Genomic DNA, 144,179 nt, shown 5'->3' with positions numbered 1-144,179 from the left:
GGGGTAGTGTGCTCTTACAATGTCTAGGACATTATGGGCCCACAGAAATGTTATATACCCACTGAGGAAAAAAGGTCTGAGGCAAGCTTTATGAACTTGTTACGTCTATATGAGCAGAGATGATGGGTGTTGTATTTGGGTGGCAATCACTATTTACACAGAGTTTCTCCTATATTCTGTTGAACTTAAAGATAGAGCCTCAAAAAAAAAAAAAAACATACTTTGAGTCTTGAACTAAGTTTGATATAATGAGGCACAGTTTTTAAAATATCATGTTCATATTTCATCCATCAATTTGCTCTTCAGCAGGTTTGCTGTCAGTTGAGTATAATTTAAAGGTACAAGAAGATTTCTTTTATGAGTGAAAAGATTCATAATTCTTAACTGTTATTATCATAGCAAATCACTCTAAATGAAACCTGGAAATATTTATTGGTACAAAATAGATATAATCATAAAGATTTTGTGACATTATATTGAATAGATGCCTACTTGAGAATATTTACCTAGTCTGATTTATCTGACCCATCTTTCTCAGTCTATGTCACTGCTTTAATTCAAATGTTTATTTTTCACTTATTTAATGGCAACTAACTCCCCAATTTTTTCTTATCATCTCTTTGCTTCACCATGCGTTACACTGCCTTTTCTTAAGCACAGTGCCAGTCAAGTGTGTTAAAAATATCACTTGTCTACTTGTTTCACATAGTTTATTCTGCTTTTCTGGACTGACCAAATTATAAACAATAGCTCTACCATTTCATCTTATTTTTCACCAAATTCCCCATAAACTTTACATTATAGATCCATGCTGTCTAGTATGGTGGCCACTTGCCACATACATGGTTATAAAGCATTTTAAATGTGGCTCCTCCAAATTGGGATGTGCTAGGAATATAAAACAACACTTCACTTTTGATAACTTGGTACAGGAAATACATAAACTCTCTCATTAATAATTTAATACTGATTACTCATCAAAGTGTTAATATTTTGAATATACTAGATTAAATAAAATGTATCATTAACATTGATTGAACCAGTTTCTTTCTAATATTTGGATGGGGTACTAGGAATTGAAAATTGCACATGTAGATCATATTATATTTATTTGGAGAGAGCTTCTTCAGAGAAAAAGAACCAATGGATACAAATCAGATACCATTTTTGTTCCTACCTTGGGTCTTAACATATTTTCTCTCTATATTGAACAAACACTTATTGAATGCCAGCCATTTATTAGTCATGCTTCTTAATATTTAGAATACTAAGGTGATCAAGATGGACAAGGCTTGCCTCTCTTAGAGCTTAATTTTCATGGACTCTATGGCAAATAAAAAAAGAAAACAAGCACAATATCAAATTGTGATAAATGGCACTTGATTATGCACAGTAATGGATTATGCACATTAGATTATACCTAGCGATTGGGATTATTTTATAGTTTCTCCAAAGAAAACCTCTATGAATAGTTGACATTTGAATGGAGATGAGAAGAATGAGTGCCTGTATCTTCCTAATTTGCATGTGTATGTGTGTATATATGAAAAACAATTTGATTTTCATGTAAGTAAGTGTATACCTTATGATTGATTGGGAATGACTGCACAGAGTACTGTGACTGACTAGCCATGTTTATCAGGGTGGTCCAAAAGAAAGGAACTGTACATACAGGAACACATTGTTTTATTGTGCTTTGCTTTATTGAATTTTGCAGATATACTGCACTTACAAATTGAAGGCCTGTGGCAACCCTGCATTGTCAGATGATGGTTAGAATTTTTTCAGCCACAAAGTATGTTTTAATTAAGTATGTATATTTTTAAAGACATGATGCTATTGTACACTTAATAGATTACACTATAGTATAAATATAACATTTACAGGCACAGAAGAAAAACTGTGTGACTCACTTTGCAATATTTGCTTTATTGAAGTATTCTGGAACTGAACCTGCAGCATCTCTGAGATTTGTCTGCATTGTACCAGGTATTTCCCTAGGCAGATCTATAACCACATAAACTATATAAATTATTCAAAATGCTATTTATTTAATAATAAATACATTCTCAAGTGAGTCACTCCAAGATTTAAGCTCTATGCTGGATATCAAGAGAGGGGAAGTATGATCTGGAAATTTAGTCTACATAGCAAATAAACAAATAAATAAATAAATAAATAAATAAATAGGTTTAAAAACCTTTAAGCAGCTATTCCTAATTATCTTATATGTAGATAAAAAATTTTTAATTGCATTTAATGTTTTTTTATTCACCCCCAATTTAGCCAATTCTCTTTATTATCAGTTTGCATCTGGGCATCTGGTTGAGACTTGAAACATCTGTGAAAGCAGGTGTTCTGCTTCTGCCTTCCAAAGGATGCACAAATCAACACAGGATCCAGACCAACAGATGGGATAAATTATAAGAAATTCTAGAAGTAGTGTGTGCAGGTGAAGTTAGTATATTCAGGTCTGTAACATGCTATAGCAGATATGCCCCTGAGTGACTTTTTCCATTACTCTGACAACTGTCAGATTTCTTTCAAGGGCAAATTCCAATTACATTGGTTTTTCACGACATGGAGAATTTTTGCTGCCATCCAAAAAGGAGCACCCCTACTAAATTGTGGTATAGAACTTTCTGGGCAATTGGTTCTACTTCCCCCAAAGAATCAAAGGTGACTCAGAGAACTTTTTGAAATAGTGTCACATTTTTATGTATTTTGAAATTCATTCATGACATTTATAAGGATTTGTTTTACTCTGTCTTGCTAATCTGAAAACACTCCTTTTATAAAATACTATTATTTTTCCTTTAGTGCAATTTACCACATAGGCATGTTTTATTAAGATAAACATTTTACCATATTACTAAAATATATACTTTATTAATTTAGCAAATCTTTAGTGTCTCTATGTGTTAGACCCTATGCTAGATGACAGAGATTCGACATTATGAGAGGCTTGCCCTTAAAGAAATGGGATAAGGGGATTCTACAGTATAGAAAACATAATAAGTTGATTATAATATGAAGCAGAGAAGTTCTTAAAAAATACCATGAATAAAGTGTTATGGAAAATACAGGACAAGTTTATTCATCTTGCCTGCAACATTCAGAGAAAACTTTACAAGGAGCAACAAGGTAACTAGTTTACCCTGATATATTAATAAGAGTTTACCAAGAAAGATACATAAGGATATCCCAAGACAGCACTGATAAACTGTGAGCTCTAAGATTATTTAAATCAAAACAAAGCAACAATGACAAGTAAATCTATGTAGGTTATTTGTTAGACTGCTAGGCAAATCGTTTTATGTATCGTAATGGGAAACTTAACTAAAAGGGTAGAAGAGGCCAAGTTGTTAACGTTGTTTAGTACTTATTGTGGGTGAATGTTCCTCAAACACTATTAGTAGCTATATAGCTCTTTGAGATCTTAGGTAAAATAGCATGATTATTTTACTTTGGATAATTTTAGGGAAAGCTATTAGATGCCCAATATTAAGAATAGCATGAGAATCATATGTTATAATGGCCAAACATTATTCAGTCAAGCATCATTTCATCAAGACTCTCTATATAGTAATACGCTGGCCTTAGCCTTTTTCAAATTCTGCATCCATCTTTTTCCCCTAAAGTTTATAGAAATAAAGGTACAGAAGATCTTTCCAATTTTCCTCGTCTGGAAATCTGGTCTCAGCCTTTGATAGTCTGAATTCTTTATGAATCTGCTATGTAAATAGACCAAAGATGGCCTCTATGTATTGGTCCCTATCTACTTTATTTATTGCTTCACTGCAGATTGAGATCCATTAGTTTAAAAGCCTGAAGGCGGGAGTTCCCGTCGTGGCACAGTGGTTAACGAATCCGACTAGGAACCATGAGGTTGCGGGTTCGGTCCCTGCCCTTGCTCAGTGGGTTAAGGATGCAGCGTTGCCCGTGAGCTGTGGTGTAGGATGCAGACGCGGCTCTGATCCCGCGTTGCTGTGGCTCTGGCGTAGGCCGGTGCCTACAGCTCCGATTCGACCCCTAGCCTGGGAACCTCCATATGCCATAGGAGCGGCCCAAGAAATAGCAACAACAACAACAAAGACAAAAAGACCAAAAAATAAATAAATAAATAAATAAAAGCCTGAAGGCAGCAAACCCAAATTTTTACACACCCAATGTTTAAAAGCTATCCCAGGTAAGCAGTTTTTTAGACATTTAGAGCCTATTTGCTTTGCATGCTTCACCCAGCATTGCTAGCCATTGATAAGATATGGTTATAAGATCCAAATCACTCCCACCCTTCAGAGCTGTCTGGCATAGACTCCTTGCCTTGCAGTTGAGCAACAACATCTAGAAATCTACCTAGACAGACATCTATCACCCATTTCCCTCTCCCTTAGGAGTTCCATTACCATCCTCCATTCTGGTTTCCTCACCATAAGCCTCTGGATGGTCTCATGCTGTAAGGGACATCTTCTCTCTTTCAACTATATCTAAGTATTACTCAGTGAAGCTTGTTATATTTTACTGTCTCTTGTGGTGCTTGTTATATTTTACTGTTTCTTGTGGTGCTTTTGAGCTCTCCAAATCCCTTGAACATCTTTCATAATCTAAGCTTATAACCCACCACCAATACCAGTGAATTTAGCATTGAACTTAGAATATCCCAAGTTCTTTCAATGATATTTCTCAGTAAGATGAGATTTCTATGAAAGGACTGTGGAAGGTAATGATGATATTATAAGGCAACTGAGAAAGTAACAGCAAGGAAAGTGTACTGAAAAACTGACCTAAGAATGGCTGATGCTATTGAGTTTTGATACTTTCTTTCCCTTTTATGTCTCTTTAAATATTAATATCTTGTCATTAATATAGTTCATGAGCACAATTAAATATGTGTGTGTACACACATATATTTACTCAACAGTGAATAAAAAGGGTGGACTTGAGAGGGAGTTACACATCAAGGCTGACAGCATCTGTAGCCATAAAGAAATGCGTAGAAGAGGAATGCAGGTGGAACCAGTGGAACAGTTCTGACATCAAATCAAGATTCAAAACAGGCAAAAAATTTCTAAATTCCAAGTCTTATTTTCTGGTAGAAGTCCTTCTCCGTCAATCCTAAAGGAAGGCCACTATTCAGAAGAATAATTTAATTAATCTTCTTAAACTCAGGACTGACCCTGGGCTAACAAGCTAAAGCATATTTGCTTTTAAAAAACACTATCACACTACCATTTCATTATACTTGGATGCCTGAAGATTTTGTAGGAAGGTATTAGGAAGTGACAAATGGAATGGACCCAAATGTGGCTTTCGAGCTTTCTCCGTGTGGACAGAATGAACTGACAGATCACAATAGAAGGATCTGTATTCATTTGGTATTTCTAAATACCCAGATGAATTAGCCACAGGGAAAAATAAAGGTATTTGTCTTTCCAGAAATGATGCTCAAAAGTCTTGATAAATCTATGAAGTTGACCTCCATTTTTTTTTAACCTGTTGCATTTCTCTCATTAATCACTTTTACCTATGGGAATTTATTTCTTTCACAAAATGTTCTGCAGGTGACAAAATGAGCTGTAAAAAATAGGGTTCAAACTTGTTTGGGTTTCTACAAATTGGACACTGTCTTCAGAAGAAGCACGAGGTACAAATTCCTGCCAATATCTTCATCACAGCAAGCTGCATGGCCTCTAGCTCCTGATTGTACAAATTGAATAAATCCACTCAAAATTTAATACATAATGACCCACTTGGAAAAAGATGCCAACATCAATATGGACAATTTCCCTGGCCCTTGTCCTGTTTGCACTTCTTTCTCTTGCTTCTTTGTTCTCTTCAATCCTTCCTCGACAAAATATAGCTACACCCTCCTCATGTGTCATTCTGGATTTGATTCCCTCTGGCAGGAAAACAGTTCTCTGGTTGTTTCATTTCTTGTTCTATGGTGAAAATCACTCTCTTACACTCTTGGATAAAAGCACATCTGTAATGTAAAACAATTACATATCCAAATACAATGGAAGGAAGGAAAGAAGGAAGGGAGGGAGGGAGGAACTAGCTTAGAGGTGGGCATGTAATTTGAAAATGTTGTAAGCATCTGCACCATTTTATGGCTTTAGGATTATTTTTCTATTTTTTTCTCTATAACATAAACTTTGATGTTTATATTGTCACAAGGTATGGGAGACAGAATCCATAACACTTTTTTTCTTTTTAGGGCTGCACCCACGGCATATGGACCCAGGCTAGGGGTCTAATTGGAGCTACACCTGCCGGCCTACGCCAGAACCACAGCAACGCCAGATCCAAGTCATGTCTGCAACCTACACCACAACTCATGGCAACGGCGCATCCTTAACCCACTTAGGAAGGCCAGGGATCAAACCCACAACCTGATGGTTCCTAGTTGGATTTGTTTCCACTGTGCCATGATGGGAACTCCAGAATCCATAACTTTTTTCTCATAAGTGATTTACGGGACAATATTCCCTATTTACCATAGCCATAAAGGAAAAATTCCCCTCTTTGCCGAGATGCTGGGAAATTCTGTTGGATATTGGACTAAACAGGAGAGTGGCTTTCATGTAGGCTGCAATAAAGGCTGTATTTTAATAATGGGACTAAATACTCTCTTGCTCCTTCTCAGAATACACATATAGACACATGTGCATGTATGTGCGTAAACACACAAAATTTGAACTTTGTCTAAGCAAATCCTTATTAGCAAGTCTAAGATTTTTCAACTCATCTATCATAAGTAGGGAAGATTAAGAAGCTAAAGGATGGAAGTTGTTTTCCTGAGCTTTTAGAAAGGGCAGCCAGAGGAGAAGGGATAGAGAAAAAGCCTCTCTAAGGATCATGCAACATATTTTAAACCTGAGTGAGGAGGCTCCAAAATGAACAAGTGTCTAGTTAATAAAGTGGTGGTAGGCACTAGAGCTTGAAATTATGGGTCACTTTTGATTAAACATTGCTCACAGAGAATAAGCCCTGGCTTTCGGTTCTATAGTCCTTGCTATCATATGCAAGAATTTAAATGCCAGCACTTATTAAAACTAGCCTGAGCAACAGCCAAGAACCACCTTGGGGATGATCCATTAAAAAGAAAGACCCACAATTCTCCTCAACAATAATTAAAGCTCTACCAATTGACAAGATAGTTGATGGACTTTATTTTATTATTTTTCTGTGTTTGGAAGGGGCAGTATAGTTTAGTGGAAAAATAACGAAATTTTAGAGTTCAAATATGATTTAAATTCAATTGTACATTAACTGTGATTTGGTACAAGTGAATCAACATCTCTGAGTCTCTACTTCCTCTTTCTAAATTATGGGCTTTCAAACACAGAGTTCTAAGGATTGTAGTGGGTATTAAATACGATAATTTATGTAAAAGAATAAGTCTCCTGTCTGGAATGCTTTTGCATGCTAAGTATAACTTGTTCTTTGTAATAAACCAAGCTTCTACTCCAGCACCTGGTATGCAATGGGTACTTAGTTAACTTTTGCAATATTGTTTTTCTACTTTTCTATTTAGGAATAAGCAATGGGTTGAGGGGTTTTTTTTTATATGTGTTATTATAAAGCCCCAAGAAGGAATTGTTTATACTACTGATTCCTATTACTTTTTACATATTTTTATTGATTTTTATATTGAAATTCTCCTTTCAATATGTTTTAACCATATCCTTGTTTATGAGACCCAAGACCCTGGCATCTGGTAATAAGATGCTTATTAAAAGGTGACAATATTTTTATTAGAAAATCAAAATCAATACATCATACTTTTTGTCCTTAGCAGAGGTTAAATGAACAAATCATCTACAAAATTGGGATTTTACCTCATTATGAAGTTTATATTTTCAGCAGTAAATGGATTTTTTTGAGCCTTCAAATACATGTTAGAAAACTTTATTGATCTAAATCCAGAGCTGACAAGATGCCACATCAGGATACTGGGGATAATGATTAGTCCAGTATCTTCTGCAAAGAACTGGGGCTACTTGGCACAGGCAGATAAATTCTTGCCAGGAGATTTCAAATCTGTGTTTTAGGGCAGGGCTTTAGTCCCTGGTATGAAGTAGAGAACCGGAAGCATCATTGTCTGGGGTGGGGCTGTTTTATATTCACTGCACAACACTTTGATTAATCATTCATTCATTCATTCATAAAATATCGCTGAGTGACTGCTCTATCCCAGATACTATCTTAAGTGCTGTGGATAGAAGTCTTTGGTGCACTCCCTCATGGAACTTACATTCTGCAAGGGAGAAACAGACATAGAAAAAAAAAATGAATAACAAACTGAGTAACACTACTGGAAGGAATAAAGCAAGGGGGCAGGCTCAGCAAGGGCACTGAGGAATTAGCAAAACACTTAGCATACTGCAGCTGTTTTAATACATGTATGTTTTATTCAGGATTCTGAGAAAACATTTTTGTGGGGACACCACACAACATACAGATAATTTGAAAGCCGCAAATCTAGTGGCCCAATTTCATGTAACCCTGTAAATGAGAAACTACCCTGACCAATAGACGTTATCTGCTCATCAGGATGTCTTTTAGACTGTGCACAGTAATGGGGTACAGGATAACTGCATAGATGTAAGTCCTAGTATCATCAAAGCATCTGGTAAACCCCACTTGGAAGAAGTGGCCAGGTTGGGTGTGGTGGGGGCAGTGTCTTGAAGGGAGGAAATAAAACCCACATCAGTTGTGTGGCCCAATTTCTCTCCCCTCATATCTACCTTCCTTCATTTTCTTCAATTTTTACTTATTTATTTATTTATTTTCTTTTTTATGGATGCACCTATGGTATATAAAAGTTCCCAGCCTAGGGGTCAAATCAGAGCTGCAGCTGCTGGCCTAGAACACATCCACAGCAATGCCAGATCCGAGCCGCGTCTGCAACCTATACCACAGCACATGGTAACAATGTATCCCTAACCCACAGAATGAGGCCAGGGATTGAACCTGTATCCTCATGAATACCTGTTGGGTTGGTTACCACTGAGCCACAATGGGAACTACCCTCCCTTCCTCTCTTTAAAACAGAGTTTTGTCCTGATACTTATATCCTCCTTCTAATCATGAAGTGAACTTTACTCTTTCAGAGACAACCGAATCTGAAGTGCATACCTGCCAACATTTGCATCACTTCCTCTACCTGCTTTAATCCTTAAAGGATATGCAAGAATATGTGAGGAATTTCTTTTGTTCTTACCAGTCAGATTATTTAGAGGAACTGTGTATAAAGACTTTCTCTTTTTGTCTTTGACTTTGTGGGAAACCCATGGCAGACTACCAGTCTTCATTTCTATGTTGGTCAGGAAATATTAAAGGATGTCAGGCATTTTAACCAATATCCTCTATTTAATTCCTTTTCATCACTTCCAGAGCAATCTGGATCTCAGGTAATTATGCCCTGCTCTTTGAGGATACAAGGAATAAGACACTATGTTCATCACCACGCCCGGGCTTCCACACCTTCCTTCCTATGGACATGTCTATTGTCAAGGAGGAGAATATACTCAATGAAAAATATCTATTAAAAAAGACTTCTACAGGATAAAACACTTACTCGGTTTAGCCAACTCTGGATACTATAGTCTGGACTCTGATGTGATATGGACTATAAAGACAATTTCCAAAAGTCACATTACATATATACCTGCTACTCAGCCACTTGCCCAATTCTCCTATTTCTAGCCACATGAGAAAATTATACGCCTCCAAATTATTTAGAAATGCCATGGGCATGCTTTTACCAAGAGAATGTGAATAGATATGACCTGAGCATCCTCTAGGTAGATGTATTTAAGATTCGCTCCAACTTGGAGGGTAGTCGAAAATAATTGAGAATTGAGCTTCCGACCCAGATGTGATAACATGATAAGAAATAAATATTTCTGGGTTTAAATCACTGATGTTCTAGTGTCTGAGACCATTGTATGATTTAGTATGAGCTTATTAAATATGAAGGCATTTCAAAATCTTGAAGACTTGGGAGACATTAGAATAAGTTTCTTAGTGATGAACACTTTTAGAGACCACTGTCATATGAATGACTCAGTGACAAGAATCTTGTTAAAGAAATAGAGGTTTCATTCTGGCATTGGAATCACCACTCTGGAGGTTCAATTTCATGTTTATAAAATGAAAAGCTTTAACTTAAAAATTCCCAGAGTCCTTCCTTACTCCATAAATCTACAAATCATCTGCATGCTTTTTATTCATAGCACCACACCCTACCCCCTACTCACACATAACTACACATACTGAATCTGTGAACAAGATGAAAATATCTTTCCATAAAAGTGCAAATTCCTTTGCTTAATGATGTACCCTTTCAGCAGTATGTTGCCCATACTCATATATGAGAAAGCACAGATTTGACTATTCTATATAAAACAAACTTTGTGGAGCTATTGACTTTTGTCTGTTTTGTTTGATTTGTTTGCCACCTATCCTGTGAAAGATAAATTGAGAGAAACCCATTTCCACTCATAAGAAGATAGTCTTTGTTTATCCTGTCTTTAAAATGGAACTCATTGAGTTCTATTTCTTCTCGTTAACTTCCTCCTACTCTCCCAACCCTATTCAACTAACCCATAACCAAATCTTGACAGTTCTACTATTTGAGAATCTCTGGTATCCATTAACCTTTTTCCAACCCTACTGGTGATACCCTAATCCAAGAAAACTTGCTTGCTGCAACTCTTTAACTGGTCTTCTTGAAGGCGCTTTTGCTCCTTTGATATATTTTCTTTCAAGCCCAAGTCTTTCCCTATGTACTTTACTATGTCAGGATTAATCTCTCTTCCCTCTTCTCATTCATTCTGAAATTATTGTATTTCCTTTAGGAGATTTTTTTCTGTATAACACTCTCCAATTAAAGATAGATTCCCTTGACATGAACTCCAGAAAGATTTTATTTTCATTTTCATGACACTAAAACAGCCCAACTACTTTACGATTTCTTATGAGGATTACTGCAACTGGGGGGCTGGCAATTATTTATAATTCTCCTATGTACTCTACATTCCTTATATATCTTCATACTGGATGAAGTCCAACTAGAGTTTATCAAAAAATACACTTAACGATCTTGTCCTCAGCAATTTATTATATTGCACCTCTTGCTAAACTATAATCTCACATTAGGTTTTAGATCCACCTGACTAAAGGAAATTTGTTTGAATAGAACATTTTTCTCTTGCTTTAAACTCTTAAAGCATTGTTCCCTGTCTTTAATATCTTTGATCCAAATGTTCCCCTGGCTAACTTCTAATAGTCTCTAAGAGCCCACTCAGCAGGGAATTATCACTGTTAGAAAATATTCTTTAAATTCTGTAATAATGAGTTAGATGTTATTTGTCTAGTCTCCACAATACTTTTAGCATTCTATTAAAATTCATTGAACTCAATTTCTATTTTCAGTTTGCTTATATGGGCTTTCCACTAGAGCTGAAGTTCCCTGAGGGCAAAGCTTATGTTTCATTTGGTTTTCTATGTCTAAGCTAATGACTTTCCCTCTGTGGAGCTCTTTCTTCTTCTAGGAGATGAACTTAATGCTCTCTGCTCCTGACAGCTTTGGGGGTTTTGAAAACTAATATAAGGCAATGGACATAAAGCTGGTACATTAACAGGGATATATTCCAATATCTTGGATACAGCAGGTAAACTTTCAATAATGGCAGTAGTTGATTATGCAAACTAGAAACTAAGCAACATGTGTTTCAGAAAGTTAGTCTCTACTCCATTATTAGGATTCTATCAAGACCTATCAAAGGTGATGCATATTCTACTCTACCAAACCATCTGGTATAAACACAGCATTTACCTGCTGGCTTATTGAGGTGACAATTACTCAAAATTCAGAAATTTTTGCTTGGCTTGCTCCTAAACAGTTGAGTGAAAATTTTGTATCCCTAGATTCTTCTATCTTTGTACTTCATAGCTCACTGTTGCATGGATACATTCATTTATTCACCATTTACTATCTAGGAGACATCAATCTGAGTCCCAAGGAAATACCTAAAGATCTGAAAATGCCTTTCCTCTCAGGAGTCCCACTGATCAGTTAAGGAGGTAGACTGAAAAAAAAAAAAAAAAAACAACAAAAACAAAAATACAGATAATAAAGGCTCCAAAGTAGATATGCATTAGGTGGGATGGTGAAAACAAAATAGGGAATGAATGGTTCAAAACCATTGTAGCTAGAGGAAAGAAAGAAAGAAAGGAAGAAAGGAAGGAAGGAAGGAAGGAAGGAAGAAAGAGAGAAAGAAAGAGAGAAAGAAAGAAAAGAAAAGACAAAAACACCTCATAGAGGGAAACAAATTACTTGAGCCTTAAAAAATGATTAGGGGAGTTCCCGTCGTGGCTGAGTGCTTAACGAATCTGACTAGGAACCATGAGGCTACAGGTTTGATCCCTGCCCTTGCTCAATGGGTTAAGGATCCGGCCTTGCCATGAGCTGTGTTGTAGGCTGCAGACGCAGCTTGGATCCCGCGTTGCTGTGGCTCTGGCGCGGGCCGGTGGCTACAGCTCCAATTCAACCCCTGGCCTGGGAACCTCCATATGCTGCGGGAGTGGCCCAAGAAATCGCCAAAAAAAAAAAAAAAAAAAAAGATTAGGAAGGCATAGAAAGATTTTGAGGAAAGAAGCAGGGGTTCCAGATGGAATATATATATTTTCCAGTAAATGAAGGTAAAGGTGGCAAGAGAGATTGCATGAGACCATTAGTATTAAGCAAAGTATATATGTTTAGTGAACCTAGGACTTAGAATCTACACGAGGTTGTCGTTAATATGTTCAAACTAAGGAGAGCTTCTGATGACCCTCTAAGGTGGTTATCTCTATCCTGTAAACAAAGGGGAGACCTAGCAGAGTTCTCAGCAAAATTATATGAGCAAGCAAAATGTTAGATCATTATTTATTGAGAGTTAGGGTTGGGGGGCAACTGTGGATCTAGAAGCTAAACCTGAGATCTTCAAGAATGTATTAAGAATCAAGGCTCTGGAAGGATTTTAAGTAATGGTTTTAGTACAGTACTTTTGTTTGGTTTTAACAAAAACTAATTTTCCTAGGCATTTATTTTATGAATGAATCATTTTGTAAGTGAAATTATACATTAGGATTTGTCTCATACCAACTCTGATCCTCTGGGGCTAGGTGTCTGTATAACTGTGTTAAGAAGGATTCTGAGGCTCTACCCACACTCTAGGAAAAAAAAAAAAAAACTTGAATGGTGATACGTATTAAGGTCAAGATAAAGGGAATGGGAGTTTCCGTTGTGGCGCAGTGGTTAACGAATCCAACTAGGAACCATGAGGTTGCGGGTTTGACCGCTGGCCTTGCTCAGTGGGTTAAGGATCCGGCATTGCCAGGAGCTGTGGTGTAGGTCACAGACATGGCTCAGATCTGGCATTGCTGTGGCTCTGGCGTAGGCCGGCGGCTATAGCTCCGATTAGACCCCTAGCCTGGGAACCTCTATATGCTGCGGGAGCGGCCCTAGAAAAGGCAAAAAGAGGGGGAAAAAAAAAAGATAAAGGGAATGGTGACAGGGTGAACCATATATTTAATATCCCTAAATTTTTTATGTATTTAATGTAATAAAACATTTGTTCATGCTTTACTCATGAGATGGGCAATCCAGAGTTCTAACAGGTTATTTTTTGCTCTTTTCCTACCTTTACCTAACAATGCATGTCTCATTACCTCTTAGAATATTTATATCTCTAAAAAACATAACTTGAAAATGACTATTCTAATTTAAATGTTCTTATTTCATAGATGGAGGGATTATTTTCTGATGGTTGAACCACAACAGCTATTTTCATGAAGAATGTACTCAAAAGTAGGGTTAATGGATTGTTTTTAACAGATGATTTTGCAATAACAGAGGATACAAGGTGAAGAATTCTCATCTCAGTGGTTTTAAGAATACAGCTTCTGACTAATGAAATATCTTACAATTTCTAATTGGTTTAGATGTCCCTGGTCCATCTTAGGTGAATAATATCATTTAAATATTTTTGGTAATTTCCCTTTAACAGGCTTTTAAACTTAATGTTTTTGCTTGCTTCAGGACAACATCTTTTAATTGCTCTAAATTATCAGTGATGTTTGTAGCATTTTCACTGAACATGGATTGATTTCAATTAACTTTCTCATGCTTTTGCATAAAAGCAGTCTTTTTCAATTTGCCTAATTAGATCACGCAACCTCTCGGAGCTGAGGAATGACAGTCATTAAAAGGTTGGGAAAAGAGACACAACCAAGGTTGTTTACTTCCTAATGTCTCCATCTGAAACTTTCTGTTGTGCTTGATCAAATAAGACCACTGACTCAGAATGTGGATTAGAGAGTTGAAATAGACTGTCCCCCTGAATGAGCCCTTTGACTTTTCCAGGATTAAATTTTAACTGCACAGGAATAATGAAAGAAAATTTGTTTAAAGCCTATTCAAACACCCCTACCACAATTAAAATTGTTTTTCCTTTTCTCATCTTTTGCACATGCTACAAGTGATGGACCCTCAATGTCTGTGATGATGTACATTTTGGGTTGTGGGCAGAAATCTGCTAGCACTTTTATACAAACTGACTCTGTTACTATTGATCAAAGTTAAGAGATGTGAGTTAAGTAGTCAAATGAAGAGAAATTGTGAAAATATAGGTGATACAACAAGAGACCCAGAACTTTGGAGGTCACAGGAACTGAGAGCACAGAATTCAAAGTAGGACACGGCAAATAGTGCAGAGCCTAAATGGTGAATGAAAAATAAATGAAAAAATTGAATGGAGTGAGGGCAAAGGAAGCTAATTTTTAATGGAATATCTAATAAATCTAAGAGAATCAATTTAAAAATACAATTTAAGGCAATTAACTCAGACGACTAGTCAACAAAGTTAATGTGGAAAAAAGTCAATTTCTTAAGTAGAAAAATAAAAGAATAATACAGTGGTGATAAAGACATCCTATTTAACTTCCCATGAAAATCTGATACAACTATAAGTAAATTTTAAAAATGTGCAAAATCTATATGATGGTAAAAACCTATACCTGAATATATTAAAAGATAATTATAATTTGAGGGTAAAATTCAGTATTTCAAAGAAACCAATCATCCTTAAATTCATCTAAAAATTCAGCATAGCTGTGGAATACATTATCAGAAAGACTTGGTACTTAGAAATAAATTACAGTCATAAGCATGTAAGCATAGAGAGAGAGAAACTTAAAAAAAACAGTAAGGGAAGAACTCACATTGTCAGGTAATAAAAGATTTAAAAATTATACATGCATATGAATGTATCCATATATATATGTCAATTGGCCATTTTATTATATTTAATATACATTTAATTATATATGATTTATATACATATATTAAAATAGGCAATTTATACACATTCATTATTTTACCATGCAAATTCCAGATTATGGATTTATGTTTAATTTAAAATCAAAATATTAGTAGAATAATTATAAATTATCTTCCATAATTACAAATGGTGAAGATTTTCCTAAATAAGACACAAATCCCTAGAGTCACTTAAGAATGATTGATAATGGCTACATTTAAAAAAAAAATTGATTTCCCATGGTGGTGCAACTAATATCCATGATATTAGTTGCAATCCCTGGCCTTGCTCAATGTGTTAAGTATCTAGCATTGCCATGAGCTGTGGTGTAGGTCACAGATGTGGCTTAGACCTGGCTAGGATCTGGCGCTGCTGTGGCTATGGTGTAGGGAGGAGCTACAGCTCTGATTCAACATCAAGCCTGGGAACTTCCTGTGGGTGTGGCCCTAAAAAAGACCAAAAAAAAAAAAAAAAAAAATTAACATTTCTATTTGGAAAGGTAAATATGCCAACAGAAAGATAAAGCTGAAAAATTCAATAAAAAGCTAGCAAAATATTCCATTTTTGTTCTTGCCACCATATGAAAGGTTATATAAGCTAATACAAAATGAAAGAAAAAAAGTCAACCAAAAAAAGAAGATATCATTTCCTCACTTATTTATAAAGGTAAAATCATCCTCTGGTGTGAAGCTGTAGCAACATCAATGTTAATTTAGATGGATTCATTAATTCTACTTATAAAAATTATCCTACATAATTACTCTAACATGTAAAAATATATATTAATAACATACAATTTATTAATTTTTGCATTTTTGTAAAGGTAAGAAACTTTGTTAGTTTGCTATGGCTGTCATAACAAAACACCATAGACTGAGAAGTTTAAACAAGATACATTTATTTTCTCAAAGTTCTGAAGGCTGGAATCCAACAGAAAAAGAATGTATATGTATGTGTGACTGGGTCACTTCGCTATACAGTAGAAATTGACAGAACACTGTAAACCAACTCTAATGGAAAAAAAAAGTCATTAAAAAAAAAAAAAAGAGTTCCACAAGTCTGGTTTCTTCTAAGCCTTCTCCCCTTTGCTTGCAGATGACCACCTTCTCACTGTGCCCCATATGGTCTTTCCTTTTCTATGTGTGACCATAGTGCCCCTCTCGTCCAAATTCCTCCCTCTTTTTAAAAAATTTTAAGTCAAAATCACAAAGATTGTACAAAGGTTGCACGTTTTAAAATTACTGAAGTATAATTGGCTTGCAATATTAAGTCAGGTGCTCAACACAGTGATTTTATATTTTTATAGATGATATAGACTAGATAAAGTTATTTTAAGATATTGACTATATTCCATGTGCTATAAATTACATCCCTGTGACTTATTTTATAACCCCCTTACCCTTCTCCTATCTGGTAACCCTGGTTTGTTTTCTGTATCTAAGATTAAGAACAAAACAAGAATGCCTACTCTCGCTGACTCAATTTAGCATAGTAGTGGATGTCCCAGCCACAATAATCAGAAAGAAAAAATAAATAAAAGACATCCAAATTGGAAAGGAAAAAGTAAAACTGTCACTATTTAGAGATGACATGACATTATATATAGAAAAAAACCCCTAAAGATTCCACCAAAAACTAATGACTGAATTCAGTAATGCTGCAGGACACAAAATTAATATACACAAATCTGTTGCATTTCTATACATTAATAATGAACTATCAGAAAGATAAATTGAGAAAAGAGTGCCATTTACAATCAAATTAAAAAGAATAAAATACCTAGGAATGAATTCAACCAAAAAAGTAATAAAAGAACTGTTCCTGAAAGCTATGACATTGATGAAAGAAACAGAAGACAATAAAAATAGCATCCTCATAGATACTAGCAGGATTCTTTCTGCTGCATCACAATGGGAACTCAGTGGCCCTTTTTTCCCCACAGAACTAGAAAAAAATAATCTAAATAGCCTCTTCTTAAAAGTACTTAAGTTAGATTGGATTAGGGCCCACCTTAATGGCCTCATTTTAACTTAATTGCCTCTGTAAAGTCCCTGTCTCCAAATACAGTAACATTCTGAGGTCTTGGGAGTTAGGGTTTTAACATATGAATTTTGGGAGACCATAATTCAGCCTACAGCAGACTATAAGCAACCCAAATAGCTATCAAGAGACAACAATTTAAATAAATCACGGTACATATATACAATAAATACTATACAGCTACAATAAACAGCTAATACATATATGCTTACTTGAAACACTAACCAAAATACACTAAATAAGGTGTAGAAAAGTAAAATAATGTTAATATATTAAGAAAAGCCTGATAGAAAGACTGACACACACACACACACACACACACACACACACTCCAACACTTACATGCTTAGCTCATCATAGGAAGGATAAAGGACTGATGATGGTATTTACTTGTAGAGAGGGCACATCTTGTGTCTCAGTCATGGCTGGAAGGCTATTTTGTATTGCTTATTATTTTTTAAAGTATATGCATTTTTTTTAAGAGAGGGGAAATATTTAAGAGGAAATAATTCTAAGATCTGTAGCCTCTGCAAAAATTGATGGTGATACTCTTAACTAAGAAAATGAATGCAGAAATAAAAAAAATAAATGTGTGGAAGTCAGCAGTCATGACACTCAAGCTCTTCTCTCTAAAGACCTTTGCAATGATATTGTTATAGTGTCATCCTTCTGGTATTTCAAGTAATTAAATCTTCTTCAGTAAGGTCATGCCCATGTAATACTGAATTCCAGAGTAACGTCAGTCCTGTTATATTGAACCGCCAACATGTTACTCCACTTGTGAGACCATATTCTGCTAGACTACACCACAGACACATTAAAATATGAGCGGAATATTAAATTGACCATCCCTTCATTACAGAATATGTCATCCGTCTCCATTATAATGCAGTATGGCTTTCTTTAGGGGCCTCAAAAACTTTTTGGTATTGTTAGTTAAGTTTCTGCTGTCTCTTTGATGTTGGTAGATATTTAATTATCAGGGCTGGATGAACGTGGTGCAGCAAAGTGATAGCTAACAATTCTGTGGAACTGCAACAGTCCACAAAAAAATTAGTTCTCCAGATGTGGAAACTTATAAATATCCACACCATTGCTATTTGTGGGTATAAAGGGAAGACAGGCACTGTGAATAACAATCAAATATTTTCTGAAATGGTTCAAAGGGGATTTGGATGCAGAGAACAGTATTATTTGAAGATTTGCAATGAGAGGAATACTCTTCATTTCTTCCCATTTTAAAGCTAATTTCTCATCCATTCTTTAACTTTGTTTCATTCAGCCTCTTAAATATGTCCTGTGTCAACTTTCCAACCTACTGCCAGTGGCCTTCTTCAAATAATTTCTTAATCGTCTTCCCTTTTACAGACTCATCCACTGAAATCCTGCCACTAGATAAAATTTTATAATAAATACAACTGATAAGGTCATTCCTCTGCTCAAAATGATTCTAGGCTCAAAATTACTCTGAGGCTGTTGGCTAAAGGAAGGGAAAAAACTCTCAATCCCTCTGATAGCTGAATAAGATACTTTATAATCTAGTTCATATTTTTCCATTAGTATCCTTGTGCATTTTCTCCTTATATTTTATACTCCAGCAATCCTGAAGTATTTTCAATGTCTTGCATGTGCCACATATTTCCAATCTCGAAAGATCCTAAAGGAATTGTGTTTCAATTCAAGTATAAAACAAACTCCTTCTGATACAGACTATGTGTTTATTCATTTTTTCTCAATGTTTTGCTGCTAGAATATTAAAATCCCCAACCATTTTAAGAAAACATCTGTAGCATTTTGCCACAAGTATACCTTTCATGGAAAGAACTCTATACATAAAGCAGGATAGGTTTAGACATAGGTTACCTAATGTCATCCTCTTGTCATACTGCATAGCCATTGATGAGGCTGCCACTCAGGCCTTAGGAAACAGGAAAACAAAGTGAGGAAATCTCTCATTAATTTGAAGCAGGGTGACTCTGGTAGTTTATTGGTTAGGATCTTATTACTGGTTACTACAGATACAGAGAGTTCCTTTGTTTGTTGGTTGGCTTTAAAATACATTGACTGCCCATGTATTGACAATCCAAACATAAGATACCATAGTGATTCAATTACTATGAAGTGTGAGCGGACTGGAAGAGTCAACTATGGGCTGGAGGCAGCAAGGATTTCCTGCACTCACTTAATGTGTTGCTGCCTTTGGCTCCACTGTGTGGCATTTTAAGCAGCCATGTTCAAGGGGATAAGCAAGAGATAATTTCACTGAAAGTTAAATATACATAATGCATGTATATACCATATATATAATAGTTTTGTTCCCTAGAGTTGGCTAAAGGAGTCCCAACTTCTATTTGGACTGAGAACAAGAGTTTTCCCAATTACAAAGCTAGGGAGTACACTTCATACAGACAGTTAGAGAGACAGATGTCCGGCACATTTATTTGCACAGCTGTTTGTGAGGCACATTTGTGAAACAGGACTTTATAGAATATTAGTTGGTCTTCCATGCTCCCTACTTCTTGATTACCAGGATATTATTTTACCTGTCTGGAATAGCCATTGCTGTTTGGATCCTTAGCACATTTCTAGTCATCCTCTGAGCATCACCTGAACTACAACCTTCTTTACAAAGCCTCCATTCACTCCCCTCCAAAAAAATTGTTTTATCTCATACTGTGTTTCCACTGCATCAAGAGTGGTCATCTTAACTGCTCATATTAATATCTGAAGGGCCTAGCATAGCTCCCTGGCAAGTAGTAGATACTCAATGCACACATTAAATGAATTCTAGAATTAATTACTAAACACATAAATATGCTAAAAAATGAATTGATGAAGATAAGTGAAAATAATTTCTATTTTAGTGCTATGAGGAAGATAATCAGTATAAATACATATAAATATTTAATAAGTATGTAAGGGGCAACTGAGGTAAAAGGGATATCTGTAATCAATTTTTAATTGTTCAGAAATAAAGAATTAAACACTTAAAGAGAAGAGATACACAGACTAACCAATGTAATTTCCCTTAGTTAGTCTCTGGGGAGTCCTAAACCAAAATTTTCTGAGCATTCCACAGGTTATTTTCTAGGTCATTGATTGGCTATGCACAAGGAAGATACATGAGCAAATCATAAAGCATACAGGATTTTTGTGCTGGAGAGGCAGCTTTTAAGTTTAGATCTAAGAAGAAAAGAGTTCCAGCTGTGGTGTAATGGGTTAAAAATCCTCTAGCAGATTTTAGTGGGAAGACTTTCAGCTTTTCGCCACTGATATTACATTTGCTTTGGTTTGTCAAAAATGGTTTTTATTGTGTTAAGGTATGTTCCCTCTATACCCACTTTGGTAAGAGTTTTTATCATGAATGGATGTTGGACTTTGTCATATGCTTTTTCTGCATCTACTGAGATAATCATGTGCCTTTTGACTTTTCTTTTGTTAACGTGTATGACATTGATTGACGTGTATATGTTGAACCATTCTTGTGAAACTGGAATGAATCCCACCTGGTCATGGTGTATGATCTTTTTTATATGTTGTTGGATTTGGTTGGCTAAAATTTTGTTGGGAATTCTTGCATCTATATTCATCAAAGATATTGGCTGATAATTTTCTTTTTTGGTAGTATCTTTGTGTGGCTTTGGTATTAGGGTGATAGTGGCTTCACAGAATGTCTTTCAGAGTGTTCCTTCCTTCAATCTTTTGGAAAAAGTTTAAGGAGGATTAGTAATTGACAAGCTTTTGTACAGCAAAGAAAACCATAAAACAACTTATGGAATGGGAGAAAATAGTTTCAAATGATGCAATGGACAAGGGCTTAAGCTCTAAAATACACAAACAATTTGTACAACTCAACTGGAAAAAAGAGAACTCGGCTCCACAGTGACTTTTCTGACTTACTTCACTTAGTATGAGAGTCTCTAGTCACTTATGATGGAGCATGATGGAGGATAATGTAAGCAAAAGAATGTATATATATGTATGTATGACTGGGTCTCTTTGCTGTACTGTAGAAAATTGACAGAACACTTTAAACCAGGTATAATGTAAAATTTTTTTTTTTTTTTTTTTTTTTTTTAAGAATCCTATTGCAGTGGCTTAGGTCACTGTGGAGCAGAGGGTTTGATCCCTGGACCAGTACAGGTGGGTTAAAGGGTGTGGCATTGCTGCAGTTCTAGTGTAGGTCACAGGTGAGGCTTGAATTCAGTCCCTGGCCTGGGAACTTGCATATGCCACTGATGCAGCCATTCAACAAAAAAGAAAAAAGGGAAGAAAGGAAGAAGGAAGGAAGGAAAGATAGATGAGGAGTTAAGATTCATTCATCTAAGTCTTTTTCTTTCCTGGATGCTGTCACCAGACAAGTAGGGTAGACCCTTTACTTGGAGACATAAATGAGAGAGAGAGATGAAATTCAAAGCCAGAAAATGGGAGCTTAAGAAGAAAACTTAGAGCCAAAAAATTTATTCCTGGCATGTAGAGCTTCACTAACTTCTTATTTAAAGCACTTAGTAAGCGCCTCCCTACTTTCTCTGCCGGGCATCCCATTGCAACTTTTGTGTTTTTTTTTTTTAAAAATGAATTTGTTAACAATTTTGTTTCAAAAGAAAGCACAACAGATGGATTCAGTGGCAGAGAACTCTAATATCAACTCTAACATTGACTGAATTTCCTCCTTTGAGAAAGGTTAAAACTCACTGATCTCATCTGGAAAAAAAAAAAAAAAAGGTGTGTGATCGGATTAGATGTGCCAGTGACTAGTATTTATTTGTTGTTTTCTATACGATAAGGGCTAATAAACTAAGTGTTTTAAATCCATTACTTAATTATTAGCATAACTCTTGAGTCAGGTACTGTTTTAATATGCCCATTTTATAAATGAAGAAGTTTATGTGGTAGTATTGGAATTTTAGCTAAGGAATTCTAACTTCAGAGCCTACATCTTTCATTAGGATCTACTCTATGAACACTAACCAAATATTCTGCATTGGTTTTAAAACAATAATGTTCAGTTATTTTGATTCACTATTCACATAAATATCTTATTTTTCATTCTCTGTGTTTTGATTTTTAATTTGTTCTTGTTTTCATGACAGTGCCTCTAACATGTATCTTTCTGTATGTGTATAAAGTAGCGACTGACTTCTCAGAAGCTGGAAAATGTCCATTTAAGAGGATGGATAATAAAGTGATCATATTCTTGTTGTGTTCATAAATTCCACAAACAACTATTTTTTAGACAATGAAATTACTAATAAATATGCTAATTATATAATCAAATAATACAAGTAGAAACATTTTAACTCAGGAATTTTTTTTTCCAATAGAATGCAGAAATGTTTTAAAGGCTTTAAGTATTTTTCATGGAGTTTACACTATGCAGCAGAGAACGAGCTGCCATCTGTGAAGAAGGTGTTTGACACCAAGACATCAGGCAATAGAAATTAGTGTCTTGAACAAAGGTTTTCCAATAGGATTGTTCTTAACCAGCCCTATTTCTAGTTCAGGAACTTCAAATAAGTTCCCAGGAATTAATTAGAAAGAAAACTATCTTAATCGTATAAAACTAGTCCATTTCTGGATATATGAACCAAACTTTGTTGGCATTCAGAATACATGGAATAAGATGGTCAAGGTTCTTAGAAACTAAGCCCTTTAAGGACCTGGAGAAGGAAGCACAAGTTTTTAACCTTCCAGAAAATAGAGGTGTTGGAGTAGACTCTAGGAAACACCCAAGACAGAAAATATCATGGATATTTGTGCACTGAGTGATGATCAGAGCAGGATGTTTTAAGCTCCGCATTACTGACATTTGGAGTGAGAGAATTCATTGCCATGGGGTGCTGTCCTGCATATTTTAGAATGTTTAGCAGCAACTCTACCTCTACCTACTAGATGCCAATAGCATCCCAGCCCCAGTGGTGACAATTCATGGCCAAATTTCCCTACAGGGAACAATCTCTTGAAACCCCTGCCAAGTTAGAGATTCTGAGTTTGTTATTCCTCTCTAATTCCAAAGCAACCTATATCAATATGTCAAATTTGGTATGATGTACAGGATTTATTTCAAGCTAATAATGGACTTCCTCTACAATCCTATCTTCTTTTGTATATTTAAAAATATTTCATAATAAAAACTGGCATTCATTTTTAATCCATTTATAAAACCAAGTCTTGACAACTGTGAAATTATTGATTCAGAACAGAATGCACTTTGTGTAATCCTTAACAAAGTAACACTAATATAATTAGCAATAAAAAATGGGATGTGGGTAAAAAAAGTTTCAGAGTGTTAATTATCTTATTTGCATAAAGAGGACTCAATCCATGCTGGCTTAAACATGAAGGGAAAATAATGACTCTAACCTTTTAATGATTTTAATAATGTATTTTCTTAATTTCTTAGGGATCTTTTAATAAATTATACTCCATAATGTAAAAAAAAAATTCTTAAATTCAAAACTTAGATTTTCAGATTTTTTTCTCTTAAATTCGAGTAGAAAAAAATTAATTGCATTTATTTAAAATATCCATAGGAATAGAAATAGTCTGCTTATAAATGTCTATCTAAGATAGTCATATTTGCATCTATCCATCAATACATTCATCCATGCATCTAGTCTTCTATCTTTTTCTTTTTCCTTCCAATCATTCATCCATCCCTTACCTTTCTATCCATTCATCCATTCAGCTTTCTGTTTCTATATATGGACAGAGAAATGTCTGTTAATGACTAATTTGTACTACCACCACCGCTAACATCTAATTTACATACTAGTAATTTCTGAGTTATAGAATTTTGTGCTATCCTTTACTTTCCTCTATTTTTGTGTTACTTGAAATATTAAATGAATAGAAATGATTAATATAATATTAAATAAAAACATAGGAAAATACATCAGATACATGAAAATAATAGCTGATATAGGCTGTTGAGAATCTGTACCACAAGGATTATTTTTTGTCATATTGGGGAAAATACTCTTGAAATGAGAGATACAAGTACTGTTTCTAAGTAGAATAAAAATATCTAAAGAAAATAGGAATTTTGAACATTTTGCAGATCTGCTACAATATTCAACACAGGCCTGAATTTTGCATAATGCCCACATAAATATATCAAAAAGCAAACACACACACAAACATTATGGGATTTAGGGGCACAGGCTGAGAGAGAAAAATAAAAGTTTATGTACCAATAGGAATATATAAACTTCTATTTTTCTCTCTCAGTCTATGCCCCTAAATCCCCTAATTCATATCACATCAAAAGCCAGAAACACATTTGAACACTCAAGTCCTCTCTTACAGCTCTCCACTTCTCACATCTTGGTTTTGCAACTTGACATACTCATCTCAATTTGCCCCACTTAGGTTTGATTTTCTGGATTCACTTTTATTTCCTGATTTTGAAAAAGTCTGGACTGCCTAAGGTAAAAGAATTATGTTTAGGTTATTTAAGTATCAGACCACGACATTCCAGGTGTAGACTTTAAAATATTACGGACTGCGCCCAATTCCTTGAGAGTGGACATTTTGCACTTAGGAGGTACAAATCACTGCGTACAAGTGTATAAGTACATCAACGGGTATATATTTTATGCATTTTTAAGTACATTCTGTCTCATGGCCAAAGTGATCTGAGGCAGCCTCTGGGTCCAGCTGATAGGCATGGGAAAAAGAAACACTAAATTTAGACATCTCCTCTTTTAAGAGTATCTTTAAGAGCTCCTGTCGTGGCTCGGTGGTAATGAACCTGACTAATACCCATGAGGATGTGGGTTCAATTTCTGGCCTCACTCAGTGGGTTAAAGATCCGGCGTTGCCGTAAGCTGTGGTGTAGGTTGCAGATGCGGCCTGGATCCTGTGTTGCTGTGGCTGTGGCGAAGGCCAGCAGCTACAGCTCTGATTCGATCCCTAGACTGGAAATTTCCATATGCTATGGGTGCATCCCTAAAAAAAAAGAAGTATCTTTACATCTAACATTGATATGTATAAATTAAGCTCTAGATGTGTGGGAATTGTGAGAAAGAGTCCTTTAAGAATTTCTATATTCATTTAAACAAGAGAGGACTTTTTTTTTGGATAGCAGTTGACACTAATACTTAATTTACATTCTTTTTTTAAATAGGCCTGTCATCTTAGGCGTATTAGCAGAAAGACTTCAAGGTCTGTGCCTCTGATATCTTCCTTCCTTCATTTCAGTGTAGAACCAAGTTTATCTTTATTTATACTTTCTTTGGACATTTCAGTTGGCCTTATTTGGGTGGAAGCAATATATTCCAACTGTCCTGCCTCCATCCTTTACAAAGTTCATTTAGAATGAATACTAACAAAAATAGATAAATAAACATGTGACAAGTTTTATAGCAGTAAGAAAGTCAGGTCAACATGGTGTAAAGCAAACCATTCTTTAAAGGGTCCTATTCAAAGAGAGGATTATTTTAGTCAAAACCTGATTGGTATTACATAGACATGAAAACACTGTAATTAATATTACATTAAATTTAGTAGCAAATATAGCATTAAATTTCCTTCTTTCAAGGAAACTAACTTGCTAGAGTAATTTACTTTTGAAAATGGAGTACTGAGGACATGGGCTAGGAAAGAAAATTGTAAAAACAAACAAAAAAAATTAAAAACAAACAAAAAGCCCTGCTTGCATAAGAAAATGGTGGGATTCAGTACCTGCTATAGATAGGAAAGAGAGAAGAAAAGAATTCGAGAAGAGAAGAAACAAATGACTATAAGTCGAGCCAAAAGGCACAGATGACAAGGAGGTATCAAAATATTTGAAACAGATATGTCAAATATTTTGTTTTCTTACATTTTAAGTTTTATGATGTGACGAGATTTTAATGTCCCCAATCTTCCAGATATGGTCTCTACACAAAAGAACCCAGTGGAAGAAGTATCTGGGGATAATGCATAGTGTTGCTTTTTGATGGTCAGTGCAGCACTGAAAATGGGATGGCAGGTATAGACAAAAATGAGAAATTCCTTAGTTTAGTTGAAGAAAGAAATTAGAGGCAGGAATGTGAAGGAAAAATTCAATCAGGTCCGTAAATGGTCAAAAGCGAATAGAGACTTGAATCTTCTTCTGAAGGTGAGATGGTATCAAAGGACTCTTTGGCCTAAGTGATATATGAATTATACATAGAGCATCATTACAGACATTTTCTAAATGTAAAAGAAAAGAAAACCAGATTGACAAACTGTACCAGAAATATCATTGAATCAGAGTTAGAAAATAGGGATTTTAGTTAAGACTCTGGCATCAGTTTTCTTAATGACTTTGACAGAGTGATTCATCTTCTGTGATCTCCATCTGTAAAAAGGGGGCATGCGCCTAGGTGTCCTTTCAAGTCCTTTGAATATCTAAAGAAGTTCTGAAATGTGTCAATGATAGCTAACTCTTAATTAGACACAATCAACCTGTACTTCACAGATTTCTTCTTCCTCCCAATACTAGTCTTTGTAAAAATCTTCTGTTTGTATCAGTAATATTCATGGTAACAGGGCTTTTGTGAAACATGTATTGTGAAGAAATACATCACCTTCTGTTTTTTGTTTTGTTTTTTTTTTTCTCTTACAGTAGCAATGGGTCAGGCCATGAGAGTGATCTCTAAATGAACAAATCTTGCCAAAAAAGCACATAATTCTGTGTGCTGTATTACCCCATAGCCATCATGTCTATGTGGGGAGTAAGTGAGTCTCTTGAACTACGGCCAGACTCTGAGTCTGGGAGGTGAACAGCTTGCCTCTAGTTTAAAGAGATCTTCTCACTAGGACACTTGTGTGGATGCTACACTCTCCTCCTTTGCAAAACAACTCTCTAATAACATGGAATTTTCTTTAGGCTAGCTCAGCAAATTCTGCTCATTTAAAAAACATCAATCTGCTGGCTGGATTTACCTTTCCTTCAAAGACTATAATTTGATTGTTTTCACGCTGTGAACTGATAGATGGAACATTCAGAGGGGCGCTGGGATTCTGAGTACAAGTGGAAGACTCTAATGGTCCTGTCTTTGTCTGAAATGAGAAAACTATTAATTAGCTCACTCTCTTTTCTATCTCAGTTTCTTTCCCTGAACTGATGACAGGCATAAAAGTTGTGAACAGATGCAACATCTGTATCTAGGCGAGGTCTGTATGGCTCCATTGCTTGTTAGAAGGCAGTGCAGGGTATGGTCAACACAAGGAACTAAGAATTCGGTATCAAATAAAAGTAGGTTATGTCTGGTTCTGTTATAAGCTGTATGGCCTTGCACAAAATACTCAGCCTCTTTAAAGCTGGTTTCTGTAGCAGTAACTCACAAGCAATTATGGTACTGGATTCACAGTGTAGTTTTGAAGATCAGATTAGATATGTTTAGCTTTCAAGTACAGTGTTTGCCATAGAGTGAACCTCTATTAATATTTATCATTCTTTTTCTCATCTTTATATGGATGTAACCATCCTATACAGGTGATTTAGGGGAAGGCATCAACATTTTGGGTATTTTAGACATCCCTTCAACATCTGCTACGTTCCTTTGGCAATGGACATCCTATTTTCTGTTCCCTAGTCAGCTAGCCCCAAGCTGAGTCACAAACTTATCGCTTAAAGTCAATTACGTGCTTTATGATCAATACCAGGTTGTTTGTCCAACTTGCAGGTCTTACAGAAACATTTATTCACATGCCCAAATTCTATAGCATATCACTTAAAACAAAGTGTAGATCTTTCCAAGTATGTCTCCTCTGGTTTTTCCAAATACAGCCACTATTCACAATGCCATTATCTGAACGTCCTCAACTAAAGTATTTAATATGTCTAAATACTGTTACTAAAATTGCTCAGTACCTTTAAAAAGTGAACTTGCCCTCTAAGGTACAATTTCACCATTGCATGAATTATTTTATTTTTGTTTATCAAATTTACTGTATTTTAATGCAGCTATACATTTTACAAAGTTGTCTAACTTTGATGTATTTGAAGATCATGAGCAATGCTCCATTATCCTGAATCACCTATGCTAGTGCTTGGCTTAACGTAGGTGCTAAATAAATGACGGCTTAATATGTCAGAGTTGAATTAAACATAGCTATAACAATCTTAACTTAAAAACCTCAAGTCTTAGGGTTTTAATCTAATCCACTCTTTTCTTCTAGGCCCTCTATATTTTTTACAGTCTAAATAAAGATACTGCAAATGCATTTTTTTTTAAAGAGGAAATCAACAGGACTGTGTGTGTAATTGCTCATGTCCAAAAAATTCCATGGGCTGACTCATTGTGGCTGGTAAAGATAGTCTTGCTATAGGAAGCAAAATAAAATTACTGAACTATAGAATACTTGAGCAGAAAGTTACCTTAAACATTGTCTTTTCCAATATTTCTCATGGTAATAGTATCAAGATTAAGTACTACTGGGTCAGAATACATTTATATGGGGCTTAAGAAATTGCATTTTAAAACTTTTCCTAGGTGATTCCTATGCAAAACAAATTAGAGAACTATTTATCTTGTTCAACACTTTCATGATACAAATAAGACATGAATGATACCCAGGAATGAGAAAATGTTTAGCAAAGATTACCTTGCCTAATCTCTTTATTTCTAGCACTATTCAAATAAAATTTGGCCAATAGGAAATCTAAAACTGTTCCATCTTGTCATGTCAACTGCTTACTATGAGCTGATCTATCACCCTGTCCAAGATATTAAGCGAATAATAGAATTCAGCATTACACAGTTAACAGTACCTGCCTAGTCTTAGAATCAATGTCTTTAAGGGGAAATTACACAATACACACACACTTTAAAGTTTGGGAATAAAACATAAAATTTTCCTATTGGAGTATGTTCTGTCTTTATCAGTCAGACCAATTTGCTCATAAATCTTTGGATAATTGGCTCTGCTACATCCTAACTTCATGAAAGCCAGCTCTCAGGAGAGATGCTTTATACAATGTGACCTGCCTGCAGATATTTCTCTGAGTTTTGCCCTTACATTTTCTCTAAAACTTTTCAGCCTAAAAATAATTATAAGACCTGGTATCAAGTCAGAAAATGTGGACTTGAACTGCTCCTCATGACACCATTTTGAAAGGGACACCTCTTCTGACTTTAAGATTTAAATAGCTTAACCACAAATGGATGACTTCCAAATATACATTTCAGATTCAGACTCTTCATCCTATCCCTAGGAAATCTAAGCCTGGGAGCATGAAAGATACTGTTTTCTCTCCAAGACTATTTAGTTAGTCCAGTCAATTTTCAGAAACAATATGTTTTATTTGCTGTCTTTTTTTTCTTTTCCTCTTTCTTCCTTCCCTTATCTCCTTCCCTCCCTTCCTTCCTCTTCTATCTTTCCATCCCTCTCTTTTTCTTTCCTCTTCATCCCTTACATCTCAGCCTCTCCACTCACTCCTGTTACCTCACTCAATGGCTCTCTCTCTTGGCTTGTTGTTCTCCTTTAACTTTCTTCAACACCTGCTCCATGTCTTTCAATTACTCTGATGTCCCCTGCTCCTCTTATCTGTCCTTCACTGCTATTTCCTAAACTAAGCGTGCTCTCCCTTATCCCATCTCCTACACGGTTAACTGTTTGGCATACTTGACATTTCATCCTCAGTTCTCTCAGGAATGCCTCTCTGGAAACCCTAAACTAAATAAAGGTTCTTTTAATATTATCTATCATGGTTCTGCATAAGCTCATTTTTAAGATCCTGTCTTGAGAAAAATCTCTACATTAAGCTGAGCCAAATTGCAAAGAGCTACAGTTTTCTTCCTACAAGGCAAACGGGTTGAGGGATCCAGAGTGCCAATCCTTGACATACTGAAATAAAACAATAATCAAATGATATAATGCACCTTGAACATGTTATGCAAAGATGAGATGCAGTAAAAATGCCAGATATTACTAACATTATCTCCTAACTCTGTTCATCTGACTTCTCTTTGCAAATGCTTTTCCAACAGTAGTACTGGGGATACACCACTAATACAGTAAGGTTAAAATCCTAATTTGTATTCATTTGACTTCTATTAAATCTTATGGAGGTTTCTAAAGAGAAATATGAAGAAACATGTAGTTATCAAAGACAGAATTAAAAAATTTATTACATTAGTGATATAATTCAAATAACTTTTGAGAAGCATTTAGTTTTGTCTAAGAGTCTATTCATTTAGCTTATGGGATCCTTAAGAAGCACTTACAGAAACTATAAGGCAAACAGTAAAATAGAGCCTTGTACCAAGGGTATGGGAAGCAATAATCTGAAAACAGATAAAGACCAAAAGGGTACATTCAGTTCCCCAATCAACCTTCCTTCCCTCTGTGTACTGCTCAAGATCCATGTCAGGATCAATAGCAAATAGTCAGTGCTGTGTTTCAAGTAGATGGCTATATTAAGCTGTTCTTCCATCGACCTGGTGGTCTTCTGAACAATCATTTCCCCTGTACTAGATATTCCTCCTCCAGTTGTCATGTGGTACTTTAGACGGTGATGAAAAAGCAATATAAAGCATGGTGTGTTTATACCCCTTATATAGTTGATTCTATGTTTGCTTATTATTTTTAATGATAGTTTATTTCCAATCTATTGGCTTGCCCCCCAAACAAATTGTGTTATCTTCTCAGTGACAAGGGCTGTAGAAATTACAGGAATTCAGGAGCAGACGTTTCTCCCAGATTATGCAAAGACTGCCTAAAGAAAGAAGCAGTTATGTATTATTCACTTGCTGTATGCAGACATCACTCTTGGTGATGTCAGTTACAATGTTCTACCTCAAACCTCAGGATAAGCTTGTATGGTAGAAATTACTCCCTCTATTTTCATGAGTGATTCACGTGAACTTCAGAGAGGTTATGCAATAGCACGAGGATTACATAGCTTCTGTCTGACTCCCAATCCAAGCATGCTATAGTGGAGAGTCCAAATGAAGTTTTGATAAATTTTGTTGTTTGAACAAATTCTAAGGTTATTGTGAAAGGGACTGTGGATATTTAAAGTGATAGCGGGACTTTAAAAGTTTAAAAAAGAAGTAATTGACCGGAGTCCTTAAATATGGATTTGTTTTCTGGCCCATGCCTCACATATCTTTGATATAAAATAAGTCACCAATACTGAGCTAACAGATATTCTACTGAAAAAGACAACTAAAATGCACTTAAACAAAGAATGTCACTTTACTATCCAATGACATATTATTTAGGGAATTACTGTTAAGTATCACTCTTTGGAGTAAATTCCAAACAATCTTCACTTTCCCATATCATTAGGAGGCAGTTTTGAGGAGCAAATGACTCTTGGATTTAATGTCTAGGGAAATGTTTCTAAAGTTTAATATCATTTCATAAAGGTAACTTGCCCAGAATTCACCAAAATACTTGAGGCAGTTTATTTTCCACATAGCTAAACAGTGCTCATTTGGGAAAGACAACAACAACAACAAATTTATGACAATATGTTTGGATCTGTTATAAAGCAAACAGATGCAAAACTGGGTGGCTGAGGATACTTGTTTTTACTGGATTGAAACAATGCAAACTGCACACTGTGTTTAAATGTTTAATATAAACATTTACACTGAATATATTTGCAGATCAACAGCTGCTCAAACAAAAGCAGGGAATGTAATTGATTTCTTAGTTGAAGCCCCCAATCAGAATGGAGTTCATATTCACCACTCATGGCTTATTCAATTGTGCTTATATGCTGGTCTTCATGGCAAAATGATATCTACTTCTAAGACATGATATCTTCTTCCAAGAAATAATCAAAGCAGTTACTTAGTTCATGTTTCTAGACCAAATGAAGTGCAGGGCAATTAATTTTAGCCTCTAAACAAACTTTAGTTAGTACTATTGATACAGAATAGTACTTTGCTATCATAATGCAATTATGCTGTATGTTCCCATTTCAACTGAATATATACAAAGACATTCTGAATGCTTTGAATTCTCTATTCTTGTTCTATGTACAGTTCAAGGCATTTCAATTAAGGGGACTTATAAACCCTTGGGGATTATGGACTGAACTCCTGCCTTTGGAAGCAATCAAGAACTCCAGGAACTAAATTTATAATTTTGTGGGAATTTGAATCTTGGTGGAGGAGGCTCACGTGTGGGAGTCGGTTACTTAGTGTGGGTATAGATAGCATGTGTATCCCAATTCAGCTATATTACACTTTACTGCTGTTGATAATAATCTTTGGGAAGTGATGGAAATGATGGTTCCTTATAAAAAATGAGTGCCAACTCTTAATGGTAGTAATAAAATCCAGGCATAAATAAAAACATCTTCATAAGCCATGGTACTCTAACAAGAAATAGAAGCCACCCAACAGAAGAACAAGCATTATAAACTATTTTGGTATTAAATTGGTTATCCCTAAACATAGTATATTCCATATAAATGGCAAAGTCATAGTAAATGTGATTAAATGTCACATGACATTTCCTTTAGAGATAATTTTGGATCTGGCTATCCTTATGGCTTAGTTAAAGGAGGAAAAGATTAAGTTAGACTCTTGGAGAAGGTACCAGGCATTAACTCTTTTAAATCAGTCAAGTACCTTTTAAAAGTAAGACTTAAGATGTTACAAGTGAGTATTCTTATTCACTTAACTTTCACCTAACTTCCGTCTTACTCTAAATGGAGGTAATGCTATATTTAGTTCCTATGACCAAAAGTAATGTTTTTATCTCCTTTTTCTTTCTTCCTTTGATCTAAAAACAACATATTTTCTTTCTTGGAATAAATATTAATGAAAACAGTTTTTTCTTAGTGATAAACATAGACAATTTTATGATGTCTTTTTTTTCCTGAAAAGTTAGAAATTCCAAACTACTCTCTGATACTGAAATTATTTCCTTCATGACTTTGAGTTATTTTGATAAAGTATTCTTATAAATACTTCTAGTACTGCTGTCATGTTGGAGGCCCATGTTCACTTCCAATCTACCTTTTATAATGCTGATAAAATATGTTTCCTATAGTATCACTTTTTATTACGGAATTTCCCAGCTCACAAATTTTAATGGGCTCCTAGTCAACTCTCAGGGATTCAAACAGTTTGTTGTTATTTGATTTGTTTTAAATAAGAATTACTGGAATTCTCATCATGGCACAGCAGAAATGAATCCAACTAGGAACCATGAGGTTACGGGTTTGATCCCTGGCCTCACTCAGTGGGTTAAGGATTTGGCATTGCCGTGAGCTGTGGTGTAGGTTGCAGACGCGGCCTGGATATGGTATTGCTATGGCTCTGGCATAGGCCGGCAGCAACAGCTCCATTAGACCCCTCACCTGGGTACCTCCATATGCCCCAGGTGTGGCCCTAAAAGGACAATAAGTAAATACATAGATAAATAAATAAGAATTACTCTCCTTAAATTACTTAAACTCAAATGTCATCAAGTCTAAAATGAGGGGGGTGTTGGAAAATACAGTATGTTATATATAGCTCTTTGCTCCTTAGAACTATACAAGATGCATCACAGATATCACCTCACATAATTTTTTCAATAATCCTGGAATGTGAAAGAAGAAATTGAGACATAGCCAACTTACCTCTAAGTGCCAAAATTTAAATCTGAACTACCTCTTAGACTTCAATAGTGATATATATGAGAAGAAAGAAAAAAAATGTTATGGTGATGCATGGATAAGGTGAAGGCTGCTGAGGTTCCAAGACCTGGATGTTTTGTTCTCGCATCCCTGCACAATGGAGGCCTTGTGGATTGCTACTGTTTGAAGACAACTGGTGCAAGGACATGCCTATAGATGCACACAATTTTGAACATCATTTTCATCCTAAATCAAGTCCAGTTCTACCATCTCTTCAAACACAGGCCTCAGACTGCTGGCTAACTCTCAATTGCTAATGTCTGGAAGCTCTACTCCCAGAGGCTTGGCCTCCAACCCATAAGCAAATGCTGTGAGAACTGCTAATATTGCTCCAGGGTCACTGCATATTGTTATTTTAAATAAATATATGCTACTCACTTTTTAATAGTTTATTATGTCTACTCAGGTCCTTGTCTAGACATGGCAACAGAAAGAAAACAATGTCACAGTAAGCATTATAAATATTCATTCACTATTTCTTTCTCTCACAGACACTTGAGACATGTCATACGACAGGACTTTTTCTAGAGCTTGGAGCTATAAAGGTGAGACATAGGCCCTTCACCAAAATAATCCATCACCATAATCAGGATCAGTGATTTTAAAGCTATTCTCCTTGAAGTATTAGAGGTTCAACAAAATACCTCAGCATGTACTGATGGCTTTTTCATTTATAAATTTTAACAATTTAAATATTCACCAAATGGAAATTAAAAGAAATTGAGCTACATCTATGGGATGGAAGATTATATAATCTATAATGCTCACCAAATTTTCATAACATGCATATTCTTATGCATTAATAAAAAATATAGAATTGTATTCATATAGTATCATATATGAACATATGTATAAAAGGAAATTGCTCATAAGATACATTACATTAAATTATGAACAATGGTTCTCTGTAATGAACTGTGAATGAATTACTTGTGCTTATTTTCCTGAAACTTCAAATTCCAAAAATTATTATATATTTATTTTCACAATTATAAAAGTAAATTGCATTCTGCCTTTGTGGTAGTATATACCATCCACTATTCTTAACAAGCCTCACCCATGTTACTATACCTATATTTCTGTCTAGTTTTATTGAAATATTAACAAATACAATTCCCTATATTTAAGGTATACAATATAATTTGATATATGTATACATATATATTGTGAAATGATTAACACAACTAAGTTAGTTAATGCATCCATTACCCTCACATACTTAATTTTGCACATATGCTGGAAACATTCTCTCTTAGTTGATTTCAAGTATACAACACTATAAAATTAACTAAACTCATAATGCTGTGCACTAAATCCCTAGAACATATTCATGCCGTAAATAAAATTTTGAGCTGTTTGACTAACATCTATTGTTTCCATCCTGTAGCCCCTGACAACAATTGTTCTATTCTGTTCTGAGTGGGTTTTTTTTTATATCTCAAACATAAGGGAGATCATACAGTATTTGTCCTTCTCTGACTTATTTCACTTAGCATAATGTACTCAGTGTTCATCCATGGTATGCAAATTATTTTCTCATAGCTAAGTAATATTTCATTGTTTATAGATACCACATCCTCTTTCTACATTCAACTATCAATGAACACTTATATTGTTTCCATGTCTTGGCTATTGTGAATAATGCTGCAATAAATATGGGCATGCAAACACCTCTTCAAGATCCTATTTTCATTTCCTTTGGATATATACCCAGAAGTGGGATGACTGTATCATATCTACTCTTTTTCTTATGATTGTGGCAATTTATATTCCCACCAAAAAATGCTCAAACATTCTTTCTCCTCATCTTCTTCAACAAAGTTATTTGTTTTTTGGATAATAACCATTCTGGATAGGTGTGAAGGGATATTTCATTATGGTTTTGACTCAAATTTCTATGGTGATTAATGATGCTGAGCATCTTTTCATGTATCTGTTGGCCATGTGTATGTCTTCCTTGTGAAAATGTTTTTTCACATTTTCACACACAGGACGTGGCAAAGGTCTTAAGTCCATTTTTTAATTTGGTTATTTTGGGGAGTTTGTCTACTGAGTTGTTGGAGTTCCTAGATATATATACTCTATATTACTCCTTATCAGATATATGGTTTGCAAATATATGCTTCCATTCCATGGGTTACCTTTTCATTTTATTGATGGTTTCTTTTGCTATGTAGAAGCCATTTACTCTGATGTACTCCCACTTGTTTATTTTTGCTTTTGTTGCCTGTGTTTTTGGTGTCACAGACAAAAAAATCACTGTCAAGACAAATGCCAAGTTTTCTCCTGTGCTTCTTTGAGGAGTTTTATGGTTTCAAGTCTTAAATTTAAGTATTTAATCAATTTTGAGTTAATCTGTGAGTGATGTAAGATAGGGTCTGACTTTATTCTTTTCCATGTGATAAACAGTTTTCCCAACATCATTTATTGAAGAAACTATCCCTTCCCCATTGCGTACTGTTGCCCTGCTGAATATCAGCTGACCATACGTGAATGGGTTTATTCTGGGCTCTCTATCCTGGTTCAATGGTCCATGTGCTTGTTTTAATGCCAGTATCACGCTGTCTTAATTACCTTAGCTTTGTTCTATAGTTTGAATTCAGGAAGTATGATGCTTCCAGGTTTGTTCTTTCTCAAGACTTCTTTGGCTCTTTGGGGTCTTCTGTGGTTCTATACAAACCTTAGGAATTTTTACTACTTCTGTGAGAACTGATATTGGAATTTTGATGGGGTAATATTAAATCTGCAGTTCACTTTGGGTAGTATGAGCATTTTCACAATAATAATCCTTCTAATCCATGAACATGGAATACCTTTCAACTTATGTGTGTCGTCTTCAATTTCTTTCATCAATGCTATGTATGTTCAGTGTAGGATCTTTTTATTTATTTATTTTTTACATTCATTTTATTTCATGCTATCTTAAATGGAACTGTCTTCCAAATCTTTTTTTTTTTGGATATTTCATCATCAATGTATAGAAATACAACAAATTTCTAGTTTGATTTTCTATCCTGCAATTTTACTGAATTCATTTATTAGTGTTCCCTGGCAGGGTGATGGAGTTGGTTGGACTCTGCAATTAAGTGGGTCCACATGCTGGGCTCCATGATTACCCCTGGTTAAGTGAGGCCCCAGCTGTGTTTCTTGGAAGTCTGTTGTTGCTGATTTGACTCTACCTTTGATCTGGGCTGCAAGCTTGCTTCTCTATTGATCAGGGTCACAAACTGTGCTCCATAGTTGACCAGGATCACTGGTGAGGTTATTTGCCTAGGTCATGCTGCTGGCTGTGCTCTGCTGTAGGTTTGGGTTGCTACTAGGCTACCAGTTTAGTAGGCTGCAGGCTGTGCCTAGAAACTAGACAGGGTTGCTGATTAAGCTCCTTGGTTGACCAGGACTGGTAGGTGTATCCCACAGTTTGGGTGGGGAGGAGGGCTAGAGGTTGGGCTCTGCAATGGGTAGGGTCACTGCCTAGGTTTCCTAATCCCACAGGGTTGCAGACTATGCCCTTCATTTCATTGGAATCATTGGCTTTGCTTTTCGCCTGGTCAGAGCCATAAGCTATGCTCTGCAATGGGGCAGCGCCTCTGGTGTGGCTTCCTGCCTGGGGGAGGCCAATAGCTATGTTTTCTCACTGGGCTGGGCTGCTGGCTAGGAACCCAAGGCAGGCAGAACTGCCAACCATGCTCCCTAGCAAGACAGGGCCACCGGGTAGACTCCAGGAGTGAGTGGAGTGCTGGGTGGGCTCACTGGTCAGGTGATGCTGCCAGCAGTATGCAGTACCACTATGAAAATCCATGTGTTTCTTCTGGGTTCCTAGGTGACCCCCAGGTGATTTAGCCCCATCACTACCTCCATGTTCTCCCTGAGACAGAATGTGGCCTCCTAGGAAGTGTCTTTGATGCTGGGGAAAAGTGAATATACAATTTGGGCTCCCTTTCTCCACTTAAGAAATTGCCGGCCCAGAGAATCCCTCTCAGTGTGGTGCTGTGTCAGCCTGGGGGGAGGGCTGACACAGTCAAAGTGAAGCAACTCTTCTTACCCTTCTAATGTAGCTTGCCTTGTTTATGGTCTCACCTCTGGGTTTTGAGATTTCACAAAGGCATTCTTATCTATAGATAATTGCTAATTGCTCCTCTGTAAGGGGATATAACTAGGGATTTCCTCCTCTACCGTATTGCTCATGGTCCCTGTCACCATGTATATTTTAACCGGATACATAGCCAGGCAGATATTATCATTGTGTAGAAATACAGAGAAGGCAGCATTAGCAGTAATAGCATAGATAAGTATCTTTTTTTTTTTTTTTGGAAAGGTGCAAAATTCATGATTTTCGAGCAACAAAGTATCCGCAATGCAATAAAGAGACAAGCAACATTCAGGACAATTCTTTAAAAATAGGACAGAAACAATGAAGGCATGACTGAAGTTCATCAACCTATCAAGTAAGATAGAGGAAGCCACTTTTTTTACACTATGAACTTACCGGTGCCCATAAACTCAGGACACACTTGACAGCAAACTGAATATAACTAGCACATGCCAGATTTGCAAAATGCCGTTATTCAAGTACTGGTTCTATAGCAGTTACTATGAGTCAGTTATTGAGAGGAATAGGCCATTCTCTTCCTCTTATCAGCTCTTATCAATTTAACATTGAACAGAATGGCTTTAAAGAATTCTTTAAGATGAAGAAAAAGCTGACCTTGTGTTAAGAATGAAGGAGATGATTATGGACCAAATAGAAGAATATGGTGAAGCAGGCTTAAAAACAACTTACATGCCCCGCAAAGGTAGAGTTCCTCTCCCTTGACAGAGTTCCTGAGACTGGACCCAACACCAGCTGCCTTTTATTTCCTCAAGCTTTGCTCTCACTGCATAAAGTCAGTGATGCAAAGGGCAGTTTTCCAAAGGATCACAAATAGATAGCAGCCATTTGGAAGTCCTGTAATGAAAAGAAAAGTGTTTTAGTGACAAAGTACTTACATTTCTTCAGCCTTATACTTCTAAGATACTGCTTTAGGTAAAGTGTGCAAACTTACTATTTCAAATTCTTGTTTTCTAATAGTTTTACATGTGGCTGCATTACCTTATATTTGAAGAGATGTTCACTTACAGCATGTACAGTAAATCTTTCTTCCTTCATGTCTAAGGGAACAGTAATAACACTGATTGAAAACCTGATATGTGTCAGGATTTTTATGTGTTTACTCTTCCCAGCCTCACCATCACCAGTCTTTAGAGTACACATTATTTTAAAGTGAAATGGCATCCAAGGATATGATCTGAGTATCAAAAACATGTTACTTGCAGGAGAGCCAAGAAATCAGTGGTCTCTGACTCTAACTTGAATAGGCTTTCAACTTTATTACATTGCCAGAAATAGGTTTAAATATGTGCTGTAGGACACTTAATTCATTTTAAAATAAACACTCATGTATTAATTATAAGACTTTTCACAGTAAAAGTATGCTTTTTAAACTGGCATTTTAATGTGAACCTTCCAAGGTGCTCAAACAATTAGTGCCTTACGATGTTTTGTGGATCAAACATTAAGCAATTTTTATCTCTCGAGATTAATTTATGTGGTTTGTCTAAAGTATAATACACCACAAAATCACATTTAAGAAATGGGTATTAAAATTATAGAATGCTATTGCTTTATTTATAGGATAACCCAAATAAAGTACACCTGATTAGAATAAATTATTTAGGAGGTATTAGTTTATGATAGTATTGTTCTGAGCTCAAAATCAGTAACACAGGCCTGAAATTTAGCTTTACCATGAATTGGATGTCCTCAGAAAACTAGGTTAAAATTGTTGAGCTTTAGTTCCCCCACTTGAAAACTGGAGACAATAATGGCAAACTTGCAACATTGTTATAGATGAAAAATATATAGTAAAATAAATGATTCCCAGTAGGTGCAGAACTTGTATTAACAAAATAATTAGGGCAAAGCTCATTAGAAATCTATGAAAATCCTCCTTCACTATACCTTTCTAAGTTTTACTCATTCAACACATTTTTTTGACTGCCAACATTTATCAAGTCTATGATCCGTAAAAGTGCCAACAAAATACCAGAGAGTAAGTGGCTTAAACAACAAAAATTTACTTCTCACAGTTCTGGAGCCTGGAAGTCCAAGACAAAGATTCTGTCTAGTTTAATTTCTTCCGAGGTTCATTACTTTGGTTTGCAAATGCTCCCCTTCATGTTATGTACTTACATAGCTTTTTCTCCATGTACCTATATCTCTAGTGTCTCTTACTCTTCTTTTAAGGACACCAGTCAGATTAGATTAAGGCCTACTTGTATGACTTCACTTAACCTTAATTACCACATTTAAGTTGCTATATCCAAATCCTGTCACATTCTCAGATATTCAACATTAGGACTTCAACATATGAATTTTATGAGGACATGATTCATTCCGTAAAACCAAACATTAGGGTAGGGAATTAGCTAAAATTATACACAAAACAGATGTGTTACCTGCCCTCATGGAATTTTAGTCTGGTGGGGGGTATAGATGAATTAAAATGATATTATAGTGTCATGGAAATCATGGGGTACATAAAGCAGAGAGGGAGACCTTTATATTCATATTTGGGGGTAAAGAAAAGATAATTATGAAATTTCTTCTAAACTGACAACTGACATCAGAAGTAGAGGTCAGATTTACAAAGGTCAAAGAGGTAAAGGTTATTCTCGGCATAGGAGATGATCTGTCCAAAGTCACAGACTTGGAAATATGTACTTAGGGAACCTAAGTGAGCATGAAGTGTGGAGGGGAAGGGGAGAGAAAAGAAGAATATGCAGAGATTTAAAAAGCATGTCACAGTCATAATGCTCTTTCAAGCTAAATTAGAGCTTTTGACTTTATCCTAAGGGCACTGAGAACCTCATAAAAATGTGTTAGCTAAGAGAACACAGTAGCAGGTTTGTATTTTAGAAAGATTTGTGAGGTAGAAAATGGACTGATGAGAGACAAAAATGAAATCAGAGACTCCAGTAATGAAATTGCTCCACTACACCAGTCATGATGGCCTGGGACATGGAAATATCAACGGGAGTGAAAAAAAAAATTGTGAGCTACTTGTGGGATAGAATTTATACTTTGATTGATTGATGAGGGATGAGAGAGAGAGACTCTAGAAAAATCTAAGATATTTGCCAAGCTTCCAATGAGTTCATGTGTGTGTGGTAGTAACATTGCTTAGCGAGGAGAGTTAAAATGAACTGGAGGTTTTGGAGGTTCTATTAAGTTCTGTTTTAGATGTACTGCTTTTCAGATGGATATCTAATGATATATCAAAGACAAAGCAGATTCTATGGGGTCTGGTTAAATGCTACTTCCATTTGAGTAAACCATTTTCAACCAAATTCAGCGCTATTATTTCTAAGATAAAATACATTTATGTCAAGTCCTTATTTTTATAAGACACAACTAAATAAACACCAGTTTTCTCTTATGTTCTTTAAAGAAATTATGGATTATAAGAGGTAACTTGCTTGGTCTCTTCCCCAACCTCACCCTGGCCTCGGCTGCCCCATGGCATAGAGAATTTCTGGGCCAGGAATCAGATCCAAGTCACAGCTGCAACCTAAGCCATAGCTGCCTGTGGCAACACTGGATACTGTGCTAGGCCGTGGATAGAACCTGCATCTCAGTGCTCCCAAGATGCCACCGATCCTGTTGCACCAGAGTGAGAACTCCGGGCTTGGTCTTTTTGAACATTATTTCATGAATCTACAGACACCAGGTAAGTTCAGCTTAAAATATATCTATGTATCTAGCAAAAAATATTTATCCTAAGCTGAAGAATGCAAGGAAACAATCCATGAAAATTTCTGGAGGGAAGCCTCATTTGTTACTGTTAAGAACACCTTAAATAAAGTCCAAAACCACATATTAAGAAAAACTAAAACAGAAAAAAAAGTTCACTTAAGAAAATAATTTTTTTAATAAAAAAGAAATAACCTGATTTAAAAATGGGCAAAAAATTTGAAAGGACATTGTTCTAAAGATGATACACAAATGGACAATAAATACATAAAAATCTGCCCAATACCACTAATCATTAGAGAAATGCAAATTAAAACCACATGATGTAATACTTTACACCTTTAGGATGGTTATTATTAAACACACACACACACACAAATCACAAACAGAAAATAACCAGTGTTAATAAGACTGTGGAGAAATTGGAACACTTGTACATTGCTGGTAGGAATACAATACAGTTCAGCAGCTTCAGAAAACAGTATGACCGTTCCTTAAAAAAAATTAAACATAGAATTACCACGTGTTACAGTAATTTCATTTCTGGGTATATACCCAAAATAATTGAAAGCAGGGACCTAAGCAGACATCTGTATACCCACAGTAGCATTATTCATATTAGTCAAAAGAATGCCAATGACCCAAATGTGGTACATGCATATACTGAAATAGTATTTAACCGCAAAAAGGAACACAGTTCTGACACATGCTACAAAACAGATAAACCTGAAGATGTCATATAATTTGAAATACGCCAGTCACAGAAGGGCAAATACTGCATGATTCCACTACATAAGGTATCTGGAAGAGTCAAGTTCATACAGACAGAAGTAGAACGTGGTTGCCAGAGTCATGAGAAAGAGAGGAAAGGAGAGTTACATGTTTGCAAGATGAAAAAAAGTGTTGGAGATGGATGGTGGTAACAGCTGCACAGCAATGTGAGTGTGATTAAAGACACTGAACTGTATACTAAAAATCATTACATTCATATTTTTCAAAAATTAAAAAAATAAACAATTATATACTATTCCCTTTACTTACAAATTAAAAAGCAAAACTCTCAGTTCAGCATATGGCCAAGTGTATGGTACCAAAACTGAGTCAGCAATAGTGAATGCTGAATACATAAGAGGTCACATTATCCTGCAAAGTGTTTATGTGATATATATAATGTCAAAAACAACATTGTGCAATAAATGTCAACTTTTCAGCATAGATACAGTGTTATAAACTCTGAGATCTTTTCCCTGTCCTCACTAAATAAAGTACAACAGAAACTGAGATTAGAACTTACTAAGATTTGGGTGGAGAAAAAAAAAAGGATAAAATAAAAGTCAATTTATAAACAATATTGTTATGTCTGTAATTTATATAAATATTTTAGAGGATATTTAGAAAAAGCCCCTTGGTAATGAGTTTCAATACATCAAAGCAGAAATAAACACATATGTTCACAGTGTCTTGGAGAATAATACAAATAAATTATTACAAAATGAGAAAAAGATTGATTGGACTGATATGCTTTAGAGCTGCTGTTTCTTTTTGGTTAATTCCATTTATTACATGAAGTTGCTTGAAACTTCTTAAAAGTCTGCTTAATATTAGCTTGTTAAATATTGCCATAAATGTTTTAGGGTTTGGTTATTGCTTTCTTCAGATCCATAACCTTGCTTTAATAACCCACATATATTCACATCCACTTAGCAAACACATTACATTGTGTCATTACGTTACACAATGAGTATAATTGGTTTACTTCCTACTGATTCTCTCCTAGGTCTAAGTCATCAGCAAAGAATCTTCTCTTAGAGCCTGGAAATCCCTCTGGCATCTGAAGGGATTTAGTCAGGTAAGAGTCACCTTATCCCTCTCAACATCTTAATTATTTATCACTTTGCTCCAGGCGGGTCAGGACTTTTTCTGGGGATACTATCAATCTGACTTGAATCAGAAAAAACCTCAGGGCTCACTCTCAGTTAAAGGAAGGGAAATGTCCAGTGGCTGAGAGGTGCTCCACGGAGCTTAGCACCCTCATTAAGGTATAAATGTGATTTCCTGATCCAAATTTGCATATAAAAAGTCAACTCAACAGCCTCACCCCCCGGAAAAAAAAAACAGAAAGAAAAGAAAAAGAATTTTTTTTTTTTTGTCTTTTTGCCTTTTCTAGGGCCTCTCCTGCGGCGGCACACGGAGGTTCCCAGGCTAGGGGTCTCATCAGAGCTGTAGCTGCCGGTCTACACCACAGCCACAGCAACGTGGGATCCAAGCCTCGTCTGTTGCGACCTATACCACAGCTCACTGCAACATCAGACCCTTAACCCACTGAGCAAGGCCAGGGATTGAAACAGCAACCTCATGATTCCTAACCACTGAGCCATGACAGGAACTCCAAAAGAAATATTTTTTGAGACAGATGCCTCAAATTCTTTACATTCACCTTTGTAGATCTGCTGCTTTCTTCTGGACATATGCCATTTTCACAAATTCTTAGCGGGTCCTCAAGATACTGGAGGGAAAGGATAACGTGAAAATCCAATGACTATTTTGGTCTTTAGGTGCAGTCAGAAATTGGATTCGAACAGAATTTGAAACTGTTGGCAAAATGATAGGAAGCATCAGTGATTTCAGTTGCTTTGACATCCCCTCATACACACCTTACTACACCCAAATGTTTTCCCCAGTCAGTGAAATCAAAAAACTTTCATTCGCTATTCATTATTGATTAAAAGTGTTTTTTTCTTTGAAGTATACATTGTTTCCAAGAGAGCCTAGAAATGTCCACTTGGGAACTCAGCGAGAGGCTGTGTTAGCATGATGAAATAAGGGTATTAATGAATCTCCTTGTTATTCTATCAAGTAAAGTAACCTAGTTTGATTCTCAGAAGGCCTGTGAAGGTCTATGTGACTGTTGGTAAACCTTATAAACTCTCGCTGTCTCATCCTCTCATCATCTCATCCTCATCATCAGTAACATTTAAATCTACAAGCATTCCCCAGATCTCTTCTTCCATTCATTGCTGTAAGAACTATACCCATTGTCTGAAGGTATAAGACAAAGACTGAGCTATCATCCACGTGACAGCCTAGATACACAGATCATCCAAATCCAATGTATATGAATATTCCTGAAGAACACAGAGAAATTAAGATCTAGAGATGTTTGAAATAGCTGATTTCTCCTCCTAAAAAAATGTTTTTAATTCATTAAACAACTCGCTTTGGTTCATGTATTCTGATAAAGCATATGCCTGGTAATGATTTTGGGTTAGCCCTCTTTAGCATTTCCATGCTATGACCTAGACAGTAGAAAAATTTCCCTTAAGCATTCCATACTTTATGTAAAAATGAAAGGGGTCTCATTCTGTCATAGCCACATGTCTACCAGGTATGGCAATGGTATACACTGGTGGTAACTTTAATCAAAGAAGGTACTTGTAATTTTTGTTCTTCAGAGATTTCTCTCCTGCTAATACTGACCCAAGGTATGTATATTTTCCTTTCCAAATTGTAAATATGATCTTATCATGCTTCTTCGGAAAGTCTCTTACTTTTTAGTCAATTATCACAGGGATGTTTTTAAAATTGTGGTCAGAGAGGATACTTGGTGAGTACCATTCAGAAAAGTGTTTGGGGATAGATCTTCAGTTTTGCTAATTTTCCCCTAGGATCTTTTTGCACCTCCCCTCTCCAACATGCACAACTCCATAATGTCATGAGCTAATTCACATAATAAATCTCCTCTTCTATATCTTTATATACCCTATTGGTTTTATTTCTCTAGAGAGCTGTGACTAATACACATCCCCTCTTTTTAAAATGTCTGTGTTGCAAACATAAGATCTATCCCCCTAGCAAACACTTAAGTGCATAATATAGTATTGTTAACTATAGATACAATGTTGTACCACAGATCTTTAGAAATTATTTATTTTGTATAACTGAAACTTTGTACCCAGTGGGTAACAACTCCCATTTCTCTTTCCCCAGATGGAGACAATCACAATCCTATTCTCTTCTATAATTTTGACTATTTCAAATACCTCATATAGATAGAATCATGAAGTATTTGTCCTACGACTGCCTTATTCACTTGCAATAACGTCCCCCTGGGTTCATCCATGTCAAGATTTCTTTCTTTTTTAAGGCTGAATAATACTCCATCATATATATGGTATATTACATCTTCTTTATTCATTTATCTGTCAATGAATACTTGGGTTGTTCTGATACCTTGACCATTGTGAATAATGGTGTGATGACTATGGAAGTGCATATTTCACCTTAAGACACTAATTTTAAATTTTTTAGATATATATCCAAAAATGGAATGGCTAGATCATACAATACTTCTATTTTTATTTTCTTGAGGAACCTCCATATTGTATTCCATAGTGGTTGCACTGTATTACACCCCCACCAGTAAGTGATAAGAGTTCCAATTTCTCCAAATCCCTGCCACACTTGGTTATCATTTTTATTTTATTAATACCTGTCCTAACTGGTGTGAAATATCTCATTATGGTTTTGATTTGCATGTCTCTGATGACTGTTGATAGTGAACACATACTATTTACTAGTGGTCATTTTTGTGTGTCTATTCAAAAAGTCTTCAAAATTTAAATCAGGTTATCAATGTGATCATCCTTTTTCTGTTGAGTTGTGGGAGTTCCTTAACATTTTGAATACTAACCCTTATCCTATACATGGCTTTCAAATATTTTCTTCCACTCTGTTGGTTGCACTTCATTAGGTTGATTTTTTTTATTGCTGTGCAGAATCTTTTTATTTTATTGAGTCCTACTTAACTATTTTTGTTTACATTGCCTGTGCATATGGTGTCAGATCCATGAAATCATTGTCAAGACCAATGTCAAGAAGTATTTCTCCATGTTTTTTTGTTTTTGTTTTTGTTTTTCCTAGGAGTTTTATGCTTTCTGGTCTTACATTTTAAAAAATTAGTTTCAAGTTAATTTTGTATATAGTGTAAGACAGAGGTCTAATTTTATTTGCTGGCATGTGGATATCCTGTTTTCAAAATACTGTTTATTAAAGAGAATATCCCTTCCCCACTGTGTATTCCTGGCACCCTTGTAGAAGGCCAGATGACCCTGTATACATGGGTTTATTTCCCAGCTCTCTCTTCTGTTAATATTGGTCTACATGTATGTCTCTATGCCTGTACCATACTATTTATTTTGTATTTTTTTGTCCTATTGGGGTTGTACCTGTGGCATATGGAAGTTCCCAGGCTGGGGATTGAGTTGGAGCCACAGCAACACCAGATTTGAGCTGCATCTACAACCTACACCACAGCTCATGGCAATGCCAGATCTTAACCCACTGAGCAAGGCCAGAAGTCGAACCCACATCCTCAGGGATACTAGTCACATTCATTACCCATGAGCCACGAGGAACTCTCCATACTGTTTTAACTGTTGTAATTTTGTAACATATTTTGAAATCAAAAGTGTGAGGCCTTAGGCTTTGTTCCTCTTTTTCATGATTGCTTTGGCTATTCTGGGTCTTTCATGGTTTCAGTGTACAGGTCTTTCTCTCTTGTGTAAAGTTTTTTCTAAATATTTTCTTGTTCTTTAGGCTCTTGCAATGAAATTACTGTGTTAAATTATCTTTTCGATAGATATTTAGTGTATAAAAATGCACCTAAATTCTCTACTTTGATTTTGTATCCTGCCAAAAAATTCAAAACCACAATGAGATACCACTTCATATCTGTCAGAATGGCTATCATCAACAAGTCTACAAATGTTGGTAAGGATGTGGATAAAAAGGAACCCTAGTTTGCTGCTAGTGGGAATGTAAATTGATGGAGCCACTACTAAAAACAGTATGACGGTTCTTCAAAAAGCTAAAACCAGAACTACCATATGAAGCAGCAATTCCACTCCTGGATATATATCCAAATAAAAGGAAAACACTAGTCGAAAATTATACAAACACCCCCAATGCTCATAGCAGCATTATTTATAATAGCCAAAAGCTGGAAGCAAACTGTTGATCAATAGATGAACAGATATAGAAGATGTGCAGTATATATAGACAATGAAATAATACCCAGCCATAAAAAAGAATTAAATTTTGCCATTTGTGATAATGCCGATGGACCTGGAAGAAATTATGCCTAGTGAAATAAGTCAGATGAAGAGGCAAATACTGTGTGCTATCACTTATACATGAAATCTAAAAGCATAAAACAAACATGAATACAACAAAACATAAACTCACAGATACAGAGAACAAACTAGTGGAAAGGAAAGGTAGGAGGGGCAATAAAGAAGTAGTGGATTAAGAGGTTGAAACTACTATGAATAAGTAAGCTACAAGAATGTAACATACACCACAGGGAAGACAGGCAGTATTTTATAATAACTTTAAATGGAGTATAATCTGTAAAAATATTGAATCATTATTTTGTAAACCTGAAACTAATATAATATTGTGAATAAACTACACTTCAATTAAAAATTAAATAAATAATGTATAGAATCAGATATGGCCAGAAAAGTTTAGAAAAAACATGTCATGGTAAAATTGGCCCTTCCTATTGTGAGATGTATGATCATAAATAAACCCTTGTTGGTCAGGATATATGGAAAGACATTTGAGTTCACCTGTAAGAGCCTGAAAATATCTTACTTTCTTCCATATTCTGGCTCATAAGGCACTGACTCTTCCTGGCAATCAGGAAGCTGGTGCCCTAGCGCAGATATGGGCCCTAGCAACTGACCCATCAGTAAATATGGCAGATTGGATACGTAGAAAGAACAGTCACAACAGCACCCAGATGGAATGACATATTGCTGAGGATGCTGAATTGCCCTTGACATATACCATGGACTGATTAATACATTTACAGCATGTCCTATGCGTTCTAAACAACATCCAAGGCAACTGCCAAAGGATTATGGGGCCATCCATCAGAATTTCCAACTTGAGACTGACAAACTTATTATATGGGCCCCTCCTTTCCAAATTAAAGTTTTTAAGAATGTCTTGATTTGTGTGCACACTGTATTTGGTCTAATCCAAGTTTTCTCTTGTTGCCAAACAAACTAGACCGCCAACATTAGAGAAACTAAGTACCATGTATAGACTGCCTCATAGAACAGAGTGAACAGGAGTTACATTTTAAGGGTCATGGCATGCAAGAATGAGCAAAAGGACATGACACTGAATGGAGGTTACATCTCTGCTACAGCCCATAGGCAGCAGGGTTGAAAGGCAGAATAGAATATTAAATTAGCAGATTAAATTAAATAACAAGTAAAACCACTTTGCCCTAGTGGACCAGTGTACTGTCCCAGACTTTCAAATACCTGAATGACCAACCCTTAGATCCCATTATCCCATATGCCAGACTTGGAACCTCTGCCAAGACGTTCAACGCTATAAAGGTATGAAAATCATGGGAGACAGCCATTGTCCTGAATGACACAGTGGATCAACCTGTTATACTGCTGAGACCGCCAAGCCCCAGCACACCTTGGAAAAGCTTTTTTCTAGTGGAATTTGCAATGATAAGTCCTACTGGGATGGTGCAGCCAAACAGCTGCCAAATGAACCAATTCTGTGCAGGTGAAACCCCTTGCTGACCATTCAGGGCACATTCTAGAAGAGAAGGGCAGGCAAGACCCAATTAGGAGGAATAAAATGCTGGAGAAGGTCATCCAGAGGCCATGACCACTAGCTGACCTGCAAGTTGGAGCCCAGAACGCTCAACCCCTCCCTTGTCCTGGGAAAGTGCTTTCGGCTGGCCCACTATGCTCACAGCTGGAGCCATTTCACAGAAGTAGCCTTGAGAGAGTAACACGAGAGGGAACACATGGCCGCCCTCCATGAAGGCCTCTATATTTACTTGTAAAATTCCTGCCCGCATGTGCAGAGATCTACTTGTCTCACAGTGTCCCAAAACGAGTCTCTTATATAAGTTGCCTTATTAAAACACCGACCTACCAATTTAGACTGAGTTGCCTCTTTTCCTCAGTCGCTCCTCGCCCTCCATGTCCAGGTGCCAGTCTTTGAAGTAATAGGAGTAGAGGCCGGACCCAGGGCCCAGCAGCGGCTGAGGTGCCATGGCTGAGGTGAGCGGTGTGCTCGCATGCCTGAGACTTTCAGGGATAGAGGCGGGCTTGTGCCGACAGCCGAGGCCAGGGACAGGAGTTCAGGCCTGTTGGCTGCAGGTGCAGCGCTCCAGGTGGGGCTCTGGGCACAGGCAACAGCGCAGCGTCGCGACCCCAGCGTCTGGGCCTCGTCCGGTTAGCGAGCTTCTGTGAAGATCCGCCAGAGACGCTACGCTGGATAGCTGTGAGCATGCGCACAGCGGCGGAGGAGGGAAAAAATCCAGCGAGTGCGTGAGCCGCCTCCTGAAGAGGTGTGACTATCGATCACAGGTGTGGGTTCTCGGGCCGAGGGCTTCCATGGTGGCTGGGGCATCTGGTGAGGAGGAAGATAGAAGCAGGCAGACACGCAGTTACTGACTGGCATTTGTCAACTCGAGAAAACTTGTGGAGCCCTCAGCACCAGCAGCAGCAGCGGCCTGGGTCTGTGGTGGCCGTGTTAGCTGCTGTTTTCGTCAGTGACGAACACTGCTAGTGTCCTCTGAAGAGCGGTCCACCAATGTCCGCCGTGAGGTCCACAGTGAGGAAAGCGCCACGGTTGCACTGGCATCTGCAAGGGCTGTTGTGGCCCTCCGAGGCAAAAGCTGCTCAAGTCCTTGGCGGAGCCGGCCGGCCACGGAGAAGTGTGTTCGCTTTGCCCATTGCCGGTATGGTAGCCCCTGATTTCCTTCTTCTTTCTTGCGGTCTAGCAGCTCAGCTATGCCAGTCTCAGGGTGAGATGAATCCAAAGCCAGTCCTCCTTCAGTCTCTGAAAGCCTGGGAAGCTGGTTGCTCTCCTCTTTCTCCTTTTCCTGGTGAAGGGAATTCTTTGGGTTCTAGAAGTTCCCTGTTTGCAGGGCCCGGCCTAGGGGATGGGATGATGCAGGTAAATTGAAACTGTTCTTCCTGCCCTTCTTGTGAAGTTATTATTGAACTTTTTGCTCCACTGTATTGCTGGAGCTTTTTAAATGGACTCTTGAGTTCTCCCAGAACTGTTTAATTTGTGGATAGCTATCTAATTGTTCTTTGTGGGAAAGTAGAGGCTGTACTCTCCTACTCTACTATCTTGCTGAGTGGATCTAAACAGTCCTAAAAATTTTTTGAATGAACTTCTCTATGTGAACAAAAATAAATATGCTGCTGTAATTTTGATTGCTATTACAGCCGTTAAGAAAAAGGAAAAAAAAAAAAAGAGGAATTACATCTTTAGCAGGCTGAGTCTACCAATCCATGAATACAATATGCAGCTCCATTTTTTTAAAGATCAAAATGGTTTTGTTGAGCAATTCATGAATGGTAAATAAAAAGATGCACCCTATGCATATCTGTTTTTTAAGGTCCTTGATTCTTTCATCAGTGTATTTGCAGTTAATATTGTTTCTATATATGTTTTACATATTTACATATGAGTAATTTGGGAGTTATTTTAGATATTTACAGTATTGCTTTTGAATTTCATTTTATAATTGTGTATTACATTGCTAAACATAAGGATGCAATGGATTTTTATGTGCTGACCTTGTATCCTGAAATTTTGATAAATTCATTTCTTAGTTGTGAGAAGTTTTACTCTTATTTTGTTTTCAGACTTTTTGGGCTTTTCTCCCTAGATTGGTGATGTCATCTGCAGGTAAGAACAATTTTACTTTTTCATTTCAAATCTGTATGATTCTGATTTTGTTATCTTGTAATTCCCTGGCTAGAGCTTCCTGCTTGGTAGGAATGGTCTGTTTAATAGGTTTGGTGTGAGTTGATATTCCTACTAGGTCTTTCACTGTTACGTGTGAGGTTAGCTGTAGTTTTGTTTTGATTTGGTGGATGCCCTTTATCAAGTTGCAAGAGTTTTCTTCTATTTCTAATTTGCTGAGAATTTTTATTAGCAGTGGATGTGGAATTCTGTCAGATGCTTTTTGGGCATGAATTGATAGGATCATGTGAATTTTCTTTAGACTGTGATTCTAGTGGGATATGACATTTTCAAATATTAAATAAGCCTTGCATTCTCATCATATGACACACATCACTTGAGTTTATTGTTCTTTATATATCATATTGGATGCTGTTTGATAATATTTTGTTGAGAATTTTTGCAATTTTATGTATTACATGGAAAACCTGCTTTATGTAAATGGAGCCTTAAGCAAGAGTTGACAGAAAGGGACCAGCAAGGTAAATGATTGGTTTTGGTTTCTAATTTAATTTCACTGTGATTAGAGAACAAAATGTATACAATTTCTGTTATTTTAAATGTGTTAAGGTTTGTTTTATGATCCAGTATATGATCTACCTGGTGTATGTTCCATGTACACTTGAATGTGTATTCTGCTGTTGTTTAGTGGTATGCTCTGTAAATGTGATTACAATTGATTGATGGTGTTGTTCAGTTTTTCTAATTCCTTGTTGATTTTGTGAGTATTAATTCACATTGATCATGATTTTTACTCAGCAAGAGTGTTGAATTATCTGATTATCACTGTGGATTTATCTAGCTCTCTTTTCATTTTTGTTGGCTTTGTCATGTGTATTCTAAAGCTCTGTAGTAAGGTGTATACTCATTTGAGATTGCTAAGGTCTCTTAGTGAATTGCGTCTTTTTTTCATTTTGTAATGGCTCTTGTCCTTAGAGATTTTCTTTGACTGGAAATATACTTATCTTGTATTAATATTTCCACTCCACCTTTCCTTTGATTAACATTCATGTGGTATGCCTTTTTCTAGACTTTTAATTTTTGCCTACTTATATTTGAAGTGAATTTCCTATAAGCAACATATGGTTGGGTCACATTTTTTAAATGCATTCTCCTAATTTCTATCTTTTTCATTGGTATTTTTAGATAATGTTACACTTAATGTTATTATTGGTATGTTTGGATTAAATCTACAATTTTATTACCTATTTTCTGTTTTGTCCCTTGGTTTTTTTTTGTTCCTACTTTCCTATCTTTTTGTGGCATATTTTAACATTTTGAATCTTTCTATTTAATTTGTTATATATTTTATTACAATTTTTATGTTATTTTGTGGATTACTCTAGAGATCACAATATAAATTCTTAATATTTTACATTATAATTAATACCAACTTTTTTATCATTTCAGTTGGGTTATAGAAAACTCACCAGCATATAGTCCCTTTATCTTCTTTGCTTTATGTTATGGTTTCTTAAACATTGAAAGTACATACAGTGAAAATTCCATGATACAATATAAAAGTATTTTGCTTTCAACTATGAAATATTTTAAAGCTCTCAGAGACAAATAGTCTATTACACTTATTTAATATATTAACTATTTCTGGGAGTTCCCATCATTGCTCAGTGGTTATTGAACCTGACTAGTATCCTTGAGGAAGAGGTTTTATCCCTGGCCTTCCTCAGTGGGTTAAGGATCCAGTGCTACAGTGAGCTGTGGTGTAGGTTGCAGACATGAGCTCAGATGCCATGTTGCTGTGGCTGTGGTGTAGGTGGCAGCTGCAGCTTCAATTTGACTCCCTAGCTTGGGAACTTCCATGTGCCATGGGTATGGCCCTAAAAAGACCGAAAAAAAAAAAATTAACCGTTTCTGTTGCTTTTACTTTATTCCCAATATTCCAAGTTTTCTTCTAATGTCATTTATTTCTCTTTAGAAAAAAAATTTAGAGCAGGTTGGCTGGCAAAAGATTCTATGAGTTTCTCTGAGAATGCCTTTATTCAGCTTCACTCCTGAAGTATAATTTTGCCTGATACAGAATTCTAGATTGACTTCTTTTCCTTTTAGCAATATAAAAACATTATGCCACATTTTTTTTCCATCCTCCAAGGTATTTGATGAGAAATTTTAGTCATTGAGACTGTTGTTCCCTTATATTTTATTATTTTTCTCTGTTTTCAAAACTTTTTTTATATTGTCTTCAGTCTTCATCATTTTGAATATGTTTCAAGGCATTCGTTTTTGGAGGACTTAGCTTGTTTAAAGTTCACTGACCTCCTTGAGTCCATAGGTTTATTTCTCCTCAGGTTTTTGTTTGTTTGTTTGGATTTTTTTTTTTTTTTTGGCATCAAACTCTTTCTTTTTTTTTCTGTTGGGGGGGGTTGATCACATGAGTATCTTATCCTTTCACATCCATTGGTTTGTGAGAGACTATTTATTTGAGAAAGAGGTAAAAAATATAATGATTGTACTTTGAAAATAAAAGGTGCACAGTTAACAAGGGGATGCTACTAGATTGAGGGAATTAACTAACATCAAGTAGAAACAAGAGAGGAAACGTTGGCGTGTGTATTTAAAGAATAAAGTGCTTATTTCTGAGAACCAAGATAGACGTATGTAGAAGATGAATAATAACTGTCTGATAATTAATCTTATTCATAGCCATTGCTGTGTTATAAGTAAATGTTCATGGTGCTATCTTCCACTGCCAAAGGTGAGTCATTCTTGCAAGAAATATTAAATATTAATAAGTTTAGACATACAGTATATTTTAAACAATTATTTGAGTAGTGTTCCAAGAAATAACAACTTTTGGAGGCAAATATATGTTTAAATTGACAATTTTATACACAATTATGTGAAATGCTATTAGTTTTGCTAGGAGTTGTACAAGTTATTTAAAGACCACCCAGTAATGTTCACCAGAGTCCTCCAGTGCTTGGATGTATAGTATTGATCTTTGAAAAAAAGACGTGCAAAGAGAATATATGAATGTTGCTGTGAGTACTCCAACATAAAATTAGAAACTGATGTAAAATCTGGAGCAGAAAAAGAGATTTTTTTAATGGCAAAATAAAAATTAGGACAAGTGGGTAAAATACTTTTATCATTTAAAAGGGAAATGAGCTTATATAAAGCACTGTACATTGTAATATTCAACTTGCAGATGTTTTGGATGAACTTATAACAATTCAACTAACCTCATTAAAGTATGAAGGAAATGTTTCTATTTTTGGAAAATTTGTTGTGAAACAAAGATTAAGATGCCAGGATAGAACAATTGAGCTTTTTTTTTTTTTTTAAACTTTTGTATTTTAAGGATACTACTCTTTAAGTATTAAATATTCTGCTGTTATATTTTACTTTTGCATTATTTTAATTGTCATTCTTTAGTGATAATGTTTCATTCTTTAATGTTTCCATTATCAAATATCTCTTTATCAGGCAGAGTTCATTTTGCATACTATTTAAATATATAGTATTGTCATAACATATTTGTTTATAATAATAACCACCAGTGTATTTTATATCAAGTTTTTAAAAGCTCTCCCCTGAAATATTTAATACAATCCTTTTATAAAAAAGATTCACTGCTTATTTTTTAGCTGTTTATTATGATTTTAAAACATATTTTCAGAGTGCTATAAAGTTACAGAATTTTCTTATGATTTTTGAAAATTCTTAAGAATTTCTGGAAATTATGACTTCTCACTTTAAAATTACAAAGGTTAATATCTTTTGGAAATTTGGAATCACGAGGTGAATACTAAGGCTTCATGTAGAATCCCAAGGATTCCAAGGAGTAGTGTGTAAAAGCAGCTGAACCCAGTGCTCCTAAGGACTGCCTATTTTGGATTTATAGTGTTAATTCTAACTTCATCTGCATGGCTCAGTGTGGAAGTACCCCATATCTAAACATGATTTTATGTTATGCTGGAAGGCCTCATCCTTAATTCAGGGCAGCTATTCCTTTTGTGGCTTTTGAGGTTTATGTTTCTGCTGAGTGTTAGAATTTCAAAGGTGAGAGACTATTTATTTACATTATGGCCAATTTGTCTAACGGAAGTCTGACAGTTGTAATAAGTCTGTTGAACCTTTAGAGATTTTAAAAAGAAAAAGGAGACTCTCATTCTGACAGGTTAGCAGTGGGAAACCTTGCTGATTCCTGAACTTATTTGTTCTTTGAGTTTTATGTACCATATGGAAAACCTCTTTTATATGAAAGGAGATTTAAGAGCAGGAGTTAGTACAAAAGCTCCAGGGTAGGCATGTGGAACCAGGAAACACACACAGAGTGCTTAAGTTATTGGGAAAACATTTGCTCCTGTTTAATAGCTTGATAAATGGATCTCCTCTCCTCATTCATCTGACCTCTGATATAGGATCTCACTGAGGGTGGACTCCTTGCAGCCAAACAGGATATATACTACCTATAATGCAGTAAATAGAAGAAAAGTGAAATCTGATTTTTGTCTTTAACAGCCCAATTTCTTCCTTTTTCTGCACATTCAATTCCCTGCTTCCCACTCTCGAAGGAGCAGGAGATTTTACAGAGTGAGAGAAAAGTTAGAAAGAGAGAAGACCTGATTTTCTGCTCATTTGTGTGTAAAGAATCTCTAAACAGAGATATCAATCTAATGATAATGTATTCAGAAGGAAGCGGACCTATGAGCTCAGGATCCTGATGTCAGTACTTTCATATAAATATCCAGAAATGAGATTGCTGCATCATATGTTAGTTTTTAATCTTTTAGGGACCATAGCAGCTGCCTCATTTCACATAATTTTATATTCCTACCAACAGTGTCCTGGGTTATAATTTCTTTGCATCCTCACCAGCCCCATTGTCTCCTATTTTTTTAATAATAGCCATTCTAACAATTGTGAGGTGATAGCTCATTGTTGTCTTGATTTTCCTGAGGATTAACGATGTTGAGCATCTTTCATATACTGGTTGATCGTTTATGTATCGTTTTTGGACTCCCATGTTTTTTAAAGCATTATTCACAAAAGCCAAGAAGTAGAAACAATGTAAGTATGCATCTATAGATGACTGAAAAAATGTGGGATATACGTAAAATGGGATATTATTCAGCCTTAAAATAGGAGGAAATCCTATGATATGCAGCAATATGGATGAACCTTGAGGATATTATGTTAAGTGAAATAAGCTGGTCACAGAAGGACAAGTACTGCATGATCCCATTTATATGATGATCTGAAATTGCCAAAATCATAGAAACAGAGTAGAGTGGTATTTGCCAGGGGCTATGGGGAAAGGAGAAATGGGGAGCTGTTAAGTTTTAGTTATGCAAGATGAATGTAGAGATCTGATATACATACAGCATTGTACCTAAAGTTAACAGGACTGTAATTTACACTTAAAACTTTGTTAAGAAGGTAAATCTTATGTTAAATGTTCTTACTACAACAAAAATGAAGGAGACCTAACTGATAGAAAGGAGAGATCCACCCATGTCAGGGTGCACTATTTGAACATCTTGCAAGTAGGGGGTACATGGAGTGTTTTGGGTATATGATTATAATGGGATAAGGGAGAAGAGGAAATGCAATTTCACCAAGTAGCATTGAGAATTGTAAAATAGATACACTTTTATATACTTTGAGATAATAACATTTGAATTGAAAAACTTCTGATTACAGTTCACTCTGGAACAACTTGCAAGTTAGGGGCACCAACTCCTGTGCAGTCAAAAAACTATCATTTTTCAGTTGACCTGCTATATTATATATTTGCAGTTCTGCATCTGTGGATTTACCTAATCTTGGGTAATATAATACTGTGGTATGCATATGTTGAAAAATTCTGCATATAAGTGCAGTTAGTAAGCTCAAGCATCAACCGTATTTTATTATTTTTTAACATTTTGCATTAGACTGGCGTAGACTAGGACATGTAAATCTATGTCTGGATTATATCATACCCAAATACCTCCCTTTGCTCCAGAAAAATACATGTCAACCTCAATATCATTTTTGTAATTACGTCAATATAGTTCTTAGTAATTCTTTAGTACTTAGGTTAACATCACTGCCAAGAAGGCATTTTCTCCTGCCATCCCCTCATGAATAATGGTAGTTATTCCTTCTGTTTACATCTATTATTTAATTCTCATCCTTTATCAGAACATTTGCCTGCAGTTCCATAATCAGTGATTTCTGCTATTTTACACTCTTTCCTTATCCTCAAAGTTAGCACGAGGCCTGGATGGATGAGAACCCCCCCTCACCCTGAAATATATTTTAGATGAATAGATAAATAGATAAACTATCTAGCTAAGACAGTTAAAACAAGTGGTATTGGAGAGTTTTTATAGCTAAGTACCATTTTTTAGGATAAAGAGTCTAATGTGGAAAAAATGGTACTGCTTTGAGAGTTAAAGCAGAAATGATAATTGTGCAAGTGAGAAATTTTTCTCTTCCAATTTCTCAGTCTCATTCAAATTGAAAAGAATCTTAAGAAACATTTAAGCATTGGCCTTTACAAGAAGTTCTCAGTATCTAAGGGCACATAAGCAGTAGAGTATTTGATGGAAGTATGGCCTTGTAATAGAATCCTTGAAGCAAAACTGGCCATATTTTTTCATACAGTTTGGATGTGGTTTGTATCCATCAAGATCTTTCCTTACATTCTTTTTTTAAAATTTCTAATATGGTAATTTTTTAACAATTATTTTATTATAGTTGATTTACAATGTTCTGTCAATTTCTGCTGTACAGCAAATTGATCCAGTTATACACATACATCCATCATGTTCCATCACAAGTGGTTAGATATGGTTCTCTGTGCTATACAGCAGGATCTCATTGCTTATCCACTCCAAATGTAACAGCTTGCATCTACTAACCCCAAACTCCAAGTCCATCCCACTCCCTCCCCCTTGACAACAAACACAAGTCTGTTCTCTATGTCTCTGAGTTTGTTTCTTTTCTGTAAATAGGTTCATTTGTGCCATATATTAGATTCCAGATATAAGTGATATCATATAGTATTTGTCTTTCTCTTTCTGACTTACTTTTCCTTAAAATCTTATATATCCTCCCTAATATGAGTATGTACTTCTCACTTTACACATAGTCCTTTCTAATCATTCGTCATAGGCATCTATTTTTCCCCCTCTAATGGTACTTCCATTGTTAAGTACTATATTTTGTACTTTATATTTTTCATTTTTACTTTATATTTTACCTTGTTATTTTTCAAACATAGCACTAAAGTAACCATTACTATACTAGAACTTCATTGTTGGATATCTACCCCATCACAATTTCCAATTCACTTAAATAAATTACTTAACTTCCTATTTGGTAGTATCAAATTTGACCAAAAAAATATGTTAAATTTCTTGATTTCAGGTAAAATTATATTTTAAATGGTTAAATATGAAAATAATAAGACCTTGTTTACTTACTAATTTATTTTTTTTTATTTTTTTTTGTCTTTTTGCTATATCTTTGGCCCGCTCCCGCGGCATATGGAGGTTCCCAGGCTAAGGGTCTAATCAGAGCTGTAGCCACTGGCCTATGCCAGAGCCACAGCAACGCAGGATCCAAGCCGCGTCTGCAACCTACACCACAGCTCACGGCAACGCCGAATTGTTAACCCACTGAGCAAGGGCAGGGACCGAACCCGCAACCTCATGGTTCCTAGTCGGATTCATTAACCACTGTGCCACGATGAGAACTCCCAACTTACTAATTTAAATACGACTGTTTTTTCCTAAATAGAAGAAAAGAAAAGAGAGGAAAAGAAAGTATATATTCTTATTGTTTCCCACTGACTGTATTTACTTGATTTTGTGCACTTAATATTTTTCATCCTTGGTGTTCACTCTAATTAACTGAACAGGATACTTGAAATAATGCTTTTTAATAAAAAAAACAATTAAAAGTGCATTTAAAAATCAATTGACAGCCTCATGTAGCTGTTCACACACTGCGCTGTTGGATATGTTATTAAAAACACTCTGATTTTAAAACAGAAGTTTGGAAGATGTTGGATTGCATAGACTCAAATGGATATTCAATAGTGAGATTTTTCAGAAAATATTAGTGTATAAGAATCCTAAATATACGCTTGTTACTGCCTTTGAAACTTTTTACCATGTACACTCTCCTTCCCTCTCCCCATCTCTCTCCCTCCCTCTCTCTCTTTTTCTTTATTTTGTTTTTAGTTTCTAATATTATATATGTATGCATACCGGGTAGAAATTACTTAGGTTTTTTCAAGTTAATTGAAAAGTAAGATCTAATACAGAAATTGTATGTTTGCATTATGTGAAGTCAAACTAACATCTTGGCATTCTGTTGGAATAAAGATATCTCTGTGGTCTGAACATAGAAAAATGTCATAGAACTGACTCATCACGTGATGTGCATGGCAGAGTCACATGACATTCAAACTGAATTGATGCTGAATCTAAAACACTAGCTCACACTGCCTCATATTTCACATTACATTCATAACTTCTTTTATAATTGTGTTTAAGCTTTGATTTTGGCAGCTTCAATGTTATATAGTGAGTGTTAGGATTTTATACCTACACAAATGTTTGCATATAGTTAAACAAGTTTATAGTGTTTTAAATAAACTCATAGAATGTAAGATTTTTTTTTCTCTGTAAAGAACAGTTTTATTATTCAAGGTTTAGGAACTTTGTTACATGATAGACATCATCTAAAGTTGCATTTGATCAGTAATGTTTAAATTCCATAACTATTGACTTAGAGCTAATAAAGCATGTGTGTTATGGAAACTCATGTCGGTAATAAAAATGAATTAATAGTTATAATCCACAAATAAAGTATCTCCTCAAAAATCTTGAACTCATCAAAAAGTTCACTGTATTTAATATCATAAAGTTACCACAGAACATGTAGAGCATTTAGCAATTTCTGGTTGAATGTTAGTTGATGCTTTAAAACATTTCTGTTAATTTCTGAATTATAATTTCATATATTTAATATATTATTTAAGATATTATTATGGATTTTATGGACCTATGTATTTTGAGTGACATAACCTGACTGAGAATGGAAATACCTAGACTTTGAAAACAAGTAGATTAGAAATACATGCTCTGCCACTTATTAATTTTATAATACTGGGTAGTCAGATACTATTAATAAGAATTTAAAAAGTCATCAAAAGACCTCTGAGATTGCAGAAATCTCATATCCTGAATTACCACATGTTATTTTTTTCCTCTCACTAAATATTCTCTATGCAAATTAAATGCTTAAAATAATAAAATAGGCCATTTTGTATAATTATTCTATGGACTTCTTTTTCTTCTGAGAAGAGCATTTAATAATATGCCTTAAGGAAGAAACATATAAGCAGTAAGTCTTAGTTTAGGTATCTTAAGAGGAAAACAGTTTTTTATGAGTATCTTTTAGTACTTTTACTGCATAAATTTAGTTTTTAAGTCCAAATGTCTTTTTGATTATTTTATATTCAAGGAAACATTCATATAATTCATATATACTACCCACTTGATAGATTATGGATGAACATTCAAAAGAAAAATTTTTTAAGACGAATGCTTGAGTTAGCTTATTGTTATAGAATATATTTTTTTCTCATTTGAATCATAATTTTTACAAAACAGATCAATTCTCACATTTTCTAAAGATTTCTTATTCTGTGAAACATAATGTCTATAAAAGTTACAAAATAGGAATAGAAGTAATGAGAATTACCAGCTACTTAACCTCCTATGCATTTATGTATCTAAAACTTTATTTTAGTTAGAATTAATTCATACATTCATCTACATTTCTTCCCAACATTTTAGAGATTACAAAAACATTCTTTATGGACTCCTGCATGTATTCACTTCTTTGATGAGTTTGCTTGGCTATTTAAACAAATATATTTTCAGTTGTTTATGATATCATTATCATCCCTGACTTCTTTTTCTTAAGTGACGGGGGAGCGAACAGCATTCACATATGCTACTGACTGTGCCATTTTAGGCACTAATATTATTCACCATCAAGAGAATCACAAGAGAAAAGGTATCACCATGCTCATTTTGCAGCTGAGATAAATGAAACTTTAGAAAGGTTAAAAGGGAAATCACTAGTTATGCAATAATTAGGTGGTTGGCTCTAGGTCTATTTGTTGCCCATGGCCTTGGTCCTTTTAAAAGCTAGGCTGCTGTCTAGCATGACCTTATCACATACACCATTGCTCAGTTTCTTCTGTTTTAAAAATTCAAATTTAAAGCCTCTTTGACCTATTTCACTGAGATTCATCTCACTTTGTTAAAAAAAAAAAATGCCTTTTAATTGATGCTCATTATAATCCTCTTTGCTTCTTCCTTTGACTTAACATAAAACCTTCCACTTGCAGGCAAACCTCATAAAATACATGTCTATGCCTTTGCTGGTTGATTGCTGTCTGTGGTTGATGTTTTCAAAAATTGATTCAAAATTTTGACCTAAATAAATGTACTCTGTTCAAACCTACTCCCCTAAGGACACTGGTTTCTTTCTAGAGAAAACTCTGGATTCCGAGCTCCTAAGGAGACTTTGACAGAGGTTGGGCTGCAGTGGAAGATAACCTGTAGTGGCACATCTGGAAGCAGAGAGAAAACAGAGACAAAAGCCAGGGAAAATGTAGGTAATGGTTGCAGTAAGGAAAATTTTCAGGCCCACAGCTAGAAATATGCAAACTTGTGAGATTTGCTGTTCTGTTCAGCAAACATGTCTTGATCTTTCACGTGCCAAGCAATATATAAAAGAAGACTTAAAAATCAGGGAAGGAAACTACCAGTTCCTAGCATGGGACAAATCTTACTGTAGATTGAGCCTATGTAAATTTTATGTTCTACCAATGTATTTTTTTCTAACAAATACCTATTGTGGTGGCTAATTTTATATACCAGCTTGGCTAAGTAATGGATTGGCCAGACATGTGGTCAAATATTTCTCAGTGTTGTTGTGAGGATGTTTTTGGATGAAACTGACATTTGAGTTGGCAGACTGAGTAAAGGAGATTGTTCTCTCTAATGTGAGTGGGCCTCATCTAATCAGTTGAAGGTCTGAATAGAGCAAAAATCATTTACATTCCCAGGCAAGTAAGAGGGAATTCCTCCTGCCTTACTACCTTCAAGTTGAGACATTATTTTTTCTGCTTTCAGGAAACATTAACTCTTCCTAGGTCTGGGGCTACTGGACTTTAAAGTGTCATTTATACAATCAGCTCTCCTGGGTCTCCAGCTTATTGCCTGCAGATCTTGGCATATGTCAGATTTCATAATCACATAGGTTCTTTCCAATAAAGGAAGAGAGAGAAGGAAAGAAAGGAAAGAAGGAAGGAAGAAACTCCACTGGTTCTATATCTCTGGATAATACTGACCACTATACCTATGTCAGTGTGCTACAGACAGGAGATTTCAAGGTGTAGGAGATAATCCATTTTCTCATTTATTCTTCCCTGATTTTCTGTGTCAACATGGGCCCTAACAGTTTCTAACTGTGATACAGAGACCCCAAAAGGGGCATCATTCTTAAGAAATCTGAGGTCACGTAAATTTTTAGCCTTTACTAATTTTCTCTCTAATCTCAATCAGAAATATATATCTGGGAGATTGATCCATTGCTATTGATAAATTTTCCAAACTGCTGTCATTTCTTGCTATGTCCATAGTTTTTTCACAACCAGGTGTCGTCTGTAATGTTGACTTAATATACCCACCATTTTTCACTTAAGTGAATGTTCTAAAGAAGTTTGAATATATTGGCATTTTGCACAGAAAACTAGTATCCTTTGCCATAAAGAGATGGTAAAAATAAATCTAAGAAACAAGAGGATACTTTTATATTCTCATAAGATCTCGTTGCTCCCAAGGTTCTGAACTTGAGCCAGGTTTATCTTTGTTTCAAAGGGAAATTAGCAAGTATTAGAGAATTGAAATTTCTTTTTGATGCAATCTGTGTAGGTGAAAGATAGTTCAAAAAGGAGATAGTTATTATTTGAATGAGTATTTTTAAAAAGGGTATACTTTTTGCTACCCCTAATTACCTCTAGAAATACTATGATATATATGCTGAATTTGGAGAAATATTATTACTGAACATTTCTATCTTTAGTGGTAAATTATACCTTCTGACCATTCTATTCCTGACCTCATGCCTCCCTCCCTTCCTCCTGTCAAATTTTCTACATAGAGGTACTTCCTTGGGAAAACTCTGTTCTGTTATAAATAACTGTCTTCTTCAGCTCCATAAAGGTAAATACTGATATATTAGACTTACTGGGAAAACTTTTACAATGTCACTATTTGAAACTCCTCCCTAATGGAACAAAACCTTATCTGTAGTTAGAATGTAGAAACCTGTCTTTTAAAAAGTAGAAAAAAAAATGTATTGGGGAAATAACTATTTAAAAAGTAATAATAACACAAAAATAACATAAAAAAAATTAAAAGCAGCCTTTATCCTTATCAAGTCATGAATCAATCTGGACTGAGGCAAGCAACCTCAATCCAATAAGAGCTATTGCTCCCAGGGTCCATCATTGACCAGGAAGTCTTGACCAAGTGGAACCAGTATTGAGAAATTCAGTGACCTCATGGGAATGTACTATTAGGGAAACACAGGAAGTGTTAAAAAGAGAACAAAAATCTTGGCAGCCATAATCATGAATTTAAAGAGAGGGAGTTCCCATTGCAGCTCAGTGGGTTAAGAACTCAACTAGTATCATTGAGGATGTGGGTTTGATCCTTGGCCTTGCTCAGTGGATTAAGGATCCAGCCTTGCCCTGAGCTGCAGCGTAGGTCACAGATGCTGCTCAGATCTGGCGTTGCTGTGGCTGTGGTATAGGCTGGCAGCTGCAGCTCTGCTCTGATTCTGCCCCTGCCCTGGGAACTTCCATATGCCGTAGGTGAGGCCATAAAGAGTAAAACATGATTATCTGGCAAAGGTAGAAGAACTAAAATTTAGGGCTTCCCTTGAGAAACTTGCAGTCAAGTAGAAATGACCTAATAGTGAACACTCACAGAGATAACAGCAGCAGCTAAATGACAACATGATCAAGAGCCTGCTTGTGCGTATGTCAGACTTGATGACTTCTGTGGATTCTTTTTCTATAAAATTCCAAGTACTACTACTGACTTATTGCAGAGGCATGCTATAAATGGGGGGGGGTTATATATGTGTGCATATATATTATATGATATCACATGTATTCTTCACATAGCTTTCAGCAAGCCCCCATTTATTCCTCTTCTTACAGCAAAGAGAAGAATGCATTTGGTTGTGGAAAAGGCAATAGTCCCCCCCCTTTCTGTTTTTGTTCCTATTATAACTCTTGGTTACTTTATTTCAAGGAAAAGGAAGTAAGTTAGCTTTGCTTTGGCTCTGGTAATTTTTTCTTATTATTTGTAGTGAATGGAGTAATTTCCAGTTGGTGTGTTAGGGATCGATTGCAATTTCAGGGTCCTGTCTCAGCCATTCATGTTACCTTGGGTTGAGCTTAAGGTAAAATTGTGAGAAAGGTAAAAGTAGTTTTTGTGCCTTCTCCCCTTTTCTTACTTGGTCTCTATTTCCTACAGTCAGACACTTCCTCTCTGCTCCCCAGCACTTATCCAAATTAATGAGTTTCAATTGTGAAACCTTAATTTTCCATTTTAAAATACATATTTATGATGATGTATGACCAGCCATATGTTAACCACAAAACACAGAGAAAGGTAGCCTTTGACTTCCAAATGTTTACTGCTATACAGTATGTAATGGGGAAAAATACTTGCAAAAATTTAGGGGGAAAAATTGCCCTAGAATTCTGAAGGAGGGATATGATCTCTAACTGATGAGAACATCTTATTTGGGCCTTGAAGTATTGCTTGTAAAACATGTATCAGATGGAGAGAACAAGCAAAGCCAAGATATGAATCGAACCATAGGTGATAGATACAAAGGTGGTGGTTAGTGGATCACATGGTTTGGAATACATGATGGGGGAAAAAGGAATTTGTGTACAGATAAAGACACATGCAGAGAAGTCACTAGATGTTTCCAAAATGATCTTTTCTCTTAATATGAATCAAATAAAATTAACCTTTTTAATAATGAGATGGGAATACTAAGTCATGTATAGAGAAATAGAGCATTTTTGTGTTAAATACTGAATATCAATTGCCTGACTGCAGAAGCAACATAAAATTGCTAATATGTTATTTTTCTATTTGTATATTTATAGTGTACTAGCTAAAGGTGGCTTCTTTTTTAAAGTGAGAAATTCAGTTTGGCAAGTTTATAAGAAAGTAATGAGGATAAGACTGGAGTGACTATTTGAAACAAATATGGAAAGCCTTGAACGCTAAATAGAAACAGAACACTGTCAGGCAGCTTGTGGGAAGCTTGCTGCATCTCTGATAACATGTATATTTTGGTGTCCATATGATATACCTTTCCATTCTTCCATAATATGTTTCTAAAGAAATATAAAGGTAGGCAGATAGATGGATAGATTTAATTCACTTTCATTTCACCTTGGCCACCTAAAGAGATAGTTGAAATTTGTTAATCATCCTATTTTATGGAATGCCTATGGAATTCCACAGATGGAAGTGGTTGTTGTAAATAGCCATGAGCCCACTTCTCACTATAGTACCCTGTTTAAATATACTGGGTTGAGTTCACATTGTGGCTAAGTGGGTTAAGAACCTGGCTAGTATCTGTGAGGATATGGGTTCGATCCCTGGCCTCTCTCAGTGGGTTAAGGATCCATTGTTGCCACAAGCTGCAGCATAGGTTGTAGCTGCAGCTTGGATCCTTTGTTGCTGTGGCTGGGGTGTAGGCCAGCAGCTACAGCTCTGATTCCACCCCTAGTCTGGGAACTTCCATGTGCCCCAGGTGCAACCCTAAAATATATATATGTATATATTGGAGACCAGTTAGACTAAAGATAGCCTTCTTCTGAATGTCAGATTTTCAGACAAGCTGGCAGTGGAATTACTGACAGTAGCAGTCTCCTGCATGCATACCTACCAGGAGCCTTCCTGCAGCCCCTCTCTGGACAGCCTGCCCCTGTGGCTGCTACTTACTAGCCAGCTCTTTTTTGGAGGTTCCAGTCTAGGAGTAGAAGTAGCAATTGAGAGCCTTATGTAAATGAGAAAGAAAGACTCCACAAGCTATCTCAGTTAAAAAATCCTATGCAATGATAGAAGATGATTGCAGAGTTGATAAAGACATCAATTCTGAACAGAAGCAAGAAACATCAGTAACAAGATAAAGGAATTCCCTAACACACCTAACCAGTAGTTTCTATGATTTGTTGCATAGCAAATGTGAGTTGTCAATTTCTCAGTCTCATTCCAGTTCTTGTCAGTTTTTCAGTCCCGACATTTCCTGGCAGTATGTAAGCCTAGGGTTCAATATAGTTTTGATTTTTTCCCTGCAGTTTTGGATTAGCAGCTATAATAATATCCAAGACCCTCTTCAATGGAGCCAACTTATATGTATGGATATATCAGGGATTCTTTCTGAACCTTTTTATTTTTTCACTGCCCTCTCGTCCCTGCCATGAAACATGCCTAATATTTCAGGGACCAGCTAAGGGACCCTTCCTTTGTATCTGTCTTTTTTTTTTTTTTTCTCTCTCTCTCTATTTAAATCACTTTGACATTGATGTTTTATGACACTACCTTTGTCCATGGATGCTGTGAGGCCTTTTAGACATAGGCTACATCTATATAGCCTCAGTTTCCAGAACCTTATATCAGAGTTCTTTGGTTTCCTGGGAAAGGAGGTCAGGGATTTCTGTGGATTCCTAATCATTTCAGTGGGAAATTGAGAGAGGCTGAGCCAGCAGCTTTTAGTTGCTTAGATGCCATTTAAAACTGGAAATAATTTCAGTAAAGTTTTCTGAGGAGAAAAATGAGTGATTAATACCATGCTTAAAGATAATAAAAGTTTGGTTGCAATATATGGGAAGTTTTGAAGGGGGACTGAATTTGAGCAATCAGTAAAAAACAAAACAAAACATTGTAAAGCTTTAAGCCAGAGGTAATGAAGGTCTGAAATCGGGTGGTGTTTGTTACAACAGAAACACTGATGTTATTTAGCTCTAGACTCAATGCCAGGCAAACAAAAATGTAGAAGAAATTCCGTGTTCTTTAGATGACTTGAAAAAGATAGTGGTGGGCAACTTAAACATGCCGAGCTTCAATTTATATTTTACTTTTCTATTTTGGGGGGAAATAAATGAAGATTGAATAATTTTACCTACATAAAGAATATTGTGATTATTAATCTATTGGGAAGAATCTGGCATGCAGTAGGTATGAGATTCTTGTTATTTTAGAATTTTTCATTTATACTTATCTGGTTCCGTTTGGCTGTTTTTATGTTTATCTACCCACTGAGTTAAAGCAAATCTTCTGTTGTCTTAATTTTATTAAACTGGATAAATAGTGTTCCTATCTTGCTTTGTTACCTTGTCCCTGCATCAGAAATAAATGATGAACATCACTATCTCTGGGACCTTTGAGTATTATCTCTGGCTTTCAGAATTGTGCCTTTTCCCCATGTATGTTTTCAAGCTGATATGTCCCACTAAGATAACTCAATGTGAGCTGCAGAATTTGTATCGTAGTATCGCTGAGGCTTCCTATCATTTGCCATGGCTGAAACAACCTGACATGAAATATAACACTATAACATGTCAGGTGGAAAATTTAAACATTGCTTTTTCCAAGGAAGAATAGAATCTTTATATTTTAAACCACACTATTTCAACAGGGGGGAAAAGTTATGATACGGTATTGATTCTTCTAGGGAGCTGAGTTAGCGAAAATCCCTTCTACTTAAGGATTGCTCATTTCCCTCTTTTGACACAAGAACAATTCTAAACAGGCTTTTTCATGGATAACTAAAATCCTTTAAAAATATCCTAGGAAAGCATTCCAATAAGTACCAAACCAGTAAAACTGTTGTTTTTACAAGTGACTTGTTAATTTCTGCTGTCACATTTGTCCTGGTAAGCTCTAAGTAATCAAGGGGATACAGATATACCTTGTTTTATTGCACTTTTAAAAACTGCACTTCACAAATATTGTGTTTATTTTATATATATATATATTTTGCAATATATACTATCTAAAAGATGGATTTGCACTGATAACATAAATTTGGAGGATTAACCAAATTTTTTTCTTTGTGCCTGGTAGGGACAGATTCAGGGGGGTTCTAAACATGGATGCCACAGTTTCTTAGTGATCCTGCTTTTATAGAGGCATTTATGGACCTGTGGGATCATCCCTCTTCTTTGGATTATTGGGTATTTGGATTTTAAGATACTTAGATTCCATAGACAGAGGCAACAAAAACACAACACCATAATTAACTGGCATAGGTGGGTTAAAATACAAATTACTTATATAAGATTATAATGGCATCCCAGCAGAAAAGATAAGGGTATATTTCAGTTGGACAGTTGTGGGTTTTAGAACACAATTTACACTTCACACAATTTGTGTGACTTCGACCGATTAATTATTCTTCTTTTTCTCTATCATAAACTTTCATACTCTCATTCATACAGGTCTGTTGTGCGGTTTAAATAAGATAATGCATATAAAGTGCTCTGCCCTGTATTTATAAAATAGAAGCATGCTGCAAATGCTGTGTATCTCTTTTCCTGTATTTGTGAGGCATTGGTCATTTCTTGGTCACTTCAGGGAAACTGGCTAACACTAAATCATCAACAACAAAAAGAACTAGAACAGACAGTATTCTTCTTGATAAATCATCCTAGATTCAGAGATTTCTCCCTTCAAACTTTAAGAATATCAAAGACTTAGGCAAAGTGGCAGAGATCATTCTTCTTTCTGTTATCTTACAAGAGCTTGCAACAAGATTACATTTGTGGGAGCTTCTTGAGGGCTTTGAAGTCTGAAAATTTGTGTGCGCATGTAATGCTGTGTTTGGGATGGGAGATTTTTACACCTTAGTGGGAAAGTTCAGCAGCATCTTCTGTGTTCTAATTATTGCTTTGAATTTACCCAGTCCACTGAAGTTGTAGAATATAGTTTTGGGTGGTGCCCAACTATAAGTCAATTGTGGGAAGAGATAGGATTTAGATACAGATTTGCGCTGGTGCTGTCGTTACATCCTCAAGTGCCTTGTCCACTTGGAGCACATAATGCCATTCTTCAAGGCTCAGTTCAAACATCATCACCTCTCCAGGTCATTTCCTAATCCCTCCTGTCAGTGTAGAAATATGTATTACCTTGTCCCCTTAACTGGAAATAGTATTGAATAGTGGTAAGTATTTATTGTACACTCTGTTATCTATCTGTCAGGCATTGTGCTACCTCTTTAATATATTTTATTCCATCAATACTTATTAGAATATTTTGCTAAAGACGTTATTGCTATGTCTCTTTTAATGATGAGAAAATGAGGTTTAAAGATGCCATATAGTTTTCCCAAGGTTGCTAAGCTAGTTTTGGGTTTTCCTCAGAGAATATTGGATATGCTTTGCCCAGCTGATGAGTAAACTAGGTTCATTCCGGAATATTAATGGAGTCAATTAATCTTTTTATTATAACCTCCCCAGTTCTCTGGAAATATTTGAATATTAATAAATAATTAAAATTTGATATACTGAATAATTAAACCCACAAAGGCCTGATTTATCTTTAATGCTTTTAATGATATTTTTAAAAAGGGAAAGTTTTGATAACATATGTTTGGGGCAGCATATGAAGAGATGAACAAGCTGTTCATTCTTATTGTTTATTCTTAGAGGCTGTTGGTGGGGAAGGAAAATGCCAAGGACAGTGATACTGTGGTTATAATTGCTAAGTGCATGCGTCTGGTAGTGTATTATATTTTTCTTCCTCTGATAAGTTTTATTTTTGTTCTTTGTTCAAAAGTCCTTTTCTCAATTGTGCTTTTTTTTTAAAAAAAAAACATTTTTAATTTTGAGATTTTTTTTTTCTTTTTTGTCTATCTATTGAGGGTTCACTAGATTAATACTGTCAAATCCTTTGACAGTACCAGTTCAAAGGAATTGAAGTTCTGGCACCCTTACTGTATAGCATGAATCTCTACTTAAAGAATAGAAATATTAAAAGGTAAAACTAAAAAGAAATGAGCTATCAAGCCATGAAGAGACATGGAGGAAACATAAAACCTGTTACTAAGTGAAAGAAGCCAATCTGAAAAGGCTGCATACTTCGTAATTCCAAATATATGACATTTTGGAAAACACAAAAGTATGGAAACAGTAAAATGATTGGTGGTTTAGGGGCAGGGAAAGATGAATAGGTGGAACACGGGATTTTTAGGGTGATAAAACTATTCCGTATGATATGATAATGTATGTTCTGTGTGATAAGGCCATTCATCTGTCAGTGAATATTTAGGTTGGTTCCATGAGTAGTCTTTATTTTTAAAAGCAGTTTTTAGGCTCACAACATAGTTGAGTGGAAAGTGCATTTAATTCCCATGCATGCTTCTGTGTGTGCTCACACACACACACACAGCCTTCTCCACTATCAACATTCTGTATCAGTTTGATACACTTGTTCCCATGAGTAATCCAACATTGAGATCTCATAACTGACCAAAGTCTACAATTTACATTACAGTTCATTCTTGTGTCTTATATTATATGAGTTTGATAAATATATATTGATATGAATATAAATACTCATTGATAGATGAATGAATTAAGAAGATGTGGTACATATACACGGTAGAATGCTACTCAACCATAAAAAAGAACAAAATAATGCCATTTGCAGCAACATGGATGCAACTAGAGATTCTTAGGCTAAGCCAGAAAGAGAAAGAAAAGTATCATATGATATCACTTGTATGTGGAATCTAAAATGTGGCACACATGAACCTATCTATAGAAGAGAAACAGACTCACAGACATGGAAAACAGAGTTGTGCTTGCCAAGGGGGCTGGAGGAGGGAGTGGGATGGACTGAGAATTTGGAGTATGTAAATGTAAACTGTTACCTTTAGAGTGGATGGACAATGAAGTCCTACTATACAGTGCAAAGAACTCTGTGCAATCTCTTGGGATGTAATATGATGGGGGATGATAAGAGAAAAAGAATGTTTATACATGTATGACTGGATCACTTTCCTGTACAGCAGAACTTGGCACAACATTGTAAAAAAAACTATAATGAATATAAAGTCTATTAATATAATAAGAAGAGAAAAGAGTAAAGTACTGTGGTCCCTCTACTTTTCGTATTTATCTTGTCAGACAGTACCACTTTCTATGATCCTACAGGAAAAAGGTGATGAGACATTGAGGAAATATTTCCAAAAAATGGGAAATGTCATTAAAAATAGGAAAACTACAAATTCACGATGCTTTTACACATATCTTCTTCCTTCTTTGCACACAGATAGCTCTTTCTTGTGCTGCAGAACACAGCTTAAATGTTCCCAGCTTAAGAGGCTTTTCCTGATCACTCCATCAGTGGCAGACACATCATGGTGCCTAGCATATTCACCTGCTCTAGTTTTCCACAAGGCGCTATTGTTTTTCCTCCTATTTATAAATCCCTTTAATTTATCTTATCTGTCCACATCTCCCTGCCTTGTAGAGATATGCTTTGGGGCAGATTAGATATAGATATCTTCTTTTTCTTTCTAGGCCACTGTTTTCACTATGGAAGATAGCAATCTTAAGAGATACTTTTATGGCCTTAAAGATGCTCAAAAAGGAGATAGGGAATTTGGACTGTAGGAAATTTGGCCACCCTAGATGGTCCTACAGAAATTTTCAAATTGAGTTCTACATAGTAGTAATTTATGTTCGAGTGGCGTTTATTAGAGCCTAGATTGATTATTTATTTATTTATTTATATGAGATGGTGCTAGGGAAAAGCACTTATTGTGTAGCATACCTACTATGAAACAAACCTTTTATTAGGCCCTGGAATGCAAAGATGAGTCCTCTAGGCTCTGAAAGATGTATTGAAGAGAGAGGCATGATTATATTGTTATAGTAGTACCCAGTGTCAATTATAAGAGAGGCTGGTGTTGATACTTGAAATGAACAGTAATTCTGATATTTCGCTAATGGTCAAGGGAAACTTCACTGACGTAAATTAGTAACAGTGTTCAAGATTCTGTAGGTGTATAGAAGAGAAAGAAGGAAGAAATAGTGTCATGAGCAGATGTTGTCAAATGGTCTAAGGCTGAGGGTTATAGTAGTGCAATTTTTGGTGGGATGATAAACAACTCAAGGTACCTACAATTACAGATTAATCAAAGAAGTGGTAATGATAAATAAGGTGAGCATGCATCTTCATTTGCTAAGGGAAGTCCCAATTTATTACTCTTATCCCAGATAATTATTAGGAGTGATGCTCTGTTTTATTTAAAAAATCATATGGAACTCAGCAATAAGGAAAACAATCCAATTAGAAAGTGGGCCACAGGCTTTAACAAACATTTTAATAAAGACAGTATATTTGATAAATAAGCATATGAAACTATGGTCCATATCATAAGTCCTAAAGGAAATGCAATTAAAACAATGATTAGATTCTGCTACATACTTGTTACAGTGGCCAAAATCTGGAACACTGACACCTCCAAGTGCTGGCCAGGATGTGGAGCAACAGGAACTATCATTCATTACTGGTGTGAATGAAAAATGGTACAGTTAATTTGGAAGACAGTTTGATGGTTTCCTACAAAATTATTGTATACTCTTACCATACAATCCTTAATTATGCTCTTTGGGACTTATCCAAAGGAACGGGAAACTTGTGTGCAAATACCTATAAGTGGATGATAATAGTAGCTTTATTCATAATTGCCAACACTTAGAAGCAACCAAGATGTCCTTCACTAGGAGAATGAATAAACTGCAATACATCCAGACGTTGAACTATTCAGCACTAAAAAGAAATGAGCTATCAAGCCATGAAAAGACAGGACATTTAAATGCATATCACTGAGTAAAAGGAGCCAATCTAAAAAGGCTCTATACTGTATGATTCCAACTGTATGACATTTGGAAAAGGCAAAATTGGGAGAGAGTAAAAAGATCAGTGGGTGCTAGAGATTGGGGAATGGAGAGAGATGTAAAGGTAGGTCACGGAGGATCTACAAGATATCTTAAAATAGGGCAGTGATACTTCTCTGTATACTACAATGATGGATGTATGTCATTACACATTGGTCCAAACCCATAGGATACATAACATAATGCATGAACTCTAATGTAAACTATGGACTTTGGGTGTTGGTGATATGTCGATATAAGCTTGTTAATTGTAACAAACATCCTGTTTTGGTGGCAGATGTTCATAACAGGAAGATATGCATGAGCAGGGTAGAAGAAATGTGTAAAATCTCTATACCTTTCTTTTAGTTTTTGTTGTGAAAGCACAACTGCTCTTAAAAAAATAAATGCTTTAGAAAAAAGTGTATGGTCACCTTAGTGACCAGGCCAGGGAGGGAGGTAGGATCTGGGTTGTGAAGAATATGATATATTATGGTTAGAAGGGTGGGCCTCTTTCCTATGAGGACCCAGATAAGTAAACTGAGGAGGATAATGATCAGATAGGATTTTCAATTTTCATTTGTTTGTGTGATGTTTTGAAAGTCACTCCAATAAGAGGATGAATAGTGAAATATATCAGGGAATGAAGATCCTCAAATAATTTAATAAGAACACTAGTAAAATAGAAAATAATGGAAGAATAATACAGTGTAGACTAGAACTAAGAGGTGGTGAAGATAGAGGGAAAAAAATAAGACATTTAGAGATTTCTGTGAAAGAATAAATTGGATTTGGGTAGAGAGTAATGATTCCAAGTCTGTGATATGACTTATAGCCTGAAGAATATGGAAGGAAGTTAGGTACTCTGAGGTGGGAGATGGTGAGGTGTGGTTTAGGAGATGAGGGTCTTGTGGGGAAGTTATGTGAACACAGATCCAGGAAGAAATTGAACAGTGATAATTATTTCAGGAAGGTGAAGCCTGGGTAAGGCAGTCTTGTGGGACTTCCACAGATTGTGATTATGATGACTGGGCAGCATAGGCACAATGTGAAATCTAGTGATCTCAAATCCATCAGAATTTGCACATTTGGTAAGATAACATTTGATAAACACCTTGGTAGAATAGGCACAGTGCTATTATTTTGTATCCATGTAAAATCACATAAATCTCACAGCGGTAGAGATAGGCTATCATTCTTTTTTTCAGCACATGTGTCTTGTGTTTCAGATACTGTAATCCTAATTGGCTAACTGTTTTTTTTTTTTTTTCTACTTTCAAATGTGGAAAATTATGCTTAGAGAGGGGAAGAGACTTTTTGGGAGAGCAAGCTAGTAACTGGCAGGATTATATGAACCCGGCTGTGTTTGATTCCCAAATCAAACGTACCTTCTTTTAAGATATCAGACCTAGGAACAAATCTGATTGTAAACTGGTTAATTGTATTTGAGTGGAGGTGAATTATTTAGAATAGAGCTTGTGGTCTAATCAGTGTCTTCTATATAAAGAATACCAGTTTCAGGCTCTTAAAATATTTTAATAAGGCACACACATACAGAACAGGATATCTGGGTGGTAAGAGGATAGATGCAGGAAAACGCTTATCCATAGAAATCTGTTGTCATCTGAAGCTTAACATGGTGGTAAAATTGGTTCCTGGTGGGTAGAGAAAATAACTGGAATATCTGAGGGAAGGTGCAGCTAGAAATGCAGGCTAGTTCTTGACACCATTGATATTTTAGGAAGGAGAAGAATTCAGCTCATGTCTGTCATGATGCCAGAGAGTCCTTGTTTACACAGAAGTTGTATGTAAGTGGTGTGGATAGAGGGTTCTTGTCTTCTTCCCCTCCTTCTCTCCCTTCATAGCTCCTTACCGTTCTTTTTTTCTCTTTCCTTCTTCTACTAACACTAATCTTCATTTACTATGTTGTTGCACTGGGAATATACTAAAGAAGAAGAAAGGGCATATTTTTGCCACTATGGCACTCACATTTTTCTACAAGAAGCCAAAAAATAAATTAAATAATTCAGTTAGTGCCAAATGACCCAAAACTTAAAATAATATGAGCCTGATTTAGAAGGGAGTTCAAGGCAAAGTTTTTTGAAGGTTGATAGTTAAAATTAGATCTTAAAGGTTGAAAATAACTTCATGCACCTGAAAAATTTCTTAATAAAAGGAACCTACAACCACCTAATACCTCAAACCCGCAATGAAGCGCCTCTGTTCCTCATTATTCTTATGAAAACCATCCCAAAGTTCCTATCACTCGAGGGTCAAACAAAAAAACCCCAACATTTATTGGTACTTAGAAAAATGGAAATTGAACTAGAGATTGGTTACCTTGGTGGTAGATAAGCAGGATGCTATCTATGTTAGCAAGCTAGGAATACAGAAAGCTCCTACGATGCTTAGCTGGTGGAAGCGTTGGTACCCTTCAACAGCAGCTGAAGCCATGGAAGATACATAGATGTCTCTGATGGAGCTGGGAGGCAGAGAGGAATCAGGTGAAACCATTTCCTCCCTGTGTCTTTCCTTCCCAATGTCTTACTTGTGCCCCTCATTGGTTGAGCATCTAGATGACAAAGGGGCCCTCAGAAGTAATGCCTGCTGGGGTAATCACTGCTCAGTCCTCATAAAAAGCAGAGAAGGACTTGTTCGAGGAATGGATCTGAGGATAATCAAGCCTTGGTCTCTCACATAGTGTTGTCTCAAAATGTTATGTGAAACCACACTTCTTCTCTCCATTTCTAGATTTTGGTCTGAGTCATCATCCTACTCCCTCTCCCCCCAACACACACACACAACAGCCTCCTAACCTTTTACCTTGATTTAGTTTGATTCCCCGACAATATATAATCATCAGTCTTCATAGAGAAATATGAATTAATTAATCTTATACGAATTAAATAACTGGTTAATTAATGATGTTGAAATAGGAGTGGATAAAAAGGAGTGGGTATGAGGTTCAGTACTCTGTATGAACTCCTAACTTAGCAGTTTGCCTCTGGTAAAGTCACAGTTTTTTCTGAACCTCTATTTCATATTGATAAAATACTCATAGCAATTCTTTCACAGGAATGATAGAAGTAAAAAAAATCTTAGGTATGTAAAAGTGCTTAAAAAACTGAAAGTACAATGTGCTGCTGTGAAAAATCAAAACCATTGGCCCCATGGACATCTATATGTTTGAATTCTCACTCCGACATTTACTATTTCAGGTTGTTGCTTAATCTTTCTGAGCTTCAGCTTCTTTATGTTTACCATGTATCTTTCTATACTTTTTGACTCTGGCCTGCCCTCAGGACTTGCTTTGACTGATAGAAAGTGGTGGAAAAGAAATTATGCTGCTTCTGAAGCTGAGCCTTGCATTTGTGCTCTCTTGGGAAACTGCCTTGAGACTGGCAGGGGAAGCTGGGCTAGTAGACTGGAGCATGAGAGGCTACGTGGAGAAGAATGGAGGGCCTCGATAACAACACCAACTACCAATTCTGCCACTGAGGACTTAGAACTTTCTAGAATCACCAACCTCCTAAAAAATGCAGTGCAGGAGTGAATACCAGTAAAATCAGATAAATAGTAAATTGCTATTTGTAGCCATTAAGTTTTGGGGTGATTTGTTGCAACAGTAGTTAATTAATACAATGTCTTCATGTTATCAAATACCATGACTTATTAAGAAAGCACTATTATTAATTATTAATTAAATTATGATTGATGCTACTGGTGACGTAATAATAGCATTGTCATAAGCTCTTCAAAATAACTAAAGGTAACATTAAGTCCAGAGCTTTTTTAGTGGCATATGAAACATATTATGACTTGAACATTATATTGAGGGCAAGATTCAGTCGCAATTTATGTCTTAGCTTCCTTCCACCTCCACTCTTGAGCAGGTTGTCTCAGTCGGCACACATACACATGATTTAGCTTAAGGGGATATAAAAAGTGTATAATTTTCAGAAATTGAAATCCATTTTTTTTTAACAACATTGACAAACACTTTATAGACTGTCCTTTGATTTTGAAGAGGAAGGCAGGTGGCGTATGCCCCTTTGCTGATGTTTGGAACAAAGACCAGGACAGGCAATTAAATGCCAGTTTGAAGGACAAAGTTTGACCGCACTTGCCCTGTGACCATCTCTTATATTTTTTATAGAAGAAAGCTCTCGAAAGTCTTCTGTAAAGCCAGACTTAGAGTGCTCTTATCTGAAAGGAACTGCTCGTCTCCATCTATGACTCAGATTATTTCTTTGCATATTAAATTACAAGAGACAGTTCCAGCTGGATCCATCAATGTATTTATAACTCAGTCACACAATTTTCCTCCAGGCGGAAAACTTGGCAAACATTCTCCCAGCCTGGCTGTGACTTTCAAAGATGAGAACAGGAAAATAATCGTGGCAGTTTTTATATCAAACTTCTTGTCTAAATTCTGAATATAATAGAAGTTCTGTACCCCAGCACATCGCAAGTCACCGTTTCCCCCAAAGGAGGAGATGAGTAGGGGCAGTTGAGATATTCACAGAGAATCATAATATAATTTATTTTGCCTTTCTATCTTAGTCTCAGTGAATGATCTTTGGTAACAACAGTGAGAATTTCCCTTGAACTCCATGAAATAAAGGATTATTTTCATTCATTAATGACCTGACACAACATCTAGCACAGAGTCAAGACCACTGTTCTGGGTGATTTAGATTCAATGTCATTAATCAATAAAGTAGATCTGATTTTCCTCATATGAGAAAACTTAGGTTGTGACAAGTTAGAATATTCAGGGCACAATTCATCTCCTATAATTTACTTATAACTTTGTTTCCAAGGGAAATTACAAAAGTAATTATATATAAACGGAGGCTTAAAAATGCTCCTATCTGAAAAAAGTAACTTGCGTACATGTATCAGTCATATATGTCTGTATTTTTATTTAGCATGTGACAGAAAATCAGACTCGAAGTGTTTGAAGTAAAATGGCAATTTGTTTAGTCATATAGCTAAACTATCAGGTGCAACTGTTAACATGGTAATATCACTAGGAATCTCCTCCTTTATCTCTCTCTCTGAACTTGAAACATCTTTGCCCTATTAGTTTTGAGGTTAACTGATCCTGTGTTTAGAAATTCCAGCATGAAAAAATCTTCTATTTTCCAATAAATATAATTAAAATACCTGATTTGAGTCTTATTGGCCTGTAACAAGGCATTAGGCCATCCTTAGAGTGAAAGAGGAGTTAGGCTGAGGAACATAACCTCGGTCATGTGTCTTGTGGCAAAATTTTAGTGAGATCTATGTATTAGTTAATATAATATCTATGCTAACATTCTGATTTTGATAATTACACTGTGGCTTTGTAAGATCTTTATAGTAAGGGAAGCTGGACAAAGGTTATGTGGGAATGCTATATAGTTTTTGAAACATTTCCATTAGTCTAAAATTATTTCAAAAATTTTAGAAAAGTATACATTGAACTTAGTGGAATATATGAAAATAAAAACTTTAAAGTGTAAATATTTGAGGAAGACTTCACCTAGCATTTACCTTTCATCATTCCATATGAGTTAGAAATTTTGGTCTCTTGAAATGGTTGGCCACTTCAGTTTTCTGTTACTTTCTTCTTTCTTGCTTTCTTCACAGACAACTTCTTTTTTGTATAGGTACTGTTGACTACAAAAGCATGTATTATCATTTATCTGTTCACATTCTTATCATCCCAGGAAAATTATGTGCATCATGAGGGCCAGGTTCATAGGTTATTCATCGTTAAAATCTCAGAACCAAGCTAAAAGCCTAGAACAGACTAGAAGCTCATTAAATGTCAGTAGAATATATGAACAGGAGTATGCTAATTTACTAATTCATGTCAATTGTTGGGATCAGTCTGTTATTTTAACTAACTGAGGGTTTGCCTTTTAAATAAATATTTAAATAGAATTTTAGTTTATAAGGTTCATTTAGTTCTTTCATTTCCTAAGCATCGGTGTCCAATACCATATTACAACTAGGGAAAACATATCCTGAATCTAATCTCAGGGGGAAAAATAGAAAAAAAAAAAAAAAGACACTAATAGCCTTCCTCTCCTTAACTGCTTTTTGTTTAGGGGATGTACAGAGTGGGAGTGGAGGCATTGAGAGTTTATTTATGCATTTATTCTACCAATATTTATTAAGTATTTCTCAATGCTGCTTTAGGATATGGTCTATACCACCCCATCTTAAGAGATTAGTGAATTCATTTGAAGAAGCAGGCAATTCAGTGAGGGAGAAAATCACCTTAAAGTGTAGCACATCAAAAGTCAACTCATAGTTCCTCTACCCTACCCCCTGCCATTGTCCCCTGCTGTCTTTGGAATGAGCTAGGTTTCCATCAGCTCTAGTATTGTCATGTGATATACATCCATCAGCAAACATGCACTGAACTCCTGCTGAGGGCAAGTGTCATGGGATGAAATGATCTTGTAAATGCTCACCTATCTGAATATGCCTGAGTGCTAATATTTTGTATACTCTGCATTTGTTTTTTTTTTAATAATTAAAGTTATTAAGATGGATCAGATATATGTATGTAGTAGACAACACAAACGTAACTTTTAGCAAAAAAAAAATATCTACTTAACTCTATTTCAGGGAGGTATGTCCACGTATCTTGTTATGATAAGTATAATAAAAGTCCAGAGGTCTTGTATCTGGTGAAATTCAGGAAGAAGAAATCAGGTATCCATTTATCTGGGGCTGACCCTATGTTGTAGGTTGGAGATCCAGTGTACTGACAGTTCTTTGTGCATCAACATAAAGAAAGTCAAAGAGATTTTCTGAATCAATGTGAAAACATTATGGGAATAAAATTCCCTAGAGTTTCTAATAATAAACTATGAAGAGATTATTATTTTGCAATCTACTGAAAATGGGAACTGACCTATTTACTGCTCACAATGGACTGAATTGTCTTCCACAATTCACGTGTTCAAGTCCTAGCTCCCAATGTGAAAGTATCTGAGTATGAAGCTTTGGTGGAAATATTTAGCTTTAGATAAGGTGATGCCATGGAGCCTCCATGATGGGAATAGTGCCCTACAAAAAAAGATAGCTGAGAGCTTGCTTCCTCTCTTTCTCCTTGCCTTGTGAGACACAAGAAGAAGGTGACTATCTACAACCAGAAACAGAGCTCCTGCATCAGAAGCCAACAATGCTGGCACCTTGATCTTGAACCTCTAGGCTCCAGAACTGTGCAAAAATACATTTCTCTTGTTTATGCCACCTAGTATATGGTATTTTTTTATGGATGCCTGAGTTGAATAATTAAGACTCTACATTTTTATTCTTCCCATGTTAGCATAAATCTAACATATACTGAAGTGCATTGACAGATATTTTTATACTACATGCCTCCTGACTATGAAGGACTAGAGACTTGACTTGATTGGGAGCTTTAATAGGGTGTTAGAAGGACTATAAGTGGTCAAGAGTACTTAAGAGAAAGCTTCTACTAGTACTGATGACATTTTATACTTAGAAAACCTATAATCCAAGGAGTTTCAATTGTGAGAAATATCATGATCTATGACTGAAACATGGTAAAAAGAAAAGGAATATTATATCTTATTTTCTGGTTTGGTCACTAAAGTCCAAATGCAAATAGTTTCTGTTTAAGGTTTGCTACCTAAAAAATACTTTATTTAAATGTTCCATGTGATTGGATTAAGATGATTAGAATGAAAAGTTTCTATTTGTAAGAAACTTATCCCCTCATATGGAATCTCTAGACCTGTTCCGAATCTACCATTAGATGCTCCAGGAAGCACTTTGCCTTGAAGCCTGACTAAGACCTAAAACTTATGATCTTTAGGAAAACTCACAAACTTGAAAGATTTATGATTTTCAGTATATGAGGTTTTTTTTTTTTTTTTTTAATTCATTTTATTTTTTGTCTTTTTGCTATTTCTTGGGCCGCTCCCGCGGCATATGGAGGTTTCCAAGCTAGGGGTCCAATCAGAGCTGTAGCCACCGGCCTACGCCAGAGCCACAGCAACGCAGGATCCGAGCCGCGTCTGCAACCTACACCACAGCTCACGGCAATGCCGGATCGTTAACCCCCTGAGCAAGGGCAGGGACCGAACCCGCAACCTCATGGTTCCTAGTCGGATTCGTTAACCACTGCGCCATGATGGGAACTCCAGTATATGAGGTTTAATAACTGATAATGCGTTATATAGAGAGTCTTTAGTGTCTGGTTTACCTTATTATAACCTCTTAGTTATGTACATTTTCTTAATTTTCTTATTTTTTAGGGTAGGGACTTCTTCAACCTCCCTGTCTTTAGCTATCTTACTCATTTCCAAACACAAAAATATGAGAGTTCCTACTGTTGCTAATGGAAAATGAAATATACAACCCTTGCATTTGAATAATGGGGACAAACTAATATGAATGTAAAATTAAATAAGCAATTCAGAGGAACAACTAATGACCATTTACTATTATTCATGGAGAGCCAGGGACTAAATTGGCCCATGGTATCATAGGGACTGAAATGAGAATGATGAATATATCAATTGGCTTTGTGCTAAGGTCCATAGATCAGCAGCAAGTACATTTTAGGGAGAGGAAGGCAAAGTTTCAAGCAAAGTTTCTCCATCCCTGCCACAAGAGAGTGAAGAAGGTTGGTTGGGGCTAGACTGGAAATAATTTTGCATAACTGTAAGAATATAAGTGACAGCCATTGATCCAGAAATAGAATAAAATATATTTCAGGAATTCTGAAGCAGCAGCAATGTATAGGGTGGGAGTGGTGGGTAAAGAGATTTGGAGGCACAAAAGCAAACAATGGTGAGGGATCTGGATGGTCTTAAGAGATAGCTCTCTTCTTCTGTCAGGGTTAAGGGATTCACAACAGAAAATGGTAGCCTAATAGGAGTCAGAGCATTATTTTTACCAGTTAGATTACAAAAGGTGAGGCAGGCTCCTTGCTTCAAACTTGACCTCTGTAATGCTCAATTCTGTGGATGCATTTTTGGTTCTCTTTCACTGACCTTTTAGATTCTGAAGCAGACCATATTCCTTCCATCATCTGTAGTTGCACATTTGCAGATCCATTTCCTCTCCTTGAAGCACTTTATTTTTGCCATTGTAAATTAATACTCAGTGTTCAGATTTCTGCTCAAATATAGCTTTTTCAAGGTGTCTTCACTGCCATGCTCACATTTAGACAGGCATACTCCCTGCTTTCATAGCTTGTTTGTTAACTTATCTCAATAGCTCTGTGCTTGTTTGTGGCCATAATGATTACTGTTTCTCTCTTCTACTGAAAGCACAGGAAATACCTGTAAGTACTTGGGATACAAAAATGCATGAAAAAGTATTTGGCCCATATTTGGTATCAAACAGATATTTCTTGAATTTATGAAACATTTAAGTCCTAAAATAATGTCCAGTCCATAAGTGGAAAGTGGTAGAGTATGGACCAAAAAGGTGGTATCTGAAGAGGTGAAAAAAATCTAAATATATATCTCAAACAGAGTGAGCATATGGAATAATCTTGCCAAAGCAAATGAAAATAAACAAACCACATGAATAAACGTACTTTGATATCACTGAGACAAAATAACCAGTATCTAGTTTTGATATACTTTACCCTTGAAACATGACATACCAAAAGTAATATTTTACTCCCAATTCAGACAATATCAACTTTCTGAAATAGGAATATTAACTAGAGGTGCACAAAGACACCAGGGAAATGCTTGGAAGCCCTCAAGTGCTGAGAATGTTTTGGGCAGACTCCTTCTCTCCGCACAGATGAACACTGTGAGCTTGCTGGAAGGGGTTCAAAGAACAGCCCACAGCAGCACTCAAGTTTGCATAAGTGACTGACGTTGGCTTTAGCCTGGAATCCAAAGGCGACAGCTGACAAGGAAGAGAGGAAGGGAAAGCAGAGGTGAGATTTGAGCAGTTGCAAAAGCCCAAGGCAGCAGAAGGCAAACATCTTCTGGGGTTATCATGTGTTCATAACAAGTTGTACCAGAGATCTCTCTAACAGAGTAACAGCTGGTGATTGAAGCAGCCAACCCTAAAGAATTACCCCTCTCCCCCTCCATTGTAGGTTCTAAAACAATAGGGCTGACAAGAATGAGTCCTTTTGATGTCTCATTTATTCATCTCTGAAGGAAAGATTAATTATAACAAAATAGTAGACATTATACATTGCTTACTATAAGTATATGTCAGACATTGTTCTGTGTTGCTTATGTTAACAATTTTAACAAGCCCAATACTCCTGTCATTAAAGTCCTGTACTATTATCAACCCTTCTTTTCAGATAAGAAGTGGAGGCACACAGTATTCAAATGATTTGTTCAAAGTCACACAGTGTTAACAGTCTAGCTCCTAAGAGCATGTGCTTGAGACTGTGGTTACACTGCCCCTATATTATAGTACAATGGCTGGCATTTATTGAATACTTACCATGAGTGTTTCACATGCCAAACACTTTATCATGGGAAGGACATTTTCCAGTGACTTTACAGATGGGAGACTTGCGGTAAGGAGAGATGTTATGTTAAGAAGCAGTTTTTGAGCAATTCTGGTGTATATGACAAAATGCTAAGTGATAAGCACACATGTAGAAATGAATGCCCTGTATACAAGGAACTCATAGTTTAAGAGACTAGAAGTGGAAGAGTCATAGTAAAAAATAAAAGTGAACATTGATTTAACTATGTACCATGCTCTAGGTACTGGACAAGCTAGTTTGCATACATTTTGCCAGTTAAGTTTACATTATCCCTATAATGAGAAAGGTCTCACTTTAACCAACTTTTCTATCACTGTGTAGTTTTTTATTTATTATATACAGATTTATAAACATGTGTGAAGGAGCTGGGGAGATTGCCTTAGCAGACATGTTCAGTGGAGAAAGTGACATATCTATCACAGTCCAAGTTCTCCCTGTCAAGTCCATGCCTCTTGGCTGCAGTTTCTCTAGGTCTCAAACTCTAGCCTGGCTCACATCTTTACTTTTTGTCTTTCTACAGTAAGCATGTGTGAGGGACTCAGGAATGATAAACAGTATAACTGCAAAACCTTCAGAGTTCAATCCACTCTAACTGCTATTCATGGAAAATATCCAAAGTACTCAATAATTCATAGAAATGACCAGGTGCTTGTTCCATTTTTTTTTTAATTTAAAAAATGTTTTTGCAGAGTATTCTTAAAAAGGACAGATGGGAACATATTGAGAGAAGAAAGGAAAGTATTTGCATAAAATACCAAAAAAAAAAAAAAACCCTCACAGACTTTTGCACTGTTTCAGATGCATTTTGTAATCAGGAATATTTCTTTTTGAGGATGATTATGCAGATTGTAGCAGCGTGTGATATGGATTCTCCCTTGGCAATGAAGTGAGTAACTCATGGCATGGCTCTGAATACATCCTGCCACCTCTCTTGACCACAGTCTCTTTGACTTCCAGTTCTGTGTAGAGGCCACCCTGGAAAGTTTCAAAAGAAACCTCTCTCTGACAAGAGCTCCAAGAAGATAATACCCAGACTTCCAGTGGCTTCCTATGGCCTGCTTGATAAGACCCAAACTCTGTTAACTTGAATTTCAGTGTTCTGAGTGTACCCAAACTCTCTATTTACCTAGCTTCCTCCATATCTTAGCACTACTACATAGCCCTAACTCCAAAATTATGACTTGTGCTTTTGTCTTTGTTCTAGAAAATGTCATGTTTATTCAGGATTTGATTACTTTTCAGATCCCGTTTCCTCTTCTTGGTATGTAGGTTCATACCTTTAATTTTTTTTAGAAAAATTGTTGATTTACAATATTCTGTCAATTCCTGCTGGAGAGCAAACTGACCTAGTTATGCATATTTACATTCTTTTTCTCACGTTTTCCCCCATAATGTTCCATCACAAATGATTGGATATAGTTGTCTGTGCTATACAGCAGGATCTCATTGCTTATCCACTCCAAATGTAATAGTTTGTATCTACTAACCTTAAACTCCCACTGCATCCTACTCCCTCTCTCTCCCGCTTGGCAACCACAAGTCTGATCTTCATGTCCATGAGTTTATTTCTTTTCTGTGATAGGTTCATTTGTGCCATATATTAGATTCCAGATATAAGTGATATCATGTGGTATTTGTCTTTCTCTTTCTGGCTTACTTCACTTAGTATGAGAATCTCCAGTTCCCTCCATGTTGCTGCAAATGCCATTTTTTGTTCTTTTTTATGGATAAGTAGTATTCCATTGTGTATATGCACCACATCTTCTTAGTCCATTCATCGGTCAATGTTTAGGTTACTTCCATGTCTTGGCTATTGTGAATAGTGCGCAGTGAACATGGGGGTGCATGTATCTTTTTAAATGAAAGTTTTGTCTGGATGTATGCCCAGATGTAGGATTGCTGGATCATATGGTAGTTCTATATTTAGTCTTCTGAGATACCTCCATACTGTTTTCCACAGTAGTTATATCAATTTATATTCCCACCAACAGTGTAGGAGTGCTCCCTTTTCTCCACATCCTCTCCAGAATTAGTTATTTGTAGACATTAATAATAGCCATACTGACTTATGTGAGATGGTACCTCATTGTAGTTTTTATTTGCATTTCTATAATAATTAATGATGTTGCATTTTTTCATGTGTCTGTTAGCCATCTGTATGTCTTGATTAAAAAATATGAAGGTCTCTGCCCATTTTTGGGGTTCGTTTTTTTGGTTGTTTTGTTTTTGTTTTGTTTTGCTGTTGAGTTGCATGAGTTGTTTGTATGTTTTGTAGATTAAGCCCTTGTTGGTTGCATCATTTTCAACTATTTTCTCCCATTCCATTGGTTGTCTTTTATTAATGACTTAACAGATATATATACTCATCCTTTAATCCTCAAAACTTCTACTCTGTGAGTGTGATGGCTTCAGAAGTGTACAATGGAAATAACTATCTTTAAAATGTATGTGTTTGCCTATGTGTTAGGTGAAAATGCCTTATTTTATAATTTAATAATTTCTGATAAATTCAACTTCTTGCCATTTGGGAATTATTTTTTAGGCTAAATCTCTTTTCATACATGGAGCATAATATAATATACCTGTGTATGTGTGTATGTGTTTGTGTGTTTAATTTGCACAGTTGTTTGTTCCCTGTTGGGAGTGTGTTTCTCCATTTTATGTTTCACTTCTAAACATCTGGGTCTTTAGAATGTACTTTTCAGATACTTCATTATAGGATCTCTTGTGTATATCTACCAGGAAAAGTCACGGGAAGCTCTGATGGGATTTAGCAAGAATTTGTTTTGGCCCTTCTAATTGGTGCTATATGAATGGCCATGGCCATGTGTGCCTATTGATATCTCTGCCTGATAGAATTTATGAATGAATGGGGGGAATTAGTTTTTCTTTATAATTGAAAATTATTCATGGTTCTTGTCTACCTAAAAGAATATTTGAGGACAAGCAATTCCCACATCTAGATTACCTGTTTCTCTCTATTTGCAAAATCTATCTGACTTCATATTTTAGACTATAGTATCCAACCTTCACTCTAGAACTTGGCTCAGTAATTTCCATAATGAAACAGAAGGAAAGGAGCAGAGCACTTTTGTTGGTTAGGTGTAAAGGAGTAGTTTATTGAGGGACTTGGACTTTCTGGATGGCAGACTATAAATCTGTTCAACCTCTAATTTCTTCTCAGTTGAGTCTCTCCACACTGTAACTGATGGCAGTTCCGTCAAAGATATTTGAACAATTTGCATTCTTCTCAGTATTGTTGTAAATTTGAAAGAGTCGTTCTTTTTTTATGAGCATTTTCTAGGAAAGCTTTTATGCAGTAGGGGTAAATCAGTCTTAGCCAACTGATTGGTGAATCATACGACTCACATCCTAACCCTTAATTATTTTAATTTATAGACATCTTTGTGAGTGCCCAGGTCTATCATTTTACCCGATATATAATAGGTGCTCAATAAAATGTTATGCAATGATAGATTGTTCCAGTGTGCACTTGGATAATATGGAATATGCTAAATTAAATGTTTTCCTACTTAACCCAACTACAAGTTTAAATATAAGTCTGTCCCCATGGCAATTTCTCAAAAAAGAAAGGTCATTAACTCTGCTGACATGTGAAACCCCCTACTTGACTTAGTACCCCAACCTCGCATTTCTCAAATGGGTTTAGTTGATTAAATGAAACTACGTGGAACTATTTGTCTCTCTGTCTAGTACAATTCATGACTGAGTGGCCTCCTCATATTTCAGTTCAGGCTTCAGTGGGTTTCTGAGGAAAATTGCTTTTTTTATGAAATAGGCTTAAATATTTTATTTCAAGAAAGTACACAGATTATTAAATGTACAACTTAATTGAAATAGTCTGTGTTCACTGAGTATTTGAATTTCTTATTCCAAATTATCTAGTATACTGTAGCTTTCATTCATTCTCTCATACTTACTAACCCGTAGAGAAAATATCCACCCCAAGAATGATCTCAAATATTTTGTCAGAGTAGAATGAATGCTGAGATCTTTTTGTTTCTTATTAATTTTCAGATTCTCAACATAGAATAATTTAATTTATTTTTTAAACTTATTTTATTCCATCAGTACTTTAAAAGTATATAGGACAGTCCTCTGTCAGAAGCACAGTTTAGAGAAACTGAGATTGCTCTGAAATTGACTGATTACCATCATTATCAAGGTCATCATTTTGAAAGGGGGAAAGAAGAAATATAATTTCTGTCCCTCAGTTGACTGGTTTTTCTGCCAAAAGAACAAGTATCAACTTTGAAGTCTCTGACCATATAATGTAAGTGATACACTACATGACAATTTATATCACAGATACTGAGATGTACCACTTAGATTCCTATTCAAGAAAAGAGTTACTGTCCATCTGCATGGAGTGTGGTAGCCAACAGATTTCACTTGGTATCATTTTCAGGGTTTACTTCAGGAACTCTCTAGCTTAGATCACACTCTCTCATATAGACTTAATCCAGTTCTTTTTTTTTTTTTTTTTTTTCGCTTTCTAAGATTTTTTTTTTTATTATTTTCCCACTGTACAGCAAGGGGGTCAGGTCATCCTTAGATGTATACATTGCAGTTACAGTTTTTTCCCCCTGAGCAAAGCACTGGTTAAAAAAAAAAAACAAAACAAAAACAAAAACAAACTATTTCCACTCAACATGATGATCCTCTGATGGGTACCCTGTGAGCCAGTCTTCCTCATTAGGATTGCAAGGCAGACTTTGTGAGGTCTACCTTGCAATCCTACAGCCCCAGTCCCCACTCATACTACTTCCTGTTTTCTCTCAAGAATGACTCCTCCAAGAATACATTACATTCCTAACGCTATCTTAGCATCAGCTTTCCAAAGAATCTTATCTTAGGAAGATCAATAAAACATTAAACCAAATGGATGAAATATCAAGAAGGAGAGCTGGCTTTGCTTTACTTCTACTCTTAATATTCAGGGATATCCTCAGCTTTTAAGTAGCCATTTGCTAGAATGATTTGAATGTGCAAGGAACGATAACTCCTTTCTTTTTAGGGTTACAATTAGGCCAGCTGCGAACTTTCAGAAAGTGTTGCGTTAGTGTTAGGATAATAAGCCCATCTAATATTGATGATAAAATAATGCCGTACTTCCTTTAGTTTCCTCATTTATGTTTGCATCTCCCTTTTCATGGTAAGAAAGTTATGACAGAAATAAAGACTTCCTGGTCACCTGGACACTTGCTTTTTTAACAAAAGCAGAGTTATTACAATCCTGAGTGCTGTAATATCAAGAAACCCATCATCCTGCAAATGCATATCAATGCTTTAAGACATATTCATCATTATTTAGCATTCTCCTTAAAATCATTTGATTATGCAAAACATATTCACCTAAGGACGTTATGGCTCAGGGAATTAAGACGGCTTGACTTAAATGTCATTTTGATGATGATCATCATCGCTTACTGAGTATTTAGTGCATGGCAGATACTGCGATGGGTGTTTTTTAATTAATTATCTAATTTGCAACAGCTCTGTGACATTGATATCATGATAACCAATTTTCAAATGTGAAAGCTAAGCCTAGAGAGTCTTGTAACAGATCTAAGGTCACACTGTTAAAAATGCCAGTTTTTCTATGCTCATCAGGTCTGACGAATGGATTCAGTCTGCCTGGATCCAAGACCATTGCTCTTTTTCTTTCTTCTAAGAGTTCTGTTAATAGGAACACGAGAGACTTTATAATACTTAGGATGGATTATGGCTTTTTTTTTTTTTACACATCTTCCTGGCATGTATGAAGAACACAGATTTCATTGCACAGAATGTATTTTCACTTCTCAGATCAATCAGAAATGTTTATTTCCTTTCTTTCTTTTGCTTTTTATCATTAAGAATGTAGAGGCTATCCTGATTTTTTGTCAGGTCCATCATTATCCTTACCAAGCAATAACCGTTTTCCCATTTGTGAGGCAATATTTTAATTAAACTGTTATAAGGTTGTGGAGTCCCAAAAGCATGATCCATAAGTGTGATAGATATGGCTTTGAATCCTAGAACTGATGCTGATACTAGGGTATTGGTCTTTTTTTTAACTGTGTTTAAGGTTCAGAGGATAACACCTATTTTATAGATAGTCTATGATGGTAAATCATATCATCCATCCAGCTTTTATTTTATTTATTTAGCTATTATTTTTGGGTGACCAGAAATACAAACATAAACGAGTAAATGCAATGAAACAAACCTACAAGTTGTTAGGGCAGCATAAAGATACATGGTAAAGTACTGGAAAGTACAGGGAATTGGACATAGAGTATTTTATGGAAAAATCAATACCTGAAATCATGTTTTAAGTATGAAGAAATATGGCTGAGTGAAGAATAAAGTGATGGAGAACAGAGAATTTGAGTCAAAGCAGAGGGGCTGTAAAAGCAATTGAAAAAAATAATCATAGAAAAACACACCAAGATTACCAAGAGTGGTTACCTGTTGTGAGATAGAAATTTTGAGACAGTGGATTGGATAGACAGAGTGATGCTATTTGGACGTTTGTTTTGTATGCATAAATATCCAAAGAGTAGAATGATACCTCATACATGGGGCTTAAGAAAGGACACTTCTCTATTTTTCTTTCTCTGTGGTTCTTTTATGTTTCCTCCTTCCTTTTCACTTCTTGATCCTTCTCTATGACCTACTCAGTGCCTTAACAGTCATCAGAATCCACTCATCTGAACTGTCATCTGTTAATCTGGGCTCCAGTCAATTAACCAAAGATATTTATTAGCTTTTTTTCCCAAGACATTTTCTGCAAAGCCTCCACATCTTCTAAGGCACATTGACTGCCTCTTTTTATCTTCTCTTTATTATGTGTGGTTCAGGTCTTAGGAAGTGATATTTTAGATATCTTAAAAAGAATTATCTGTTTGAAAAAGTGTGGGAAGAGTGGAAACAGAACAGGGAGCTTGTTTGTTTTAAAATAGTGAAAAATCATGGACTTAGAAATCAAAATCTTGAAAATAAAGTACCTAACTAAATAATAATTTAACATGTACATAAATAAATTAGAAACATAACCGGGAACAGTTTAGTTATTTTTTTACCTTATTTATTTCTTTTATTGTTGGATTTATTGGGGCTGATGAGAAACAGAGCTATAGAGAGAATTTTGTAGGAATATTTGGAATAAATTTTTCTGTCAAATTGGAATTCAAAAAGAGAAGTTTTGGGGGCAGAGAATCATGTTTTTATAGCCATCACTGATAGGATTTTAATGGGATCTGCTGTGTGTAAATGGAAATTACATTTCTCATTTGCCAGATATGCTTACCGTGCAAAGATACTTTGCAACATATTGTCAGGGAATATTAATTTATTGTTTTATTCATTAATTTATTTACTTAGTCCCTCATTTTATAATATAGATTAATTAAGCAGCAACTGCTGTTTGGGTTCTGTGCAAGCTCTTCAGCATATGAAGAAGACTAAAAGTTCCGCACTGTAATCAGTACTAAACCTTGGATATGGTTCTGCTTATTTGACAGAGGAGGAAGCCTGGGTTTAGCTAGGTCATGTAATCAGAGATTAATGATGATAAAACAAGCAAGCACACAGAATTTGTTTTTACTTCTAGAGCCTATATATAACTAACCACATTTCAGTACGTCCTCCTGCTTAGAAAGGGCCAGATCCACTGCCTCACTGGTCTTATCTTTGCTTTCAGCACTGCTTGAAGACCCAAAATATGCCTCTTGTGGCAGCGAAGAAATCTTGCAGTTATTCACAGACAAAGTTCTCTGAATAATGGCCCAAGTCTCTGGAATGATAACTTGGAAGTGTTTATGGAGGTTCTCAGGGAGAGGCTCCCATTGAGCAGCTGCATCCAACAGCACTCTCAAGGCCCATTGATTTGATTGCCACCATTATTCACGTGAAAGATCCCTCCACCAAATCCCTCTCTAAGATGCACTGTGACTATGGACTTGCTCAGAAAACTCCCACACGTCTCCTTATGAGCCCACCTGTCACTTCTTTGTAGGGGATGAATAAGTTGTTTTTTCCCTCAAAATAATTTTGAAGCATGGAGCAAAATCTCTGTCTTCAGCTACAAAATCTAAATGCATGATTAGGTCATCTTTTCCAGCCTTGATTACCTTATTGGAGGTACAATAAATGCATATGAGGAAGAATTAAGGAATGATAATTGACATATGAAAAACTAGGTCAATAATTATTACAGTGACTACCACATTTATTAAGTTTTTACTGTGTACTAACATTGTGCTGGCTTTGTCGTATTGAATTCCTTCCATAAGCCTAAGGGTATTATTACTTTCTCATTTTACAATTGGGGAAGCTAGTATAGCATTATCTTAGTCTGTTTAAATTGTTACAACAGAACTTCATAGGATAGGTGGCTTAGAGCCAACAGATAGTTATTTCTGATAGCCCTAGAGGTTGGAAAGGTGGCCAGGGTGTGCTTCCTGGTTCATAGATGCCTGTTTTTTTGCTGTGTTCTCACATGGTAGAAGGATCAAGAGAGATCTCAAGAGTCCCTTTTATATGGACTCTCATGCCATTCATGAGGGACTGTACCTCAAGATTTATCTATATTGTAGCATTTACCAGTACTTCATTCCTTTCTGTCACCGGTGATTAATGTTCTGTTGTATGAATACGCAGCACTCTGTTTATCCATTCATAATGGCTATTTGAGTTGTTTCCATCTTTTGGCTATTGTGAACAATGCTACTCCGAATATGTATGTACATGTATTTGTTTGAGTACATGTTTTCATTTCTTTTGAGTATATGACTAGGACTAGAATACCTTACCTTTTTGAGGAATAACTGCCAAATTATAATAAATATATTTTAAGCCACTAAATATATGGCACATTTTAATGCAGGGATAGAAAGCAGCTGTTCTGAGGAAAAACAACAATAAAATTCAGATAAAATGCCCATGTATAAAAATAGTACTTGGAAGATCAGGGACTCGTTCTAAGATCTGACATTAGGTACAGGGATCATAAGTATGTCCATATTAATTCATATTTTCAACAAAATAATTTTACTGAGTTCCTAATGTAAGTCAGTGGTTCTCAAAGTATATTTACTAATAGCATTGGGAGCTTGCTGGAAATGTACGTGATCAAGCACTACCCAGACCTTCTAAATCAGAAATTCTGTGATTGTAGTCCAACACCCTTTACTTTAACAAGCCTCTGAGAGCTTCTGATGAATAGTAATGTTTGACATCCACTGCTACTGTCAAATAATAATCTAGGACTGAATGTAGAGCTTACTGGGTGAAACCGATAAACAGTTCTAATATAGTATAATCAGCAATTAGAGTATATAAATTATGCCCTATTAGATGTATAGGAAAAGAATGCCTTCACTGGGTTTCTTCACAATGAAGGTAATATGCAAAGAGAAACATAAAGAAGAAGTAGGATTTCTGCAATTGATGGAAAAGGAAATTATTTAAGGGGACATAAATATTCTGTATAGGAAAACATGGACCACAGTAATGCCTTGGAGAGTGTAGGGGAGGATATCAGAGGAGGAGACTAAACAAGGGAGCCCTAAAAAATGTGAGCTTTATCTGTTCCACTTAATGAACCATAAAGCAGTAGTCAGAAAAAAACAGCATCTACTTGGGTTTTTATTTCTCAGGGCTAAATATGATGGGAGAAAGATGTAGCACATGGATAGGAAGACTTTTTAATTTGCTACTTTAGTGAACATGTACTGTCACTAGGCCTCAATGCTCCCCTTTCTAAAAATATCAATACACATTAATCCTTTCAACTCCATTCATTTACTTAAAAATCAGTTATTTGATGACATTTGTTTACATGTTTGTTGGTTTAGGGTTTGCTTTGGGGGGAGATAGCAGTAGTTATGCTGTGAAACTTTGCTGTCATATGTACCACTGTTTTAAAATTAAGATTTCTTGTTCTTAAAGCTAGTGAAACTGTCTTAAAATTACTTGATAAAACAGTACTAAATGTTGAAACATTTTCTGGGTAAGTCTTGGTGTATTCTAAGAGAAACATTACGGTGGGACATAAGTTGAGGTTGGGGAGGGGGTGTGACGTCCACCCTTTCACATGAAAATAACCAGTGTAGGTAGTGTGAGCCTTGGCAGATTTCACGACAGGGCCGAAATTTCAAATTTAAACTTTTCCATGTTATGTTTTTCTGGTTGGTTAACACACTTGATGGGAAAACTGGCAAGCTGACTGAGTGTCAGAGAATTCCTGGGAGAGTGTTAAGTGTTCATCTTGCTTTTTGAGTCAGAGGGATCCCTGCAATCTTATCTGAAACCCCAATGCCAAACTGAAACAGAGAATACCCTAGTTACTCTGCATAATTCAAGGCTGCCAAACTGAAAGTTATTTGGAACTTTGTCTTACTTCTAGGATTTTCTCTGTACTAAACCTGCAATAATTAGAGTCACCCTGGAATCCATAGCTGAGCTGTGGAGCACCACAAGAAGTAGACTGCCATGTCTAATTTTTAGAAGCACTGTCAAAAATAATCTTTAAGTGGAAAAAGCACATGATTTCAATTAGTTTCTAGGGGATAGCAACCTGGAAACTCATTTATTTTATACCTTTAAGTCTCAAATTGTTCTTATGCACCAAATCATGGAAGTTGAAGAAACCAGCAGCTTTAGCACTATCTTTTATGTATCTTCTGAGCTACAGTCAGAAAGAGCTTGCTTATAACACATCCAAATGATTATACACACATACACACACACTTACATAAATCTGTTGAAGGAATGATAGGGTTCTATGGCATTTGGGGGACCCTGAGAATTTGTATTCAGTTATTCTGAGATGTCCTTTCTTGAATAATTATTTTCAAAAATAATTTGAGTGATTTTTGAAAATAGGAATTCAGTGATGTTGTTTTGGGAAATGGGCAGAAAAGAGGGGAAAGACGACATCAATGCAAACCTAAACTACATGCTTCCATTTCCCACTCCCACGCTGTTATTTAGAAGTAAGATAACATTCAAAGACTTTTTCAGTAAACTAGTACTAAGCAGCAAACCTTAGGAGTACTGTTGGCTCTCATTAGTGTGCATGTCATTATAAGACCATGCAATTAAGGACCTCAAGATGCTCTGGGATCACTTCAGAAACAGGGGCATGGTTGAGGTATCCAGCATTCTCCAGCTTTGAGTTTCCTTCTGAGCCACTCCTCCTATAAATGGATTCTTTCTTTGGTCCACTGGGTCTTGTACACATCACTTTCTCAGACTAGCTCACACACTCTTAATACCTTGAATCAAGTGCACACCTTGAGTAAATTTGTCAGCTCTGTGTCACAGATCTATTTACTCCTTTCTGGAGAGAGTTGTTCTGATGATTCTTTCCTGGTCCTTAAAAGCTACATTTTCTGAACTTTTCCAATGGGCACATACTCCATGGAGCTTAATATCCTATAATTAAATGCCTTTCCAATTCAACATATCTTACAAGGGAAAACCCTAGACCCACTTTAAATTGTCCAATTCATTATCTATTTAAAATTCTCTTTTGTGTAATCTTGGGAATATTAGTTTACCTCTAAGTATCATTGTTTCTTATCTTTAAAGTATGGGGATTGAAAATGTTCTCAATCCAATCATCCATCGATGGACATTTGGATTGTTTCCATGTCTTGGCTATTGTGAATAGAGCTGCAATGAACATGCAGGTGCATGTGTCTTTTTTAAGGAAAGTTTTGTCCGGATATATGCCCAAGAGTGGGATTGCTGGATCATGTGGTAGTTCTATGTATAGATTTCTAAGGTACCTCCATACTGTTCTCCATAGTGGTACAAGCCTTGACATTAAATTATAGTGCTAAATATGTAAGGAAGAAATGAAATGTGATAGGCTTAAGTAGGGTGAGAGGATATCAAACTTAGAAACCAAAATACCTTCAAAGAGTCAGTTGGGAGCTGATATAAATAGACCTTCCCCCATTTCCATAATTCATAATCAGAAAGTCATCAGTTAAAATATGCTGCCGTGCCTGTACACATCTCATCTCATAGTACTTCTTTTCTAGAAAAGTTGAGTGAAGCTTAGTTGCCTATTTGGCCTTTGATGTAGAGCTGTATAGAATGACTCTAGCAAGTATATAGTTATGGTCACTAAGTATGAAGTTCTTTGGATCATTGTGATGACACAGATTCCTAGTTCAGAAAGAGCCTTCTGAGAAGCCTATGCATATGGTAAAAGAACCTTTAAAATGTGCTTCAGAGAACTTTAGTTGTCAAGGTAAAAAGTGGAATCAAAGAAATTTTTCAAAATTGTGATTTGGTAAGGGAGCCTAATGTGTGGAACATTCTGTGAATCTATGCCATTAATAATTACCAGATGTTTCCAATATGACTCATCAATAGAAATAGATTAAGTATGGTTTATTGACTCATCTTTTTCTCAGGTCACTTATTTTTTTTTTTTTTGCCTGTGCTTGTAGCATGTGGAATGTCTCAGGCCAAGGACTGAACCTGCACCCCACAGCAGTGACCTGTGCCACAGCAGTGACAATGCTGGATCCTCAACTTGATGAGCCACCAGGAAATTCCCTCAGATCAATTTTTTTTGAAGGCTGGGCATCATCCTTACTCCATATCCTCCTTTACCATTTCATTCAATAAGCTGCAAAACCCCAAACACTTTATCTTGTACATTCAAATTATCATGAGAGCCTTCCTTCCAGTGCTTTCCTTCAAGTCTCATCAAATTTTGCTTTAATTGTTGAGCAGTTTATTAGATTTAATCTTCTTCCTTCCTTTCTGCTTTAACCTCTTTAATCTGCCATATGATGCTAGAGATATGTTTCTAAAATTACATTATGGTGTCCCCCCTTGTCTTAAAATGTCCAATGGATATTTATGGTCCTTATCAGTGTTTATTAAATTTTTTCTAGCTCTACCTTCTCAAATCTAACCATCTCCCTATCACTTGCCACCTTCTAGTCAAATATTTGAGAAACATACTCTTTACTATAGGTAACATGCATTTCCATATCTCTTTGCCTCAACATACAATGTTTTCATCACTATGTAATGTACTTTAATTTTATGCTTTTTTCTCAAAAAAGAAAAACTTTTTTCTCAAAAAAAAAGAAAAAGCTTTTCTCAAAAAAAAGAAAAAAAAACTTTTTTCTCAATAAAAAAGAAAAAAACCTTTTTTCTCAGGAAAAAAAAAAAAAAAAAAAAAAAAAAGCCCATGGAGTTACCGTTGTGGCACAGCGGAAACAAATCCGACTAGGAACCATGAGGTTGTGGGTTTGATCCCTGGCCTCGCTCATTGGGTTAAGGATCCGGCATTGCCATAAGCTGTGATATAGGTTGCAGACGCGGCTTGGATCTGGCATTGCTGTGGCTCTGGCATAGGCTGGAGGGCTCAGCTATGATTAGACCCCTAGCCTGGGAACTTCCATATGCCATGGGTGCAGCCCTAGAAAAAAGACAAAAAAGAAAGAAAAAAGAAAAATTCCTGTTTATGAAAATAATTCTAAGGTCGTCAGGAGCAATTAAATACTCTTTTTATGGAGCACAATAGTAATTTGTTGATTTATCTGTTACAATTCATAATATTGGCCACTATAATGGACTAAGAAAAGGCTCTACCTAATCCAGTTTACAATCCCAGAGCATGTGTTCTGTCAAGAATATGCCAAGCCCTCAGTAAATGTTGTAGGTTGAAGGAGATGGACCAAGTGAGAACATTTGTAAAAATTAGTAGCATGCATGTGGTAGAATTTAACTTAATGAAAGAGTAACGTGTTTAGTTCTACATTGACTTTTCTGGAGGATGTTTAGGGGCATGGCAAGAAGTTGCTTGTGGCTTATATTTAGGCTCACTGAAGGATCTGTGTTTTAGAATATTTTTTAAACACCTGACGATTTTCTTTTTGAACTTTTCTTTCGAAGTCATTTTGAACTTTTCTTTCTTCTCCACCATGGACAAACATAGCCAACTCATCAGCAAAAAATGCAGAAGGTAGTGGTGATTTCATCAGAGGAAGCATCTACTTGAACAGACATAGATGCAAATGAAGAGATAGATATACTAAAATAAAATAGAACAGAATCTCACAACCACAAGAAGCATTTTGCAGAGCTCATCAGAAAGAGCAATGGCTTTTTGTAGAAATAAGCTAATTAAAACAGTAATTAAAGAGTATTCTTATAACAAGGGCAATACATTAGTCAGGGTTTTCCAGAGAAACAGAACCAATAGAGAACCAATATCTTTCTCCCTCCCTACTACCCCAGTCTTTCTTTCCATCTCTCTCTCTTTCTATATATATATATATATATATACACACACACACATATACCCACACACACATACCCATAATGTATATATTATATATCTATTTATTATAAATAGATATTACATTTTAAAATTCTATTATGAAAATACATAATAAATATATTTATGGCTAACCTGATTATGAAGGCTGTGAAGTCCTATGATCTGTTGTCTGGAAGCCAGAGAACCAGGAAAGTCTGTGCTGTAGTTCCAGTCTGAATCCAAAGACCTGTGAACTTAACCTGGTGTAGGTCGCCAGTTCCTAGACAGAAAAAGGCCAGTATCCAGCTCAAGTGTCAGTCAGACAAAGTAGTTTTTTCCTTTCTCTGCCTAATTTTTAAACTTTTTAGTTAGAGTATAGTTGATTTACAGTGTTGTGTCAATTTCTATTATACAGTATAGTGACCCTCTCTGCCTAAATTTTAATCTCTTCAGTCCCTCAGTGGATTGGATGATGCCCACCCACACTGGGTAGAGAAATCTGCTTTACTCAGTTTACCATTTCAAATGCTAGTCTCAGTATTCAAAGTGCTTCTCAGAGTGCAAAGACCAGAAATGAAGAATGATTTTTAAAGTTTAATGCCAATAAGAATCACCTGGGAGATCTATTAAAAATGCAAATACGTGGTCAGACCACTGGAGTTTCAGATATATTAGCTGTGGTAGGCAAATGTTGGCCCTTTTGCCATTTGACTTGACCCTTGAACAATACAGGGATTAAGGAGTTTTCTTTGCAGTTGAAAACTTCTATATAATTTGTAGTCATCCCTCTGTATCTGAGGTTCCTCCTTATCTGTAGATTCAACCAATTACAAATTGTGAAGTACTATAGTAAATAAATTGTAATAAATTGAAAAAATATCCATGTATAAGTTGTCCCATGCGGTTCAAACCCATGTTGTTCAGGGGCCAGCTGAGTCTAGTTTCCTCTTCTTTTATTATTACAACCCATATTTTATTTTGAAAGTCTGCTCCACCCTCAGCCCTGCAACTTGTTTGGAATTGACTTCACAGGTAGTTTTGTACTGGTTTATGGATGGATAGATGGATACATCCCTAAGATGGAACAAAAATTTCTATTGCTGCTTGAAAATAACTTGCTCTTTCCCCTGAAATCTCTCTGTTCTTCCGGTGGTGTGGGATTAGTCTGGAACTCTTGCGCCCATTGTTGTCATATGTCAAGAGTTGATCTAAGGATGGGCCATGTGTGGGAGTTTCCTGTGTGCATTAAGAATGGAAAATATGGAGTTCCCACATGGAGCAGTGGTTAATGAATCTGATTAGGAACCATGAGGTTGCAGGTTCGATCCCTGGCCTTGCTCCTTGGATTAAGGATCCGGCGTTGCCATGAGCTGTGGTGTAGGTTGCAGATGCAGCTCGGATCTCACGTTGCTATGGCTGTGGCATAGGCCAGCGGCTACAGCTCTGATTAGACCCCTAGCCTGGGAACCTCCATATGCCACGGGAAGTGGCCCTAGAAAAAGGCAAAAAGACAAAAAAAAAATGGAAAATATGTATGTAGTACATTTATTTTTGAAGATTTTAAGAATATACATATATTTTACATGAGACATAAACCCATATACCCTCTATTTATTCTAAAGTGAGTCTTATACTTCTAGCATTTGATGTTGAAGTAGAAGGGGAAAAAAAGTACATATGTGCTGTGACTAAAACCCTCAAAATAGTTTATATTATGTTAGTACTTGACACTATACTTATGCTTATGTTGAAAAAATATGTTTGTGCCTATCAAATGTGTTTTATTTTTTAACACATTTTCGTATATGTCAAAGTAGGATTTTGAACTAATGTTCATTACCAGGAATGAATTCTTGAGTTGGTTCCATTTTGTATCTCATTCAGAAGAAATTCTAAGCTTAAATAAGTCTGGATTCAGAGGTCAGTCATTCTATTAAAATGAAAAGTACAAAATAGTCTCTTTTGCACATGATCCATTGGTATTAAACTGGCATCAGTATAATTGACCCTTTTATACAATTTTAAAACATTTCCTAATGCTGCTAGTCAAATATTGAAATAAAATGAAAGGACCTTATTCAGTCATATTATCAAAATTGTGAAAAAAATGTATTTTGACCTCAATTTAACCAGTTCTGCTAAATCAACCAGATCTCTTTCACATTTAATAACTTTAATTATAAAATCTGAGCTTGTCTAGATATTCCTTATAAATTTTTTTGCAGATGGTTCATTAATGATATTTTCAACTTTGTGCTAAGGACTGTATAGATAAATTTAAAAACTAAATTTTACTGCACCATAGATATACTATACAATGCAGATATCTTCTCTAACACTCAGATATGCTGTGCTGTGGAGACTAAATAAATAAATAAATAATGGATGTCTATCCCCATAATGAGCACTACAAATAATACGAGTTACCATGTTTGACTGTCTGATTCATACAAGGCACTGTTAAGATACTTATCAAGCAACCATCTGCAGTAACCACTCCATTACAGTTTTGTTTACTAGACACAATTGATTCAAAGTTTTAAAGGACCAAATTATAAACACAATTTTCTCACATGATATGTAATTAAAGGACAATTTTACTAGGAAAGATTTGTCATGTAAGACTCTTAAGGAAAGCTGAAAAATCTATTTCTCATTATTTTTTGTTTCTTTAACAAATCTCCACAAAATCTTTGCAAACGTTCAGTGAATCATAGGTCATTTTCATGGCTCCTAAGATTCGGTCTCACATCTCAACCCCCTTGCCAAGATTTCCCAGAGAAGTTCCTGAATATTCATTCCGTCAAACAAGGACTCCTGATTTCTTTTACCCATGCAGGCTGGGCAATACAGCAAAAAGCTATTCTTCACTGTCACGCACATCACATAGACGAGACTCTGCTGGCAGTGCAAGATAAGTAATATCTGCTGGAAAAGAGTCAAAGATGTAAATCCTGTTTGTGCCTTATGTACTGCAGACTTGTTTAGCACAAGAGTGTCTGGATGCTAGAATAGCCGATCTCCTCTAAATGACTTACAAACTTTAAAACTACAATGGTGGTGTGGAAGTAGGGAGGTGAGGTCAGGGATAGGAGGGGAAATACAGTGGGTAGAGAAGGGGAGAAAACTCTCTCCTTTGGTAGGAACAGTGTAAAGCAGTGAATCTGACAGCACATGTAGAATCAAGTTATCTATTCTTTTTGATGCTTCTATCTGGATATATGACCTTGGATAAATATGACCTTGGTGTCCTTATTTGTAAGGTTGGAATCATCACCTCTAATACCTGCTTCAGAGGGATGAGTGTCCTAAGGGCACAGTAATTATTTAGTTAGCGTAGTTCACATTATTGCATCTCTACCTCTGACCACAATTTCTCCCCAGATGGTGTATTTCTTCTTCTCTAATATGAGGAAATACACAGAAAGCAACTCTCAGAAACACCCCTCTTGCAGTATACAAAGTCAAAACATAAGAGGAAAGACTGACATTGGCACTGTGAAGATTAGTTCTATTTATCTCTATCTAGGATTTAGGAGCAAGTGGCAGCAGAATGGTTAGTAGTGAAATACTCAGGAAGACCATGATTTGACATTGAATAAGTTACCAACCTTGTAAATCCTCAGTGGAATTTCTCTGTAAGAGAGTTGGGATGATAGCATCTATCTCCTAGCATTGCTGTGAGTGTTAAGTGAGATTTTACTAGGCTCCATGTCTGGCATAAAAATGCTCTCAAAGGTTTGTTGTTGATCTTATGATGTTTTTCTTGTACTTTTATGTTATTACCAGAAGTATCATGAATAAATATGTCTATGTAGCACTTACCCAGAGCACTGAATAAATATGTCTATGTAGCACTTACCCAGAGCACTCTGTGGAGTTGGCCATATTAGAAGGAACCCAACAGCATGTCAGCATCACCAATTAGGAATTCCTGTCTTTCAACTGGGGACTCATATTTGAAAGTCCTTTTTGTTTTCTCAGTTCATGGTATTCTAATTCATATGGGCTCTCTCCCAATAGAGAGACGTGAGAGTATCTCATGCCTTAGTCTCAGCCATTCTGGAAGATAGTTACATGCTACTTGGAAGTGTCTTACTTACCTAGACCTTATAAAGTAAAATTTTATATATGCTATGTAGAATAATTTTTTAAGATCGGTAGTCAACTCCTCACTTAAAATGAGGTGATGTATTTTGCACAAAGATATAGAAACATGCCTTTACGTTTTTAGTTTAGGAAACCCCTTTTATCCTCCATGAGTGTGCAATTCCACTCTGAGGACCCCATAACTGGGATCTCACAGCACTGGCTTGAGAGGCTGAAAGGCTCTGGAATGAGTCTTATCACCTATTTGGTAATTATACTCTATTCCTGCTTTTTTAAAATCACTGTTGCATGCAAGACTACCTCCAAGAGGGCAAGTGTTGATTCTTAGCGCCAGAACATCTTAAGTACAACAAAGTCTTATGGCCTTTCATTGAGCCACAGATGGGTCCTCTCAGGGATAAGTCAAAAATTCTGCTATTGAGCCTATTGAGGTCTCCAAAATGACTCACCTGTACTATCCTATCTGAACACAAGTTTTGGAAACAACTGGGGAAAAGGCCAATAGTAATCTGTTATGGACTGAATTATGTTTCTACGAAATTCGTATGTTGAAGCCCTTGTCTTCAGTATGTTAGAATGTGACCTTATTTGGACGTAGGGTCTATAAAGAGGTATTTAAGGTTAAATGAGGTCATAGGGTGGAGCCCTAACCCAGTGTGACCAGTTTCCTTTTAAGAAGAGGACAAGGCACCAGAGTTCTGTGTGCAGAGAGAAAAGGCCATGTGAGGGCACAGTGAAAAGGTGGCCATCTGAGAACCAGGAAGAGATGCCATAGGAGAAATGAAGCCTGTCGATGCCTTGATCTTGGATTTCTAGACTCCCAGAACTGTGAGAAAATATATGTCTGTCATTTAAGCCACCTAGTGTGGTGGTATTTTATTATGGCAATTATATCAAACTAATTCAGAACCAAAGCATCAATTTTATATTGTAAAGCTGGTATTTCACATTGTCAGAAAGTGGAATTATTTATACTGAGACTCACAAATAGTTGAATTTAACCATCTAGTCACAAGATGTGATATAAAACTCCATACTTCCACAGGTGAGGTCCTGCACAGAAGAACAAACTGTATGTGGAGTTCCCATTGTGGCTCAGTGGGTTAAAACCTGACATAGTGTCCATGGGGATGCAGATTTGATCCCTGGCCTTGCTCAGTGGATTAAGGCTCTAGCATTGCCACAAGCTGCAATGTGGGTTACAGATGCAGCTCAGATCCATATTGCTGTGGCTGCAGAATAGGCCTGAAGCTACAGCTAAAATTTGACTCCTAGCTTGGGAACTTCCATATGCTTCACATGCCACCATTACAGAACACACAAAATACCCCATGTGATACTAGTTCTAACTTTCAGGTGTGTGGCAAAAGTGACTAGGTTATGTATACCTCATTTCTCCCTACAAATATATCAGTCAGATTAAGCAACTACTCCACTTATGGGAAGTGATCAATGAGGAGTGGACAGAGGTCAGAAATATGATATTAATGGAGCTTCCTCCGTGTGAAAGGAAACATCTGGACATTGACCATCTCTATCACCAATCTAGCAATTATCTCGGAGGTAAACTCATTAACTTTCTCTACATAGGTCTAAAGTGATTGAGCCCAAACACTGGGCTATTAGGAGGCATTAGCCCTTTTGCTATTTTGTGTTTTTGCTAATATAAGTTGCCAAGTGAAGACTGAGTCATAAACTAAACATTAGCAAGGTTAAAATAAAGACTAAGTGAGATAATAATAATAATAACAATTGTAACAATAACAGCAACATCTAAGGTTTACTGCTTATTTGCAATAAGTCAGATGCTGTCCTAACTACTATGTATTTGCATGCATTCTCTATGAAATTTAGAAAATAACTATTATAGATACTATTATTCATATTTTAGGCATGAGATTAATAATATCCAAAGAGATTAATTAACTTCCCTATTCTTATTTTACTTGTATGTAAGGAAGCCTGAATGAATAAACCTAGAAGCAGGGATATAAAACAGGTTTTGCATATTTTCGAGTGGCTGGAGTTTGTCCTTTCCTGGATGGACTTCTGCAGAGTCTATGGCTGGAATATAAAAGTTATCACCACAGTGAACCATAATATTGGGAGTCAGGGAAGAGAAACTATAAAAATAATCAAGAGGAGTTCCTGTCATGGCTCAGCTGCTAATGAATCTGTCTAGCATCCATGAGGATGCAGGTTCAATCCCTAGCCTTACTCAGTGGGTTAAGGATCCAGCATTGCAATGAGCTATGGTGTAGATCGAAGATGTGGCTCAGATCTGGCATTGCTGTGTCTGTGGCGTAGGCTGGCAGCTACAGTTCTGGTTCTGCCCCTAACCTGGGAATCTCCATATGCCACGGGTGTGGCCCTAAAAAGCAAAAAAGCCAAAAAATAAAAAAAAAAATCAAGAGATTGGGGAAAATCTTTTAAATTATTGAATTGAAAGAACAAGAAGTACCACAGAGCATAGGAGTGTGGAGACAAAGATCTTGAATCTAGAAGTTGAGAGAAACTATCCTGCAGGGGCAAAAGTAGATAGCTCATCAATGGTCATAGCTTAGAATTGGGGTTGATTATCATTATTTTTCTGACATTCAGGGATAGAAGGTGGAGTGGCTTGATCAGAGTGGCAGGGGATAAATAGAAAGAAAAGGGTCCAGTATAAACCTAAAATCATACAAAAGCAAAAGTGAAATTCCATTGTGCATCATGGTACCATTTCAACACAGAAAGACCCACAGTATAGCCAGCATAGCTCCATATTACTATATAATTTGGTCTGCATGAATAAAAATACCAATTTTCTCGCAAATTTATATTCACAACTTTTATTTCTCATATTTATATCCATCCCATGAAATATAAAGAGTGATTATTAATCTTATTTTATAAGAAAGGAAGTGAGAAGTGACTTGTCTGAGGTACATAGCAAATGAGTAACGCCAAGTCTCTAATCTGAGAAACAAAAAATCATTGGGATGGTCATGGGTCATGTGTTGGGTACTTACTGTTAACTTTGGCTATCTGTTTCCCTGTAGAATTCTGGGGCCCAAGGCTGATCTACGGATACACCTGAACGATTAGGATAACATGGCTCACTGTTATAAAAGGACTAAATCTGGCAAGGGTACTGCCTCTTATTTGATTCTGTCTTCCTCTCCAGGAGAAAAAAAAGGATGTCAACAATTTTAGGATATTAGTTGAGAAAAAATGAGATAATGGACTCAGATATGTCTTTCCTGGAAGAGGTAGAGCAAGCATATTTTTGAGGAATAGATAACAGTATGAAAGGTTACATTAATGACTTTACATCTAGGCTTGATCATTTTGAATCTCAACAAAAAACAATTGGGCCAGCAGCCACAAGCATTCTAAGCAAGAGTGTCACATATTCTGTAACCAAAGATTCCATTATTTCCTGAGATTGCAATGAGTTGGCCAAGGACTTGACCCCAAAATAGCTCATGATACAACTATATTTATGCAAAGACACGTGGGTCACGTTGAAGCCATGCCACATTACTTCCAGATGTTTGCAGAACATCACTGGCAGCATCTGTGAGAGGCTGTGAAGGAAGAAAGGGGTGGTGCTTCCCTGATACTGCTGTCCCTGTACTTTCTTTTGTGGGGAATGACAGTTACACCATGGGAGATTGTTGTGATGCATGTGTTACATTTGAACTTCAAACCTCAGTAGTTTTCTCAATTGTGTCTTTGTAACAAATCCTTATGACTCAGAACTTCTTAGAGACCAAGAACTGAAAGGCTGAGGTTTTCAAAAGGAAGTTGACCTCTTGAAGAAAGCATGTTCTTAGCCTCAAACTAGCAACCTCTTCCTTTTCTTAAATATTAATTTTAGTTGTTTTATTTTTATTTATTTATTTATTTTGCTTTTTAGGGCCACACCCACGCCATATGGAGGTTCCCAGGCTAGAAGTCAAACTGGAGCTACAGCTGCCAGCCTACGCTGTAGCCACAGCAATGTGGGATCTGAGCCACATCTGCAACCTATACCACAGCTCAAGGCAATGCAGGATCCCTGACCCACTTAGCAAGGCCAGGGATTGAACCTGTATCATCATGGATACTAGTTGGATTCATTTCCACTGAGCCATGACAGGAGCTCTTAGCAGCCTCTTCCGACCACCCCCAGTAACTTTTGTCTCAGTCTGTCCAACCAGCGCATTCTTCACCTTATTTAACTGGGGATGGTTGAGGAAGAGGAAAACAGAGGAAGAGAGAGAGAGGCCAAGAGAGCTTATGCTAGAATTCTAGCAGACCGTTAAAACTCATAGACAGATAATGGTCAAATATGGGTACTCCATAAGGAATTCTAATAGAGAGTGTCTGAGAATCGTCTTCTTTCTGAGTTGTTTTTCATCCCCTCAAGTAAGTATGGACCAACATGCATTGTTGACTGTTGACTATACTTTCATCTACAGAAAAGTCCCCTTCCAAGATTAGATAGACCTCATTCCCATTTACCTAACCCCTGTTCTTTGTGAAACATCTTCTGCAGTGGTTATTGGATAAATCACTGGACTCCTCTGATTCACCCTTTTCACAGGAGATTATAATTATTGCAACTGCTTTGTTGCTACATATCGTCTGCTCTTAACTATAATACGCACCTATTTGCCTACTATTTGGGGTTATTCAAGTCTCTTCTGTCACTTCAGAGGTTCACAGATATCTTCTATAATTATATGCATATGTTTTCTACTTGTAATCACCAGTGATATGTATCAGTCTTCCCCCATCCCAAAATGCAGTATTGTCAAAGTCTTCTTGAATTGGTAGCAGAGAATGAAAATATTATTTCTGAAAAGGAATTGAAATTTTTCCCCTACAAAGCCTCTACATCTCATCAGTCAACTCAGGAAAAGAGTCCGTTTATATTTTCCTGCCTAAGATAAAAATTCTTAGACTTTCCCAACATGTGATTTTTTCCAAACATGTTGAGGAGGGAACAAACTCATATTTGATATCCTTCTTTAGTCATTCTGTTTTCTCATTTATATGATAACTTAGTCTGTTTTTTTCTTTCCTCTTCTCGGGTTAAATTTCCTTTGGATGTAATAACCTTTTCTCTCCTCTCCACTCCTCCAACCCATACCACACTGTCTCCTCATAGCTATTCATTTTCAATGCCCCTCTGAAATTTTAAATGTCACATTTGCATTTTACTCAAATGTTTAAAAAACAAGAAGCTGAAAACGAAATAAAGCCATAAGAGAGAGCCTTTTAGTGAATGGAAAATAGTAAGAATTCGAGAGTTCTGACCCCAGTTATGGGTATTCAACCTCGTAAGGCCACTTTCATTCATCCTGCTCAGTAGGAAACACAAACACAAGCTCCTCAGCCTACACTCATCTCCCTCTCCTCCCGTCAGAGTGTCCACATGCTGAATGCCCAGTGTTGAGACATATGCATTCCATCTGTCTTTGTATTCCCTAAGATGAGGCCTTACACAAAACAAAACCTCAATCTCTCCGTGACTATAAAGGATTTAAAACTATAAAAATAATAAGAACTTTGGTCTTGTGTTTTGTTCGAGAGAGAGCCATTTCTACCAGTTTTCAAAATTAGATACATTGTTGATGGACAGTGCAGCAGTTTTATTCTTCTCATGGATAAAAGATTATCTGTGAGAGCAAGATTATCTGTCATTGAAAATGATAAGCTAGCATGGAGAAGTTGGTCCACAGGAGAGATTCTTATAAGGAAAGAGTCTTTAGAGCCAGAAAAACTTGGGTTCAGATATGTTCTTTATCACTTGCTGCTAGGGTAACTTTGTGACACCACTTTTCCACCTGTAGAATAGGCACAATAACATCTGCTTTAAGTTTGCTATAAGAAGTAAATGCTAGGACGTTTCTAAATTTTCCTGAAGCCACATTGGGTAAGTAGTAATCATTCAGTGTATTATTATGATTACTATTATCATTGCAGACAATACTGTTTAGTAATATTGGTATGCTAATGCCTTATTGTCTCTCTGTTCTCTCTTGTGAGAGTTATTCAAATGGATGTTTTGTTCCTGGGAAATACCAACTTTGCAAGACATTTGTATTCTTTTTTTTTTTTTTTTTTTTTGTCTTTTTGCTATTTCTTTGGGCCGCTCCCGCGGCATATGGAGGTTCCCAGGCTAGGGGTTGAATCGGAGCTGTAGCCACTGGCCTACGCCAGAGCCACAGCAACGTGGGATCCGAGCCGCGTCTGCAACCTACACCACAGCTCACGGCAATGCCGAATCGTTAACCCACTGAGCAAGGGCAGGGACCGAACCCGCAACCTCACGGTTTCTAGTCGGATTCGTTAACCACTGCGCCACGACGGGAACTCCGACATTTGTATTCTTAATCGAAGTCTTAGGCTCAAAAAATATTCAAGGAGTAAAATTATTTCATTATTTCAACAGGTATTGATTGGAGGCCTGGTCTGTGCCTCATATCGTTCTACATAGTAGGTACTCAGTAATGGTCAAGCTGAATGAATTCTCTTGAGTTTACATTCTAGGGAAGGAAGACAGAGAAAAATAAACAATTACATATACAATCAGACTAGATTATTTTATAGTTTAGTATGTATTATAAAGAAAGTAAAAGATGGTCTATTTCTTTTTGATTCAGTTTTGGCAGGCTACAAGACTCTAGAAAGTTGTCCATTTCTTCCAGATTGTCAAATTTGTTGGCATGTAATCGTTCATAATATTCTCACATAGAAAATCATGGACTTGGAGAATAGACCTGTGGTTGCCCAGGAGGGCATGGGAGGAATTGGGACCTTGGAGTTAACAGATGCAAACTATTGCTTTTGGAATGGATTAACAATTTGATCCTGCTGTGTAGCACTGAGAGCTTTGTCTAGATACTTACAACGCAGCGTGACAATGGGAGAAAAAATTTATGTGTAACTGGGTTCCCATGTTGTACAGTGGGAAAAAAAAGTGTGTTGGGGGAAATAACAATAAAAAATAAATTAAAAAAGAAAGTAAAAGAGAAACATGTGATTGTGGAGAGAGATTAATTCTGATTGTGTGGCCAGGGACAGGAGCAGCCTCACACTGGAGATGGTTTGATCCTAAATTCCAAGTAAGATCTAGTCACAGGAAATGCTGGACTGAGAGGAAAGACCATTCTGGATAGTCAGGGAAACCCTTTAAACTAACATTACGAAGAAGGCCAGTGAGTCTCAGGGCTACTGACTTGAGCAAAGAAGATGGGGTTTTGAGAGGTGAAAAGGAGTAATAGACTGAACAATATTGTGTCAGCCTTGCGAGGCCATGTAGGGATTGGTATGTATTATGTTTGGAGAAGTAGAGAAAGGATGCCAACATAAGACTGGTAAGTTGACTCTTGCTGATGTCCAGTTGTGACATAATAGCGGCTTGGTCCAAGTGATGTCCAGTAGTGTAGATATGGAATACTGCATAGGTCAGAATAAATTTTAGAACTAGAGTTGATAGGCTTCATTTCTTGGATGTGAGGAATGAGGGAATAAAGAATATCAAATTACTCCTACATTATTTCTAGTCATAGAACTTAAATGAAACAGATGTGAAACCTTCAGAAAAATAATAAATTTCAGGAATTATAAAATTACATATGGTTGTGGAATCAAAACATTGGGAGTTGAATACCAACTATTTGACTTATTATGTGGCCATAGGCAAATAACATAATGTCTCAACTTCCATCTCCTATAAAATGAGGATAATAATCCTATATTTATGTACCTGAAAAGGGTGTTTTGAGAGCCAAATAAAATAAAACCACTATAATTTTGTGATAATATTTTACCAACTGTTTAATATATGCAAGGCATCATATTGAATGCTTTCATTTTAATCCTTAAATGTGGGATAAAAGACATTTGTTGGTATTCCCCCTTTACAAGTGATGTAGTTTAGGCACAAAGAGATTGAAAATGTTCATATGGTCAAAAAGCTAGATCACATGTTTAGTTCCTATACGTTGTAGCATTTAGAGTTTGTGCCATTAACTATGGCCTAATATATCTCTCAGTAAGTCCCAAAAAGGTTACTGAAATTTATAGATACAAATCATATGTTATATTGTTAATAGGAATAATAAAAAAGGGAATAAAGTAATTTAATAGGAATAATTTTTAAAAATAAGATAAACTGTGAGTAAAAGTTCAACTTCTCCTGAAATGTGGTTACTTTGTGATGGGAAAGCAAACTGGAAGGAAATTATGTGATATGTTATCTTAATCCTTTCAATAAGAAAAAAAAAAGATTTAGTTTGACAGCAGTGACAGCATCTGATACTGAGCTGCTATCTCTTCCAGCACCTAGCATCTAGTGATAGGTCCCTAAGTAGGTGTTTAATAAACTCCTACAGAATGCATAAAAAGATCTTCTGGGGCAATACTCTGTATATTTCTATAATATAAATTTCTGAAGGGCAAACCCTTGCCTTTTTTTCTCTTGTCTTTTTCTACCTCCCCTCACAGTGTTTAGAATAGTAGAGGCTCGATAATTTATTAGTTATCAAATAAAATAAGCTCTTGCTGCTAGGCACTAATGAGAAGGAGCATGAACACAGATGGTACAAAAGTGCCAATAAGTCAATGACTATTTTTGTCGCTATCCTGAGGCAAAGCAGTCATCACATTGTTGGGGACTGGGCTCCAAATCTGGCTTGAAAAAAAAAATTATTCTCTTGTTTTTGTTGTTAGTTTATTTCATTTCCTAATTGGTTAATCTTTTGTTTAAAAATTTAAGATTCCAGAGCCATGGAATCCTGAAGATTCCACAGTTTACATAATGGATTTTATGTATAGCCTTGTCTAATGTTCTATCATGTTGCTAAGCTTGAAATGGTAAATACCCCAGAGCTATCAACATATTACAGTAAACAGGGAATAAAGTCAACCCATCACCCTGGTCTCAACCCAGACAAAGTCCTATTTCCCTGTTATATGGCCTCATTACATATTTTGTTTTCTCTGCACTAATAGTTTTCACTATTTCTTTCTTATTTTTTAATTTACTCATTTGTGCCTAACAGGTTTCCCTCTTATGCTCTGTTTATCCCAGGAGTGTAGAACTATGAGTGCTAACCCATAAATCGCTCTTGCTTAGAAAAGCATTTGAGGTAATGCATGCTTCTTAAATAGCTGAGAGATCCATAGGTTGCAGGATTTACACACTTTTTCCTACCAAAGGATTGTCTGATTCTTAAACACCAATAATGAGAAGTTATAAGTTGATGTATTAGGGTATGTATCATCCATCTATTGCTGTACAACAATTACCCCAGACTCAGTTGTTTATGATAATCATTTTTCCAAATTTTAGGAATTTGGGATTTAGGCTAGTGGGATCAGTAGTGAGATGGGGGCTGAAGGTGACAGCAAACCATTGGAGCAGATGGGGACTGGCTGGTGATGTCCTCTCTGTCTCTCTCAAGTATTTTCCATAAAATAGCTCAGCATGGGCTGGTTTGGGCTTCCTCACAGTGTAGTGGCTTCAGAGCAGTCAGATTGATTCCATGGTGGCTCACTTCTCTATACGAGTCTTTGAGAAACTCAGGCAGAAGCTGTAACAACTTTATGAGCTACACTTGAAAGTCACATAATGTCATGTCTACTTGTACTCATCTAGATGTGTATTTACTAGTCAGCTAGAATCTGAGGGAAGGGTCATAGGTTCAGTTTTTGATGGTAAGAGTGTCAAAGAATTTGTAGATATGTCTTAAAGTTACCGTGGAGGGTTGTATAAAGTATAAATTTTTCTTTGGGAGGTTTGTCTGAAATCCCCATCTTCTTTCCTTTTCTCTTTCCCCATTTAACTACCCATTTAATTTCAGGAGACAGAAGTATGTACACTGATGGGGCAAACATGCTTTATCAAACAAAATGTACTTATTTGTATGGTAGGAGGGAGATAAATTTCTATGGGCTTCTCCATGAAGAGGAGAGGGAATTTAGAAACATGCCTGATGTCTTACTTCCTTTCTACTTCTTTTCCCAACAAACCCTTAGGCAGGAAACTCCAATAGGCTTGGTTATTTCAGAGGAGACACAAATGAGCAGAGTTGTATGAGCTGGTTGGTAGAAGGGGAAAACCTCTCTGGGAATCCCATTGTGAGTGGGAGAAGACAGATGTGTTACCAGCTGTTCAGCTAGATAATGAGTCAGCTCCCAGTGCATGTGGATAATCTACAAGACAGCTAATCCATTCACAGATAATCAAGAATTGACCATATGCCACAGCTGGACCATGTGCGAAGGCAGCACAGGAGGAAAGAGGAAAAACAGGAATTTGACTGTTATCTTAAAAAAAAAAAAAAAACCCTCATAATATCACATGGATACTAATAGAGGCCCATTCACATAAGTAATATTTGTGATTATCAAAGCATTATCACAATCTCCTTATGAAATAGGCTAGGCAGATCTCTTTAGTTCCATTTTTTTTAATGAAGCACTTAAAAATAATGAGAAGGAAAGAGAGTAGACTAACATTTACTGCTCACTAACTCTGTGTTAGACTTAAAACCTTCCTAGAACTACAGAAATAATTAGTGATATAACAGAATATTGGTATTTTAGCTAGCAGTCCAATTCTCTTGGAGTGCAATGTTATATATTACAAATCCAATAAAAATGCTTTTATTTATTTATTTTTTTCTTTTTCTTTTTTGGCAACACTCTTGGCATATAGAAGTTCCTGGTCCAGAGATCAAATCTGAGCCACAACCTATGCCACAGCTACAGCAATGCTGGATCATTAACCCACTGCACCACAGTGGGTACTCCAAAAATGCCTTTTAGATGTAAATTTTTTCACGCTGCTTTTGTGAGTCAGAAAAATATACACTAAACTGATAAAATCAGTGTCTTCACTCTACCTCAGGACTGAGGTTTATTTTATGGTTAACTCACAGCATATTTGCATATTAAACTTATAATTTCCTTATTGCCATCAAGCCTGCTTATAAAAAATTCAGATTCCCAGAACCTCCTCTCTAAAGAATCTGACTCAGTTAGTTCTGATAGGATCAGAGATGTTCAAATTTAAACAAACATGTCCAGTTTGTGAGACTCTGAGAAACACTTTTCTAGAGCATAGTTCCCAGTGTGGGGTGATTTTGCCACCCTAGAGACATTTGGCAATGTCTGGAGATATTTTTGGTCATCACACCTGGGGAACAGGTGCAACTGGTATGTAGTGTACAGAGACCAGGGAAAGAGATAAACATCGTACTGTGAATAGGACAGCTTCCCGCAACAAATCTGGCCCCAAGTATCAGCAGTTCTCTGGCTGAGAATCCCTGTTTTAGAGGAACTGTAACAGCTACTCATATGGTCACACAGTGGGTTTAAGCACCATTCTGTGATATCTTTCCATATATATGTGTGTATATGTATATATATGCCCAAGTCCATATATGTATCTATCTTTCTATATCCATGTCCACATCCGTGTCTATACCTGTGTCTGTGTGTCTGTGTGCATGTTGATATCTGTATCCATATGCATGTCCATATCCATGTTTATATCTAACTCTTTCTATCATCTCTATGTCTGTGTCCATGTTCAAGTCCATATTTCTATCTATATCCAATATATCCAAATCTATACCTATTCCTGTGTTTGTGTCTATGTCCATGTCCATATCTGTATACATATCTATCCACGTGTATATCTAGTGCACACCCATATCTATGTCCATGCACATGTGCATATCTACCTATATTTGTGTCTATGTCTGTGTCTACCTATATCCACATCTATGTCCACATCTATGTATTCTATGTCTATCTATATCTGTTAACATGTCCATATTCAAGTCTATGTCTATATCCATGTCGTGTTCATGTCTAAAATGATCCAAATCTCTATATCTGTATCCATATCCACATCTGTGTATGTCTATGTCCTTATCTATATCTATGTATATGCCCATCTCCATGTCTATATCTATCTATATCAATCTCTATCTTTGTATATCTATAATATTTTACAGTATTAAAGATATTTGCATCTATGAGTTTTAGTAACCTTTATAGGACTTACCTAAAAGACATTTTAGGTAATGGCTCATGGCATAGACTGTATTCAAGAGTGCATGAAAACTGTATACAGGTGTACCTCAGAGATATAGCAAGGTCCGTCTAGAGCACCATAATAAAGTGAATATCACAGTGAAATAAGTCACAATAATTTTTTTGTTTTCCTGGTACTCATAAAAGTTTGGTTCACACTATACTGTAGCCCATTAAGTGTGAAGTAGCATTATGTCTAAAACACAATGTACATATCTTAATTAAAAATACTTCATTGCTAAAAAATGCTAACCATCTGGGCCTTCAGTGGGTCACAGGGGTTATCAAAGATCAATGTTCAGAGATCACCATAACAAATATAATAATAATGAAAAAGTTTGAAATATTCCAGGAGTCACCAAAATGTGACACAGAGACGCAAAGTGAGTGAGTGCTGTTGAAATTAAGGTTATCTCTAGACTTGCTTGACAGAGGTTACAGACCTCTGTTCATAAAAATAAACAATATTTGCGAAGCATAATAAAACAAAACACAAACAAATTATGTCTAAATGTGGGGATTTTTATGTATAATGTGTTTTCCATACTAAATAATCTTAGCTTAACTTCCGTTCCTCAGTCAAAGCATGATACTGTCTTAAGAATTTTAGCTTCATCTAAAAATGCTTTATTTTGTTGAAGAATTTCAACCACAGAACAGAAAATGGAAGATATTTCTTATATTAGAGATTGTTTTGAATTTCCTGAGTAAGATTAGACAGCCTATCTCAAGTTCAGTTCCTCTATCCAGAAACACAAATTGGGTAGTAAATTTGTAAAACCGAGAAGTCGTGAAGTATGTCCTCAGTATGTTAAAGAAACAGTTATGAATTTGAAAAAAATCAATCTTAAATGTACCCATATATACGTGATTGATTAGTGCCTTTTTAATGTTCTGTTACCTGAGGCTGTACCGTAACATACATAAAATATTCTGAAATCTTCGCATTCTCTTTCATTTGTAGCAGAAAGGTAGAGGCTAGTAAGAAGGAAGAATGGGAGATGGTGAAGAATAGGGCTTGCTATGAATTCAGTGAGAACATTTATTATGCATAAGAGGAAGATGAAAATGCTGATTTTTTTTCAACTCTTACCTATCCTGGCCTCTTTTCTGGAATACTCACATTCCCTGCATCTACTAGATAACTCCTTTGAATATCTCTCAATAAATAGTGCCATCCACTCCTGCCTTCCCCACGCACACACACACTTACATTTTACATACTTTCCTATTACACATTTTAGCTATTCTAGCTAAACTAACTTTCAAACCCTATGTTGTACGTACAAATGAACAACTCTTGGATCACTTCTGAAGTTTGTCTCAATAATCCATTTAATCATTCATTCTACAATTATTTATCAAGTGACCAATATATGCAGACTTTCTGCTAGATGATATCAATACCAAATGAGTAACAATGAAGTTCTGACCTTTTTCAGGCTTACTAGTGAACTAGGAAGGCAGTACGCAGATAAAGGAAAATGTATATATTTTATGAATGAAAATATGGCAAGATAATGGGAGAAATGCAAAGAGTTGGCTTTTGTACATAAAATGGTCAAAGGCAGCCCCAACTCAGGTTTTTTGTTTTTTTTTTTTTTTTTCAAGGAGACTGAAGGAATGATTCTTGATTCTACTTTTTACTTTTCTAGTGTGGCTGTATTTTCCTGTTCCAAAAGCACCTTAGTGACAAATACAGAAGAAATTCCAGAGCCAAACTTTTGGAACTTCTATAGGGCAGGTGAGACCCTAATGCCACCTTCTGATAAGAACACACCGGTATCTGTCTGTTTGCTGTGCAGAGGGCAGACTCTGACTATTCTGTTCTGTCTGCATAAGCAAATAAGTTCAGATACCTCATATTAGTATCTAAATTATCAGGATATCATAATGTAGTAAGATGAGAATTTATAGTAAAAATCAAAAACAACTGGCTTGAAATCTTGACCGTGTCCCTGTGTAATTTCTGGTATGTCGTTTACTCTTCCTGAATCTTTTATCATTCATTTATAAAATGAAGATAATATCTAGGGTGCCCATTCAAGTATTATTTCATGTACAGTCGAGTTATCTTTAAAACTTGCTGTCTTCACTTTGCTGTCTTCACTTTCAATGATGTTACTCACCCATAGATTTCCTTCCACCTTTCTGCCTGCAAGTTGTCAGTCTTTGCTATAAATGTTACTTATAAGCTGTTCCTTTTCAAAATTTCATCTCTAGCACGGGTCCCTCATGTCAGCTGCAAACCCATGTGTGACTGTATGTGTGTGGGTATGTAAATATAAAAATGTCTAGTTGGCATCTGCCCTTGGATTTCATGCAGCAATGCCAAGCTTAACATAAACGCAGAACATTTAATCCTCACCCCAAAGTTGATTTCCTCAAAGCTGTCGTCTTTAGTAAAGTGTTCACATGTGAGCCAAATTCTTCTAGGCACTTTAGATCCCCCAGCTAGTCTTTAAACCTCCAATGCAAAAGTTGCCATCATCTGGAGCATGGTAGTAATCTTCTATCCAGTAGTCTCACTTTTGGGAGTTCCTGCTGTGGCTCAATGTGTTAATCATCTGGACTGTCTCTATGAAGGCACCCTTTAGATCCCCACCCCTGTGCAGTGGGTTGGAGATTCAGCATGTTGCTGCAGCTATGGCAGTAGGTTGTAGCTCTGCAGTTCTGGCTTGGATTTGGTTGCTGGTCAAGGAACATCCATATGCTGCAGGTGGAACCGGAAAAAAAAACCAAAAGAGTATCAGTAGTATCACTGTCATTCTTGCCCCCTTTCAGTCCTATATAACATACAGAAAATAGAATCATCGTGAAACAAAAACATTAATGAATGTTGCACTACTGGTTTTAGAACAAAATTCAGAATTTTTTACATGAACTCATTAACCCATATCATCTAGTGTACATTATCTGGATTCCCATTTCCTGCTTCTCTTCTTGGTGCTCATCATTCTTCAAATGGGCCATCTCCCAAGCATTTAACATCTGCTATTTCCTCTGCCTGGAATATTTTCCTCTTTCCAGTTTTTTGTGACACAACTCATTCTTCTTCAGATTACATGCTTCTTCTCCAGGGATGTTTTTTCCTCTCCCCTGGTCCACTTCCTCTTGAGGTTGGGCTCTTGTCAGAAAACTCTTTATTACTTTCATATAGCTTAACATAAATATTTCATAATAGATGTGATTTTAAGATTAATGTATATTTCTCCCATGAGAATATATGATTGCTAAAGAGAGTGACTGAGTCTTTCTATTCACTGCTCTATTGCACACTAAATACCCTGCCTGGCATATTATATGGTTCAATAAATATTTTTGATAGAGTGAATGCATAATAAGTCCTCACAAAATCTAGCCATCTTTGTTATTTTCAGAAACCATGATATATCTTGTAACAAGAAAATTTTATTTAAAATAGTCTGTTTTTAAAGTAATTTCACTACATCATAATGATTTCAAATCATCCTCAGTCTTGGAAATAATTGGTCATATAATTCATTGCTTCTTTCATTCACAAAGTTTGTTTTTAGTCTTACTAAGTCTTAACCATTAAATTAGGCCCCAAAGAAACAGGAATTGAAAAACACTGCTATTTCCCTGGTTTTGAAGTCTATTAAATTTGATTGTAGTATTACATTTGTCAATCAAAGATATCAATTAAAATATCCAGTCATAATTTTAAAAAGATATGTTTACAAAAAAAGATATTTCTAGAGGAAATAAAAGATTATCAGTGTAATATTTTTAAATGTACAAGGGCTTATGTGAGGCATGGAAGCAATTCTTATAGGAGAGAGAGAATGCAAGCAAGATAAAGGTTGCTATGTTATTTTAATTAAAGTGATTCATTTGAGGACAAAGGGACAAATTCTAGAGAAGTCAGAGCCCCACATTCCCACTCCTGCTGTCAATGGTACGTTCCACTTCAGAATGAGAAGGGGCAATTCGTAGTCTAAGCTAAAAGCAAATAACTTTAATTAAGCCTGGCTCATGGGTCTAAGCTTGGGAGACCTTTTTAATAAAAGAGATCACATGAATGAGAAAAATTTTATTCACAGCCTCACCAGGCTATTTTCCCCTCCTTTTGAACTGCCTTTGACAGTTTCTTCGACATGTTTGAGGATGAGAGTAAATGAAAGAAAAGCAATTCTGACCTGTGGCTTGAAATTTATGAAATGAGAATTGGTGATGGTGCTATGGACACTTCATCAGCAATATTCAAGATTCAGAATAAGGCAATTTAAAAGTCATACAGTATATAATGCTTCTCAGTGGGAGAATAATTTTCCAGACTCCTTTCATACAACAAATCGGCTCAATAAATAGTTATTGAGTAGTTATTGTGTGCTCAGTTCTGTTCTATATCCTGCAGTTAGAACAAAAATACAAAATGGAATAAAACATTATGGAGTATATATTATAATGGATAGACTGGAAAAAAATAAAAAAGAATATGCCTATATATAATATATTAGAATGTACAGTCTATTGGATGGTTTAAAATAAATACAGATTAAAAACAGAGATTTAAAATGATAGGTGAAGGGGAAAATCATGCTGGATCTGAATGGATGTTTGAAAGGGAACCACCTATACTAAATAATGCACTTCTAGTGAGCTGAACCTCTGGACTTTTTGTGACAGAAGTATCTAAATACTACAAGTCCCTATTTTAATTAGCTTCCCTTTGGATTGACTTGATAGGCTCTCTGCTAAGATTTTTACAAGACATATCATTCTAAGAGGTTTAATGCAGGCTAGAGATGGAGTCTCCTGTTACATCAGAGTAACACCAAATGTGGTCCAATATTCAATGTTTGTCTAAAACATTATTTTCAGTAATTAAGCTGAGCAACAACCCAACCAACGAGAAAGCCATACTGAATATATTGGGTCTTTAAATGCATATACTGAGCTCTAGTGTCTCTATATTATTAAAATGCAGAGGCATGTACCTATCTAGCAATGCTATATTTTCCTTACTCAAGGCGTTTGTGCATGTGGTCCAAAGACACATGTGCAGGTTCACTAAATTTCTAAGGAGAAACACACTCATACTCTACACATACCTTCTGCTATAGACTGAATACTTGAGTCTCCAAATTCATATGTTGGCACCTAATTTCCAGTGCAATGGTATATTAAGAAGGAGAGATGATTAGGTCATGAGGTCAATCTCTGGGATGTGATTAGGCCATGAGAGTGGAGCCCTCTTGAATAGGGTTAGTAAGCTTATGAAAGAGGCCCAGGGAGCTTCCTTGCCCCATCTGCCATGTGAGGTTATAGTGAGAAAGTGGCCATCTATAAATCCAAACTTGGCCCTCAGCCAACATCAGATCTGCTGACAGTTTGATGTTGTACTTCCCAGCTTTCAGAGCTTTGAGAAATTAATCTTTATTGTTTATAAGCCACCCAGTCTAAGCTATTTTTGTTACTGCAGCCCAATAGACTTAAACACCCTCTTATTATTAAAAGATACTTGATTGTGTATAATGGAAAAGCACTAGACTTGGAGATAGAGACTCTAGGTTCAAATCCTGAATCTGCTACAGATGAGCTAGTGACTTTTACAACATGGTTTTCTCCTCTGTCAAATGGGAATATTGATACCTGCCTCATGTATTTGCGAAAGGACTAAATCACTTTAAAACTTTCCACAAATATTAGGCAACTAAATAAACATAGGTATAATTGCAGTGTTGGACCATGGACAGTTATGTGTAAAGTGTTAGGATTTAAATCCCTAACTCCAACAATGGAAGACAGTAAAGGATCAGTAACAGAAAATATCTGGTTAAATAGTCTGCTGTGGTACATCTTTTTAATTGAAAAACACAATTAATTTGTTTTCTATTTCACTAATCATCACCTATGTCAACAATTGATAAAGCATAAATTATAATTTTCATGTGTCAACATTTAACCTATAAAACTCTTATTAACAGCTGGCATAGTTGTCTCAAAATGTTAGCCTGCTGAATAAATATGTACTTAAGGAGACAGGAGCGCATGGCCTTCCCAGAAGCCATGCTTCTAAATGTTACAGCAGTTCTAACATACTTTCAATTAAATAAAAATTAAAGCTCAGAAAATGTCACAAAAGGGTAAGCTAATATTTGATCATTAATGTGCTTATGCAAAGGGATATTTACAGTTGTGCATTCAGAAGTGATCAACTCCCCTTTCCAAGTTCCATGGAACCAAGGTTTAAGATAATGTTTAGATAAACTTTAGAGCAGAGTTTCTAGGTATGCTGTGCCTGTAGAATGATTTTTATTCTAATAAAGTGTTGAGAAGTATTTGCATTGTAGTTTTCTTTTTTAATTCAGCAACCAAATCATCTCATGATTAGAGTCAGATTAGTTCTTATCCAAGATCACAAAAGATCATCTTGTCCAAGATCATCTTACCTGAGTCATAAAAGACATTAAAGGATGAATTCATCAATTTCTTCCAAATACAACATACCTGAACTACCTAGCTGTTCGGACTCTTTAAATACAGAGTATTAGAATCACCATTAGACGCTACATATTAATAACTCTCTCTTCCACTTAAAGAACAACAAACCAGTCCCTTCTCCTTCCTCTGATGTTTTAAGTACATTTGTTGCTTACCTGTAGTCCACTAAATAGTAATCACCCTCATTTTATGTTGTAAACCATGGTGTCCTAGTACAAGCTCTTCTGCTCTTCAGCAACAATCACGGCTTCCAGTTTAACACCCCAGATTCCCTTTGGCTTTTCATAGGTTTTATTTGCCAACACTTTAATCATTGTGAGTAGGAAACTGTTTACATTTGCTATTTCCAATATATCTGTTTCCAGAGAGCACATGTCATCGCTAGGTCCCAAGCCATTTTTGCTAGAATCTGTAAGAAACATAAATGAATTATCCTATGAGGAAAATTTTGGCTTTTAAAACAAAATGGCAAAATGTGTATTAATATCATACACCTTTCCAAGTATGTGTCATACCAAATGCATACAAGCCATTTCCTTCTGGGAAGTGTCCCTTTGGTTTTGTATTAATTTAGGGCAATCCCATATGGTTCTCCCATTATGGAGTTGTACCTTAGAGGTAAGAATCCAAATGACAATAGAAAGTGTCTAATAAGATAATAGACTATTAATTGCTAGCACTTTTTTGATCAAACATGTCTTTTCAGATAACAGATATTGCAGTCTCAAAGATTTTCACTTGCTTATGAATCTATATTAGTTTATATATGTGGCGTATAGCCTAAGGTATGTGCTCTGTGTATGTATATATGTATATATTTATTTACATATGAACTCTTATCTTGTGTCTGTGTTTACTATAATAAACAGGGACATTATTTTATTTTGCTTTTTTAGGGCCACTGACATATGGAAGGGCCCAGGCTAGGGGTTGAATCAGAGCTGTAACTGCCGGCCTACACCACAGCCACAGCAATGTGGGATCCAAGCCATATCTGTGACATACACTACAGCTCTATGGCACTGACAGATTCTTAACCCACTGAGTGAGGCCAGGGATTGAACTTGCATCCTCAGGTTTGTTAAGGCTGAGCCACAACTGGAACTCCATAGCTTTACATTTTTGGTTCTTTTCTCTTTTTCTTTTCTCTTTCTCTTTTCTCTTTTTCTTTTCTTTCCTCTTTTCTTTTCTTTTCTCTTTTCTTTTTTCTTTTCTTTTCTTTTCTTTTCTTTTCTTTTCTTTTCTTTTCTTTTCTTTTCTTTTCTTTTCTTTTCTTTTCTTTTCCAGGTTTCCCAACAAGCACATGAAAAAAATGCTCAACATTGCTGATTATAAGAGAAATGCAAATCAAAACTACCATGAGATACCACCTCACACCAGTCAGAATGGCCATCATTCATAAGTCCACAAATAACAAGTGCTGGAGGGGCTGTGGAGAAAGGGAACCCTCCTGAACTGTTGGTGGGAATGTCAACTGGTACAGCCACTATGGAGAACAGTCTGGAGATACCTTAGAAATCTATACATAGAACTTCCATATGACCCCGCAATCCCACTCTTGGGCATCTATCCGGACAAAACTCTACTTAAAAGAGACACGTGCACCCGCATGTTCATTGCAGCACTATTCACAATAGCCAGGACATGGAAACAACCCAAATGTCCATCGACAGATGATTGGATTCGGAAGAGGTGGTATATGTACACAATGGAATACTACTCGGCCATAAAAAAGAACAAAATAATGCCATTTGCAGCAACATGGATGGAGCTAGAGAATCTCATACTGAGTGAAATGAGCCAGAAAGGCAAAGACAAATACCATATGATATCACTTATAACTGGAATCTAATATCCAGCACAAATGAACATTTCCTCAGAAAAGAAAATCATGGATTTGGAGAAAAGACTTGTGGCTGCCTGATGGGAGAGGGAGAGAGTGGGATGGATCAGGAGCTTGGGATTATCAGACACAACCTAGAATAGATTTACAAGGAGATCCTGCTGAATAGCATTGAGAATTATGTCTAGATACTCATGTTGCAACAGAACAAAGGGTGGCGGAAAAAATGTAATTGTAATGTATACATGTAAGGATAACCTGACCCCCTTGCTGTACAGTGGGAAAATAAAAAAAAAATTCAATTCTTCATTTGTTATGTTGGAGGAAATAAGAATCAACTGATTATTATATACTTGAACTATAACCTACTGCTTTACTGCATCTCCTTTTAAAAATATAGTTATACACATAATTATAATCATCACCAAGTAGGTATAGTTTGACTTCTTCTGATGTCTATGCCAGTCATTTTATTTTATTTTATTATTGCAACTGCTAACAGTTCAGAGTAGTGCTAAATAATTAGGTATGGTTTAGAGTGTTCATGTTTCTGGTTTGAATTGATAAGTCCTTTTTAAATTTAATTTTATCAAAGTGTAGTTGACTTACAATGTTGTATTAGTTTCAGGTGTACAGGAAAGTGAATCAGTCATGCATATAAATATATCCATTATTTTTCCCATATAGATTACTACAAACTATTGAGTAGACTTTACTGTGCTGTACATTAGGTTCTTGTTATTCAGCTATTTTATACAATTCTATATATATATATATATATATATATTATGGTTTTTAATGTTTCACTCTTTAGAATAATGGTAATCACCCTTTCAGTAGTTAGTCTTTGTTATATTCGATTGTATCCCTCTCTTTGTACATTCCTTCAGAGTTTTAAATTTTTAAAAATGGTTACATGGAAGGAAGTTCCCGTTGTGGTGCAGCGGAAATGAATCTGACTAGTATCCATGAGGATTTGGGTTTGATCCCTTACCTCGCTTAGTGGGTTAAGAATCCGGCATTGCCATGAGCTGTGAGATAAGTCGCAGAGGCAGTTCAGATCCTGAGTTGCTGTGGCTGTGGCATAGGCCGGCAGCTGTAGCTCCAATTGAGCCTAGCCTGGGGAATTCCATTTGTGGAGGCTACGGCCCTAAAAAGCAAAATAAATAAATACATAAATAAATAAATATAAAAATGGTTAATAATTACCCAGTTTTATTGAGGTATAATTGACATATAACATTACATTTGTCCAAGAAGTACAACATAATGATTTGATATGTGTATATGCTCCAAGATGATTTCCACAAGTTTAGGTAACATCAGTTGCCTCATAATATTACAAATTCTTTGTGTAGTGAGAAATTTTAAGATCTAGTCTCTTAGCAACTTGTATATGTACAATACAGTATTTTAAACTATAGTCACCATTACATATAGTTCTTAAATATTACTTTTACCTTGCAGTGAGATCAAGTCTTTTACTTGCTAAAAAAGGCCATTCTGTGGGTTTTTTTCCTCTTTACAATAATTCTTTTTATTTCACATCTTTATATTGTTTCATTTTAAATATATGCATGCTGCATGCAGGAACTTGAATTAAGACATGGGGCTTTTTCTTCAGAAGAGACTGAAAAGAACGATGAGGAAAGTAGAAGGCAAGTCACATCAAGAATCATTTAAGAAACTGAAAGAGATAAATTTGTAGTTTAGATGTCTCAAATGGACTGTCACTGGCTCTCAAATATTTAAAAGGACTGCCATGTAGAAGAAGATATGGACCTGATAATTTTTCTTTCAGAAAGCCATTATCTCCACCATTCCCAGCACCACCACATAATCATGTCAAACCAATAGTTAAGACTGCTGAATGCAGAGGCAAAAACAAAGTCAAGCTGTATTTATGTGTTGGATCATGTGGTTCTTATAGCTTTTGACTGGGAGAAAAAATCTAAGATCTCATATAGTAGTGTCAAGAGTCTTGTCTTAATCATGACATATTCTGCTTCCATGCTAAATATTTTCTTCACATTCCACTTCTCACTCCTGCATTCAGTCTCCATGAGGACAGGGATTTTTCTGCCTTTTGTTCATTGCTATGACTCAGCACATTAAAAAGGGCTGGTTATACAGATACTCAAAAATACTTCTCAAATTAATGATTTGCAGCAAAAATATCAACTGTGTGGTATATTCCAATTAAATACAAAACATATTTTTAAAAAAGTAATTGCAGTCAAATTAAATATAGAATGAAACTCCCTCAAGCAATAGTGAGTTCCCATTCAGTAGAAGTCTTCTCACAAAAGTCATGGACAGAGATTTTGTACTGGACTCAGGAACTTGTATGTGGTACTGGTATCCTGGCAGTACTAGGGAAATGGTCGGAACAGGTGATTTTAAAAAAAAAAATCCTCTCTATGCCAATTATTTGTTTACTGTTTCCAAACTTTTATGTTTGCCAACAACATACAAACATATACATGCTTACATGCATGCATACACACACACACACACACACACGTTTTCTATTCCCCACTAATGATTTGTTCTTATTAAAATGACTACATGGTTTCATGGATTTTTTCAGGATTCTTTTTATGTACCACATGGATGTTTGAAACTTGGTGTATGACTGCCTTTGGCTTAATTATTTTAAATCACTCCGTAACTTTTATGTAGTGTAATAAATGTGGACTTTATTTGCTTCTGGGGAAAAAGTTAAATTTTGCATGCATTCATAACTAACCAAAGTACAAAGTAATTAACACTTTTCAGTGCTTTCTGATAAGTGCAGCCATAACATAGCAATTAAGCTCTCAAAATCCACAAAGAAGATACAGAAAATTATAGTCTTTAAATTCTATATTAAAATTTGGGAATCTGTTTTAGAAGTCTGTAGGGTATGTGTGTGTGTATATTAGGTAAAGAAGAAAGTTCAATTTAGTTTAAAGTTTTAATTAGAGAACCTACAATCAGATAATGCAGAATGATTGTTTAGAATGCACAAATTTGAGCTGAATGATTTTTAATAATAAAAAGAAGTTAGCGTTCTTAATTAAGTATGGAACGAAAGAAGCCTTTAAAATAGTTTAACATATAAGCTGCCCCCATAGCATCCACCCCACTTCTGTCTTTCACTGTATAATTAATCTAATTGAATGATTACAAATATTTATTCTTTTTTTAAAAAGTGGTGCTCAGGGTTTTTTTAAATTATGTTGTTTTAGTATAATTTGAAGCCATATCTGTCTAAACTATTACATATGATCTAGTAAATATATCACATATGTACTAGACAATCCTGAACTGATTTTGCAATCCTGAACTGGATTGTAGTGGGACATGATGGGGTATTATGAAAAACATTGCTGATTACATACCTATGGATTGTGTGATTTACCCACGGATTAAGAGATTAAAGGGCTATAAATCTTATTTCTCTCCATCTCTCCTACTGCAGACTGTGGTATGATAAGATTGGGGCATATAATTATAGCATGATAATTATAAGAGAATTATTAAAAGTATAATAAAATTATAACCAATTGAAATATGTATTTTTGAGAAAAAAATCATCTTTTAATATAATTTTAGTAGTGATATCATACTAAATACATGACAGGATTTTTTTCTTTTAAAGTTATATCTCATGCCATCCCTTTAGCAGTGTGGCTTCAGGTAGTGGGTAACTCTGTCTGTGCCTCCTTAATTTTTCACCTAAATACTGAAGATATTTATGACACTTTAGGTTGTAATGAGAATATTTTACCAAAATACATTGCTTAGATTATTGAATGGTATCTGATACGTTCTGAGTAAATTTTACGTAACATTAGCTTATTCTTTATGGTACCCATTTTTGTAGATTCAAATGGAGTTCTTTCTCTAAATCACAAACATGGAAAATCAGAGAGTAAAAAAAAATCAGTGAGGGAATTGTAATTAGTCTACTAAAAACTTTGAAACTCAGCATCAGTCCGTATTTCATAAGTGAGAATAACAAGAAACTTTTCCAGTTTGACATTGTGAAAGTTTATCTTTTTTTTTTTTTTTTTTTTTTAGGGCCACACTCGTGGCATAATGGAGGTTCCCTGGCTAGGGGTCTAATCGGAGCTACAGCTGCCGGCCTATGCCACAGCCACAGCCACAGCCACGCCAGATCCAAGCCGCATCTGACCTATACCATAGTTCAGGGCAACGCCAGATCCTTAACCCACTGAGCAAGGCCAGGGATTGAACCTGCAACCTCATAGTTCCTAGTCAGATTCATTTCTGCTGCACCATGACGGGAACTCCATGTGAAAGTTTATCTTTGAGTGGGTTATAAACTTCAGAAAACAATTGTTAAAGGTGCTGACATTTGTTTATTTACATTATAAAAAGTTTTTCTCAGGAGTTCCCATTGTGCCTCAGTGGTTAATCAATCTGCCTAGGAACCATGAGATTGTGGGTCCAATACCTGGCCTTGCTCAGTGGGCTAAGGATCTGGTGTTGCTGTGAACTGTGGTGTAGGTCGCAGACTCGGCTCGGATCCTGTGTAGCTGTGGCTCTGATGTAGGCTGGTGGCTACAGCTCTGATTGGACCCCTAGCCTGGGAACCTCCATGTGCCTGGGTGTGGCCCTAGAAAAGACAAAAAAAAAAAGTTTTTTTCAACATTTTATACATATATAAAATATGTGTATGTGCATGTCTGCATGTATGTATGGATGGACACACACAGGCACAGAGTTTATGACCTTTTCATAACAGACAGTTTTCATGATTGGACAGTTTCTCCTGCTCTTCTCAATTAAAGAGGGAAAGAATTTGCTATGTGGGGAAGGCAGGAGCAGTACAAATATGTTTTCTCAAAGGTGGTTCCTAGTAATACATTCGTATGGAATATTGAAAAGGTCAATGTAATACAGCATGCTCTCTAATTCTTTGAAAATATGAGGCATTAAAATTCTGATGCCTCATTCAGGTTGTAATGAGAACATAACACAAATTGAACCTATTATTTTGACAGTGATAGTAATGAGAATGGGGAATGAAATAAACTTAATGATACTGAAAGTGACTTTTTATTTCAAAATTTCTGAACTTTCCTTGTTGTCTGTTTGCAGAGGAGAAGCATAATGTACATACAGGTACTAAATTCTTTAAAATAAAAATACCCCCCTGAAAGAGTGGAACAACTTTTTTTTTTTTTTAAGTTTATGGCTTGTGTAAAATCTGATTCCTTAAAGACTTGTTTTTCTCTAATGTTGATTTCCATCATGGAGAGCAAATTTTCTGAAAGTTTTCAAAATAAAAGCAACAAAGGTTTATATAGAATTATACAACTTAGAGCTATAAGTGATTAGCTTATTTACTCTGAGTAAATCACGTGAAGACATAAATTGAGAGAAATCCTTAAAGCTATAGTAACAAAGCAGAAGCTAGAACTCAGCTCTCTGGATGCCAATCCTGTGCCTCACTCATTTCCCTTTTCAAATAATTATTAGCTATCTGCTGTTGCCAGCAACTGCCTGTCTTGTATCCATTCATAAAACAAAACAAAACAAAATAAAATAAAACTCTCCTGCTTCTACAAAAAGAAGAGGAATCCCAATATTATCATGAGGATTTCACAGCTTTGGGAAAGCAAAGACAATCCATTCTTCCCTTATAATGTCTTTAAAAACTGTTACCTGTTTGGCTCTATCCAGAGCTAAAATGTTGGCTGGGTACAGACAAGGGTATCTGCTAGTGAATTTGATCAATACAGACAACAAAATTCGATCTCTTTATGCCCAAAGTGTACTTTATACCCAGAGGGTTTAGGCTGATGGGTCCCATTGATCAAAGTTGGGTGGTTTCTGCACGTGGCTAAGCTGTGATGAATGTCCTTTTTCTCTCTAGGTGTGTGTTCCCTGCATTTATTTTTACCTCCTATTTCAACTTAAAAGAGGGGTAAATATGTTTACTTATGAATCAAGATAGGCAGTACTTTCTACTTGTCCCAAGATTATTTTTTATTCTTTCAACTTTATGATTTGGAATCATAATTTCATTTTGTCTCATTCTACAAATAGTGGGCACCAAATTACTGTGAGCTTCGATTCAAAAAAGTGATATTTGTAGGATAGACCTAGAGATTGTCATACTGAGTGAAGTTAGACAGAGAAAGACAAATATATGATATCAGTTAAATGTGGAATCTAATAAAAATGATACAAATTAACTTACTTATAAAACAGAAACAAACTCACAGATTTCAAAAACCAATCTTATGGTTACCATAGGTGAAAACACTGGGTGGGAGAGGGAGGAATTGGGAGGATGGGAATAACATATACACAGTACTGTATAAAATAGATGATGAACAAGAACCCACTATATAGTACAGGACAATCAAGTCAATAGTTTGTAATAACCATATAGGTTATTACAAAATAACATGTAATAATATATGTGTTTTTATATAATAAAATATAATGGACAGTATTTTATTTTATAAAATATATATAAAACAAATATATAAAAGCGTATATATTAAACAAATATATATATATTTTATATAATAAAAAAATAATGGAGAATAAGGTTAATTTCAAGGACAATACCTTGTATCTAGTGGACCCTCACGGAAATTATGCTGAATGAATTTGGCCTGTTGAGTAATGACCTGCCTCACAATTCCCACTTCGTTTCTGTTCTGAGGATGAGGAGAGTTAGTTCATTAATGGAGAAGGTGAAAAAGAGAAAAGCCATTGAAAAGGCTCTATGGGTCAAGAATCATGCTAAGTTCAGGGAACTGAGAGAGGGTTCATGTTTCTAAGATCTAAGAGGATTATATATGTAATAATAGAGAGAAAGAGAGCTGGCAAAAAATAAACAGTTGGAGAGGTAGAAGATTGATGGGGGTTGTGGATCATAAAAAGGAGAACATCTCAAAACTAATGGGTAGCCTTTGAAATATTGTAGATGAGCATAGTAGTGAGTGATCTCATCAGTTTTATCTCCCTGTTTTTAAAAATTAATTCATGGGAATAAAATACAATCCAAAAATATAGCTCATTTCAAGGGACCACTCCTCAATGCTAAGCTGAAGTAATTCTCAATGACAAGCCTTTGACAGTGCTGGCAAGTACTTATAAGGAAAAAATAAAACAAAGAGATCTTTAATCCTAGATAGAAGGATACAGCTTAAGACCTGGAGATTTAGGGAAGTAGTACTGCATGAATATGAATGAATGGACACAGAAGATGAAGAATCACAGACAAAAATATTATGAGCCTGGCTTGCATTTGGTGTAGGATAGAAACAATTTATAATTGAATCAATTTAGAGAAACTCATATAATAAAACCTTGGGACGAGGCAATACAAATTAAAAAAAAAAAAAAAAAAAAAAAAAAGACTCCCATGATAGTGTGTAGCAGACCAGAAAAAAAAAAAAAAAAAAAAAAAAAGTATTTCCTTCTAGGTTCCCCCAGCCCTGCTTCCTATTATTTCCCAATGCTCTTTACTCTTTCTTGTATTCAACAATAGTTTTCTGGGTCAAAGTTTTCACAGAGATTTCAGGTCCCTAAGTGTCCTTAACCAGAGAAAACTTGATAATTATTTATGGAATTCTTGAGACATTTTTAATATTTCCAAATTCTAAGGAGACATTCTTTGCTGAAAATGGGAACAAAGATACTTGCCAACATTTTCAGAAGAAATTGTTTGAATTATTTTTTCATGGAGGAAACATTTTGTTTAAATGACGTGAGAGTCTAAAACAACCCCTGCCCTTGGAGGAGCCATTAAGCATCTGGGGTTAAAATCTGGACAGAGGATTGGGGGAACAGTGATTGACATGCTGCAGAATAATACATGTGTTGTTAGGGTGACAGTTTATTTTAGGATCCACTGAGTCTTCTACTTCCTGATGGACTTGTCATTGACAGAGCCAGTTCATGTGCCTCAGTAGTTTTCATGTCACTTTGTTGTTGAAAGTGCACCAGTCTACAAGCATGGAGACCTGTATTCTAACCCTTGCTCAGCAATTTTGTTTGAGAGATAGTGAACAAACCTATTTCTTCTAGTGTCCTCAGTTTCAGCTATCCAATGAGTAGGTTGGATTTTTCCCTCCTGCCCGACTGTGAGTGTAGATACAGACAAACAAGGTGAAAAGAAATTGTCTAGACCAAAAAAAAAAAAAAAAAAAAAAAAAAAAAAAAAGGAGTTCCCGTCGTGGCGCAGTGGTTAACGAATCCGACTAGGAACCATGAGGTTGCGGGTTCGGTCCCTGCCCTTGCTCAGTGGGTTAACGATCCGGCCTTGCCGTGAGCTGTGGTGTAGGTTGCAGATGCGGCTCGGATCCCGCGTTGCTGTGGCTCTGGCGTAGGCCGGTGGCTACAGCTCCGATTCAACCCCTAGCCTGGGAACCTCCATATGCCGCGGGAGCGGCCCAAGAAATAGCAACAACAACAACAACAAAAGACAAAAAGACAAAAGACAAAAAAAAAAAAAAAAGAAATTGTCTAGACCCATCCTAGACTGCTTAATACAAATACTCATGAGTGGAGCCAAACAGTCAGCATAGAGTAGATCTTCAAAATTATAACACAAATCTCAGCTGGGGATATATACTCCACTGTTAACAATGTCAGTGTTGCCTTCACCACCAAGAACCTTCTCCATTATTCTTTAGCCTTCATACATATTGAAAGCTGTCAAATAATCAACCTAAATATTTTTATTAATATAAATATTGCTCTCTTCTTTTTTTTTTTTTCTTTTTTCTCTTCCTTGCAGGAATGCTCTTATCTCTGCTTGGAAAGTGCCTGGTTCACCTTTGACTGTCTTCTACTTATATTTTTGGTTTTTAACCTGGGTATTACTTCCTCCATAAAATTAAGGCGTGGTTAGAAGCATCATACATGTGCCACTATTTCATCCTGTATATCCCAATAGTTCATTTATGATGTATTTGTATCTCCACCCGTCTATGTACATTTTAGTGTAATTATTTACTTCTTGGTATCCCCTCAATCTGAGAGATATCTTACTTACAACTATATCTTAAACTCCTAATAATAGGCCTAAAATATATTTGTTGATAGTTTGAATATTGATGCATGCATATCTATCAGCTTTTTATTAGCATAAAGAGCTCAGTGTAATTACTAATATAATTTAAGCAAGAGGGAAAAAATGTGATTTTTTAATTTTGATTCTTAATGAAAAAATATTATTCTTTTTAAAATAAAATATTTAAAACTATAACATAGTCCCTAAAGCCCTAACTTCCTTTATGGGCCACTGAATTCCCAAAGAGGCATAGATTGGAAAACACCAGATCAACCCCGTCTTAATTCCTTCCTGATTATAAAAACCTTATAACATTGTCTTTCTATGAGTGAAGTGCTTTACATATTTTTAAGTGAAAACAATTTTGTGAGAAAATAAACCATTTGTTTTGTTTACTCTGTATTTTTTTTCAATTTTCCAGTAAAGTAAAATAATAAAAAAAGGCAGTAAATGTTTGTTTAATTTATTTATTTTCCTTTAAAAACACAGTCTGACTTCAATACATCTGGTATTGTTTACACGGCAGAAACTAGAATGACAGTATTTCCACTATAGCAACCAAGAAGTATCTACGTGCTTTTTCTAATTACAGTTCGAAGTTTTCTTAGGTGTGTTTCCAATAGATAGATATTAATGGGGCCTAACGCAAATTTTAGCTTATCTACTTTTATTTATAGAATGACCTACATTTTTTTGCTCTGTCAAATCCATGTACTGAGTAGCCAAAATAACAGTTAGTTCATTTGAAAGCTTAGCATTCATTAGGATTTTTTTTTTTAAATTGTTTGGTCACTTGGGATCATATAATTCTTTTTTGATGTCCATTTCTTTACAAATATAAAATCAATGTGTTAACTGATTATTGTGAGGAAGCTTTCTTAAGTCGTTTCCTAAATAGTTAACATTAAGGCATATTCTTCTGATTATCAGCTATTAAACAGTCTTCCTGTTTATATTGACCTTGATTTGTGTTCTAAAGCAGAATAGCAGTTAGTAATAATACCTTGTTTTTAAATAGAACTTTAGGGAAAGTAACTAGACAATATTTTCTGTAGAGATTTCTTAAAATGTGCTTATTCACGTATAATAAGTATAAGTAATTTGCTTAGAATAATGCAAACAAGATGTGCATTCTAATGCTGCTTGAGAAAGAAAAAATAAACTATAAAAAGTAAATAAAATTTTAAAATATGTGTGTATGATGAAATATGAGGAAATATACAAATAATGTCTATACAAAGAATAATACTAATAAAATCCTAACGTTCAGGATTTTGCAAAAACAGTAGATATTCATTTTAAAAAATTAAAAGGTAAAGTGTAATGACAAAGAAGAAAAGCATAGCTTAATTTAATATTCATCCCTGTTCCACTGTGAAAATGAAGACTACTTTGTGAAAATGAAGACTTCTGTTGTGATTTACTCATCCTGGGTGACATATCGATTTTTCTCATTTAATCTTTTTTTTTTCTTTCTTTCTTTTTAGGCAATACCTGCAGTAAATGGAAGTTCCCTGGCTAGAGGTCAAATCAGAGCTGTTGACCTGTTCCACAGCCACAGCAATGCTACATCCTAGCCACAATTGCCACCCATGCTGCAGCTTGTGGCAAGGCTAGAGCCTTAACCCACTGAGCAAGGCCAGGGATGAAACCTGCATCCTTTTGGGCACTATGTTGTGTTCTTAACCCACTTAGCCACAATGGGAACTCCTCTCATTTAATTTTATGTTAGCAGGGTAAATTTATAAATGAGAAAAATGAGGTTAAGAAATACTATAACCTGTAAATGCCAATTGGTTAGTAATTAGTGGTGCACATAATAATCCAGCTCAGCTTCCTCTGCTCCCCAATTCCTAAGATTGACTTGTCATTTTGCCTTGATTTCTTAGGTATGAGAAGAACAAGTGGAATATAGTATCCAACCATCTGTCTTTAACCTGGTCACACAGTGTCATTGTTCTTCATTTGGCTATCGTTGAGAATTCAAGACATGCTTTGTAATTGTCATTAATCAAGAGAGCATTGTGACTAGTGTTGAGATATATAGATACATATATGGAGAGAGAGGAGAGGAGAGAGATCTATATATGTATATCCATCTATATCTATCTATCTGTGTATCCATCTATCTGTCTATCCCAACAGAGACAAAATATATATTAAAAGGTCATTGGTCATCAGAGCTTTGACATTGCTTAATTCATTTGCTTCTTGTAATTACATTGTATACCAACTTATTTCAAGATGAGGAAAACACCTCTAACATATAAAACTGGAATTCCAGCTCAGCTTTTGTGATTCCAAGGTTCATGGGGACTCCCCACTGTCTTACCAAGCTCAAACCATTCAGTAACTGAAAAACAATATGAAAATGTCTTTGAAAATGTAATCCCCAAGTGTGAGTGTCGTTCTGAAAAAGGATGGCAAATGTATTTTTATTATCAAAGTATTACATGAATTTAGACATATCTCCCTGAAAAAGTATTTTCTAATCAGCCAAAAAGTGTTAATATGACATACTTGCAAATTAGGTAGAGAAAGAGAGGTGATAAAACAGAAATTGTGAAATTGTCTAGCAGTCATTTTGACAATATTTTATGGCTACAATATTCATTACAGTGTGGTACCTATTTGGGATATAATAAGTAAAATACAGATTTTTGTCTGATTTTCTTGAGAACTTACACACAATAAATGGTATCTACTTTTACTTACATCATCTTTAGTGTACTGTTATTCTGGAAGCAGTTACCACAAATAAGTAATAGAAACGTAGTAAAATCCTGTGCAGAAAATGGATGGTTAAAAGGGCAACATTTCTTCTCTAATTGTTACCTTTCCAACTTTTCACATAGAGTTTGTACTATACACCAACTGAAATGACAGCAAAGTGCTAGTGAGAAGGGAAAACTCCCATTTAAAGCTTTACAAGTTTGCAGGAATAAACACAATGTGCTGTCTTGACTGCTTTTGCCAGGGGTATATTGTTCTCTTGTTAAATTTCTTTTAGAATCCATTGCCTTGCACCCGAGAATATAGTTGCCAAATAATGTAAGCATTCCAACCCCAAGATTATACTGTAGAACAAGATCAGCCCTTCTTTCTGGCAGACGCAAATAATTGTAAACAAAATGTCCCTGACACATTATTAGTTGATATGGAAATTATTCTTGACATAGAAGACTGAGAATGGGAAAAGCATCCAGTATGTGCAGTGGCAGATTTAGAAAAAATAAATAAAATAAACACCTTCAACATATCCCTTCTACGTCACAACAACAATTTAAATGAAATAATTTCTTTTCACTCTATTCTCTACAGGGCTAGATTAGAGGAATGTATGGAGGGGGATTGTTAATTACTAGATTCAGCCAGATTTGTGCTGGACACTTTATGATATTCAGTGAGTTATAGCATTGTAGTTAAGATAATAGATTTAAGAATCAATCAAACTTAGGTTGGAATCCTGGTTCTTTAACCTAGAGCAATTCAGTTAACCTCTCTGAGCCTCAGTTTCCCTAAGTCTGATTGAGCAATAAGTGTCTTTCAGTATTGTGTTGGATCAAAAAAGACAAAGAACAATGTACATAAGATATTAAATTTAATGCCTGATGTACAATGAGTGATGTATGTATTAATGTAATTAGAGTCAGATGTCATCTATGTTTGGCAATAACTAGTGATATACCTTACTTAGAACATGAAGAAGAAACCAAAATCTAATAAAAGTCCTTTAATGGCATCTTGTTTTGTATTTTCAACTGCACCCTAAGTATTTTTTTCCAACATGTTCTCTTTCCTTCTTTCTTTCTCCTTCCTTCCTTCCTTCCTTCTTTCCTTCTTTCTTTCTTTTTTAGAACCACACCCATGGCATATGGAGGTTCCCAGGCTAGGGGTCCAACCAGAGCTATAGCTGCCAGCCACAGCCACAGCCACAGCCACGCCAGATCCAAGCTGTGTGTGCAACATACACCACAGCTCATGGCAATGCTGGGTTCTTAACCCACTGAGCAAGGCCAGGGATCAAACCCACATTCTCATGGATACTACTCAGATTTGTTTCCATTGCACCACAGTGGAAACACCCCCCAAAATGTTTTCTATGTGAAGCCATATCTGTTTTGTTGTCTGGTGGTCTGTGCCTTTAATCAACAGTATACATATATCTAGACATATATCAGGTATATATATGTGTGTATTAAATACATTAATATGTAGTATCATATAAAAATAAATCAGTGTTATATTTATGCAAAAATCATACAGAGTGATTGTTGTCAAGGTCTTCCCTCCCACCCATCTTAATTACAAAGTCTTCAGGCTTTTTTCTCCTCTATATACTATAATCAGTGAGAAAATGTATTTTATGTTTGTTTTTGTTTTGTTTCCTTTTAAGACAGAATGGTAATCAAGGTGATGTTCTTGATCTCAGGGAACTTATTTTCAAGGAGTAATAGGGGGCACACAACACTCCCTGAACTGGTAATTTAGTAAAGTCAGTCCAAGTACTAAAAGATGTCATGGGATTGGGAATGAGAGGAAGATGCTTGAGCTTGGCTCATTGAGCGAAACTTTAAGAATTGAATATTTGACATGAGCAGAATTCTGTATGTCTTGGTTGTTCCTTTGGACTTTGGTCATGGGAATTGTGGAGTAGAGAGGGAATAGAGAGAGTAGCAAATGAGGCATATTGGCCAGGGATTGGAAAGTGTCTGCAGAGCAGTCAGACAAATGCAGGGAAATGGGCAGGAAGATGCCAGAGTAGCTATGATATGTGAGAGCAATAGAAGGAAACAAGAAAAAAAAAGTATGACTTTAAAGTTTGTGCCCTTAACAGTGAGTAAAATGCATGAAACACTTTGAAATGCGGTGACTTTTTTCTTTCTACAATAATGATGTTCATTAAGTTAGGAGTCCGGTACTTGGAGCAGGCTGACTATGTTCAGATAATAGCTGAGACACTTCCCCTTTACACTTTATTTTACTCAGCTGTAGAATGGGAGAGTAAAGTCATGGAACAGCATTGAATGATTTAATATTTGTGAACTGTTTTAAAAGTATTTGAGGAGTTCCCGTCGTGGTGCAGTGGAAACAAATCCAACTAGGAACCATGAGGTTTTGGGTTTGATCCCTGGCCTCACTCAGTGGATAAAGAATCCAGTGTTGCCGTTAGCTGTGGTGTAGGTCGCAGATGTGGCCTGGATCCGGCATTGCTGTGGCTGTGGTATAGGCCAGCAGCTGTAGTTCTGATTAGACCCCTAGCCTGGGAACCTCCATATGCCACAGAAGCGGGCCCTAGAAAAGGCAAAAAGACAAAAAAAAAAAAAAAAATTGTTCCCCAATTTCACAAAGCTGTCATAAATACCACACAATACTTTCAACCATCAGTTGTATATAATTTGATTACATAAAACTCAACATTATTTGGTTTATAAATGTAACTACCCAATAGCTAGTTATAAACCTAGAGGGAGAAGAAACTAATTAACAATATCATAAATGCAAAAGAATACAAGGAGAGCAAGGCAAAACAAAGGAGTTGATGATCCATATTTTAAAGGAGTTTTTTTTTTCTTTTTAAATAATGAATATTAAAGAAAAATCTTTTGCACTTTGTAAATCAAAATTAGACTTTTTAGAAGTGCTATAGATTCAGTTTCTTATATGTTTACTTAATACCTAGTGTCTTTTAGACTCTCTAAGGAGAGGAGTGATAAATTCATGGTCTCTATCCTCTAGGGATCATAGCTTTGTCAGGAAGAAAAAAAACACACACATAACACTACATGCATAATTAACGATGTTACAGTATGATGAATGCATTTTAAAGATATGAATAAACAGTTCTGAGAACATAGAGATAAGAACAATTAATAACATTCTTAGAGGGGAGGCATATGAGTTTGGCCTTGAAAGGTGAATCTGGTGAAATAACCCAGTGGAGAAGAAAGAGTGAAATCATTACAGATAGAAGGCTGAGCATGAGTTGGGGCCTGGAGGCACAGAGAAATTGGGGAAAACACTGATGTGGGGGAAATGAAAGAAATAAGCACAAAACTAAAGGTTGTCTATACTGTGCCAGGGATATTGAACTTTGTTCTATTCACTTAGGTGAACCATTCAATGGTTTTAATAAAGGGCAGGTCATAAGTAGATTCATCTATAAAAACAATCATTCTGGACATCCTGTCTAGAAAGGACAGTCTAGGCATTTGAATTTCTTGGCCAAGAATATAATTATTCTGGGTGCTATCAAATAAGGTCTGTACATTCCTTTATAGATACTCTATAAGGTGCTCTGCATATTTTCATTTCATCTAAACTTTTTTCCATAAAACTATTAAACAGAGGTCATCATTATTCCTGTTTAACACAGGAGGAAACTGAAATTCAAAGTTTCAGTATGTATCCCAAAGCCACATATATGATAAACCTCTGTATTTTGTGTCTATAATTTAGATAACACTCATTTTCAAATAAGAAGTCTGAACAATCTGAAAATACATAAAGAATGCATACAGAGGCCAAAATATTGTTTTGGCTATCATTAAAGATTAATGATAATTAGTTGATTAATTAGTCAGATGAGCTTGCTACTTCTTTATCCCAGAATTTTATGGGAACTCACTCAGTCCCAAACAGGTCTAGACAGGGCAGTAAGACTAATCACCTGGAGAAGGTCAGCCTAGGTAAGATGGCTTGATAAGATGGTAAGCCTAGCTAAGATGGCTTGAAGGATCCTCAGACACATGGAGGCTTGTGTCCCAAGGGGAAGTAATACAATGTAGGGCTGAACATTGCAGTTCTTCCAGATGTCATTCCAGGTTCCCCAAGATAAAGAGTATAAAGGAATGGAGAGTACTCACAAGGGTCACAACAGTGGAGTCCCCATACTGGAAGGAAATAAAATGCAAGGGAACGAAGCATTTTACCCACTCCAGCAGTCTTTGAACCCGTTTAGTCACTCTGGACTCCATGACGCTTTCCTCATGCCCACTGATCTTAATTCTGGATCATTGATTCTCATTTTCCTTCTCCCTCAATCCCCAAAAGACCTTTGAGATAAAAAGCAAGCCAAAGACTTCTGGCTAGAGGACAGCTGAGTTTTGGAAAGAGTAGTTAGTTTTTGAGTTTCTGCACTTAGGAGTTAAAACTCCTGCAACACTGTACCAATGTAGGCATTAGGCTAAGCATGCTGGTTAGAGAAAAATGCACTGTAGTCTTTTTACAAAAGCATTTTCTGAGTGAAAGCTATTGGTGAGCATTAGGGCTACCCAAAAGGGAAAGTACTGTGTAGCCTGCTATGCCTTTCAGAGGGAGGTTTTGATGATTCTTGAAAAGAAAAAAATATCAGTGACTTTGTATAGTTAAAATTTTAAATCTGGGCATTCCCATCGTGGCTCAATGGTTAGCGAACCTGACTAGCATCCATGAGGACTTGGGTTCAATCCCTGGCCTCACTCAGTGGGTTAAGGATCCGGTGTTGCCATAAGCTGTGGTGTAGATCATAGACACGATTAGGATCCTGTGTTGCTGTGGCTGTGGTATAGGCCAGCAGCTACAGTTCCCATTTGACCCCTAGCCTGGGAACCTCCATATGCCACGGGGGCAGCCCTAAAAAGACAAAAAGCCCTAAAAAGACCAAAAAATTTAAATCTGGTGTTAAGTTTCTGTGTGGACTTCACCATTTTGATGGGCCAGGAGGGTCAAATTATATCATCAGTGATGTCTTCATGACATCACCCAGGGAGTTAATCAAATGAAGACCTACTCTTCTTCCTAAATAATTATACCTCTCAGCTGCCTTCGCTGAGAAAATTGTGTTCTTTTTTTTAACTTAGCCGCACAATGAACTTGGTGAAATGTGCACAATAAAAGAGGTTCCTATTTTGAGCTGCTTTTTAACTAAGAGTATTTTATACTACTGCACCTCCATAGTCTTTAACACACTGACATTATGTAAATTAAATATGTTAATCCCCAACTCTATGCAATCTTCTCCCATTTAAACTTTTTTTCCCCCTTTTGTTACCAGAGAGGAGAAACAAAAAGAAAAAAAAAAGGAGGATGTAAAAAAGACTCCTGCCAAAAATAATAGCTATGTTCAGTGTTTTCCTTGGTTTCTTATTGTTTAAAATGTGCTTTTCCTGCCAAGGTCCCGTTAAAGTGCATTACCTGCACATGCTAATAGACTAATTAAAATAAATGAATGAATAAATAAAAAAAACATTTCTTATAAACTTTTTTTTACCTTTTCTGGTGAACTTGGAGTTAGAGTTTTTCTGAACTTGGAATAATCAAAAAGATGTCTTTTGCATTATTGCTTTCTTATCAAGAAACTCTTCAACTCCCTATCTTCATTATAAGCCTCGGAGTGGATGGTGCTCCATGGAATTAGGAGGAAAATGCTATTTAGAAACAGTAAGCCTACATCAGAAGCTTGGCTGTGCAACCTTGTTCTTAGTATCTTTCAACATCTCTGTATCCTTGTTTTCCTATACATAAAATGGTTCCTCAAAAGGAAATTATAAAGAAGAGATGGTGGTTTTGACAAGACTTTCCTTTCATTAATCTATGCCTGATATACATAGTTTTATCTGATGTAGCATTTACTCTAATAATTTAGCCCAGGTCTGGAGTGTTAGAGGACTTGAGACAATGTTCATAACATGGATAGAATTTTGAGGATTATTCATAGGTTAGCTCATGGAGGTCTCTGATAGCTGATCTGAACTATGGCTAGGAAGAACTTGGCCGAACTATCCATGTCCCTGATGTCCTAAGTAAATAAGAGAGCTGTAACCAAGCTGTAACCAAGCTGTGAGGCAATTTATTGGATTCTAGAAAGCTATCCCTGTTGCCTAAGTGTTGCTAATAAAATTTAATAACTATTGGGTATTTAATAAGTGTCTAAGAATACACTTAAAAACTAATGCTTAAAATGTCATTACAAATTGGACAGGTTACACAGTAACTCATACTTAATGAATCATTATAGGGGAGGAGACTTTGCATTTATCAGTCCTCTACAATACCAGCCACTGAAATAGGCCATTTTTGGAGCATTTTGTTTGACCAACCTGACTAAGAATGATAAGTAATATTGTTTCTATTTAACAGATAAGGAAAATGAAGGAATGGTATTTAGAACTCAGGTTGTGTACAAAAATCTTATTGATGAGTTTTGGTGGTTTTTGAGTGCCTAAAAAAATCGGAGTGTCATTACCAGGACAAAGAGGTTGATAGAGGAATTAATTCAAGCACTCTAATAGGTAGTTGATATAATGAAGCCAGAGAAGAGTGAACTGAATGCTGTACATCAGGATGTCCATTAGATTAAAAGAGATAAGTTTGCAAGAATCCGGAGATTTTATGGAACTTTATAGCTCAAGAAGTCTTAGGTAAGCATCTAGTGAATAGATTCTCCTGACTATGGCCTAGAACAAAAAGACCATCTTTCCTTTGGAGCACCTAACATTGCCAAGGTCTTGTAGAAAGACGGAGGTGACATTACAGTCTAAAATATCTAATCTTTCTCACATGTGGTGTCATTTAGAAATTGAGTTTTGTATCATCTGATTAAAGCTGCATGATTTCACTAAAACAAACAACTTCACTTCCAGCAACATGTATTTCCTATTTCTGATAATGTTTGGTTCTTGGGATCCTTTCCTCTTCCTGGAATAAAATGTAAGCATTCCTGAAAAGAAGAGAGGAAATCAAAGAGTATCAATTTGGGAGTTCAGAAACCAAGTTTGGCAGTCTCAATCTTAGGATAACTCTTCTTATCAAAACATAAATGCCATTTTTTTCTTATATCAAACCCCAAACTGGCTTAAGCCTTTATAATGACCTGTATACTCAACATTCACTGATTAATTTACCAGATATTTGAGTGATTACTCTATTTATTTACAATGGAAAACAAAAGGAATACATTAATAAATTAAACACCTCATCTATGCTTTCAAGGAGCTTGCAACATGCTGGGAGAAATAGACAATGATAAAGTAAAAAAATAATTCATTATATGATTCCTCATTATGGTACATTTTATGGATGAAACAAAGAATGTGCAGTGACAGAATAGCAAGAGGGACCCACTTATATGTGGGATAACATCTAAAACTCCAAGCTTAGGAAAGGAATCAAATTTTTGACAGGGGGGGAGTTTCCAGATAGAAATAAGAATTTCACATCTTTAAGGATGAAGAAAACCACCCTTACATGAAAGTTTGAGTTTTCTGTTACTAGTCTATGGCTCTGCATTCTTCCTGCTGTATTCCTTCTAGCTGTCTTTTTAATCCCTGTCTACCCATTGCTGATATTTATGTCTCCAGCTTAGACATCTCTTATGAGACTGAGACTTTAGGTCCAATATGTCCACTGAGCACCTCAAACTATGTATCTATGTATGTCAGAGTGGCTATGACCAAAATGACAATCTTGACTTTCTCCTTCAGTCCTTTACCAAGTTCTATATTCTCTGGCTCTTTGTTTTATTTTATCCTTATGTCCAATTAGTAACCAAAGTTAATAATTTCATCCTTATATTTCCCCTATATATTTCCCATCTCAGAATGATTTTTATAAATCCTAAACCTGTTACTCCATATCTCTGCTTACATCTCTAATGATTTCTCATGAGCACAAGAGAAAGTGCAAGTTCTTATTGAGATAGAAAACACTTATCTATCTGGAACTAGAATATTTTTCTTGAACTTTCCCCAAATAATCCTCTGTTTTAAAATTTATCATTGTATTATTTTGCTGATTAATTTATATTAATTATCTTCCAGCCATTTCAGTCAAGAAGAAAGGAGACCTCTCTGCCTTTGCACATAATGTGCATTCAGCTTAGACTGCAACCTGCTTATTTATGTGCCGATCATTTTTCTTGTCATACTTCAAGTCTCAGATCATATATTCGATTCAGCACTTAGAGGCTATGTCTATCAGATCAGTCAGCACATTGGGATCAAATTGTATCTGTTTTCCTTTCCTGGCCATGACTCTTTTGAATTCAGGAATTCCCCCTTCATTATTGCATTATATTTTACAACCACCTAAACACAAAGCAGGGCATTTGGTATGGAGTGAGTTCTTGAATGAATGAGGATGTACGCTGTCAGTGGACAAAAGTATCTTTCAGGAGCCACTTTCTTTTCTGATAGTGAAAACTTTACAATGAGTGGCATGTATGTCTCTACAACAGAGATGTTAAAACCCTGCTTAAACATCAACTCCTCCTCTGAGAGAACAAGTTAAATTGAGAAGAATGTATCTGAAATCAACAAGCAGAATCTCTTCCTGCTTGAAAGGCTGTTTCTTTTCAGTCATTGTGATGAGAACAAGGATTGAAATTCACAGCCTGTCTCAAAAACAGGCCTTGAAGTATCAAATTTCATTGATTATTCAGTAAGCTGTTATTACAACAGGGCTGCAACCAGAAAGTTCTGGAGGGAAACAGGAGGAAAGAAAGCTTTGGGCTCTGACTGGCTTAACCTTACCATTTAGGCAGTATCATTCAAAGATTCATAAGTGCATTATGTTTATAGAGCCCATGCAAATAAATTACAGCCATCTTCAATCTACCATAGTCTGGCTTCTATGAAAAAGAATGTATGTTTTTATTTGTCCCCTTTGGGAGCATACTAGTTCCAGGTTGGGTTGTGGGGGAGAAAAAAGTGACAAGAAAAATAAATTCATATCTTAAACCTTGCTAGAGCAGTGATTCTCAACCAGGGGTGATTTTGCTCAACAGGGGATATTTGGTAAAGTTAAGAAACATTTTTATTTATCATGAGGCAGGTGCTACTGGCATCTAGTGGGTAGAGGCCAGAGCTGCTGCTAAACATCAAACAGTGCACAGGATAACCTCCTTCAACAAAGAATAATCCACCCCAAATGTCAATAGTGCTGAGTTTAAGATATCCACCTCTGTAGTCAGTGGCATTAATATGACCTTAAAAGAGTCACTTATAATCTCAGGACCTCATTTAACTAATCTGTGAAAGAAAGAGGTTGGCCTAGGTGGTTATTTAATTTTCTCTGATATTTGGTATTATGTGTCTTGATCCTAATATGGGATAGAAGCATGAAGATAGCATAAAATAGAAAGCAACAATTAGAATAATAAAAAACACATGGCAAAGGCCTGAGTCAGTTGCTTTGAAACATGTAGT

General features: G+C 36.0%; 1 long non-coding RNA gene across 1 annotated transcript; it reads left to right on the top strand.

Annotated features, from left to right (window-relative positions):
• LOC106510491 lies at nt 50,146–135,755 on the top strand. Its single transcript, XR_002344549.1, has 3 exons — nt 50,146–50,597; nt 51,517–51,559; nt 133,884–135,755. It is a non-coding gene; the product is annotated as an uncharacterized LOC106510491 (long non-coding RNA).

This window comes from Sus scrofa, chromosome 6, assembly GCF_000003025.6.
Source record: "Sus scrofa isolate TJ Tabasco breed Duroc chromosome 6, Sscrofa11.1, whole genome shotgun sequence".
Taxonomy (NCBI): Eukaryota; Metazoa; Chordata; class Mammalia; order Artiodactyla; family Suidae; genus Sus; species Sus scrofa.
Note: the sequence above shows the minus strand (reverse complement) of the source record. Positions and strands in the feature narration are given on the sequence as shown.